This window comes from Lynx canadensis, chromosome B4, assembly GCF_007474595.2.
Source record: "Lynx canadensis isolate LIC74 chromosome B4, mLynCan4.pri.v2, whole genome shotgun sequence".
Classification (NCBI taxonomy): Eukaryota; Metazoa; Chordata; class Mammalia; order Carnivora; family Felidae; genus Lynx; species Lynx canadensis.
In genome coordinates, this window is record NC_044309.1 from 95,104,937 (window position 1) to 95,227,156 (window position 122,220).

Genomic DNA, 122,220 nt, shown 5'->3' on the forward strand with positions numbered 1-122,220 from the left:
ACAAAGTGCAGGCACTGAGTAGATCCCCAGCAATCAGCACGAGAGAAAGTGAGAGCAGCTAGAGCAGAGGAATGATAGAAGCTCAGAAAGCTGTGAATTTCCCTCTGAGGGAGAGAGCGGAGATCCTGTCACTTGACAAGTGGGGGCTGTTGATTCAGCAGAACTGAACACAAATGGGTAGGATGTCTTTGTTTAAGCATCACTAACTCATGGGATCCAGGGGATGGTCAGGTTATGAGTGCGAATAGTTCTATCAAACAGCTCTACGTGTATCAAAAGTTCTTGAGGTCATTACTTCATAGAAATGAAATTTTAAAAAAATTGTTTATTTTTTAGAGAGAGAGAGAGAGACAGAGTGTGAGCTGGTGAAGGAGCAGAGAGAGAGGGAGACACAGAACCCGAAGCAGGTTCCAGGCTCTGAGCTGTCAGCACAGCTCGAACTCATCCACGAGACCACCACCCAAGCCGAAGTCAGGCACTCAACCAACCAAGCCACAGAAGCACCCCCATAGAAATGAAATTTTAAAGAAAATGTTCCTGATGCTACCTTGAGATACCAAAAAAAAAAAAAAAAAATCTGTTATGTTCATTATGCTTTGGGAAAATCCATAATATATTTTAGAACTATTTTCCTCAAAAGTATCTAAAATATCAAGATCGTGAGGCTAGGTTAAGTTCTCTGGGAATCTATGCTCTGTAAGACATCTCAACCATGGGCAATGGAGTAGTAACAATGGAGAATCACAGGATCAGTGCTCTGCCTCAGTCACACCAGGTATGAGCCTCCTGATTCGAGATGAACAGGGGTCTGGCATCACAATAGTGAAGATCAAAGCAGTCAATTCATTTTTTCCAACTTTGAGCACTTCACCGAAAAGGAACTTACAAATCTAGTACAAATAAATCTGTTCCGTATCAGTCCAGAATAATTATCCAAGCTCAAACCCAATTCAGTTGGCCAATTATTTTATCTCAGTTATATTTACATAAACCTTATCAAAATCATCTCTCAAGATTTGGCTTAAGGGCTGCCAAAAGAATAATAATAATTTTTAAAAAGTAACAACTTCATGTCAAATCCCACCTTTACCAGCCCTAGAGTGCTAAAAAGAACCTTCAGTATGCTACTGGATGTTGACTTCTATTGTTTTAATTAACAAGTCAATATGGGAGTCTTCCTGCTCTCTCTCTTCTCACAATCTCAGAGGTGCGTTCCCCTGAAAACAGACATATATACTGCCTCATTTTGGCATGATATAAATAAAAGAACTTGGTATGGCATCACTGATCTACCAACCCTCATGAGGGTTTTAATTTTTGAAGATTAACAAGTCTGAGTAGGTATATTCATAACCTAAGCCAGATGTACTTTGCGATGCAGATTTTTCAGATTTTGAAAAGGCAATATGGCTCATATACTGAGCACCAGGTAGCCTCCCCTGAAAAGTCTGAGGAAACACCCAGACATATGATCTTGTCAGTGAAACATATAAATAAATAAAGATTATCAATAGCCCCACATCAATTTAGGACAAGTTTTGTGCTCAAACGAATTCTGGAAAAAACAATTTTCTCTCAAGAACTCTTTGGATTTGGGAGTTGGGGCTAATGGGTGGTAGACTGGAGTGGGAGTAGTATTGGAGTGTGAGAAGAGAACAAGGAAAGAGAATTCACGTTATTTTAACACTCTGCCATCTAGAGAAGAAACTATTTTTGCATTTCCAATAGTTAATAGATTCTTTTGAGGGTTGATCCTTTCTAATTGAGACCTCACTGTCACATCTTCAAAAGGATCATTTGAAGTAGACAGCACGTGTATGTGCTTCCAGTGTAGACCCTATAGTAATTTACTGCTTCCAAACTCCATCCAGTTCCTTTTAAAATGTTCACAGTTTCAGAATTCAGTCCTGCTTAAGTCTGAAATAGCAGTCCACCTGGCTCCATTTATCCCCCTTTCATATTAAGGACAATGTAACCCAAAACCCTTATCTTCAACCTTGAAACATTTCACACAGACCATTTGGGAAATTTATTGTCATCTTAAAAAGACTTGTCTTTTTCATTCAGCATACCCCACTACAAAAACCAGCTCAGTACCTGTCGGCCATCTGGTCTCTTTGTACACACCAGGCCAAAATTTCCAGATTTCCTCCTTGGAATTTGCTCTGTAGAAGACAAATCCGATTAGGTGAAAAATAATGCTGGAAGAGTTACAAGCCATTATTCTGAGCACAAATGACATTTTCTTTAATAAGTGTTCCCAGTCTAAATAAGCTTTGAACTTCGTATCTGCCTGGGTGCTGGGGTATGTTTGCAATAGTCATGTCGCCAACATGACGACACCTCTGGCTGAGACCCAGATATTTCTAATCAGCAGAGCTGTAGTGTGTGAAACGGCTTCAAATGGTCCTTCCTTTACCATGTCAGAAATTTCCAGAAACCCAAGTTAGTGATTCTAGTACAGAGCAGAGAAAATTTAACCAAGCTTTGTTGCGTCATAACAGCCAATATGTACCAGTAATTTGAAATCTAACAGGCTTTGTAGCAACAAATAGGAAAAGATTTACTTTTTGAGAATATATAGGATTGTATGGCAGTGACAGCATGTAGGGTGAAAACTCAGGGGTCTAAGTAAGGCATCTTAGTAGTTTATGAATGATTGCCCTTTCTTCCAGGTCATGGCTTCTCAACCCTACCTGCACATTAGACTCAGCTGAAATACATTTTATTTTATTTTATTTTATTTTATTTTATTTTATTTACACATACCAATGCTCCACTTCATAGCAGACATTAAACCAGAAACTCTAGGAGTGCATTTGAGACATCTTTATTTTTAATAGTTCTCTAGATGATTCAAATGTGCAGTCAAATTTGATAAGAGCTGCTCTGAGCCATTCATTCATTCGTTTGATCAATCATTCAACAAATATATACTGAGTATCAGCTATGTCCTGGGACTATTCTAAACGCTTGGGACTCAGAAGAAACATCTTCAGAGTGACTGGAAGATAAGCATCAAGGGTCACAGCTGATGGGGGACAGAGTGCAAGAGCTAGGTCACGCATAACCTTGAAGGACTTTGGATTTCATTCTAACCAATTGACAGCCATGGTGGTGGGTGGGGGAGTATTAAGCAGAGAAGTCACATGATCTGATTTATATTTTTAAAATAACATTTGGCTGCTCTTTGGAGAATACCATTAAAATTAAATCAAGTCCAAGGGCAGAGCAAAACAAGTTTAGTGAGCAAGACAATGGAAACTATTGGACAATTGCTTTTATTATTGCCCTTGTCTCAGACCCCAACAGAGTGGTATGCCTGCTGTTTTAGAAAGTCATCATTCCTCCAGGCCATGTTTGGATGAATTACTCTGGCAGCGACCCACTTAGTGACCTCCCAATGTTTGGAGGAGACTGCATGTGACTTCCTCTGCTACTAGACAGAACTCACTTTCAGAGCACAGCACACATTTCTCAGTGTGATTATGCATGACTGACTGCTTCCCAGCTTAGGCATTCATGCAGTGATAGGAGTATAAAAAGAATAACAAGCAATGACTCTTTCCAGCTGAGACACAGATGCACCATGTAGAAATAGCAAGTTTGCTATGGGCTGTCAAACAGGTGCTAACATCTACAACCAGGGAGAAAGCTGTGGTCTCTAACAAGGCTATGGGCTCTCTATCCTGTTTAGAAGATTATTGAAATAAGGTCTTATGTCTTTCTTATACATTATAATGTGAGCATTTTCCCTGTGGCATGGATTTGTGGGTCATACAAACATGATATAAGGCAAGGCCGATGAATTAAGGAACCCAATTTACGTTGTGTTCTCAACCAGATCACAACTGGGAATCAGAGCATCACTTAGAGAATAGGAAAAAAGTAGAGACAACAGAACCTGGAAAACACAACCTGCTCTGGTAACACCTTTTATTTGCCATTGCACTCCTTTCTCTTAAGTTGAGACTGTTCTGAAGTGTGCTCCAAGCTAAATAGTGCAGTCAAGGCCAAGAGCCAGTGAAAGACTCAAAAAGGCTCCTGCATAAATGGGTACAAAGGCAAATGCACCACATTTAGGTTTGGTTCCCACCATTTAGATCCATCAATTCATAAATTTTGGCCAGCATTTGAAAACAGGCAAAAGGATTTTTATAAGCTGATGTCACTGAAATAACATGCACAAAATAATCTTACTTTGAATCAGAAAATCAGTAACTGCTAAACCCCATTTCTCAAGGAGTCACTGTGTTTACGATGCAAGTTTCAATGACACAAATTTCCTGGGAAAGACAATTTTCTCTTAAAGCAGAATAAAAAGAAAATGAAAAAATCATTTGAGATGAGGCAAACTCTACCACAAAGTTATATTAAATTTAAGCACAGTTTGGAAAATTCATACATTGCCATCTACTGACAGATAATAATAATTTTAGTTGGAAATTTACTTATATTTAAAATGATGATCCCAGTTGGTAATGTAAATGAATCAATTAGTCAACAGTGATTCGATGGGCACCTACTCTAGGCACAGGGATAGAAGATGAGTAAGATCGAAGTGTTTCTGCGCATGGAGAGTTTGTCGAGCTGAGTGCCCACTTGCTCGGTTGCTTCTGTTTCCTGGCCCTTGTCACTAACCAATACGTTACATTTAGTTGTTTATTGTCATACTCCTCAGCTATGTTCAAGGAGGAACTGATTTATTTATGCTGTGTCACCAGATACCCAGCTCATAGCTGCCTTTCCATAAATATCTGCTAAATAATGAGTGAATCAATAAGCTGAAAATCACATAACTTGTAAAATACAGAACCCAAACTCAAACCCTGATCCATCGGACTGCAGAACTCATGCCCTTCGGTTATATTCTTCCATAATGTGCACGACTTCTTTAATTACGATGCCCCTACATTGGGAACAACCTACATTTTCTACAATAAGGGTGCCCTTTTAAGTGAATGATAGAACCAATGAAATAAAGTTTTCAAATTACCTTAAATGATGCTGGCAATTGCTGATTACATAATTTTTAGAAGGAAAAAAAAAACCCCAGGATATGATATTGTATATATAGCATGAGCAAAATTACTACAGGATATATGTCAAAGCAAGGATTGGAGGCAAATGCATGAAAATGTTTAGACTAGTTCACCCTGGATAATAAGACTGTGGTAATTTTGCTTTCTTTTTTTTTTTTTTTTTTTTTTTTTTTTTTTTACTTTTGTAAAACACTATTTTCCAAGTGTTCCAGTAAGGACACACAACCACTTATAACCATAAAAAGATAATTTTGACACTTAAGAGGTATTTTTAGTGGGATATTAGATCAAAAATGGTGTGGTAGGTAGGGAGAATTTCACTAGCAAAGAAACAGAGGAAGAGATTTCCAGAAAATTAGTTCAGCTGGTCCTGACTCACTGTGTAAGGAGGTGGTAAAGAGACACTCTTTACCAAAGGCATTTTGGAGCTTGATTATAGGAAACCTTTCAGGCTGAGTTTGGGCTTCCTCTCCAAGTAATAGGAAGCCATCTAAGGTATTTGAGTTGACAGGAAAGTGCTACTGAATGCTCAAAGCCTAAGTAATTGTGAGAAAAGTGACACAACCCGAACGTTGATTAACTTCCATGTTCATTATTCCCCCTTGCTGACATGTCTTTAACTTTAGCATTCTGTAATTATATCTTAAAGATTCACACAAGAACACATTTACTTGCCAAAAGGCTCTTTGCTGACAAATGTTGCCACTGCAAACGTGCAGTGTCCCTTGTGCCAACGCCTTTGAAGAGACTGGTAATCTTAGACGTACAACAAACAAAAGATTTTTTTTTCAAGTTATAGGTTCGATCAGGCATTAGTTTGCTCTATTTCTATTTGCCCCTTATGAAATAAATTTATAACAGGGAACTGGGATACAATATAGGAATATACTTATTGTTGAATATTGAGTATTTCTGGTGAAAATTTGTCAGATTTTTAATGCTGGGCATGTTCCTTTTTTTTCTTTTTTTCTTTTTTTTTTTTTTTTGCTTTTTATTTTGACATGAATTTTTTTGGTTTTCTTGCACTATATCTAGAAGCCAATTAGCCAGGAGCGTCATAAGATGGTAATAGACCTGCTCCTGTTATTATGGATTCTTAGAAAATCATTGGACTGATTAATCAAACTTTTCTTCTTCTTCTTCTTCTTCTTCTTCTTCTTCTTCTTCTTCTTTCCTCTTTTGCAGAGATAAACATCCACAGGAATTTTAAAATCCAAGCATATAATAATTCTCTTTTCTAAGCAGGGATTCAGAAGCCTCACGAAAATAGTTCTGAGTTTTTTCACTCTGAAAAGGAAATACGTACATGTACTAACTTGTGTAAAACCTGTCTTTCCACTTGTTCTGCCATTAAACCTCATACTAGCTCTTCCCGATCTGGTTTGCATATCACCTTTTTGGGAGGCCAAAGGTGTTAGAATTCTTTTGGTTTCAAGTGAAAGAAATGCAGCTCAAACTGGCTGAAGGGGGGCAGGGGGAAGCCCAGATTGTATAATTGAAAAAGTCAGAGGGTGTTTGACTTACATTCTACAAAGCTTAACGACTCCCGCAGAAAAATTGCATCTTTTATCCAACAGCTCGGCTCCTTCAGGGAACCCTAGATTTGTCTTTCACAGGACTGGCTTGGGTATTTTGTCCTTCTCTGAACCCATCACTGAGCCTGGGCATGTAATGCTCTAATTGGTCAGAGGGAATCCTCTCTTGGCAGCCAGGTAGAAGATCCATTCTAAGCAGAGAAAATAACACGAAAGGACAAAGACTTACAATCAAAGGAAGGTGGAGTTTCTGGGGAATTACAAAGCACAGCATTCAGGAAAAATATTTGGAAAGGAGGAAAACATCGAGGTGAGGCAGCAGAGAGAGTTAGGGAGAGACTACTGGATAATGAAGGACCTGGAATGTCCTACTCAGGGCTTGGAGTTCATCCTGAAACCAAGAGGGTAGCAACTGAAGAATTTAAAGCAAGAAAGTGGGATCATATTTGTGTTGTTAGGGTAGCTCATTCTGAAAGCCAGATGAAAGGTGGATTGGAAGGAGGAAAAGTCTACATATTTTTTAACCTATGTTAAAATACTTTTACTATTAAGTATGTAATAGTTAATACTTAGAGTATACTTAATACTTAATACTTAATAGTATAAGTATTTTAATATACTGGTATATTGAATATATTAATAATATTAACAATATTAATAATAATATATTAATATATTTAATATATCTGGTATTGCCACTATGGAAAGCAGTATAGAGTTTTCTCAAAAAATAAGAAATAGAACTATCATATGACCCAGCAATCCCACTTGTAGGATTACACCCCAAAGAAGTGAAAACATTAAGTCAGAAAAATACCTGCAGTCCCAGGTATTTTTAATACTGGTAAGTTATTTTCATAAATTTTTATTATAGGATATTATATTATTATTTTAAAATAGTAAGGTATGTTTATAAATAATAGTGCATTATTTATAGTACCCAAGACATAGAAATAACTTAAGTGTCCCTTGATGGATGAATGGATAAAGAAACTGTGATATATATATATATATATACACAAAGGAATATTGGTCAGCCATCAAAAATAAGGAAATTCTATTATTTGTGATATGGATGGGCCTTGCAGGCATTATGCTAAGCAAAATAAGTCAGGCAGAGAAAGACAAATACTATTCAATCTCACATGTATATGGAATCTTAAAAAAAGAAATTCATGCAAAAGAGATCAGACTTGTGGTTACTAGAAATTTACTAGAAACCCGAGATGGCGGTGGGGGAGGAGGGGATTGGAAGAAGGTGGTCAAAAGGTACAAACCTTCAGTTATAAAGTAACAAATACTAGGGCTGTAATGTACAATATGATGACTACAGCTAACACTGCTACATGATACAGAGAAAAGTTTTGAAGAGACTAGTAGATTCTAAGTTTGTATCATAAGGAGAAGTTTTTTTCCCTTTCTTATTATTGTATCTATGTGAGACAACGGATGTTAACTAAACCTATTGCGGCAGACTTTTCCCAATATATGCAAATTACATCATCATGTTGTACACCTTCAAATTACACAGTGATGTATGTCATTATTTCTCAGGAAAACTGGAAAAAAATTGTAAGCCAATGTTCATGAGCTTTCTCTATTTTCTCTACTAACTGTCAGCTCCACTAGGGCAGGGCCAATTTTTTCTTCATCTTTATAGCCCTAATCTGTCACTGTAAATCCTTGATGAAACTCATTAAAATAAAAGAAAGTGACTTTTCAATGAAACGACCATACGTTTTTCACATAAATCAGATCTGAAGGGTGAAGATATTACTGCAAATTCTAAGCTTCTGGAAAAAAAAAGCCATAAAAATATTAATCTTCTTTTTATTTTTAAGTTTATTTTGAGGGGCACCTGGGTGGCTCAGTCGTTTAAGCGTCTGACTTCGGCTCAGGTCATGACCTCGTGGTTTGGGGGTTCGAGCCCAGCGTCGGACTCTGCTGACAGCTCAGAGCCTGGAGGCTGCTTCAGATTCTGTGTCTCCCTCTCTCAGCCCCTCCCCCACTCACGCTCTGTCTTTCTCTGTCTCTCAAAAAATAAACATCAAAAAAATAAAGTTGTTTTTGTTTTTTTTTTGGTTTTTTTTTTTTTTTTTTGAGAGAGAGAGAGAGGGAAGAACAGAGAGAGAGGGAGAGAGAGAGAGTCCCAAGCAGTCTCCACACTGTCAGGCCAGAGCCTGATGCGGGTATCAAATTGATGAACCATGAGATCGTGGCCTGAGCCGAAATCAAGAGTCGGACACTTAACCAACTGAGCTACCCAGGTGCCCCATAAAAATATTGATCTTAGATTGGTTTCCAGACATTAAAATGTACTGAACTTAAGCCTTACACAAAATTTTTTTGCTGGATTGAAAAGTTGTCTTTGCTCTAGAAAGAATATTATACTTACGTGGATCCTGAGAAACTTAAGACCATGGGGGAGGGGAAGGAAAAAAAAAGAGAGGGAGGGAGACAAACCATAAGAGACTCTCTTAAAAACTGAGAATAAACTAAGGGTTGAAGGGGGGTGGGAGGGAGGGGAAAGTGGGTGATGGGCATTGAAGAGGGCACCTGTTGGGATGAGCACTGGGTGTTGTATGGAAACCAATTTGACAATAAATTTCATATATAAAAAAAAAAGAAAGAGTATTATATATTTAGTAGCCCATGCTCTATTTTATCTTCTACATGCAAATTTAAATATTATACAGTTTCACATATCACAAAATATTACTCTTCTTTATTCTTTTACCAAACATTTAAAGTGTAGAAACCATTCTTAGCTCACAGGCCATACAAAAATGGGTGGCTCGGTTGGTTGAGCGACCAACTTGATTTCAGCTCAGGTCATGATCTCTTGGTTGGTGGGTTCAAGCCCCATGCTATAAGTGTGGAGCCTGCTTGGGATTCTCTCTCTCCTTGTTCTCTGTCCCTCCCCCCACTGGCATGTGCACACGTTCTCTCTCTCTCTCTCTCTCTCTCTCTCTCAAAATAAATAAACTTTTTAAAGTTTTTTCTTTTAAGTTTATTTATTTATTTATTTTGAGATAGACAGAGGGAGTGAGTGAGGGAGGGGAAGGGAGAGAGGGAAAGGGAGAATCCAAGCTGGCTCCACACTATCAGGGCAGAACCTGATGCGGGTCTGGAACTCACAAACCGTGAGATCATGACCTGAGCCAAAACCAAGAGTTGGACGCTTAACCGACTAAGCCACCCAGGTGCCCCAACTTTTTAAAGTTTTTTAAAAAGGATGACAGCAGCTGGATTTGACCTGCAGGCTGTAGTTAGTTGCCTATGCTTGCTCTACTATAAATCTGGAGAAATTGATTTTGCTTGCATCAACATCATCAGCAAGTGTATTGAGTGCCCATTGTATGGTCATAGCCTAACATGTTTCCTTTGCCAAATTTAGTTCAGATTATATGTTTATTAAGTGATATCACTGCATTATCATCTGTCTTTGCAAAACTAAGTTAAATACATATTCCACTATATCCTTTTAAAGCGTTTTAAACTATGTTTATTGAAAATAAATAAAAATATTTATTATTATGATCATAAGAAGAGCAAGCCTTGAACCTAGCCTGATTCTATTTTTACTTTAACTATGCTTTAGAATGATAATCAAGCAAGATGTTCATTAGTTTATAGCTGGCTGTCCGGTGAGTATACCTTTACTTACACTTACTGATTATATTTATTAGTCATCAACGTATGATTTGATTTATGAGTAACTCAGTAGGAGACCAACTTGACATTAAGGAATGTGGGCATGTCCTCTTGCCCCACAAATACCTCCCTATATTCTAGTAGGTGCCAAAAAATACTTGACATTCATTTGTTTGGGTCTCAACCAAGTATTCATTGCATTTTGTAGGACTTTCAGCTTTATGTTCTAGCACCTTAAAAGATTAAAAAAAAAAAATAATAAGTAGCAGTCAATTAAAAGCCAAATATATACATAAAGTTGAAACACCAGATGTCGGCTCCAAGTTTGTGGCTACAGGGTAAGAAGAGGGTTGAAGGAGCAGTGGAAAGGAGGGTGCTAGGGAAAGAGTTCAGAAGGACAAGGTAGAAGAGAACGAAAGAAACGTATTTATGACTTCACAGTTATGTCCAAGATGATGCCCCTAGTCCTGGATTTCTTTTGTGAGTCAGAGCACAATGTTTCCATTCTTAAAAATACTAGCTTTCCTTTTCATCTGACACTACCCATTGATAAGATTATTAAGGAAATAAATGGAATTATTCTTATTTCCTGAGCCTTTTATCCCCTTTCAAAGGGTTAAGTTCCTAGAGGATGGTAATAACTGAACCATGGTAGAGCAGTTTGTGGAAATTTTTACTTGACCTGTAACTTCGTTTTATAAGTAATTCTAAGCAGTTCTACAATGACTATGCCTGATACGTAATTGCTCATTGTGGTAGCAAATAAATTCTATCTGGGCAATTCAACAAGAATATAATCTCCAAAAAAAAAAAAAAAAAGACTTTCATTCAAAATTGTGATTTCTAAGTATCATTGTTCTTCAACATGGCTAATAATATAACTTTGTATTTAGGAAATATACATTTTATATACTTAAAAGAAGGAGGAAAAAATACTTTGGTGTTCCAGGATTGTTTTTTGTTTTCTTTTTTTACAAGAGAACATAAGGAGAGGACATAGAGGGGAGGCAGGGCTGGAGAAGACCCAGTTAATGTAAATCAAGCAAACCATAAGAGAGAAAGACATACGTACTGCAATCCCAGAATAGCTGAATAATGCTTTGATGTATGGTAGCAAAGGGAAGGAATAAAAAACACAGTATGCTCCAGTGACAGAAGGCTTTATTTTTCTTTGTTTCCCAATAATATGGTCTTCCTAATGTCTCCCTTCATTCTCATATTCCAAAATACTTATTGAATTTACTGAATACCAATGATTTGTTACGTACTATGCAAGATGTTTTAAATCCTGAGACAAATAAGATACAATTCCTGACCTCTTTTCAGTTTTTTTACTATTATAAATAAGGTTTCTGTGAGCATTCTTGCGTATGGCTTTTGGTGCACATAAACATTTTTATTTGTTAGGTATATGCTCCCAAGTGAAATCTTTGTGTAATAGAGAATTCTTATGTTTAGCTTTTTTCAGAACTGTCAGTTTTTTGAAATGATTATTCCAATTTTTACCCCCCCATCAATGTAAGAGAGGTTCACATCCTCAGCAATGCTTATTAACGCCAGTCTTTAATTTTCGCAATCCTAGTGGGTCAATTGTGGTATCTTACCATAATTTTCACTTGAATTTCTTTGATACTTAATGATGCATATATTTATAGGACATTTTGATGGTCTTTCTTGTGGATTGCCTCTTCAAGTCTTTGTTATTTTTAAATTATCTATCTTTGTAATAATTTGAGGGTCATCCTATATATCTATAAGTCCTTTGAACTGGAGTCTGATCAAAGACTCTCCCCATTCCCAGAACTGGAGGACTTGACAGTAACTGGCTGGTGAAATTTCTGGATTTTTATAAGCCATCTCTCATTCTGTCCTTTTTATAATTACATTGTTTTTGTTCCATCATTTATGTGTATTTTGAATATTTTTGCCCAGTCTCTGATTTACCTTTTCACCCTTTTATTGATGTTTTTTTATATACAGAAGTTTATAATTTATTTAAGTATATTTTATCAATTTTTTAAGGTTGATGGCTCTTGTGGCTGTTTCAGAAATCTTTGCCCATCTCAAGGCTGTCAGACTAGCCTGTTGTCTTCTAAAAGTTTGCTTTCTTTCATTTAGGTCTATGGTCCATCTTGAATTAATTTTATATATGGCTTGAAATAGTGGTTAAAGTTAATTTTTTATCACATGGAAATATAGCTGCTCCAATAACATTTATTCCAAAGATTGCATGTGCCAATTTTTTACTAGTTACTGTCTTCCAACTCCAAACCCACCTAGCTGTATGCTGTTTTGTGATGCTGGGGCTGAGACTTTGCAAAGCATGCTTCTGCTTTGCCAGCTGGCTTGCTGTTAAGTTGTACCAATAGAACTTGCTAGAAAGAGGTGTCAAAGCTGGAGGAGAAGGAAAACCTACTGTTCCTGTTTGTTAGTTTGCTGTTTCTTTCCCGAGGGTTTCTGGGGCTTGTGGTCTCTTTGTGTAGCAGCCCATCAACACTTCATCCTTATGGTGGCAAAAGAATGTTTTGCCCTTGTGCAGCAACAACACTCCCTTTTCAGGGGCCTGGGACCCATCACACAGGTTCATCCTCCAGCTGAGGACGTACCAGCTGAGGCCAGCCCTCCTCAGAGCTGAGAATCTGCCCTGCAAGCCCTTTCCCTAACTTCTCAAGCTTTTCCCTTCGATCCCTCAACTACAGGGATGGTGGCTGCAGTTTGCTTTCTGCAGTTGTTACGCTTGGATTCTCTGTTTGCCCTTTTAGTAGTTAATAACATCGTACTCTGTGAGCAATGCTTCATATTATCTTCTCTTTGTTCAAACTACTAGTGTGGTTTCTATCTCCTTTCAGAACCTCGACTGATGCACCATCTGTTCACTCACTGAATTGCGGGGGAATGTCACCGCAAATCAGGTGACTTCATATAAATGGGTGTGCTCTTGGCTTCTATTCTGTGTCATGAGTTTATTTGTGTGTCCTTGTGCCAGTACCACACTGTATTAATTACTGTATTATTGTAGTCTTAATATCTAATAGTCATGCGCTTTTGTTTCTCTACAAGTGTCGTCTTGGCTCTTCTAGATGCTACATTTCCACGAGAATTTAGAATCAACTCATCAATTTCCACTTAAAAATGCTCAGATTATTATTGAGATTGCTTTGTGTCTATAGAGCGACTTGGAAAGAGTGGACATTTTACAATATCGATTTTTTTCATGGTAACCAAAGGGATATATTCATGAACATGACAACTCCTACTTTGTATTTAAGACTTGCTTAGGGGCGCCTGGGTGGCGCAGTCGGTTAAGCGTCCGACTTCAACCAGGTCACGATCTCGCCGTCCGTGGGTTCGAGCCCCGCGTCGGGCTCTGGGCTGATGGCTCAGAGCCTGGAGCCTGTTTCTGTTTCTGTGTCTCCCTCTCTCTCTGCCCCTCCCCCGTTCATGCTCTGTCTCTCTCTGTCCCAAAAATAAATTAAAAAAAAAAAAAAAAAAAAAAAAAAAAAAAAAAAAAAAAAAAAAAAGACTTGCTTAATTCCTCACAAAACTGCTTTGTAACTTTCACCATAGTGTTTTTACATGTTTTTCATTAGGTTCAAACCTATGTACTTAATGGGTTTTGATACTATTGTAAAAGGCAAAATTTTTCATTTCAATTTCCACTTGCTTGTTGTTAGTATATAGAAAAACAATGTTTCAGTATCCATCAACCTTGCTAAACTTACTTATTAGCTCTAATAATTCATAAGCTGTGTTTCTTTTTGTGTAGTTTTGATTAGTTGTGATTCCCAAGGAATTTTTCCTTTTAAGCTGAGCTGTGAAGTTTATCAGCATAAACTTGTCCACAGCATCTCTTATTATCCTTTTAATATCTGAAGGATCAATAATAGTATCTTCTTTTTCATTCTTCATATTGACATTTTTTGCCTCTATTTTATCTTGGTCAATACTACTAGGGGTTGATTGATTTTATCGATTTATTAATCTTTTCAAAGAACCAACTTCTCCCTTTGCTGATTTTATTTATTAAACATTTGGTTTTTATTGCATTGCTTTTTTCTTTCATCTTTAGTGTTTTTCTGTTTTTTTTCTTTTTTCTTTTTTTGCTTTCTGCATTTTGAATTTAATTTGCTCTCTTTTTATAGCTTCTTGAAAATGCAAGGTCCCTCAAAGCATTGCTTCAGCTGCACCCCTGCAATTTTGATATGTCATATTTTTATTTTCATTTAATTAAAAACACTTTCCAATTCTATCTTTCTTTTTAAAACAAAATATGGGTCATGCTGCTCAAAATATGAGTATGTGGCTTAATTTCCAAACATTTGGGATTTTTCTAGGACCTTTGCTGCTGTTACTGACTTCTAGTTGAATTTCACTGTGGTCAGAGAACTTACAGTCTGATTTCAGCCCTTTACAATTTATTAATATTTACTATGTATCATATGGTCTATTTTGGCAAATGTCCCATGTGTGCTGGAAAAGAATGTGTATCCTGTAGTTGTTAGATGAAATGTTCTAGAAGTATCAATTAAGGCAAGATAAAAGTAATAACATAATTTGAGTTTTCTATAAACTTTTTTATAGTTTCTTCTGTTAAATACTGAAAAATATTTGCTAAAAGTATACAATTCTGAATGTGGGTTTGTCTATTTATTTTCAAAGTCCTGATGAATTTTTCACTGTTATCTATGTGCAAACACATTTCGAATCATTATGCCTTGTTGGTGAATTTTATTGAAAGATATAAAACAGATGAGAGAGAGAGAGAAATGGGAAGATTTAATATTGTAAAGATATTAAATAGTCTATAAGCTAACTGCAAGACCAATCAATAGCTTAACAATTTTCTCTTGTTGTAGTTGTCAAGTTCATTCTGTAAATCACACAGAAGAATTAAAACCTAAAACCAGACAAAACAATTTTAATGAAAGAATTTTAAAGGGGAGGATTCACATTTTACTAATCTTTCAATTACAAACATACAGAAATTAAATCAGAATGAGATTCTACCAAGTTACATAAGAAAATTAAGTGAATGGAAAAGAATACTTAGGAACATATCTATATCTATGTCTACATGAGAGTTTGGCGTGTGATAGAGGTACATTACAAATCAGTGGAGAGAGAACAGTTTAATTATTGAATGGTGCTGGTATAACTGGCTATTCATTTGGGAGGTTAAAAAAATGTGTTATCTCTACTTTCTACACACAAAAAATAAATTACAGGTAGATTAAAGACCTAACTGTGATTTCTGTTTCTGGCACATTACAGAGTAGATATTTTGAATTAAATTGTTAAACTTCTAAGCAAATATGTAAATATTAAAAATCTTTTTGAATGCTTTGCTAAGCTGGCAACAAACAAAACAAAACAAAACAAAACAAAAAGCAAGCACACAGAGGTCAAAACTGATGGAATGCTAGAATTCTGTGATGCAATGTGTACCACAGCAGGTTTCCATCCTAGGGAATCTGGCCCCAAGTCCTAAAGACTGTGAGCTTTTATTTTGATGGCTGCATGGGGCAAGGACAGAGGATAAGCCTTGGGTTTTGCTAAAATGAATACCTAACAAAGCCTAAAACTGGTTACCCAAAAACCTTTTTATCCTCTGTGTCAAAATGAAGAGGAAATAAACCTACTATACAGTAAGTTTACACTTATGGGAAGCTTTCCATTGAGTGAAAGTACAAACCAAAAATCTCCCCTGAGGATTTGTAACAAAGTCATCACTCACAGTCGTGTATGGTCCGAATTTCAGAACCAAGATGGTCTGAAAAACGTCAGTTCACTCAGACACCCCAGACAACTAGTACAAGCAAACACAAACCATCTTGGAGAGATTCAACTGCATTTGAGGGCTCAAAAAACTCAAACAAATGAAATAATAAAATTCCAAGGGAAATAGTCATCCAACAGTCAAAACACACAATCAGTGTTGGTTGGTGTGACAAGTAATGAGACGATTATCTCGGAAAGCAGTTTGTTGGTTTGGAGATGTGTGTCCCCATGTGTCCCCACAGTGGGCATGGTCCCTAGAGTAACTGTAATATAGATGTGCAAGGAGAAATGAATATGCTCATGGACGCTGACTACAGCCCGCTGGTAATTCAAAAGCAGCAGAAATGAATGAGCTGTTTCTCAGTATGTGAATAAACTGGGGTCACGGAATGCTACATCTTCTAGAATGAATTCACTCCCTTTGAACAACTCTCAGTATCACAACGTTCAATTTTTTTTTTAAGTCAATTGCCAAAAGATGTGGGCAGGAGACCATTCATCTAATATTTTAAAACTCAAATCACAAGGTTATTTAAAGCATAAAAAAAAATACATGAGAATTTTAAACATTAACCTCTGGGAGAACATTTTCTTTGTGGGGAGGAAGGAAGACAAACTTTGTACGAGGCAGAGGAAAATAAGACTTAAGCTGTGTCCAGAAGATTTACATCTTTTTTGTATGAGACAGACCTGGATCAAATAATGCATTTTAGTCATGGGAAGCTGTTTTGTTCTTTTTTTGTCTGTATGTTTTAAATGTTTCAAATTTTATAATTTGAAACAAAACAAAAAAGATAGAAAATCAAAGCCAAACCCATGTTGATAAAAGATATCCATAATTAGTTACCTTGCTCAATTTTACTCAGAGTCTATAATTAATGTCAAATAATTCTTTAAAAATAAGTCTCAAAGAAGAATCTTACTTAGGTGTGATTTGAAGCAGAAAATCTGCTATCCAATAAATATCTCATTTATAACCATATCGCATTCAACTTTCTATCAGTTTATAAGCTAGTATAACTATACTTTTAAAAAATATCTTCCCCAGATTTCGCTATCCCACAGGCTTCTCTTCCCCGGGAAAGGTAGAATGATTCATCTAATGGTAAATTAGGGCCTGCTATAACCTGGGCCTGCTTGGCTTAATTCCTCCTTTTTCCCCTTTGGAAACTGGTATATCTCTTGGGTAGCTCACTCTATGGCAGGATTTTATAATTTGGGGAGTGTTACCTCAAATCCAACTGTTGGTGTATGTGCTTTGAACACTGAAAAATAAAATTAGGAATAGAACACGTCAAGAATAGAATAACACGTCAAGAGGATTCTCACAGGGTTTAGATTCGTGGGCCATGGACTTGAATGTGTGGGGAGGGATGTCCCCTGGGTGGTTCCATAAAGTCTCATATAGAGTCTGGTATGCCAAGAGGGTTTTTACTGTGTAACTGCTTCAGCCTGACCTTGGCAGGTGATTGCTGCTTCTGGCCATTGTGTCCACAGGCAATTAGCTGTTTTGCAGACCAGGATTGTACACGTGGGCAGCTTCACACAAATCTTTGGACCACACAGGCCTCAGCAGAGGCATCAGGGTGGTAAGACCTGGGATGGGGTACAGAGGTCCGGTTCGAATTTCAGGAAAGGTATGTTTGTGCCTTTAGACCATCCTGAGCCAGATGGGGGAAGCTTTAGAATGCAGGTCGCCGCATCTTACTCCATAGGCACACCTGAAGCAAAGGTTCAAGTCTAAAGAAAAGACAACCATTCCACGCTAGACAATGGAAAAAGGAACAGTGTTGGCTGCTTTCAACACAAGACTGCTGAGTTTAATATATGCTTCAGAACCCTGGGGAGATAATGGCTATATATTGTTAGAGCCAGTCTCTAGAAAGGCAGCATGAATCAACTGCCTCAAATTCCACTCTGAAGTTAGGGCCAAGATGGAACCCATGGAATGCCCAATGTTGAATTTATAAGGTTGGTACACAGGCTCAAGAGTGGAAAATATTTAATTACTTGATAAAAATATTTAATTACAACAAGGTGATCCTGTTGTAGGTGGTGTGCAGATACTCCGAGGGAACATGCCTGAGAGAATTTGTGGAATTCAATAGCACAAGAGAAAAAGCCACTGGGGAGCAAGAACCAATTCTCGCTGGACTCCTCTAAGGGTGTGGTTCTCAGCTGCAGCTGCACATTATAATAACCAATTAATTCAAAGATCTTTAAAATAAATAAATAAATAAATAAATAAATAAATAAAATTCTCTGTAAATGGGACCCAGGCATTGGTATTGAGATTCTGAATTGGGGTGTCTAATCTTAAGGCTGACAAATAGCTGGGATCTACTGAGTAAATCTTGTACATGATATGGCCAATTTCTTCATGTACACGGTAGGGCCTTTCATTTTCCTAGGATAAGTTATGTAAGGAATTTTATTTCTTTAATTATTTTTTAAATGTTTATTTTTTTTAATTTTAAGAGATAAGGAGACAGCCATGGATGGGGTAGGAGCAGAGAGAGAGAGGGAGAGAGAGAGAATCTCAAGCAGAATTGGCTGTGTCAGTGCAGAGCCCAACACAGGGCTCGATCGCATGAACTGTGAGATCATGACCTGAGCCAAAATCAAGAGTTGGACGCTTAACCAACTGAGCCACCCAGGCACCCTGTTACTTAAAGAATTTTAATTATGTTATCAACATTTTGTTTCACAACAGATAGTCCAACGTGGCAATTTAATCCAGCGATCTCAGAAAATCTTATATGAATAGCCATTTTTCTTTGGAGGCTTAAAGGCCTCACAATCCCAATACCATTCCTTTTTTTCCTGCTCCCCTGAAGTGAATAATTGAAATTTCTCAGTTCTTTCACCAGACACACACTACTACCATTTAACCGTAAAGATATAGGATAACTACATATGAGAATAATCTGAGTAGTAGGGAAAATAGAATTTCTGCTCAAATATATGCTGTCCAAGATATTTTTAGGCTTTTTATGGCTGGATGCTTCCCAGGAAAGAAAGTTGGTTCTTCCATCAGAAACTTGCTCTTTCTATCTAAGGATTTTTAGATCTTTAGATCTTTGGAAAGTGCTTTCCAAAGTCCAGCATTTTAAACCACTGAGGGGTAATTAATGAGGATAAAAAAGGTATTGGGAGTTTAGCCAGCATCACACAGAGCCAGGCCCACAGCCTGACTTACAACCCATGGCTCCAACTTTCAGACCCATGAGACTGCTTTTCCCAAGTCAACACATACTCACCACATCCTAGTGCTCATTATACACATTTGATTCTCATTTTGTTTCTGAGTACTTATTGGGCTTAGTGTTCTTGACTTGCCCGTTTCTATATTAAGCATTTTTGGTGTTATTAAAAAAAAAGAAGTCCAATTGCCAGTTATTATGGCTTCCAGTTATGAACGTATTAATGATTTCTTGCTTGTTTATGACATTCCTATTTCCATCTCAAAATTTGCCATGAACCCTAACCTGTTTTCCCAAATCATAATTTCTGCAGAGAACAACATGTTCTATTGGAATCACTTGAAATAGTGTCACAAATTACTCTTGGAGATAGAACAATCCAGGTGCAATGTCGTGTTCGCCTTGGTTAGTTATTGCTCTTGGCTTTGCCACAGTTGATGCTCAGATTGTATTAAATAGACATGACTTATTTGGGTCTCACCTTGCCAGCAATGCCAAAAGAGCTGTCTCGTCACTCGGCTTGATGCATGCTGTTGAACATCAAGGTGATTCCCGGATTACATCCCTTTTCATTTGCTGTCTGTCATTCCATGCAGCTCAGTTCCTGGCCCATGAGCCCTTCCCTGTCTTTTTGGTTTCGCTGCTCAACATGATTGCTGGATAGCAGTCTTGGAAGGAGATTCTGAGAAGATTTATTATTCTGTGGAATATAGCTGGTGCCAAAATCCGTTTTAAAAATTCAAATCTTTGAAGATGAAGTCTCTGATGGTCTTAAACTTTCTTTGAAGTGCGAAGAAGCTTCATAATCAAAATCAAAACTTGATAAGTAAATTTTTAAATGCCAACGCTGTCTATTTATTCTGATAATAATGATGATATTATAGCTGCTAACACCTACTGAGTCCTAACTGTACCATATGTCCAAAATATTTTGCATGTATTGTCCCATTTAATTTCACAGCAGCCCTGTAAAGAAACCCAGACAAATCTGATTACAGATTCTATAGCTCTTAATCACCACTCATAGATGGAGAAAATCAACAAACCCCTCTCATTAAAAAGGACAGGATATTCTAATCTGCAGATATTTCTGCAGTCAAGTTAATTGGTTGTAAGTCATAGGACTTGTCAACTTTCATTTATGGTATGGCAATTTTAATGTCTTTAAAAATGCAAGCACTCCTTCTTATTCTTTCGTTCAATAAACATTGGTTGAACAAGTATCTGTGAGATACTATGCTATGTGTGGTGAGGACGTAAAGTTAAAAAGGCACATTTTTTTGCCTGAAATTGTTCATAATCAGATTAAAGAGGCAGACATGGAAACAAAGCCTTGAAATATAGTGTAGTAAAGGTTGTGATGGAGGTGTGCACAAAATATAAGGGTGAGACCAATCCATTTGGATTTATGGCAATATGTCAATATACTCTCATATTCAATTATTACCCTCAGTTATTTAGCTACTCTGGAAAAAAAACCTAAAACTCTGTTTCTTAAACAAATTAGCTTTTTCTCCAAGAGAAACACTATAGTGTTGTGGTTCAAGAATGGGAGCTGTGGAGCCAGGGTGGCTGGGTTTGAAGCCTGGCTCTATTAATTTTTGGCAACTTACCTAATGCCTCTGTGGCTCAGTTTCCTTATTTGTTAAATAAAGATAATAATTCTAATAATAGAATCATTTTGAGAATTGAATGAGTTAACATATATAAATTCCTTACAGCAACACCTGATATATAATAGTACTATATATAGTAGCTATTGCTGTTATATTTTTAATAAAAATATTGATATTCAATGGAAGATCTGTATAAAATGAGGATGGATAGCTTTCTTCAAATGGACCAGGTGATACTAATGACAATGTATACTTATGAGCCTCTAATATATTCTAGGTACCATACCAGGGTCTGGGGAACAAATTCAATTCAAGATCTCAGGAATGGGGTTCCTGGGTGGCTCAGTTGGTTGAGCATCTGACACTTGATTTTGGCTCAGGTCGTGATCTCAGGGTTGTAGGATCAAGCCCCGTGTCAGGAACTGCACTGAGCATGGAGTCTGCATAAGACCTCTCTGTCCCTCTGCCCCTCTCCCCTGCTCATGCTCTCTCTCTCTTTCTCTCTCTCTAACTTAAAAAAAAAAAAAAAAAAAAAAAACACCAAAAAAAAAAAAAAACAAAAAAAACTTCTTTTAATTAAAAAAAAGAGAGCTCAGGAATACTCCAGAAGCATGTAATAAAATGGAGACAACAGAAAACTAGCCATAATACATTAGAATAAGTGATATTTAAATATAATGTGCTATGGAAAACTGCATATGAATGGAAAAATTCATTAGGTCCCCATGGACTCATAAAAACTTTATTCAGGAGGTCACATTTGAGCCAGACTTTGAAGGAATCCAACTACATAAGTAACAAGGCCATTCCGGACATAAGGAGCAGCATGGCAAAGATATAAAGGGATAACAGAAAAACAGAAAGTTGAAGGTTTGTGAGGTGCTTATGGACGAATGTCTGGAGATGAGCAGGGAAAAGTGGAATTAGTTCTTAAAAAGAGTTTTGTAGTCAATTCTAAACCTGGGAGAGAGTAATGTAACATGGTAACATCTGCATTTTAGAAATATCATTCTTGTGGCACCATGGGGAATAGGTTTGAAGAGAAAACAAAGGTAGAAAAAAACATCAAAAGATTATTACAATGATACTGAAGAGAAATGCAGATGTCTCATGCCTGGGCTGGGACTAGGGATGAGGAAGAGGGAAGATACAGTAGAGGTGTCAAGATGGAGTGACCAATTAGATATAACAAACAGGAGGTGTTGAAGATGACTCTAAGACATCTGGCTTGGATGACCAAGTATTGGTTAATGCTGATAGCCAAAAGCAAAAAGGCAGAAGGAGAAGCAGATTTGTCTAAACCATCTGTATTTGGCAGCTAAAAAATTCAACTCAGGGCTCGGGAGAGCAGTCCTCATGAGGGCTATGGATCTAGAAGTCCTGAGAGTCTGCTGGAAATTTGGAAATAGTTACGACCAGCAAGGAAGAGAAAGGGGAAGGACAAGAAGACTAAGACTAGAAGCCTGAGAAACTCCTAAGTGAAAGGGGTGCCAGGAGAAAGACAATAAGTAATAGAATATAGAACAGATACAGAAAAAGCAGCCAGTGCACCGAGTATCTGACTGTGGGTTGGAGGGATGATGACAGTGTTGGAAGCAGAAGAATAAACAGGCAGTAGGACTGTGGAAGCTACAAGACAAGATTTCAAGAAAGTTGTGGTGACCTGGAGGCAAAGAGGTCAAGAAGAATAGAAGTCCATACTCTCAATTCGTTGAAATGAATATAAAGAAATGTAACCAAACTTATGTTAGTGTCCACTGTGGGGAGGAGTGGAGAAGGACATATAGTGTATAGAGGTAGAAACTCGATCTAAGCACATTTCTGGAAGTTTCAATGCCAAGATATTATGGGGGTATTGGAGGAGCCAGCTTGATTATCACTCACCAGACCCCAGAATTGCACACAGAGCCCCATGAAAAAGACCTCATTTCAGTTCTCATGGCCACTTCAGGGACAAATCCATACTTGAAGTAGAGGACAAGACTTTATTCCATTAGTTTGGTACCAAAATTGGGCAGGAGACTGGAACATTTACATGCCTACTCTATAGATGCTGTGATGTTCTTCCTTCTGTGAGGGCTTGCTGCCTCCCCAGGTGCTTAGCCAAGTCTTACTTGGGTTCACACATACACAAACACATATACACACAGAGTCACACACAGACACGGGCACACTCACACATTTCTCCTCTCATTCTCTCTTGCCCACAGTTTGGGTCTGGGAGATATCTGTTCTAAGATGGTGAGGGGTCAACAATGCCACAATCTCACCCACTTGCTTCTCCCAAATATTTGTCTACACTCCAAATACATAAAATGTCCCCAGGTGGGGACTGCTTACAACAACTGACAGGTTACTTAGATGAATGAAACAGGCACATGGTGGTGATGCCAGACTGGAGCTCAAGCAGCCCATCTCAAGGAGCAGGCATTGTAGTGTTCTAGCTAATTCCTCCTTGTGAAATTGCAGATCCAGCTGTGTCAGATCTTCCAGACTTTTATGTTACGTGTCCCAATTATTAACTGCTAGGGGCTATTAAAAATATTTTAAACACTGTGAAGCAATACAAAACACATCTGAAGGCAAATAAGCCCAGAACTCATGAATTTAAGACATCTGCCTTCAAATTTTAAGCTTTTGAATGCAAAAGCTAGAAGCACAGCAGACTATGTCTGCTTTCCATTTTTTCACTTCCTCCCCGAGGGTCTTATGTGCCTGAACAGTGTGGGCATTTAGGGGTGGTGGTGAGGCAGGGAAGAGAGAAAGATGAAGATAAAAGAATATAGTCTAATATGTAGAAAATAATACACAACACTACGGACAAAGAAGAATTCAAGCCAACAAGGGGCAGAAAACTAACATTTACTATACGTTTTTGATATAACCAATAGCATACATATATTATCTCATTTCATTTTCATAATGGTCCTAATAAGTATGAACCATTTTCCCCAATCTACAGGTGAGAAACTGAGCTTCAAAGGGATGGTTTGCCTGTGGTTCTACAGTGATGGAGCTGGGATTTAAATCCAGATTTTTGTATTTTTTTGCAATATATGCAAAGTTCATGTTCCTACTCAAACTGTTTTCCACGTGGCTGAATGCTCACTAATGACAAATGTGGATGTTGCTAATATAAAAATAAATGTGTTTAGCACCGTTTCTCTGTAGTCCAATGCCCGTTACCATCTTCCTTGGGGAAAGATATATGTCTGGGGAGCTGGCCCCTGTCACCACTCCAATGCCGTAGTTACTATTTTCCTGGGTCCAAGTTCTTCCTCCAAATCTCTTTGTTCTTTCAGACTAACGAACCATCTAAATGAGAATGTCACTTAAAATGTTTTTTCTTTACGTAAGTCCCCAGGGCTATGCTGAATTTTAGCATAATTTTGGTTACTTACAAAGCTAGCAGAAGTAAACCCTAATTTCAGAATGTGTAAAAAAAAAGCCTGTGTATCTACATTGCACGCCCATGGAAGATACGACTTCTGTTTAACATTCCACTGGAAGTTTTAGTCAATGAGATAGAGTGAAAAAAAAAAGAATAAAAATGTGTAAGTATTGGAAGAAATAAAGCTGTGTGATGAGCCAATGACACAGTGATATATATTGAAAATCCTTAAATAAAATAATCTACGGGTAAATTATTAAAATTAATTAGTAAGTTTAGCCTGGTTACTGGATTCAAGATCAACACACAAAAATTGTATTTCTATATAATTTATTTGAATAATGTTTTATAAATTTTCTGTTAAAAGTCTTGCAATTATTTATTAGATTCATTCCTAGGTATTTGACATTTCATGACTCTTTCATAAATGATACCTTTTAAAAAATTTTTGTAATATGTAACTTTTGTCATTGGTATGTAGAAATACAATTTCATGTGTGTTGACCTTAATCCGACAACTTTGCTAAACTTACATATGATTTCAAGAGAAATTCTAAAACATTATTAGGAGAAATTAAGGGGAATCTAAATAAATGGATAGCTATACCAAGGATGAAAGGCTTAATATTGTAAAGCTGTCAATTTTCCCCATTCTAAGCTATAAATTCAAAACAATTTCAATAAAAATTCTAGTAGGACTCTGTGTGCGTGTGTCTGTGTGTGTGTGTGTGTGTGTGTGTGTGTGTGTAAACTGGCAAGCTGATGTTTAAATTTCTACAGAAAAGCAAGGGCAAAGAATAACCACAAAAATTATGAAGAACAACAAAGTGAGAGAGCTTATTCTATTTTATATCAAGTCTTATAACATTCAACAGTATGGTATCAATCTAAGGACAGAACAAAATGAAGAGTCCAGAAACAGACTCTGAGATGATTTGGAACAATATCCTACTTTGCCAGCTAACTGTGTTTGTCTAGTACTGAGGTAGCTCTAAGGATAAAGTGTTTGAAAAAGGCTTTCATTATCACCCAAGACAGCCATTCTTCCTGGGGTACAGAAGAAGTTGCACTTTTCAACTGTGCACAGTTCAAATTATGTGACTCTTGCTCAGTTTAGATTACGAACATCAGACAGTGTCTATTATATCGATATGATAAAACTCTACTTTAATGCTCTAAGTTGGATCCAGTAAATCCAGTCGTTTAAAAGATGTCCTTACAATATTGTTAGATTAATTAAAAATTGGATCAGCCTACTACTGTGGAAAATGAGAAACACTCACTAATTATGTGTGTTCTTTGCTCGTGTGTTTGTTAAGTATGTTCAAGAGGAGTTTTGGGGCAACCTGGGTGGCTCACTTGGTTAAGCGTCGACTTCAGCTTAGGTCATGGTCTCATGGTTTGTGAGTTTGAGCCTCACATTGGTCTTTCTGCTGTCAGTGCAGAGCCTGCTTTGGATCCTCTGTCCCCTGTCTCTGCCCCTTACCCATTTGTGCATTCTCTCCCTCTCTCTCTCTTTCTCGATCTCTCTCTCTCTCTCTCTCTCTCAAAAATAAATAAACATTTTAAAAAAGGAGTTTCACCACAGTAGGTGATGGGAAACAAAATATTTTAGTTGGGTTCATTGTACTCCAACAAGATCAGGATATACCAGTAAGGTAGACAAAGAAACAAAGGATGTTGAGTAGACTATTACTTGTGTCTATATCCAGAAGGATTGAAAAAGATCACACAGGATTGTAGAAACAGGGAAGCAGAGAAATGGACAGATTTGAGAAGCATTTGTCAAAATCTTATATAATTGTGTATATCTAAATTAGTGCAACAGTACAGTCTTAAGCATAACGAATATAATTCCTACATTTCTCTTAATTGGAAGAAGCATTTCCATCTACATTATCAATGATCAATTTGATGACATTTACCTTTTATTATTTTATAGCTGTTAAGTAATTTAATATGTTTTTGAATATTGTGGTTAGTTCTGGGAGCCATGAAGGTAAAGTATGAGCTTATTCTGTTTTTTAAAAATTGTTTTTTAGTTTTTTGTAATGTTTATTTATTTTTGAAAGAGAGAGAGAGAGAGAGGAAGGGCAGAGGGAGAGGGAGACACAGAATCTGAAGCAGGCTCCAGGCTCTGAGCTGTCAGCACAGAGCCCGACACGGGGCTCAAACTCACAAACCACAAGATCATGACCTGAGCCAAAGTTGAATGCTTAACCGACTGAGCCACCCAGGTGCCCCAAGTATGACTAATTCTTAAAATGAATCTTAATATACTTGAAGAGAATGAAAGCTTTCCTCATAATCACCTTCAGTACCAAAGGCCAAAATTAAAATCTTGATGAGCTATCACAAGCAGATAACTCTCTTCTTGTAGGTAAAATTTCTTAATTGTAATTGAAGAAACTTCAAGTTAAGTGATTTGCAAAAATCATAAAGCCAGCAGCCTATCAGAATCTGGTCTAGGATGACTCCTGATCCACTCCATTTCACTTTCCATGGTAACATACCTTACTGTCCCCTGGAAGGAGGCTATTTTATTATTCAGATGCAACTCTCTAAAGCAGAGTTTCTCAATCAATTACAACAGTGACTGATATGGGCAGTTTGGACTGATAATTCTTAGTTGTAGGGGCACATTCTTGTGCATGATAGGATATTTAGCAGCATCCTTGGCCTCTGCCCACTAGGTGCCAGTAACATTCTCCTTCTACCCCAGTTGTGACAACACAGACCATCTCTAGACATTGCCAATTAGTCCCTGAAGGACAAATGGCCCCCAGTTAAGAGCAGCTATTCTAAAGTCCTCTCTATCCTTAAAATCCTTAAATTTTGACCCAAACAGAAAGAATCCAGGAAACTGTATAATTTCTCAAGAAAATTTTAAATGTCAATTATACTTTTCACAATCAATAAAAATTCTAGTAGGACTCGTGTGTGTGTGCGCCCGCGCGCGTGCGTAAGTTGGCAAGCTGATTCTAAAATTTCATACTACATTTAATCATAAAGTTCAGGCCCTTGTGCTTGCTCGCTGAATGTCCAGTTGCTATAACAACAGTCTTCTCGGTCTGCTCAGTCCAGTCCTTGCCATTCTCAGCTTTGCTTTGTATGAGACGAAACTACATTTCCCAGGCTCCCTTGTTCTCAGGCTTCTAGATGAGTTCAGCCAATGGGAGGTACTGGCAAAAGGTTGGCGTGGGCCAGAGGGAAGAAGGCCGGCCCCTTCTCACTTTCTCTGTTGTGACAACAGTTTTTGAGTCGCCTCCATAGCTCCTACTCCTGCTAGCCAGTCCTTCCTCTGTGGCCCCTGCCACGGTTCCATCTTCCACCTGGTGACCCTGGATCCTGGGGACACCATCTCTGTCCCTCCGGTTCTAAGGGTGGTATAACTTCCCACTGTTGCTAATCTCTGGTTTATCTTGCCATCCCATTTCTTCCTTCGCTTGTGTAAACAGTAGGTATGGACCCTCAAATTCATATATTTGGGCTCTAACCCTCAGTGTGGTTATATTTGGAGTAAAGAAGTAATTAAGATCAAATTAAGTCATAAGGGTGGAGGTCTGATTTGATAGCATTAGTGTCCTTGTAAGAGAAGACAACAGAGAGCTAGTGCTCTCTTGCTCCCTTTCTCTGTATCTCTCTCCCTCTCTCTCCCTCTCTCCCCAGCTCTTGAGGACACAGCAAGAAGAAGGCTGTCTGAAACCTAGGAAGAGAGTTCTCACCAAAAATTTCATCTTACTGGCACTCTGATCTTGGACTTCCAGCCTCCAGAACCGTGAGAAAATTAATGTTTGTTGTTTAAGCCACTGAGTCTGTTGTATTTTGTTCTATCAGCCCTAGCTGACTAATACAGCGATTCCCTGCATTGTATTTCCACTGTTTGAAATAACTAAGAGAATGTTTGCTTTCCTGTTTACCGTGACTGACATGGTTCTTTAGATCATTGATACCATAAAATATCCTAGTATGTGCCTGACACTACATAAAATGCACTTCCATATTCATTTCCTTATCTAGTCTCCCAACCATACTGTAACGTAGAGCAAAATGACATGACATAAGGAGCACAGGTTTTGAGACACAGAGATAGAATTACAACTCCACCCCTTGCTGGCTGCATGACCTAAGAAAAGTTCATCTCATTCATCTCGTTTTCTTATCTGTAAAATGGACCTAATAATAGTACTAACGGAAGAAGGTTGTTCTCGATTAAATGAGCTACTCTGTGCAAAGTGCTTAGATTATTTTTAGGTGTATATATATATATGCTCTGAATAATCTAAATATTCTATTTTAGCTACAATTTATTGAGCACCTATTATGTGTCAAGCACTGTGATATGTACAGGAGACATAAAGACAAATAAAAACAACGAATGCCCTCAAAAAGTTGCACTATACCAACAGAGACAAATACATGAACAATGATTAAAATAAAATGTGGCAAGTATATTAATAGATATATGGGAAAGCCAAATACAGCATGATCCATTTGGGAGGCAACTGTTTGGAAAGTTTGGAAGACGATTGTCAAGGTTTGGACCCAGTTCTGTCAATTACTAATGCTTTTACTCTAGACAAGTTACCTAAGTTCAGTAAGCCTCTATTTTCCCACTTGCAAAAATGAGGATAATAGGATCTAGCTCATAAAGGTGTGGTGAGAAGAAACAAGATAATAAAAAATACAGTTTCTCTGGTATAGTTCCCAGATGATGACAAGTGAGCAGAAAAGGATTGTTAATTATCTTTATCAGCAATAGGGGAGCACAGAAACAGGCTGCCTAACCCCCGCTCCACCAAGTTTCCCACTCCTTACCCACTCTGATCTATTTGATAATTACTGACTTTCTTTCCCTTCCTCCTCCTCAGAAGAGATTAAGTCTCCCCTACGTTTCTAGTATGAGGATAGATTAGCAGAACCACTTTAGAAAATTTCTTGGATAGGGGCACCTGGGTGGCTCAGCCAGTTGAGCGTCCGACTCTGGGTTTTGGCTCAGGTCATGATCTCATGGTTTGTGAGTTTGAGTCCCGCGTCGGGCTCTATGTTGAAAGTGTGGAGCCTGCTTGGGATTTTCTCTCTCCCTCTCTCTCTGCCCCTCCCCAGCTCACTATCTCTATCTCTCTCTCAAAAATAAATAAATAAACTTAAAAAATTAAAAAGATAATTTCTTGGGCAGAATCCTTTAAATCTAAATATATGAATACAAAGCAATTCCACTGCCGTGTATCTATCCAGAAATTGGTACTTGTAAGTGCCAAAAGATCTAAAAGAATGTTTATAGCAGCTTTATTTATACTAGCGCCATACTGGAAGCAAACCCAATGCCCATCAGCAGGATGATGGGTAAATACATTGTGATATATTCATATACGATGGAATATTACATAGCAATGAGTGTGAACTAGAGTTGCGTGCAGCATTTAGGAATCTCACAAACAAAATGTTGAGCAAAAGAAGCCAGAGTACACACTTTACTGTTACATTTATAGAAAGTTCAAGAATGGGCAAAATGAAGCTATAGTCATAGAAATCGGAAGAGTGGTTACCTTTGGGGAAGTACTTGCTGAGAGCACTGGTATACTGGTAAATGTTTAGCAGCCAGCTCTAGAAAGAAAAGCCTGATTTTACAGCATTTGCCAGGTCCCATGGTATAAATACTCCCACCATGGTGGATTTCAAGTTACCAGTGTGATATCACTGAGCACAGATTACGTCTACAGTCTGCCTGGCAAGCTGGTGTGAGCCAGCCTAGCACACCACTGGGGGGTGCATGAAGGGACAATCTGGTGTGCTGAAAATGTTCTGTATCTTGGTCTGGATAGTGCTTACACAGGTAGAGTCTTAAGAGTTGTTCTTTATTATATGTATATTATACCCCAATAATAAAAAGTAAAATGTAAAAATGTCTGAGAACTAGAAAGACGAAAGCAGTCATATCTACGTCCCAGAGGAAGGTCCAAAGAGGCACCAGAGATTCAAAGACCAAAAGGCAGCACTCGGAGCTTCTTGCCTCACCTTCCCCACCCTGTCCCAATAGATAGGAGAAAAAAGAGAGATACCATTAGTAAACACGAGCACAAATGGAAAAGAGATGTTGACTTTTTTAGCTGGGCCACAATTTTTCAACTTGAGACTCAATTCCGTCTTATCACCAATGGTTGATAGGGCACACAAAAGAGAGTGTTGCTTCTGAAAAGCCCACATTCACTGCTTTAACTAACTATGGCCTTGTCTGTCACTTAGCAATGAAGATTATTCCACTGGGTGGCTCCAGAAGAAGGTTTTAAGCACAGTACCACCTGAACACAATGATCAGACATGAAAATACACCAGCACAACAGTGTTACTTTTATTTTAAGTAAAAATCACATTCATATCATTTTCCTGGGTCGCTCAAATCTTAAATATGTTCAGTATGTCTGGAATATATCAGTGATCTAGCTAAATGAGATGTTTTAATAAGACAGCTGCTCCTAACATGTACAGCACTCATATATTTAAAGTTACAAAACCAAAGCAAAATTTTAAAGGGGGTTGGTGGGTGATACCTCGACACATCCACAGATTCATTTGTTCCCAATCTGGCAGTACAGGACCATAGAAAATACCAGACCAAGTATCTAGAAAATAGAATAACAAGATTAACATGGAACTTAAAATGATGGCAACATTATAAATAGAAAGAACATTACATGTGAAAAGATCCTGACTACTGACAGTTCTAATCTTATTTTATCTAAGTTATCTCTCTTCTTGGGAAATTGGAGCCTCCAGTGGGACAAAAGAGCATTGAGAAAGCTTTCTGAGTATTGTTGTGTTTCAATCAGGGTTTTTAGATGGCTGATCTGCTTCTAACTGGCCCAATTTGATGGTGCAGAACTGGCTACCACTAGAGCGCCCTACCTTTCTGGAAAACACACACTGGATCTACACTGTGGGGCATCTACACTGGAGCTCTGGAGAAGTCAGGCCTCTGGGGGCTAAATACACCTACTGCTTCCATGAAAGGGTTATATGATCATCTGGTTTAGATCATCTGCAGAAAATCAAGGAGTCTAGAATTTCTCTTGCCATATTTTTAGGCATCGCCAAGAGGAATGAAGAAAGTAACTTTTTTTTTTTCTTAAAAAGCTTCTAAATCTGTGGGGAATAGCTTAATTCAGGAATTTCCTTTGAAGTGAAAAAGTACAGCTGAAAATCTGGGGCATAATTTCCATCTCATTAAATGGCTCTCCCAAGGAATGAGGGACCCCAAAACTTGCCCTAATTGGCCCTGCAGTTAGTGCTTTGCATGCTGTGGCTTTGATGTAGAAATGATGGAAAGATCGAAAGTTTCCTCCCCACCAGAAGCAGGAGGATCATGAGGTGCCATTTATGCTTAGTCATCTCCAATGTTCCTACTGTACTGAGGCATCCTGCTTACTAAATCTTTCCTGGAAACGAATCTCAGATGAGAACTGATGGCCAATACCTTCTTAAAAACAAAGCAGTAGACACCAATTCTCTGCAAAAAAAATATATATGATTTTCTTCCAGAATGTTCTAAAAGTCATTCTTTTAGAATGACCCGGAAAAGCACTGAAATTCAGTCTTTTTGCCTTTGTCCCAAGCTTGAAGTCTGGGAGACAAGTACCAGGACAGAGTAAAGAAAGTGGTCAAAATACTGGGATAACACAAATCTCTATTGTCATTCACTGTCACATCCTTGAAATGGAAGCCCACCATTCATCGGCAGACAAGACACTTAATGTCACACTATCTTGCTTTGGAAAAGATAATTTATCGTTGCTCATAAAAATGGAAATAATTAAAAGGGATTTGTCATATGGTAATGCATGCTGAGACTCAGGATAAACTTGCTAAGTAGTGTGCGTGAATTCCCACATTGTGAAGCAGTCTAAAAAAATGTTACACAGTTCTCCTTTCCCTCTTTTAACTGCTCTGTTCCTGGGACCTCCTGACAAGCTAACTTGTATCCTACAAAGTGGTGACTATCATTATCAACCGCTTCTTCTTTTTTTTTTTTTTTCTAATTAAAATGAGAGTGAAAGCACTGCTTATGTTTTATGCTTGTAATTTGCTGTAGTCAAATAAGGAGAGACATGATAACCTGGTCATTTAATTCTGAACAAGGAGAATTCCGATGCCTATAGATAAAATTTTCTTACAAAATAAAGCATCCTGCATAGACCCCTAGCATCTTATCTGAGGAAAATTCCTCAGGTATGTGGTCTTAACAGAGCCTTGAAAATAACCATCGGCCACAATCTGCTACAGCCTGTGACTAAACAGATTAACACCAAAAGTCTAAATGCCAGTGGGTAGTTTTTTCATGTGAGATTTTTCTATGGAAAGAGTTTGAATGTAATTTCTGCAGGAAGATATTTGTTTCTTTTTCCTTCTTAAAAAGAGGTATTACATGGGGGCCTGTGCAAGTCCCAACCTGTCTGTGGTTTGGGCTTGCTACCTCCCTCATAAAGCAAAGTAAGAGGGTTTGTCTTCTGGGAAGACAAAGTCGTATTCTCCTCTGAAGAAGCTTGCCATATAGTTGGCTTTGGCATCTTCTGGGAATTGGGAGGCAGGGATTGAGGCCTCATGAGTCTGGGTTTTCAGCTCAGGTAGAGAGAGAATACAGTGCTTGCAACCTCCAGGACTCATTGCTGTTAACCCAGTCTGGACTTCATGCTAGTCACACAAGTGGATTCCTTAACAATAAAATAGTAATAATACAGTTTTTTTAAAAAAGCTATTAGAGTGATTTTTCTATCTATGTATTTTTGTGTTTTCTTGAATTTGAATTTGGGAAACAGAATGGAGATAGGCCTGTTAGGCAAGTAGTATTAACACCTGTAAGACAGACTAATGTACATTTTTTGGATACAGTTTTATAGACTAGATATTTTCAAAGCTCCTTTTTGAATAAAAAGAGAGGGAATATAAAAATGGATTTTTTTTCTCTTGAAATTCTAGAGGGAGGGCAGATTTTAGATTGAGGGGATGAACAACAAAAAATGTCAAGCAGTTCTTTGAACTAACTATTTGCCATATCTACATATAGTCTAAAAATCACACTTAATTTAACTGGCGTTAACTCATAAAATGGTTATAATTTATGATATTACTATATAAATTCCATACCTATAAGTTACTCCATGGAAATTTTTTGTTAAGGTCTTTCCCTATACATGTCTTTAGAACAACCAGTAAAATATCTAAATATGCAACAAATACATGGAATATACCAATTTCATGAAATGTTATTCCTCTTGTAATGCTATTCCTCTTGTAATCTCATTTTCCATTAGATGTATTTAGATTCTTGGCAATGTCTTTGGCTAAGATATGAGAGACATCAATCTTCCCAGTTGATTATGTCCTTATTTTCTCTGGCTCTGCTTTTGAGAAGATTCTTAAAAGCATCAGTGGGTTGTAGCCAGTCATAGTCAATTGTCTGAATTCGAGTCTAACATGGATTTGACACTTAATGATATTGACACTTACATTGAATACCTCATTTAAAGCCTGATCTTTCAAACATTCATTTGAAGTCTAGTCACCAACATATATTTGTGTGTGTTTTATGCTTATAAATGTATGAGTGCATATGTGTGTGATTCCTTACTCACCTCTACAACCCATAGGGAAAACAGAGAAACATTTTACAAAAGGCAGAATCAAGAAAAATAGACCTAGTATATAGCACCATTTGACTTCCACCATATATCAGACAAAAAGAAAGACAGCCATATCTACCAACAGAGAATGTGTCATATTTAGACCTATTCATTTGGACTATGAGGAAGCAATACTCAACAGCCCAACTTACTGCTTATAGTACCTACCCTTTCCCTAATGGTTGGTGGGAAACTCTACCACTAACCAAAAGACCACTTAGAACACTAATTTGCTTCATTCCCAGCTAAAATTCCTCTTTGTTGGAGGAGCGGCTGGGTGGCTCAGTCAGTTAAGCTTCCAACTTTGGCTCAGGCCATGATCTCATGGCTCCTGGGTTCAAGCCCAGCATCAGGCTCTGTGCTGACAGCTCAGGTCATGATCTTGAGGTGCGTGGGTTCAAGCCCCCTGTCGGGCTCTGTGCTGACAGCTCAGAGTCTGGACCATGTTTCTGATTCTGTGTCTCCCTCTCTCTCTGACCCTCCCCCACTCATTCTCTCTCTTTCCTTCTCTCTTTCTCTCTCAAAAGTAAATAAACATGAAAAAAAAAATCAAAATTCCTCTCTGTTGGTAAAGTGGCACAAGTAAGAGGTAGAAAGTTACCAGAAATCCCAAGGAGGACATTGTACTACATTCCATGACAGTGAAGCATAAGTCACTCATCTGACCTAACCAGCCCTCAGAGGCAGTAACCAGGAAAACACATCACATATTAGAATTCTTGCCAATGTCCCGATAGGGAATCAAGAGTGAATTGACTCATTTGATACCTAAATTAACCAAAATCTGGAATTATTCAAAAAATGCTTCTCTGAAATAGTTTTATTTCATCTTTTTAGCAAAGAATTTTAGGCCATATAGAAAGCATCCTTGGATTCTTTAAAAAGTCATGCCAAGAAAGTCCATCAAGATAAAAATCCTACACAGGATTTTTTTTCAACATCAATAATCACATTGTTGAGAGTAAGTATATAAACCTTAAATTTCCTTTAAAACTTCTTCAAGTGACTCCATAGTCCTTAAGGCAACTGTCTCTAGTTTTTAAAAATTGTTAGATTTCTCTTGTTAGTCCTTATCTAGGACTAAGAACTGGGTGGAAATTAATTCAATTTTTGTTTCCCCGTAGAGAGATCATTCATAAATAATGGCCTCAGCCCTGCTCGATTGATAAGATTATAATCCTCTCCCCAGACCAAAGACTGCTAGAAAAAGATGCTAGACCTTGGGCGTTGCTACCCAATGTTTTTCTCAAGAACCTGGTCTACATTTGGCTCACTAAAAGTATTTGTTGGAAGAATTAATGAATAAACAAGGGAATGAATGAAGAATCAACATTGCAAGATAATACTATACCTCAATTACTGCCAGTCCAAACGCAATTCCAATTACTATGAGAATATGTTTTGCAACTACGTCTTTTATCAAAGAAATGCATGGCTGTTAAAAAACAAAACATAAGAAGTTACCTTGAATCAAAACTTGGACCTCACTTTGATTAAGATATTTGCCCATTGGGTTGACTTTTTACATTACTACTGAGGAACACACTCAACCAAGAGGAATTGGATTATATCACTCTGCCCCTCCACACTCCTCAAAAGATTGTTAACTGTGGTTTGTTCATACATTAGAAAGCACCAAGAAGTAAACTTTTGCTTCAACTGTCTCGTTGCTAAATCTAGGGATCTTTAGGCATAAATAATAATTTTATCCTAACTTCCAATTTTTCATTTTAGAGTTATTATCACTCTGACTGTGTATTTTTTAGGCTTGTAATCTGTAGCAAAGAGTTCCCTAGTTGGGGTTTCAGCTAACAAATTTTCATTTTTAGAACAAGGTATTTTAAAAAAATCCCTTAATAATATATATCAGGGTTATTTTTACTTTAAAAAGGAAAAAAAAATATTATGTCCACTATTTTGTCCTTACTTTAGATAAAAAAGAGAATTTAGAAAGCTGCTTATCTGCCACATTTATTGAATTTATTCAAGCTAGCATGCAATTTCAAGCTTATAACATTTCAGACCAAACCTAAAAATTCCAACAATTTTAAATTATATGGCTAATTTTCAAAATGGAAAAATACTACATAATGTAATAGTGGTATTATCCATATTGCCAGAAAATATGTCACTATCCCTATGATAGTTATATATGCACAAAGGGCTAACAAAACATTGCTCTGGTTAATAAAATAAGAGTTCTCCGTAAAAATGAGTAAAACATTCTTTTCCCTCTCATTCTTGAATGTAATTGGTTTCTCCATTCACATCTGATCCAAAGTGGTAAACATTAGAGTAAATTATTATGTCTTTTAGGGTTAACTATGAGATTAATGATCTTATCTGAGTCACATTTATTATATTTGAGGAGCTTTCTCCCTCTTTCCCTTCCAGATAACCAGGTTATCTTGGCAAAAGGGAGAGGACAAAAAAAAAAAAAAAAGAAATGTGAATTATGGCCATTCCAGATTTCTTATTTTTCCAGACTTCTTGCAAACTACAGAAGTTTGCAAGTACAGATGGAAGTATTTTATGAATTTATGACCCTCCTTTTGGGAAACTAGTGCAGCTATCAGCCTATCTTCAGCTGAATTATGTGTGAATTTGAAGGGAATGTCAATTACTTTTTAGGATAATGCTAGAGCTTTGCAAAATCTATCCTGAGGAATAACATCTTTGAGTTGAATCTTAAACAGATAACAACTGCAACTGAATTTACTAAGTTCCTCATTATCCGAAGTAGAAACTGCACTCATTTACACCATATTTATTTCCCCCCTTCCTTGCAGATACTGCAGCACTAAATTAGGAGTATAAAAAGTAAAAATAAAACTGTTTAGTGATACTACTTGGACAATTAAGAAAAAACATGGTAGCTCTGTAGTCTGGTAGATAACTTCTCCACATGAATTATTTTAAATATTGGTAATAGCAATTTTCCTTTAGAAAAAAGTCTCCTTATTTTGATTGGATTAGTAAAAAGGGATGTGATAGCAGGAGAGAAATTTCCCCTGAGATGCTTTCTATTTCCTAATATGTAACTAACCTTAGTAGCCATTACTAAGCCAATGGCAAAATCAAACTAATCTTCAGGTATTACAGAAATTAATTCATTGGATTATAATAGCTTTAACATATCCCTCTGCCAACTAGATTATGATCTCCCAGAGGGTCCAGAAGTATGTGTGATTTTAGCAAGGGTCTGTCTGAGACATAGTGGGCACTGAAGAATAACAGCAACTACATTAAACATTAATATTAATTATCATTTTTGTATGCATTCCTCCCAGGCAGAAGGAACAATTTATGTAAAGCCCTCTGGTAAGAGACAGATATCATATCCTCTAGGATACCTTGAACCCTGAAGACTGAGTTAGACAGAGTTCCATAATACCTCGTGCCTGCCCCTATCTAAGAATTACCAATAATTCATTTGATTGAAGTTGCCTAATTATCTCTCTCTTTTCACTATTTGAACATCAGTTCCATGAGTGCAGACATTGTGCCTGTCAAGAATGGATTTCCAGTGGCCAATAGAAGGTCTGGAGAATCGGAGGGAGTCAATATTAATTGATGAATTAAGCAATAATAAGAAATTGATATCCATATATTGATGTTTACAAGTGACACAAATGTGACATTTACAACACATAAAAGATAAACCCAGCTTTTTCAATATACTTTCAATGTCTGAGGCAACTTCTCAACTGGAGCAAAAATTAGGCAGATTTTTTGATAACATTTAGTATCCAGAGCCCAACCCCGGAAGGGCAGGTCTACGCAATTACTTGAGAAAAGGAACATTTCATAAGAAAAAGAGGTCTTTATTTGATAACTAAAGTGAAAATATAGATTTCCAGGATTTATGTTAAAATAGGAAAAAAAAAGAGAAGAATAATGATTAAGGTCACCAAAGAAAGGACATGATAAACTTTCATCAGTTAGCTTGTACTTTCATTCTCCTTGCAGTGGGATGTTTCTTTGATCTATTAAAGTTGACTTCAAATGATATCAGGCTCAGAAAAAAATGAACTAATTTCACTTTTTTATATCTGCTTTTATCTTTAAATAGGATTTATTTTTTATTTGGGAAATTCCTGGGACTTTTATATCATGATTCCTATTGTAATCACTGCAATTTAATTTTTCTATAGAGACTTTCATTGTGAAAAAAAATTAATGGAACCACTTACTGTATCAAATTTGATTTGTCCTCACCTGTTTGTAAACATATTTGCCATCATACAATGTACAAGAAGAATCTGATGGACTTGGACATGCACATGACTTGGAATTCTGTTGAAAATTATTTCCCCAGTCGGCAGGTCCATTGACCAAACCACAGCATTTAAACTGTTGGATGAAAAATAGATATAAATAGCTATCATTAAAGAAGATAAAAATGTTGTCAATACACTGAATCATATTCCTCTAAAACTATTATTAAGATGTTTCTTATACTAAAATATCATCTAAATCACCTCACCAACTTCTCTGAATGTAGAAGCAAAAATACAGGAATCTTCCATTTTGACTTTAATATTAATGAACGAAAAATAGGGTTGCAGATGCATAAGTCTCAGGAAGTCGGAGAAAAGATGAAAAACCCACCTAGTTTTAAATGACAAAAGAGAGGGGCAGAATCAAATCTATGTATCCTAGATTTTGGGAAAGAAGCTCCAAAGAGTTCATGAGAGAGTCAAGGTCTCTTTAAAGAACTTTTGCCCAAAAGAGATGAGAGGTTTTAAAAAAATGATATTTCCATCTTTGATCTTTGATCATTTTTGGAGGAGAGGAGGAAAAGAGTGAGAGGCTTCTCAAAGGACAAAGTGGCTTAGCAGGCTTCCCATAAGTCTGAATTTAACATGGACATATGCAAAATGGGGGAGGGGTGCAAATGAAGGATGAAACTCTTAGGATAATGTCAAGGAAGTTTAAGGCCCAGAATATACTGAAACACTTAGAGAATTTGTGGTCGTGTTTTGGGAAGAAAAACAAGGAAACCAAAAGCCCAATGACTCAGAGTATATGGCACATCATATTATTAGATGAAAGAGAAAAATAACTGTCCCTCATCTTGTCCTATTTGCTCTTCATGAAGAGCATGTCCTTTTCATGTTCTATTCTTCATGTACTATTCAACTCTTCATGAAGAAAGGTAGAAAAAAAAATTGCCGAAGAAAACAGAACCAAGAGTACATTGTTTTCTAGGCTCAGATGCATTGTAATGCCAGGATATTGAGAAAACCTTCACTTCCTCACTGGGTGACCCACATTACTTAACCTCTCCGTGCTACAGTTTTTTCATCTGCAAAAATGCAGATAATAGTAGTTGTTCCCAATAGTATGTAAGTTGTAGATTTGTTGTAAAGATAAAAATGGGAAAATTGATGTGAAGATTTGAAGTGCTTAACCCAGTGCCTGACTTGTAGGAAGTACTCAGTATATGTTAGGTATTATTGCTGTTGTTTCTATTTTGCAGTGGTTGTTGTTTCCATGATGCTCTCACATGAACATGATCTGTTCAACACTGATATCAATAATTTAGATAAATATTTGGAAAGTACCTTTTCAACTCTGTAGTTGATGTAGAGCTGAGAGTGATGGTTAACACATTGAACACTGGAATCAAGTTCCAAAGTTAGTTCAAACAATGGACTCAAACCAACAAGTTCAACAGAGGCAGATATAAAGCCTTGGACTTTGGCTCAAAGACTTAATTGCACAAATATATGACTCATCAGCCATCCATATGACAAAAAGCTAAAGATTTCAGCTGGTCCCAAGGTCAATCCATATTAGCAAAGAGGGCAATCTTGAAATAGCCTCCTTTCTTGTCTTCCTATCATGTCCACGATAGACATGATTAATTGCGCATGCTTTCTGATTAAATAATCTAGAATAATATTAATTTATATAGAGACCTAGATCAAAAAAGAGAAAGTCCCATTGTATGCACTCACAAATCAGTCCATATTTTGAATACAATATACTCAGGATTCCTCAGGGAAGCCTAGAAACAGAAGACAGGGTAGGAGGTAGAAAGGCTAAACTTGGTATGATATCTGGTCACCAGATCAGTTGTGAGCCAAGTTGAAGAAAAAGTTGGTCAAAACTTGTTGAAAGTGTTATAAAAGCTGAATGAACAAGGCACTGTGCACGGAATAATACAACAACCTCTAGACAAATAGTCATCACCAAGAATCCGAGAGGGGCACATTCCATTAGTATGTTAGCAGAGAGTTCATGTGAGAATTCCCTGAAATTCAAAGAGAAAACCACTTAGTGTCTACAATTTTTGTTGTGTGGTGGGGCCCCAGGTCATCCAGCCAGAGTTTGGTGTAGGACTCTTTATCCTAATCCTATCTGTTACTAAAAGGGAAAAACCCTGGTGGAAGAAAGAAAGAAAGAAAGAAAGAAAGAAAGAAAGAAAGAAAGAAAGAAAGAAAGAAAGAAAGAAAGAAAGAAAGAAAGAAAGACTCAAAATGGACATTAAGAAAGAACTATAGTACTGTGAAACAGGAAGCTTCAGGCATAGGATTAGTGTACAAGAACAGAAGTAATTCAGAAGCATGCTACAACACACAGAACATTTAGAATCCCATGGTTGGCACTGAGATCTTGGATATCAGAAACAATGTGCAGCAAAGATGATTCAGGACCCAATCCAGAGATCCAGTGGATACCTACAGTACATTTTGTCTTAGGCCAACCACCTGGGAGGATCAAGGATGCTCAGTCCCACCCAGGGAAAGAATTGGGTTGCTTAAATCATTCCTGCTTTAAACCTGGATTGGTCTGGGCTCTAGAGTAGGATGCTAGAGGGGAGGGGATCAAGAAATGCAGCTATGGGGAAGCCGGGAAAAGCACAACACAGAGGAAGTGAAGCAGGGACTGACTCCTATCACGTTTCAGCTCTTGGAAATGATGCTTTCAGCAGAATTTTTACAAGCTGGAGTCTATTCAAACAGGAACTGGGGAATGCTCTGGAATAAAAAGTCATCTGATAAATAGTTCAAGAAACCAAGGATGTTTCAACTTGAAAAGCAAAGCTTTTTACAAGTCATACAACAGCCATTGTCAAAGAAGTTGCAATGTGCTAAAGCATCAGTAGATTTTCTTTTCCTTCTAAAACTCCAGAAGGAACAACTAGATGATGTAAACCCTAGGGAAGCAGATTTTGTTTCAAATTAAGAGAAAACATGCTAATCATCAGACGTGGACATAAATGGGATGGGATGGCAAAAATTGGGGCACTTTCAATTCTTCAATTTTTAAAAAAAATTTTTGTTAACATTTATTCATTTTTGAGAGTGAGAGAGACAGAGCATGAGCAGGGGAGGGGCAGAGAGAGAGGGAGACACAGAATCAGAAGCAGGCTCCAGGCTCCGAGCTGTCAGCACAGAGCCTGACGTGGGGCTCGAACTCACAGACTGTGAGATCATGACCGGACGCTCAACTGACTGAGCCACCCAGGCACCCCAACAATTCTTCAATATTTAATGAGAGACTAGATGAACATAAATATAAAATACTCCAATCAATGGATCATGTTAAATGAATCATGTCAAGTCATGTCAAGTCAAATGCCCTAAATGTCCAGCTCTCCTCTAAGATTCTGAGAATTCTATATGTGAAATGAATCTTCCATGTAGCTAATATGATTTGAACTCCGAACAAAGAAGGTGTGATTAGGAGTTTCACAAAGCAATTTTTTAGACACACCTTAAAGCATGTGTCATATTTGAAAAGAAAGAGAAAAGGAGTAAGTAATTTCTAAGATAAGGTAGGGAATGATACCAAGTCAGGAAGGCAGAATTATGTAAGGGAGCCTGAGTAGACAAACCTGACTGGACTAGGGTGGTTTTGTGTTATTTTGTTTGATGGGGTAGTGCTTACTAACGTTAAAATATTAAGAGCCAGAGAATGTAACACCTTCAACATCTGCCCAAGTTTTGACTATACCCTAATGACAGAGAAGCAGTTTCAATAACTAAAGAAGGGAGGGGTTGATATGCCAGTTTAAAAAATTAACTAGTCAGACAGCTGAGTTCAAATTCCAATCCCATTACTTGTTAGCTGTCAGACCTCTCTAAGCCCTAACCTACTTATCTGTAAAATAGGGATAGTAAAGATAATATTATCCATCTCAAAGAGTTGTCTTAAGAATGAAATGAGCTACCAAAGGTAAAGTCTAGTTAACACTAAATAGCAATAAATGATAGGTACAATTATTTTTATGACAGAGGGGCAGATATGGAGGCAGAGAGAGAGAGAGAGAGAGAGAGAGACTCTCAAAATGCTCCAAACACACTACCCTACTAAATGGTAAATATGAAAACAACTATTGATTTGGCTCAACTGAGGCTTAATTGATCATAAAGATTTCTTAATCTCTGTCCTTCTAAACTGCTTCAAAACCTCATAAGCTGGAAACAGAGTTAGAAATATTCTTGGATTTTTACTATTGCAGAGTGACAGAATAATCAGTTGAAATCTGCAAAGTAGAGACATGTTTTAACGTTAAATAATATCTTTAAAAATTAGGTAAACACGAAACCTATGGCAAACTACCCAGATGACCTACAAATTCAAATTACCTCTTCTTGAAATTCAGCCAGGGCTTTCTGGAATGCTTTGGCATCATTATCTGCTGCTTCCAAAAGCTTTACATTTTCATAGAGAGTCTCATTCAGAATGCGCTCGGACTGAAAATTGAAAAGCATTGTTAAATTATTCATGCCAGAAAATACTATTTTGATTTTTCAGACTTTTCCAAAATCATCATACGTCATGTGTACGCACCTCAGATTTGAAAGTAGCTCCTAAGATGCCTGCTGCTACTTGCAGAAGCAGGATCAAAAGCAAGCCTATGAAAAACTGGAAAAAGAAAGAAATGGAACACATATTATCTCCAGGGCATTCAGTGACATCTTGGGACATTTGAGCATGGCGTTTCTTTCTCCAGTTGGGATCATATTACTGTTGGAATAATAACTGTGTTCTTCATTTATTCTACCCTTCGCCTCAAAAAGCCAATTTGGGGGCCATTAGTGGTCAGAAACATTTGCTTCAGACACCAATCAAGCAGTGTTTAAAACAAAAATGTATGGATAGGATTGTAGACATCAGTGTGATGTTGAGTGGAGGGAAGTTTGAAAACTTAGATACAGTTACTTGTGTATTATCTTTCTCCTCTTTCTTCATCAAACACAAACTCACACAAACTTTAAAGCAAATTTCAGAAGTGACTTCAAAACAAGTTTTCTACCGCTACCAAAATCACCCGGAGTCTTGTTATAAATGTAGACTCCTGAAACCTGTCTCAGGTCTACTGAATCATAACTTTAAAGAATGCGGTCCACAGATTAGGTTTTCTCTTTTTAAAACCAGCTCCTTGAGTAATTAAATTCCCCCAAACTGCAAATGAGACCTATTGATCAAAAAGTAACCACTAGGGATACTATTAAAGTCCTGCTAAAGCTCTGTCTCTACCTTCTCTCTTAATAAACAAACAGTTAACAAATATCTTTTCAGGGACACACACAATACTTATTTTATTAGAGGAACAAGCTTAAATGAGTTCTGTAAACTCTAATGTTAGATTTTATTTAACAAATACGTCTTGGTCTTTATCTAATATTTTTCTACACCCATTTATCATTCTATTGTACATGTGAAAAGTAAATGTCTGTGGGTTATCCCAACCCAATCCATCCTCCTTGAAGCTTTCTAAGTAGCAAATTTGATTACTTCAGTCCCTTATAATTTTGTTACCGTGGGATATGATTTGGTGCCGTCCACATTCAGACCCATCTCCCATCATTTACTGAAAGCGGCCTCTGCCTGCCACGCTCCAGCCATACCCAAGGCCTTGTAATTCTCTAAATGTGCCAGCATTGTCCTGCCAGGCTCTCTCCCTGGAAAGCCCATCACGCCCTCACCCACACAGCCACCTTATTCCCTTCTGCTCCTAGTTTGAAAATTCTCTCCTCTACTCTTGCCCTCCTCTTCTTGGACCATTCACACTTGTAGCTAATAATTTGCGTGTCAGTCTTCCCTAATGTCTTAACGTCTATGTCTTTTAGCACAGTATCTGGCACACAGCACATACTCAGTAAGAGTGAATGAATGAATGAATGAATGGATGAATAAATGAAACTTCTCAGGGTACCTCTAATCTAAGCTAAAAATAGTACTCTCTATAATCAAACTCTTTAAACAAAAGTTAAAGTTTCATCAATCTTGGCAAGTTCTCTTGACAGACAACGGGGATGGGAGATAATCCTCCCAAGTCTGAAGACTGAGTATTTTGATTTGTCTGGAGAACTCACCAAAAGAAGCATGCAGCGGCTTTCTTTCACGGCACCACAGCATCCCAGGAAACCCAGAATCATGATGACAGAACCCACAGCAATCAAGATATTCACTGAAACATAGGGGTTAGTGCTAGAATCCCCAGGGCTGAGAATCTGAAAATAAGAAAGGAAATTAATGACAGAAAATCCCTTTCTTTGGTGTTTGTTTTTCAACAAATATCCATTGAGTACTTAGTATGTGCCTGACCCTATTCTAGAACCTTGAGATACTTCAGTGATCTAAACAAGCAAAAATCCTTGCCCTTGAGGAGCTTACAATCTATTGAGGTGTTACTTATCTGAATAACATTTCCAACTTCCATGTGGTATGGAAGAAATATAATAGGCTTTTAAAATACCAATTATTTTTAAAAGCTTAGGACAAGTACTTTCACCCATGATGTGATCTTTGGTTTGCATGTTTTGTGTTTTATATGTAAGAGTAGCATTGCAAAGCATGCATTTTTATGCCAATTTAATTATCTAAATTAGAAAGGCAAATTTCTCAAACTACTGACAGACGCGACAATATGAATGAATTTCAAAAAACATTGTGGTGAGCTAAATAAGCCATATTCAAAACTGTACAATTCCATTTATATGACATCCAAGAACAGGTAACTCAGAAATCACAGTGGTGCTTGACTTTGAGCGAGGTAGGAAGGAAAGATGGAACTGACAGCAAAGGGATAGGAGTGAACATCTCTAGGTTTATAAAAATGCTTTGCATACTGACTGCAATGGTGATTACACAGGTCTATATATTTACCAAGACAAACAAAAACATTTAAACTAAGAAAATAGGGTCACCTGGGTGGCATCTGACTCTTGATTTCAGCTCAGGTCATCATCTCATGGTTCATGAGTTCGCGTCCCACTTTGGGCTCCACAGCTGACAGCACAGAGCCTGCTTGGGATGCTCTCTATCCCCCTTTCTTTCTCTCTGCTGTTCGCACACTTGTGCACTCTCTCTTTCTCTCTCTCTCTCTCTCAAAATAAATCAATCAACTTTTTTTAAAAGTTTGAAAAAAAACTAAGAAAATAAGTATAGTTCTTGATATTCCATATAATTCTATCTCCTTGTTCCCAGAAAGTATAGTCTGCAGAGTCTTCCAGAAACTCTTTATTTTGCTTGTTAAGTAATGGGATATTGAAGAAAATGTCCTAGAGCTCTTTATGTTGCTTGGGCTACCCATCTTCTGTAATTCAGTTCTTCTCTCCAGCAACACACATACTGTCCTTCGTCACCTTCATCATACCCTGCCTCAATCTACCACTTGTCCTCTAGATATATCACAATCAAAAAGTGAAGCCTTGTGCCTGTGTTATACGTGAGTACTCCATGTGGCCCATCTGTCTTGTATGATCTCTATCTACTGGGCTATTTCCAAGTGGAACACTACTTGTTAGACTAACTCAGAGACTCTGCCTCCTAGAATCTGCTGCACAGCATGTAAGTTAGCTACCTTAACAGGAAATACAAAACAACAACAACAACAACAAAAAACAAAAACAAAAAACTACTGATAATGATGCATACATTTTTAAAGACTTTAAAAATCAACTCATACCCTAGAGGAAACCTTCATTCAATGATCAGTGGAAAGTAATGTGTTGAAATTGTAAAAGCAGTAAAACAAAGATTTATATTCTAGTCAGGGTCCTTATATATAACTTAGTTTATTATTTATCCCTGGAATAGTCAACTAACCCTGCTGGGCCCCAGTTTCCCATTTATAAAGGAAATTGGGTCAGCCTCTGTGGTATCTAAGGCCTCTTTGTCTCTAAAAGTCTATGCTTACAGACAATGTTTCAACTTACAGATTTAGAAAGCTTGGTTATGTCCCAAAGACTTTTTTTTTTCAGGTTTTTTATTTGTTTGATTTTTGTTTGCTTGCTCATATTGGAGCTAAGAAATCAGTTTTGTTAATAAACGTGCATGACATCTGGGTCAAAATAGATAATGACAAGAAAAGGAAAGGAAAGGGAAGGGAAGGGAAGGGAAGGGAAGGGAAGGGAAGGGAAGAAAAGAGAAAAGAAAAGAAAAGAAAAGAAAAGAAAAGAAAAGAAAAGAAAAGAAAAGAAAAGAAAAGAAAAAAGAAGGCCAGCATTAGGAAATCCACTCTACCCCCTCACCATCAAATACCCCTTCACTAGAATGTCGTGGCTGGTGCAGGCAAAACTTAAGGCTTCTGAGAGGAATAACTCACTGTCTGAGTTATCAGAACTCTGCTTAGATAGGCCAGATATAGAAATAACAGGTCAAATATCTACAAGTGTGATGGATGGTGCAACCAGCATTTATTCAGCAGGTAGTGAAGTACTTCCCTAAGACTGGTCTGGGCAGGGTGACCCCCTGCCAGGTACTACTGGCCAGAAAGCAGTGTGTTGGATGCCTGGAGGTCACTGTTTCAAGTCCAGCTACACAAGTGGCTATTCTTTTTCAGGCAAGAAATGGAAATCTGAGTTTAGCTGTTTGTTCCAGGAGAGGCACAGCAGAGTTTTAAAAGCTGTCTTGGATGAACAGTGTCTGTGTGTATTAGGACAAGGGGAGAATTTCTAATGGCTGAACCTTGATCTTTGGATTATAAGGGATCTCCTGGGACAAGAATGACTGTCCATAGGCTTTTTTCCCTGAGGAAAAACAAAGTGTCCTTATGAGAGAGACATTTTTAGCACAAAGAGATACGCTAGAGGTTGTGCACAAAGACCTCCCTGACATTCTTCCTTTCTGTGTTTACGCTCATGCTTTTCCTTCTAAAACTGTTGCCTTTGTTTTTCCACTGCTAAATTCGGTTTTTTGCAGTCTTGATTCTTTGTCACTGACTGCAGATAAAGACAAATCAAGCCAGTTTCACAGAAGTCAAGCTGGTTAATGATGTCCTGGCAGATAAGGACTTTTATTCAGGGCCTGAGGCTGACAGAACGCAAGAGTAAAAATGTAACCGAAGATGCTGCCTAGCTCTAGTAATTCATTCGTGTCCCCGGATGTGGAGTCCCACCCTCTCAAGGACAGCAGTTTTTCTCTTAATACATTCAATGTGTGGAATTTCTTAACAGACTAAACACCAAATTTGTTTACCAGAAGCACTTGGGGGAAAGAAAATGTTCCCACATCAACCAGAAATAAAATAACATAAATAAAATACAGGCTGCACACATATCTTAAAAAGGCCAAAGCACCCTCTCAATAGGTGGCTGTTTAATCTCTGTGCTTAATTATGAGTTCCAAAGTCAGACATCCACTTCTAGATAGCAGAGATTCAGCGCATCTTCAAATACCCTTCTAGCGTTCAAACCCAGAGCCCAAGCCCACCAGGAAGCCACAGTTAACATTTACCAGTATAAAAAAATACATCAAGTCTGGATGGACTAGGGTATTATCAACTAGTTGCTACACCTGTCTCCCACCCAATTTCTTCATCATGGGTAGGCACAGAATGAGGAAGCAGCTGTCACTGTGATTCCCTAGGTTCTCTAAGGGTAGAAAGCAAATTTTAAAAAGAGAAGACAGAGAATGAAGGAAGGGAGGAGGGGAGGGAGGAAAGGAAGGGGCAGAAAAGTCACCCAGTTTAGGAAAGGAATCAGAACAGATGTTAATTTGTTTTCAGTCTTTCTTACAACGAGGCTGTCTCCAAAGGCATTCAGCTTAATCATGATGTAATAAGTTTTTACAGAAAATACATTACTTTAATTGCTGGCTTAATATATCTTAATGATTATCAACTAAGAATCAAAATTCCTCTTACAGAGAGAAATTTTATTTGGGCAAATAAATACCTTGAAAGGGCGCTAGCAGTAGAAGATGTGATCCTGAATACTGGCAAGAGCCCAGACAACAAAGAACAAGGGGACTACGGTGCATACGGTTAAGAACAATAATTTAGGAATTTTGTGAGGGTTGGGTGGAGGGAGTGCTCCTGAGAAGAAGGGAGAGAGGAAAATGGGAGCAGGAGAGCCAGGAAACAATGCCAGGTATTATGCCGGGGAAAACCAAGAGAACGGCCCTACACGCCCTCCCCTTTTCTCCCACACACTCTCTTTCCACCTTCACAAATGTGTGCGTGGTATGGAACAGAAACAGCACACGTGCAGTCGAAAGACTGGAGCCAAAATTGACTCTATGAACTAAGCTTCCTCCAGACCCGTGGAGATCTTGGTAAGAGCTTTGCCACAGGGCGTGGAATGGTGCATGGTGAAGGAAAGAGGCTCGTGCTAATCTTATCTAGAGAGGAAGAAGCTGGACACCCCCAGCCAGCTGCTGAGTCACACTAGTGTGACCAGCTTCTTACTGCTATAAGGAGTTACCCTCAATTCCAGTTGATGCAGGAATTGCCAACCATCGTGGTACCTGTTGCCTTTAAAACACAGATCCAGATTCTTCTTCTCCAAGAGAACTTCTCACCTTCTTTACTTTTGGACCAGCCCCCCACCTTGGGATCCGCCAAATGATTGTCAATACCTCGTATCGCAAAATTTGTTCTTGATGTGGAGGAATGGTAGTCTGTACCCTCCAGCCACACTTCAGCCTGGCCTATGCAAATAACAAAGGAGGCTGATTTCCATTTTGGCCCCTTCAACCCCCACTTTCACGGCAATCTCCCTATCTTTGGCATAACACCTCTCCCTTCTCCAGAAGGCTTGATCCATGCCTAGCAAAGTGCCAGGCACACAGTGAGTGAGTGATCTTGATTAATTAAACTGAATTTTTAAATGATAAAATCACATACCAGCACAAATGACTACATGAGGCAATTAAGGAATATGCTACAGAAATATTTACATTATCATTGTCATTACTTTCATCATAAAAGAAATAAACTGTTTTGGAAACAGAGAAGCTTATTTACCTCTTGACCGTCTTTGCTTACTCGTACCCAAATCGCTATTGCCAGGATCACGATGCCACATAGCTGTAGAAAGGAAAAAAAAAATGTTAGACAACCAAGGCGAACTTCAACTCTGATTGAACACACTCCCAGCCTTCCGGTTACGATGGTTTATCATTAATTATATATTACCACCTAAAAGAAAATCTGGTATATTCACGTGCAGGTAATTGCTAAAATGTTCTGCTGTGACTGGTAAATTTGATAAGAATAATTCTTTTTCCTGCCCATGATCCATTCATGGGTCTACAGACAAGAAATCATCACCACTACAGGGGAGGGGAAAAATGATTTTTTCATGTTTCAACTCGAACTCTGTTTTCGCTAGATTGTAATACACAAAAGATAAGTCACAACAGCTTAAAGGCAAAATATCCTTACGAGAGCCCTGGGTTTGTTTCTAAGAAGCTGTCTTGAACCAAAAAGGAAGAAAATAACTAATTATCAAACATTCCTTCAAGATTCAAGAAGCAAGAAATCAGGATAGACAGGGAACAGTAGGACATCTGACAAAATCTGCAGGTAAACAACAAGGGTTTACAACACTTTTTGTACCCAAATAAACTCTTTTAAAAAACAGCACTTTTAGGTTGTAAAGCTTACCCAGAGAGGAAGAACAATGAGCGACAGTACTTAAACTCTTAAATGCATTTAATGACTTTACCAGATTATTTAATTTGGACCAAAGCCAACACATAAAATGTGAAACACATTTTACTTTTGTGTAAAGAAAACCCTTGTCTTTCAGGGTTTGGTTTGCTTTTGTTTCGTTTCAGATATATATGTTGCAGCCTCGAAAAAAAAATCAAAGATCTATTATCAAATAGAGATGTTGAGAACAAGCTTGGTAACATAACAGACACAGGAGGCCTTGCAAGACTTTCTAGACTATTCCAGCCGTATGGTGCTCTGACGGAGAAATGCCCGAGTCCTCTGAAGCCCGGTGACCTTGTAGTATCATTGCTTTTGTGCATGGTTGAGCCATACGCTTGGAATGTCAAAACAGCAGTTTCACTTTTTTTGTAATGTTTATTTAATCTTGAAGGACAAAGAGACAGAGCATGAGTGGGGGAGGGGCAGAGAAAGAGAGAGACACAGAATCTGAAGCAGGCTCCAGGCTCCCAGCTATCAGCACAGAGTCCAACATGGGGCTTGAACTCATGAGCTATGAGATCATGACTTGAGCTGAAGTCAGATGCTTAACTGACTGAGCCACCCAGGTGGCCCCGACAATCTCACTTTTAATGGCGTCTCATGAAGCCTGCCGTGGAAATAGAGTCAAAGCCTTTGGGAATAGGACATACCATGAGCAGTTGAATAAGGGCAGAATATCTGTGTTCACTAAAAGATCTCAGAAAACATCATCTGAGTTCAAACCCTTTCTTTCAGGTAAAGAAGCTAGAACCCTGTGAGATAACAGTCACATCCTGAAAATCTGGCACCTCTCCTGATCCAATCCCGCCCTTCTATGTGCTCCAACTCTTACAAAATAACAAACGCAGTAGAAAACCAAAGCTCTTTCTCAAATCGCCAAATAACCTATACAATTTAATGATCTTGTAGGCACACACTCGCACACACTATAAAATACAAACCACTGAAAAGACAGCTTTAGAGCCTGAAAACCCTCATTTTTTTCCTCCTGTTTTCCACTAAATCCTAATTTCCCTTGCAGATGGAGATAAATGCTCATTTTAGCAGTTCTGTGTTAATAAGTAAGTCTATAAAAATTTATGTTGAATGACAATGAGACCCTCTGAGGTTTTCAGTAATCTACAGCAGTTGGATTTTTGTTATTCAATTTGTTCATTGATATTTTCTTTCTTTTCTTCTCAAGCAGATTTACACTGATTGCCTTAATAGTTGGCCTGGCTTTTAGCTTAACTGAAAATAGTATTAATTATCCAAATAGGTATTATAGTTATTATCGTTATCTGATATTTATTTATGAGACTATCAATGAGAAAATTGTAGGAGGTCCTAGAGACTAAGACTGTGGTTTTTTTTAAACTCTTAACTTTTTTGCTTGTTTCTGTGTGACTTTTTAGTTTACTTTTTCAATGCTTTTAGATCTCAAATCATTGAGAAATCTTATGAAATCAACTCTATTTGCTCCTCAAATGATAACTTTTAGTCTTCTCAGTCACCAAAAGTCACCTGTAACATTAACTTTAAAAGAAGGTGTATCAAAATGAGACACTATTACACGCCCACTGAAATGGCCAAAATCTGAAACGCTGACAACCCCAAATGCTGGCAAAAATGTGAAGCGACAACAGGAACCCTCCCATTCGATGCTGGTGGAAATGCAAAATGTCACAGCCACCCTCAAAAACGGCTTGGCAGTTTCTTACCAAACTAAACATGCTCTTACTATATGATCCAGCAGTCATGCTCCTGGGTATTTATCCACACAAAAACCTGCACAAGGATATTTACAGCAGCATTGTTCACCCTTGCTGAAACTTAGAAGCAGCCAAGATGTCTTCTAGTAGGTGAACAAATGAATAAATAATCTGTGGTACATCCAGACAAGAAAGCATTATTCAGACTTAAACAATATAAGCTATCACATCATGAAGAGACCTGGAAGAAGCTTAAAAGCATAGTACTAGGTAAAAGAAGCCAATCCGAAAAGGCTACATACTGCATGATTTGGACTATATGACTCTCTGAAAAAGGCAAAACTATGGAGACAGTTAAAAGATTGGGGGTTGCTGGTGGGGGGGGGGACAGAATGCAGAGCTAGAGCACAGATGATTTTTAAGGCAACAAAAATACTCTATAAAACATTATAATTATGGATACATATCAAGGCCGTTATACATTTGTTCAAACTCATAGAGTGTATAAAACCAAGAGAGAACCCTAATGAAAACTATGATCTTTGGATGGTTATGATGTGTCAATGGCGGCTCATCAATTATAACGGATGTTTACTGCTCTGGTGAGTGACACTAATAACAAGTTAGGTTATGCATGTGTGAGGGTAGGGTATATGGGAAATTTTTGTACCTTCCTCTCCATTCGGCTGTAAACCTAAAACTGCTCTAAAAAATTAAGTATTTTTTTAATGTTTATTTTTATTTTTCTAAGAGAAAGAGCAAAAAGAGAGAAGGAGACAGAGAATCTGAAGCAGGCTCCAGGCTTCAAGCTGTCAGCACAGAGCCCAATACAGGGCTCAAACTCATGAACTGAACAGTCAGATCATGACCTGAGCTGAAGTTGGATGCTTAACCAACTGAACGACCCAGGCACCCCCCCCCCCCAAAATTAAGGTTTTTTTCCTAAAGAAAGAACATCCAATTATTTCAGGAGTCAAGAGTATTTTGCCCAATTTCAATCTTTACAATTAGATCAATTTTCTTAGAAGTCTTGAAGTCGGGCAAACTATCATTTCCATTCCTCTCTCTTTTTTCTTCAAACTTCCTCTTAAAAACAAAAGAAACAAATGTTGAGAACACGCCATTCTCATCTTTTTGAAGATACTGGCATGTAAAACTTAGTCTTAAAGATATAAAATTATTAAATTTTATGCTGACTGACTTTGAAAGTAAATTGATTTTCTGTAGAGAATAATCATTCCAGGGGCGCCTGGGTAGCTCAGGTCATGATCTCACAGTGTGTGAAGTTGAGTGCCAAGTCCAGCTCTACACTGAAGTGCAGAGGCTGCTCGGGATTCTCTGTCTCCCTCTCTCTCTGCCCCTCCCCCATTCTCTCTCTCTCTCTCCCTCTCAAAAAATAAATACACTTTAAAAAAAAAAAAAAAAAGAATAATCATTCTAGAGTCATGGTTGATATTAACCTATGTTATCCCAGTTGTTAAAGACTGGCTATCATAATGGTTCTTTGAGCCTTTTTCCAGTTTGGTTTTGGGCGTTTGTCTCCAGCCTTCTTATGTTGTTTAAATAACTGAGAGTATAAATCAAGAAATAAGTATCCAGCTCTGTCCTACTTTCTGTTGATCAGGTTGTAAAGGAAATGAGTAGATATTTTGGGCCTCTGAGCCCAAAGTAGACGTGGCAGAACAGGCCTCCTTCCCCCCAGTGCCCACCTTCTGGCTTCTCTTTGAAGGAAGATCATTGTGGTTGCTACTCAGCTCTCATGAGACCTCTTTCTTTTTATGGAATTAGGCTGCATTTTGTCTGAGCCAGCATTCTAAAAAAATAGGTAATAATTTTGATGTTTGCTTTTGAGCATGCTATGGACTGAATTATATCCCCCCAAATTTACATATTAAAGCCCTACCCTACAGTTTGACTGTATTTTGAGATAGGACTTTAGGAGGTTAATTACCGTTTAATGGGGTTCTAATCTGACATTACTGGTGACCTCATAACAAGAGGAAGAGACTTCTGTGTCTCTGTCTCTGTGTCTTTCACTTTCTCTCTGCATTGATGCATGGAGGAAAAACCATGCGAGGACACAGCAAGAAGGCAGCCATCTGCAAGCCAGGAAAAGAGCTCTCACCAGAAATCAAATTGGTTGGCACCTTGATCTTGGACTTCTAACCTCCAAGATGGCGAGAAAATAAATTTCTGTTGTTTAACCCACCAAGCCTGTGGTATTTTGCTTTGGCAATCCAAGCAGACTGAGACAGGAAAGAAGCTGAAAACTACAAAGTGTCAGGAAGAAAAATGGAATCACCATCTAGATCAAGGATAAATGGCATAGAACAAGCTGATTTGTCCTCTTCTCTGATAGTGTGTCCGCCAATCATCCCTACTCCTTCCTCTCAAGTCTATCTTTTTTTAAAGTTTATTTATTTATTTGGGGGTGGGGGATGGAAGGCAGAGAGAGAGAGAGAAAACAATCCCAAGCAGGCTCTGTGCTGTTAGCATGGAGCCTGACACAAGGTTTGATCTCATCAACCGTGAGATCATGACCTGAGCTGAAACCAAGAGGCAGACTCTCAACCAACTCAGCCACCTAGATGCCCCTCAATTCTATCTTTGGATTTTATCACATTGTATTTGAAGAGTGTTGCACATGGAGGGAAGTGCATAGCACTATGCTATGAGGAAGCATGGATTGTGAGCTACATCATTATTGGTCCAGAATGGATACATTTTAGATAAGCTTAGGGGAAAGCTTCCTAAAAGTTTATGAAAGAATAAGAACACACCCAAATGGATAGCCTGGAAAACTACAAGATTTGTCTTTATGGTAATCCCAGGACACTAGACACCATGATTACAGGCGGTGAGAATCCCAACAGCCCTAACATTTTAGGACAGTACTAACATTTTAGGAAAGTTGTTAATTTTCAAGTTTCTTCTTCTCTTAAACATTTATTTAAAAGTCTAGTTTCATTGCATCGTGGTAAGATAATGCAGAGTGTGCAACTGTTGCTTATGTGAATTTTTTATATTAAATTATTTGTTTTCCATTTATTGTATCCTCTTCGTCAGGAATACAAATTGTCTTGGTTTTCCATTCTCTGTTCTACCGTCTTCTTCCACCTCATTTATCTCTTTCTGATTTTCCTCTGGGAGAGCTTCTCAATTTGGGATTCTGTATCACTGTATCCATTTCATGTAGTTTCTGGAGTGGATTTTAATTCTACCATTGCATATCGGGTTTACATGAACCATTTCTTTATTGTATCCATTTTCCTTTTCTTCCCATTCTATGCTTTTCCGGTTAACTTTTTTTTTCTCTCATGGTCTCTCTCCTCTGTTTCACAGGGAGTTATTATTTTCTGGCATTGCATTGTGGAGACCGATTTCAGGATCCTTCTTCCACGATGCTGGAGTGTTTCAGGGATGTGTGCTTGTCCTCTAAGGTTTCAGAGGGACATTCCCTGTCACTTGTTCCTCAGTCCTTTTACTGGGACTTGGGCTAGATTTTCCTTTATTCATCCTTGAATAAGATGAGACCTTGTCTGCTATATTATTCGTTGAGAGTAGGGTCTGCCCTTCGCCTCACTCTCTAACAACGTGGGTCATGGTAATTCTCGGATTTCCTGTTGGAGGAGAGGTCACTCTACGTTCTCTCCACAGCCATGGCCTAATGCAGCTCTGATTTACTGACATGGCCTCCTGCCACTCACACACTGCTTTTCTGCTCTGAACCAGTGGAGTCAATTAAAAATTTCAATTCTTAGCAGGCTCTGCCTTCATGGTTTTTCTATCTTCAGCCCCAAATGACTGGTATTTATTGTAACAATGAGTATTAAGTACACAGCAAAGTGTCTCTATAGTCGCATTCATGGGTATCTTCTAAACCTAGTAAGTAAGCCAAATGCCCAGTACAACTGCTGCAAATTCTAATTTCAAATAGCTCTAAATGTGGGGGAAAGAAATCAAACACGTTCCTTTCTGACATAAGTAGGGTCTGGGTGAACGTGCTTCGGGTTATCTTTGCTGCATGAATGCACACAATCACTAAAATTTACATAACTTCAAAATAGGTAAAGAGAGATGTTCAGCATTTGATTAGCACCCGAATGTTTCTGAATCATAAAACAGATGCAGATTCAGGGATGTTTTTATCGCTTTGTGTCAAAAGCACAACTGCCATGGCAGTAACACCTGCAGACCTGAACATACGTTTGCAGGGTCCCCCGGGGGGCAAGGACGCAAATCACAGACAGTCCACAGACCACAGGTCTCTATATTGAGAAGTTAGAATTCACAGTAATAAACATATATAAAATGTTTCCTAGCTTCAACCTTGTTGACAAGGGTGCCCACTTAATGACCTGGAAGATGAGGTTTGATTTAGAATTCTCTGACTCCTCAGAATCTGCTACCAGCAGCTGGTGGCCTGGGGAGAGCCAGCCCCGCCCAGGCCCTCACTTCCGGTTCCCTCCTGAACTCTGAGGGACATGATAGGAATGAGTGTGGCTACCTCAGTGCAAGCCAGCTCTGTTACAACCTGCTCCCCTTCTGCCAAACGGCTCCCCCTTGATCGCTTCAGGAGAAGGGCCTGTGCAGACTCTGGAAACAGGTTTGGAGCCATTTGGGAAGGGAAATTTGGGGTCCCAAATCCCCAAAGTGGAGGCCAGGCTCAGAGTGAGCATAGTTCTCTAGCCCCGCAGATCCCTTGCCCCATGAGGCGAGAAGAGGACCAGAGTAGGGCTAAAATAATATTTAAGTTTTAAAAGCCAATTAGGTATAAAATGTTACCATACCAGATTCTAATACTTAAAATGAAAAAGCAATATAATGGTTGGAATTGAGGAAAATTGCATTAATTGAACTATTATTGCATGACAGTCCTTGGTTATAGGCTTTCAGAAAGTATCTTATTTAATCTTCACAATTAACTCTGCTGGATAAAATTATCATCCTCATTTTACAAATACAGAGACTGGGGCACAGAAAAGTTAAGGGACATGTTCCAGGCCACAGAGCAATATAGAGTGAATTCAGGATTTGCATCTCAAGTCGGCTTACCAAAATATGCTTTCTTTCCATTTCCCCTAATTTGTAACAGAAGAATTTCTGCCTTCATCATAATTCTCGCCATCTTATTTCCTCCTCTGTTTCAAATTCCAACATTGGAATTGATTTATCACTACACAGAGTACTTTCATATTTTTGTCTCATAAAAATGTCTATACAACGTTGGTCGAAATGTCCATTTCTTGAACATTTCTTTTGCGTTGTTCTGAGTTCTTTCCTATGCATTAACTCAATCAACGACTTTCCCAGCAACGCCATGAAGTAGATACTACTATGATCCCCAGTTTTAAAGATGAAGAACTTTAAAGCACAGAGAAATTAACTAATTTCCCCTAGGTCACACAGCTAGTGATGAAGGAGCTGAGGTTCAGTCTGAACTCTCAACCACTGGGCTTCCATGTTGTAATTCTACACTGGGCTTCTGTCATTGTTGTAATTCTACACTGATGGCACAGTGTCAGAAAGCCACTGTATATAAAAAGTTCACACATTCTAGCCACAGTCAAGTCTTTATCATGGGAGATTTCAACAACTGACAGGATGTAATATAATTGGGCTTGATTCTTTCTTTCTTTCTTTCTTTCTTTCTTTCTTTCTTTCTTTCTTTCTTTCTTTGTTTTTTGGGAGAGAGAGAGAGCACAGGAGTGAGGGAGAGAGGCATAAGCGGAGAGAGGCATAGACAGGAGAGAGAGAGTACTAAGCAGGCTCCACATTCAGCACAGAGTCCAACATGGGGCTCAATCCCATGACCCTGAGATCATGACCTGAGCTGAAATCAAGAGTCAGAAGCTCAAGTAACTGAGCCACCCAGGGGCCCCTGGGCCTGATTTTTTAAGGTTCCCCTATCTCAGTTATGTCTGCCTTAACTCTCTTCATTGCTCTCAGCACAGCCAGCCAAGAGACCCAGGCACCACATAAAATACAATGAGGAATATCAAAATTCTGGTTCCTGGACTCTCTCCAAGTTCTGACTTCCTTCTGCTCTCTTCACACTGCTTCACACACTGGCTTCCTGCAGTTGCTGATACATTTGGTTTTTACAACCTGGCTTCTCCTTCTCCCCTTACCTCATTTGGGATTGGTAATGTGGCTTCACTCTGCTTTCCTGCACACAGGGCTGGCCTCTCTATAGCTCTCTACTTCTGGCAGGAGTTCCACTGCATCCCTGGGCTAACGGCTGTGTCCCGTGTTTATCTGGACAACTACCATATCCGAGCAACTACCATATGCCCCAGCATCTACCATATTCCCTCTCAGATATCTGAGAGGAGCACAAGAAAATTTGGGCGTCTCATCTGTTCACACACAAGACTTGGAGAAATAGACTTTGAACCTGGAATTTATCCATTCTCTACGGCACCTTCCATTCACTGTAACTTACATCAAATGCTAGCATCAGTGATTAAGAATGATTTCTGCTTCCACGTGTTCTTCTTCAAATGCTAATTCTGACAAATGAAAATTGCTGCCTATTTATGTGACATATCTCAAGTTCTCTCACAAAAGAAACTGGTATGTTTAGCTTACACGACCATATGCATATCTCAGAGATATTTCAACATCTGGCCCTACTTTGCAAAAGCTTAGTTTTGCAAGTTATACCAGAAAGAATGCATTTGAAAACATAAAGCCATGGATATCTATAAGAAAACCACATCAGTGGGACCATTAAAATTTTTACTTAAGTAAACATTAGGAATGTGACAAATCGCTAATTTCCTATGAAGAGTCATAAAATCCTAACTGAGAACTTTGGGCTGTGGGATAGAGGGGAGAATAGAAATAGCAGTGATTCCCTAACCTCAGAGACTCCTGATGTCTAGATTTTGAATGAGAATATTGATGTCACCTGTTGGCTGAGAAGTTATCATTGGTCTTTACCACCATTGTTCTCATTCAAAGACTACATTTCAAGATATGTCATATAGAGATTGTAGGTCATACCAATATGTTGATGGAAAGAACAAGGCCTTTTACCCCAGCGAAATTAGAAATGTCTAACTGAAATATAATGCATCAGAATGACTTTGTATTCATTATCAGAAAACAAAGAGACAATAGCAACCATAAAATAATCAGAGGTCCCCAGGAAAGCAGTGACAATATCTAGGTTCAGCATGGTACAGATCTCTAACTTACATATATAATCCTAAACATATAGCATGCCCTTTCCTAATGTGCCTTTATCATTTCAGTTTAAAATTCAGATCTATTTCAAATTCCCAATTAGCTATTTAATGAAACATTGACCTCTGATGTATTCATAATAGCAACCGGCAATGTATATGCTGTTTTTATGCAACAAATATATTTTGATGATTTCATGATTTGAAGATTTCCACCAGTTTAGGCACTTTAGAACATCTTATTAAGGAACATCTTATTAAAATAGGAGCCATGCATTTATTAGCACTTTCACATTTTGGTTGTTTAAATGGCCCATGTACGTTGTGTACCATAAAAAGACAATGGTCATAGTTTCTTAAAAACAAATATGAGGACTTCTTGAAGAAAAAAACTGATTCCAGGGGCGCCTGGGTGGCTCAGTCGGTTAAGCGGCCGACTTCGGCTCGGGTCATGATCTCACGGTCCATGAGTTCGAGCCCCGCGTCGGGCTCTGTGCTGACAGCTCAGAGCCTGGAGCCTGTTTCAGATTTTGTGTCTCCCTCTCTCTCTGCCCCTCCCCTGCTCACACTCTGTCTCTCTTTCAGAAATAAAGAAACCTTAAAAAAATTTAAAAAAAACAAAACTGATTCCAGGTATATTGCAGGAACTAGTGAAGTAAGCCTGGAACATCTTTTCATACCAAATGGGGAAGAAGTTATGTTGTTGAGATCATGTCAAAAGGTCTCACTGAAAATACTCCCCAGTGATCAAAGGTAAAACAAATTGCACATCAACAAAGATAAGAATGGTGATAGAGTTTAAATCTACCATATCATAAGGCTACTTACAGAAATACTTGCTTATTACTGTTGTATGATCCTGCAAATTAACTCATCATTTTGTTAAGTGAAGAGTAAGAAGCCTTTATGCTGCCTTTTTTTTTTTAATAAAAACTGGATACTACTGGTAACCAATCAGTAAATGCCAAGTTTCTCTTTATTGAAAATATTCCAGCTGATAAATGAAGAAAAGGTGATAGACATAGAGTATCACCAGTTTGTATATGTGCTGCCGAAGCGAGCACAGAGTATCACCAGTTTGGAACTCTTAATGGACTGATTCTTAGGTTCTCCAGCATCAGTGGCAACTACATCACAAAATGTGACATGGTCAGAGAGTGTGTGAAGAAAGAACACAACGTCACTTATAAAGTAGTTGTGCTCCTATCCAAATAGCAACCTGAATCTTTTCAAGGTGACAAATGCCATCACTAGATTGGAGATGATATGGAGGACAGGGGAACATGATAAACTATACCATGGATATGTAAATAGCAAACTCCAGCCCGTGGGTAATGTGATAACACAAACAATGACACCGATTCATAAAATTTCAAGGTGGGGAGAAAAAGATGAAGACAGAAGGGGAACCTAAAGATGAAAATGGACATAAAGGATATATCAACCAATCACAATGTCTGAACCTTATTTAGATTCTGATTTAAAGAAGAATATGTATGAAGCAATTAAAAATTTAAACCCTAGGTGGATATTTGATAATCGATTAAGAAATCCTTATTAAATTTTAACATTGTGGTTATATTTTTTAAAGAATTATTTCTCTTTTAGAGATATATATTAAAATATTTATAGGTGAAATATCTAGGATTTGCTTCAATTTACATAGGGTGGAGAAAGTGGATGAGAGCACCCGGAAGGATTGCCATGATGTCCTGGCTGTTGGGGCTGGGTGATGGGTTGATTATCCTTTTCTGTTCTGTGAATGTTCAAAATTCTCCATAACAAAAAGCTACAAACAAAGCCAATCAAAAGTACAGAGACATTCCTTTGTTTATATTCTACTCTCAAACTTTAAGCAATTTTAAATATTTCAAGGGAAGAAATTAATCTGGAGTAACTTTAAAAAACTGGTATATATTCATGACCTACATTTAATATTTGCAAAAGCAGCCCATTTTTCCTAGGGAAAAGAGGAAGTAAAAGACAAATTTTCTTCTTTATTTTATTTTATTTATTTATATCCTCATTTGCTTACTTCATCAATATTTCATCTGTAGTCATTAGGGCTACTGACATTGAATGAAAGTAATTTTGGACAATAAGACTGTATTCCTGCAATTGAGATTAATTAGGTACATCATTATTTTAATTGGACAGAAATTTACCAACATTGATACCAGCTGCCTGTTTACCAAAGGTAACCAGGTAAAAAACAAAACCAGAATTCTCTCCTGCTTACATCGCATAAGCCATTTTTTAATTCAGTATACAAAATGACTTCTTCATTTAAGAACTTTGGGCTATTTTTAATGATTTACTTCTGAACAATCTTTAACTGTACCATATATACTAAAAGTGATAATGGCAATTTTCCAACATCCCAGCCTGCCTTTTACCTTTTGCCTTCCAGATCTTATTTTTCCATTTTTTAACATTTGATGCTACTTACCAACTTATTTGCTGTCTTATGTCAATAAGCTTTCAAAAAAAAAAAAAACCACCTAAGAACCTGCTAAAATACCAACGCTGTTGATTAAAAGGTGGGGTGATGACACATCAAAATCAAAATACTGACTTTCAGTGGTTGATATAAACCTAGTAAGTTTAATTTTTATTTTTTCCATGATGAAAGTTTAATTTTTCCTTGATTAAACAATTTTATTGTTTCCCTCTCAAGTTATTTTATGACTCACTGTTTCTTCTTTGGGTCTCTGAAAACGATCCCTTCCTCATGTCTATCATCTGACAACCCACCACTCACCTGTTTCAGACCCAGATGTAAAGATTAGAATTCAGGGGCTGGGTTCTGGTGGAATCAGACCAAATTTTTCCCACAAGGTCCTTAAAACTAGGGAGGCCTATATGATATACAACTAAGAATAGTTGTCCTTTAATTAAAGGGTATTTTTTCTCCTGTGATTGTTTTGCAACAATATCAAAACATTTATGAAATGTTTACCCTCGCAGATCCTGAAGTCTACTTTCTTGAGTCACTGGCTCATTTTGAATTACTGAAGTAACCAAAGAAAGAACAAACAAATCCAAACAAGTAAATGGAAAATACATTTTCTTCCTCCTCCTATTTCTCTAGTGCAGAGTCTGTTCTTATTTGTGCTATTGATATCAAGATCCCCTTTCTTGCATAAAATTGATAATTAGGAAAAAAAAGAAAACACTTACCCAGAACAAGAAGTTGAAGATAAACATAGAATATTTTAAACAGCCACTCACACCTGCCATGTCGAAGAAAGATCAGGAATCCAGATGCTGCAAATGTATCTGTTGGTTATAGGATTGTCCTGCAATATGCTCAGGAGTAATCTGCCTGCAGAGATTTCTGTGCCCACGGCTTCCGAGCAGAAATAGAAAGCAAAGGAGGGGTGGAGGGGAATAATCCAGTTATTAAAGTGGATAAAAAATTAACCCACACATTTAAATATCACAAGGGCTATCTCTAGGCGAGTATGTTCTTTTGCTTGTCATGGCTCCTGGGGCACTGGGCCAGGATATTTATGATCCTTTCTCCAAAACTGCCTCCTCTAAAGTAAACAGATATCAAGTTAAGGAGTGGCGCTGGGTCGGGGAGAGAGTGGCACAGCGATACTTGGTTGTTGGATTTCAGAACTCACAACTTCCCTGCTCTCTATTTCCACTTTAGAGAAGTAAGACTGGTTTTGCTGACAGATAAAGGGGCATTGTGTCTCAACTCGTTTTTGCATTGTATTTTCTCAACAATGCACAATTTCTTCCGGGTGCAATAAAATACATTGAGAAATCTGCAAAATCTGAAGGCTTACACGTAGCCACCTTTCATTCTTAACCCCAGAATAGTGGGAACAACCATTACAGGTACCACCTTGCAAAGCCTCTAAACTAAACTCAAAACAAGTCCACGGAGCTGCTATGAATGACTCATAGAGGAAGTGAGGAAGAAGAGATTGCCCTGCCTATGATAAGACCATACGGTTTTTATCTTTATTTCTTACAGTGGAAAAGAAAAAAAATTCAGGAGTCATTCTCTGACTGCCCCATTATGTTCATTTTATAATGTGTAGCTATTTTGATAGTTCAGTTTACTGTTAAGGCAGGCACTGTACTTCCCATTCTCTGATAAGTTATACCTAGCAACAGCTCCTCTCCACCAACCCAGTTTCTGGATTCTGGGTCCTCTCGGACAAAAAAAAAAAATTCAAAATGTGAAGGTGGTCATAGTTCAGCGACCATAGATGGTACAGTTTGTTTCTAGTGCTAATAGAAGGCAGCTGCTGCAGGTAAAGGCAAAATTCTCTGACCTAATCAGGGAGGTGTGGACTGCTTTTGTATAAACAATTTGGGTCATGCTAATTTTCACATCCTGCATCTAAAAGGGAGTTCTTTTCCCCCTAAAGGAAAGAACCCCATACTTCAAAATGCTGTTGGGGGAAATACCTCTTTAAATCTTTGTTAAGTTCTGTACAATAAGCAAGTGTGGGCTTGTAAAAAAAAATGGATTAGTTAGAAGAATATTTTTTCTACTTTTCACGAACATACAAAGATGCTTTTGAAACAATTCCACTCCCTGACTATAAACAAAATGTATTTTTAATGTATGAGCACCAATAATGTTTAGTGCTAAGGCCAAATTTAGGATTAGTTCAAAAAGAATGGCTTAATATTTAAATAATCATTAAAATTGTTGGTGTTCTATGCTATTTCTTCTAGAAAATGGAAATAATTTCACTCCTACTTCTACTGAGATAATAGTGCATATAGTGCATATCCATCGCTGAAAGAAGAAAGAGTTTTTGATTGAACTGAAAAACCAAATGGATTTGAAGTCCTACAAATGATTATCATTTAGAGGTAAAATCAAAAGAAATATATAGATAAAACTGCTGTTTTGTTGACAAGAATGTATTGAGTACTTATCAAATTTCAGTTTGGAATATACTTTTTTAAATCTGCTTGTAAAGAATATAATCCTTAGTTAAATCACTGTGGAACCCTGAAACATAAAAATCAATGGATGTGTTTTACAGAAAAATTACTCTTTGTAAAAGAATCCCCAGTCCAATTCAAAATCTGTATGGAGGAGTTCATTCTTCTGAATTCCTATCCTGGTAAATGTTATGATCACATAAAACTTGCCCAAGCTAAATATTGTGGAATCCCTTTGTGGTCCTCTTTTTTTCTTGCCTGGTATCCAGTCACTCCCCACAGTTCACGGAGCTCCTCAGTTTACTTCAAATCTGGTTCCCCCATCTCTCCTTTAGCTACTGTCATTATTCAACCTGTTATCATCTCATACATGGGCCATTCCACTAGAACCTTAATTAGTTTTCCTGCCAGTCTCTTCCCCCTCTTATCTGCCTTAATACTCCAGAATTTTCTCTCTTTCCCTTCCCATAATTCTTTTCATGAATACTTATTGACTATGTAATTTTCCTGGTTAAAAACCATTCTAAAGGGCTCCTGGGTGGCTCAGTCAGTTGAGCACCCGACTTTGGCTCAGGTCATAATCTCACTGTGTGGGTTCAAGCCCCATGTCAGGTTTGTGCTGACAGCTCAGAGCCTGGAACCTGCTCCAGATTCTGCGTCTCCCTCTATCTCTGCCCCTCCCCCACTCACACTGTGTGTCTGTGTGTGTGTGTGTGTGTGTGTGTGCATGTGCATACACGAGCGTGTCTCTCTCTCTCTCTCTCTGTCTCTCTCAAAAATAAATAAACATTTAAAAAAACATTCTAAGGATGGCTTCCTGTCACAGGAAAAATTTCAGATTTCTTAGAATGGCACTGATAGCACAGGGCAAGCTGTCCTCTACCCACCTCCCAGAGAAAAGATTATATTCTATTTATGTTATATATTTTCCCATCATCACTGTCACTATATATTATATTGTTTTTTTAATAGCATTGTAAATATTAATTTCCTCAAAAGCTAATAGCACTAGCGAGAGAAATGATGTTGAAGTTTCTCTTCCTTATGACTACTTAGGTGTGGGTGTGTAAGTGCATGAAGACATGAGGTCATGCATTCTAAATAATTAGAGTGAAGAGAAAGTTCTGATGCTCTTTAGCATTTCTCATTTTGAAAAAAAAACTTTTTTCCTAGTTTTGGAAAATAAAGGTTGCTCACTTACAGGTTTTATGATCCCTTTCACAGGAGCAGAGGCCTGGCTCTTGTCCTCTAGGCCAATTCCAACATTCCCAAGACCAACATTTTTCTTCTGTTTTCATTTGAACATAATACTCTATGCTTCCTATCCTGTGTGCTTATGGAGCCTAGCTCATAAAAACCTCTTGCATATTCCCACTGGGGATGGGAAGCATCTGGTATGAGAATGATCTGTCTCCTTCCATTGCAGGAAATTTTGAAACAACAATATCTATTTGTGGTGTTAATTCCAGCTCAAAAATAAATGACTTAGAATTGTCTTTGTAAAGTACCAAAATGGTGTTCATGAACAATGGATAGCCAATGAATATTCTTCCTCTTTTACAGATATTTTTGCTCGAAAATTGTCATGATTTGTACCTAGACATAAAGTCACTAACCATATTGGTTACAAAAGGAAAAATATGAAAACGTGCATAAGAAAATAGACCTTAGATCATCAAAATCCATTTTTAAGTGTTTATTAGTGAAGATTGAGGCAAAATAGTACAGTGATTACAAATGCAGTGTTGACCATGATGGATTAGAGATGCCCATGAATTCTTATTAGATCTCACTATAGTGTTTATACTCTCTTCACGCTTTGCAGTAAGATGAGAAAGGGCCCAGTTGCTCGTTGGGATCCAGGGTCGTGTCCTTGGCTTGACAGCTCCCGAAGCTCAGCTTTGCCAACCTTTCCTGAAGTGATCTGCTTCTTAGGACAGATTCACTTTCAATGATCTCACAGGAGCCAGAATGTCAATTTCTTAGTTTATGGTGAGAAATGTACCCATTAAGCCATCCAGCATAAGACAGTGGCTGACCGGAAAAACCACTCCCTGTCAGAAAGCAACACGGAAGCCAGAGCATACACACGTGGTCTCTTGGAGGGGAAATTCAGTAAAGGAGTCGGTGGATGCATTGCTAAGATTTGATAGGCTGATGAATCTAGCACCATCTCAGGGATCCCACAGCCAAACCCACCAAATGACACCCTCAGCAGAGGCAGCAGCCTCTCCGTGAACATTGCTGTGACAAACCACAAACTCCTCCTCCAGATGCCTTCTCTGTCCTCTGTTCAGTCCATGCCCTCTCTGCGATCACAGTCTACCCCCAGGCAAGAGGACGTGAACATTGGGTATCCATTTACTCGACCATAATTACAATTCAGTCCTGCTTCCAAGATCACATTTTAATTGCATTTTACATATTTTTAAAATTCTTCACTTAAAAATGATTGCCCTCTTGGTCCAGTCCTATAGATTTTACTAGTTGGTCTCTCCGAGGTCAATCCTATTTTCCTTCTCTCCAAATCAGGATGTGTGCCCACATACAGACTAGAATACTTAACAGGAGAATGAAGAATACAAAACAGAGCTCTGTCATCTCCAGCCCAGGATCATTGGATACTCCATTTTCATGCTGAATTTGCCTGGCTGTTTGCTTTTTAAGTTTAAAGTGTAAATGCCAACCTGCTTGTCTCTGAGTTCTCTCTGAATCAGTCCTTTGTTTGGTCAGTTCAAAAGGTACACATTAGCTGCCAGGCATGATTAGGCTCTGAGGTAACAGTGATTAAGAGGCAGGGAAATGAGCAGAGGCCACCAACACAGAATTTAAAAAAGAAAAAGAAAAAATACGCGGGTGGGGATGTTTCATGCTTATATCAGACACCAGTTTCTCAAACTGAAAGAGCCAACAAAACGTTACACTGAATTTAACACAGGCGTATCCCATGACTGGTCAGAAATAAACATAGACGTTTTACTCATAATGCTAATTAGGATCTCACAAGTGACTGATTCTAAATTAGAAAGGTTTATTCAACCTCACACAGTGGGAATGTATTGCATGGCTATTCTAGTTCCCAGGAGAAAATAAAATAACAGAAAGTCGCTGTAAAAGGTCATTTATGAGGAAATCCCAAACTTCCATTTCACACCTTTATAAGAAGCACCAAATATATCCCAAATTAAGCCCAGGTAGAAAACAACTCAGACTCTGTTTTGAATTTTTTTTAAAACTACAGAGAGTCCTATTTATATTTTCCCTGAGCACTTGAAAGACTTGATTTTCCCTTACCGTGAGAAAGCAAAACTGAGAAAACCAGAAAACCTGTGGATAAACACCTAAACCATCGTTCCCACAACGACCGTGCCTGGCTGCATTTTCTTCACTATCATACTGTTTAAATGGATCACCCCAATCTCAATCCATATCAAATAAAATGATACATATTTAGGAATATAATATCTAAATGCACTATTTCCAGAAATGGAATACACCATTTCTCCCAGAATTCTCTTCTAGTTCCATTTTTCATTTATATTCAGGTATTAAAGTATCCTTCCCTAACTCTTCCCAGTAATTATTTTATTATCAGCACATTGATTTATTCAGAAAATGCTTCATCCGTAGGCGAATCATGTGAGGAAGTCAAAAAAATTTTAAATAAGATACTCTTGGGGTCATTAAAGTGTCTATGGGTAAAACAAAGCCGAGGAATTGTTTTTGCTTCTACAGAATCAAGTTGACCTCTCATTTAGCCTACACTAATCATTAAACCTTAAGAAAATATTCCAAAAGAGAACTTACTGATTTTTTTCTAATTGTGGAATAGGTCCAGACTCTTTCTGCATACTAATTTATTTATACCATATTCATACTTGAGGCTTCAGATAGCCAGAAAATTCCCGTAAGTGCTCTGCTGTTTCCTATTCACTCTTCATGGTTTCTTGAATCCATGAGTGTGAAGAGGTGCTGTTAAGCCAGGAAGATTGGCCTAGCCAAGGTCCCTCAAAAAGGAATGTGCAAATCTGGGAACACATTCCAGGATTTCTAGCTACCAGTTCAGGGCCTGATTTATAAGAAATAGCCAGAAATTTCAAGTTTCTTGAGAATCACAGATTCTCAGCCAATCCCCTAAGGAGCTCTCTGAAAAGGAAATAGTTCATAAAGCAATTCTCTGTGCAGTAAAGGATTATGTCACTCCCATGCTTTGAGCGCTCTAATGGATTCCCATCACAATTAGAATCAAATCCAAAGCCACACAAGATGGGCCCTTGGCTGCCTCACTGACCCCATTTCCTCCCACTTTCTCCCTCACTCATGCTGCTCCAGCCACAGCAGACTCCTTGTTGATCCTTGGACTTGCCAAGTATATTCCCGACTCAGGGCCTTCCCATTTCCTCCTCTTTCTGGAATCCTCTTCATCTATAAGAGCTAGATGGTTCATCCTCTCCACTCACACCATTACATATTTATTTATTCATATTATTGTCTGCTTCCTTTCTCGAATGTAAATTTCAGGGGATCAGGAGCACTTTCTGTGTTGTTCACAGAATAACATATCCCTTGGGTTCAGAACATAGTATATGCATTGACCGAATGTCTAAATAGCAAGTTATCTAACTATATTTTCTAACTTATTTTTTAAGAATAACAAAGAGCACCTGTTTGTGTTCCCCATTATATTCCTACTGCCTACCACAGTGACTAGCAGATAGAATCACCACATGTGCTAGGATGTAACACTGCAAAAGAAAATTAAAGTCCACAATGTCCTTATGAACTTCATATTCCACCAACTTGACACACACACACACACACACACACACACACAAACAAAAATACAAATAAATATGCAAGAAAACACTAAGAAGAGAAAAATGGCAGGATCTCGTGTTGCAAAGTAACTGAGGCAAATACTTTACATTAGATGTAACCCTGAAAACTTGACATTCAAACTGAGTCCTGACTTGGGTCAAATCATGAGGAAGCATAAAACAAGCCCAAATCAAGGGCATTCTATGAGATAACTGGCCTAAATCATTTAAATGCTCAGACAAGGAAAGTTAGGAAAGACTGAGGACTTATTCCATATTCAAAGAGGCTGGTGAGAGACACAGTAACTTGGGGGAAATGTGATCCTGAATTAGAGCCTTTGCTATAAAAAAGTTGTTACTGGTGAAATTAATCAACATGACTGGGATCTCTTGGCAGGGAAACATGGGGATTCTTTGTATCAGTCTTGTAACTTTTCTGTATGTTCAAATTGTTTGGAATAAAGATAAATGGTCTCCGTGAGGGGAAAATAATTGAGGCAGAGAAAAGTTAAATAACTTTCCCGGATTCCCATAGTTTGTAACAAAGCCTGGATGTGAACCCAGGCAGTCTAGCTCCAAACTATGAAATTTTCAACCACTATGCATGTTGTTTCTATCAAATAGAACATATAAATGTTTAGCACAATGCCTTATGCAAAGTAAGCTCTCAAGTGATACCCTTATTATTAAAAATGAATACACTGTAAACAAAGAAACAGAGTCTTGCATGAGACAAAGGCACAAGCCACGTTAAGATGTATGGTCAGAAAATTCCACACAAAGGCAACAGATAGTACAAAGACCCTAGGGTGAGCACAAACATGGAATGCTGGAGGAAAAAGGCTGATGTGTATGTAACATAATGAGTTACCGGGGGCAAGGTCTGAGATGAAATCAGAAGCAGATTCAGGTCAGGTCCTATAGAGAGGTGTAAGATAGGGAAAAGAGAGTGGATATATTTAAGTGTTATTAGAAATGTAGGGTAGGTGTTATGGACAGAATCGTGCTCCCCAAAATTCATGCTAAAGTCCTAATCCCTAATAACTCAGAATGTGACTATATTAGCAAGATCAGAAATATGCTGGGGTAGGAGGCCCTGGACCATCCTTCTGCCCACAAACAGACCAATTAAGCAACAATTCATGAACAAATGCTCTTTATGGGAAATCTAGAAATTAAGTGAAAGGCTCTTGAATGCTGGGCAATCACAAAAGCAGATTTATTGATGTCAGTAAGGAGATTCAGGACACTTTCTTCCTGGAGTTGCTTCCCCCGGTGCCATGTCACATGGTCAGAAGGAGATCTCCCAGCTCCCGGCTTTTCCCAGGTAAAGTAGAGGTTGGTTTGCCTATCCAGTACTCTTTTTTGAGGGGCCTCCCCAATAAACTGACCTACCAGTGTTGGAGCTTAGACCCAATTTTAAAATGTGCTAAGGACTTGAGTAGAAATTTTTCCAAAGAAGACATACAAATGACCAATGGGTATATGAAAAAATGCTTAGTCACTAACCATAAGGGAAATGCAAATCAAAACCACAATGAGATATCACCCAACACCTGTTAGGACAGTTATCATCAAAAAAAAAAAAAAATCCAAGAACTTAACAAATTTTGGTGAGGATGTGCAGAAAATAAAACTCTTGCATACTATTAGTGGGAATGCAAATGGTACAGCCACTATAGAAAACTGTATGGGGGTTCTTCAACTAAATAAAAATAGAACTACTGTATCATCCAACCATCCCACTTCTGGGCATATATCCAAATGAATTGAAGTCAGGTTTTCACTGATATATTTGTACTACATGTCCAATGCAGCACTATTCACATTAGCTAGGATGAGGAAACAACCTAAATTGTGATCAGCATATGAATAAATAAAGAAAATGAGATACAAACATAAAATGAAATAATATTCAGCTTTAAAAACAGGAAATTGTGCACTATGTGACAACAGGGATGGACTTTGAGGACATTATGCTAAGTGAGCTAAGCCACACACAGAAAGATAAGCAAGTACTACAGGATTCCACTTAAATGAAGTACCTAAAATAATCAAATTCATAAAAATCAGAGACCAAAATGCTGGGGACTGCAGGAGGGCAAAATGGGGAGTTATTTATCAGGAGGCATCAAGTTTCAGTTTTACAATATTGGGCCTATATGCAATAATAACTTATTGGACACTTAAAATCTGTTAATAGATCTCATGTTAAGTTTTTATCTCAAAATAATAAACAAACAAACAAACAAACAAGATATGGCTATATTTGGACACAAAGTCTTTAAAGAGACAATTAAAGTAAAATGAAGTCATTAAGATGGGCCTTCAACCAATATGATTAATGTCCTTATAATAAGAGGAAATTAGGACACAGACATACACAGAGGAATGATTATGTCAAGACACAAAGAGAAGACAGCCTCCTACAAGCCAAGGAGGGAGCCCACAGAAGAAATCAACCCTGCTGACACCTTGATCTCAGACTTCTAACACCCAAAATTGCAAGAAGATTAATTTCTGTTATTTAGGTCACCCTGTCTGTGGTAATGTGTAACAGCAGCCCTAGCAAATTAATACAGCAGGTTTCAAGCAGTTGCAGTGACATGATGCAGTGATCCAGGCAGAAGATGCTGGTGGCTGGTCTAGGGTGACAGCACTGTAGAGGAAGAGAAGTGATTGGATTCAAGACTTTAGAGGTGAGATGAACATTGAGAGAGAGGGGAGAGAAAGGGAGGAACATGGATGGCAAGATTTTAATGTGAATAACTTGGTGGATAGTGATGCCACAAAGATGGAGACAACTGGGGGAGAAGTTCTGTTTTGAACGTCTCAGATTTGAGATGCCTATTAGACATCCATGTGCAGACGTCAGGTAGGCAGCTGACTATATGAATCTGGAATTCTGGGAGAAAGTCAGAGCCCAATATAAACCTGGGCATCTTTGCCACATGGGAGATATTTAAAGCCAAAGTACTGGATAAGATGATCTAAGGAGAAGCCATACATAGATAAAACATGAGAACCCTGGCCCAATTCCTGCTGCATACCAATATTTAAAGTTTAACAAAGGAGTAAGTACATCAGACTAAAAAGCAGTTACAAGTGATGCAAGAGGAAAACTAGCAGAGTGGTATCCAGGAAGCGAGAAAAGGAAAGTGTCTTATGGAGAGATAGGGCAGATGTCAAGAGGTCTGGAAATATGAGCACTCCCGATCACCACTGGTTTGGGCAGCATGGAGATTACTGCTGCCTTTGAGAGAAGACTAGTCTTAATCACATAGTAAAGACAGAGTCCAATTAGAAAGGGTTGAAGAAGGAATGAGAAGTATGAAAGTAAAATCATTTACTTTAGACAATTATTTCAAGTTTCACTGTAAAGGGGAGCACTCACTGGGAATTTCAGAGGGATGTGGAAATACGTTCCCACGTAAATTAAATTGGAGGGTTTCTTAACATATGTACCATTAAAATTATGATGTTGTACCATGTAGAATTAAACTCTTCCTTCATTCTATAAAAGTCTGTAGGAAATCATAAATGCAGATCACAGGTTAGTAAACTGCAATATATAACAGGAAAAATAGAAATATAGAGTTTCTTGGATACTAAATTCTTATAAGTTCTTAGGTAAATTTCCTCTCAAATGCTTTGGTAACTAAGAATCGTAACTTACACAATAGATATTAATAAGAAAGAAACATTACTTATCAACAGAATTAATAAATCCGATCAAATATTAACAGTATTAAATGGGAAATTAAGGAAAACTAATGGTCAGAATTTTAATAGCTATATCATACCATGTTCCAGAAAGAACAACCTTCTTAGGCAACTTACAGAAATATACATGTAACAGGGAGAAACTTAGCATGTCTGACTCCATATTGCTTCTATTTCCTTTGTTGCTATGATGTATAGCTTAGAAAGTTCTGTTTAACCCTGCACATTGGCATGTTACAGCTAACATTTGCAAATACCACTCTTTACCCCAAACCTACTTCACCCAAGGAGATAAGAAAGGTACATACAGAACTACCTATGCTATGTTTAAGATTTACAGGAATGACATGACCAGATGCCGTACGCAAAGATCAACTAAGGATGAAGAAGTTACATGACCTTCCTTAGATGCCTACAGATGTCAGTCACCTTTTGAATCCAACCCCGTCCTGCTTCTCCCTTTCACTGACAAAAGAAGCCCAAATTTCATACTGACGGGAGATACTTCTTTGGGACAATAGTCCACTATCTCCTCGATTTGCTGGCTTTCCAAATAAAGTTGCTTTCCTTACCCCAATATCTTGCCTCTCAACTTATCAGCCTGTCATACGGTGAGCAGAACGAGCTCAGACTTGGTTACACATACATAATTATAAAATACCTAAATAAACAAGGAAACTTAAGGTTAAGGAATGAATAGGGAGTGGAGGCAAGACTTCTCATGGTATATCTTTTATTTTCTTTTGATTTTTGAACTATGCAAATATATTAGCTATCCAGAAAATTAAATTTTTTAATTTCAATTTAAATTTGAGTTTCAATTCAAAGCTGAGGAGACAGATAACTGGACAGATGCCAGCAGACAGGCTTGCAGATGGCATTTAAGATCTGCTTTGGGTCATATCAGAGGGGAACCAGAAAGGTATAAGCTCTATGCCAGCTGGGTAGAGACAGAGTCTAAATACATAAAGGGGAAGTCAGTGATCAAGGACCAATCAAATACTTAGGAAATTTTTCAGGATAGGGAAAGGGGGCTTAATTATATCAGGAGATGATGCAAGCAGACAGATATGTATGAAAGAACAATGTTCTATGAGGATCTACTGTGGGACAAGGCCACTTTGGCCCATGCTTTGATTACAATGGTATTCTCAGAGAATAAAGACCAATTTGGGACATGTTAGATTACTCTCCGGAAGAAAAAGAAAATGAGTTCTTCCAAAACTAGAAGTTAATGATGACAACAGGGCGAGTTCCTCTCAAACTTACTGGAGGCTTGAGGCCTAGATATGGCATGTCTTTCAAGAGGTATATCAGTCAGATACAAGCTGTATTCTGAATGTGGTGGTCCCTCTATTCTCACCACCAGGATAAATTATTGTTATCAGTTTTGTTGCTGTTTTACCCAGTATTTTGTTGGCCTTCCTTGATGGGTCACTTTTGACCCTCTGACTGTTTAATTGCTTTATGTGCCTTACTGATATCTTTATATATCTCAGGACCTCAAACTCAAAACTGTCAAATTAAATGAATTTGCTCTCCCAATCACCGTCTTCCTCTTTACTATTTTTTTTAATTAATAGACTTTATTTTTATAGAGCAGTTGTAGGTTTATAGAAAACTCGAGCAGAGTGTACAGTTCCTCTAATCTCCCTCCCCTGCCCCCCACCAGGGGGCTTCTTCCTCTTTAGCATCTTGCATCAGTAGGGCACATTTGTTATAACTGAGGGGCCAGCATTAACACATTATTAATAATTAAAGCCCATAGTTCACATTAGGGTTCATTCTTGGTGTTGTACTTTCTATGGGTATTGACGAATGTATCATTACAGGCACCCACCATTACAGCATCATACAGTAGAGTTTCATTGCACTAAAAATGCCCTGTGCTTCACTGACTCATCCCTCTCTCCCTCCACTCCTGGCAACCACTGGTTTGGTTATTGTCTCCATAGTTTGCCTTTTTCAGAATGTCATAAACTTGGAATCATACAGTACATACCTGTGGCATAATAAGGAATATATTTGGCCTTTGTTCCCCCTGGGTTCCTGGCACACAAGCTCCTAAAACCCCTGGAATCTCAGAAGGAATAATAATGTCATCTGCATGCTAATGAGGTAATTGGCAACATGGGTCCCTAAAGGACTTCTGGATAGTGGCTGGTTGCCAGAAGACCAAGGCGCAATTGCAACTTTCAGCCCTACCCCCTGGCTTCCAGGGAGGGTAGGTTAATTCAATCATCAAGGGCCACTGATTTAATCAATCTTGCCTAAGTAATGAAAGCTCCATAAAAATCCCTAAACAATTGTGTTCAGAGAGCTTCCAAGTCCGTGAACACATTGAGGTGCTGGGAGGGTGGCATGTCTAGCGAGGGCATGAAAGCTGTGCACACAGCAACTGCCCCCATACCTTCTCCTATGGGTTTTCCATTTGGCTGTTCTAAACTTGTATTTTTTATAATAAACCAATAATAGTAAGTAAAGCACTTTCCTAAGTTCTGTGACTCATTCTAGCAAATTATCAAAACTGAGGAAGGAATGTGGAAATCCCAAATTTATAGCCAGAATTTATATACAGGCATACCTTGGAGATATTGTGGGTTTGGCTCCAGACCACCGCAATAAAGTGAATATTGCAATAAAGCAAGTCAAATGAATTTTTTGGTTTCCCAGTGCATATAAAAGTTATACTTACACTATACCTTAGTCTATTAAGTGCAATAGCATTATGTCTAAAAAACAATGTGCATACCTTAATTTAAAAATTATTGCCAAAAAATGCTAACAATCATCTGAACTTTCGATGAGTCAAAATCTTTTTGCTGGTGGAAGGTCTTGCCTTGATGTTGATGGTTGTTGACTGATCAGGGTGGTATTAATAAAGGTTGAGTTGGCTATGGCAGTTTCTTTTTTTTATTTTTTAATTGAAGTATACTTGACATACAGTGTTATATTAATTTCAGGTGTACAACATAGTGATTCAACAACTCTCTACATTACGCTATATTCACGGAAGTCTAGTTACCATCTGTCACCACATGATGTTATTACAATGTTATTGACTATATTCCATATGCTGTAATTTTTATCCCCCTGATTTATATATTTTATTCTTCAAAAAAAATTTCTTTTAATGTTTATTATTTTTGAGAGAGAGAGAGAGACATAGAGCAAGCAGGGGAGGGGCAGAGAGAGAGAGGGAGACACAGAATCAGAAACAGGCTCCAGGCTATGAGCATCAGCACAGAGCCAGATGTGGGGCTCAAACTCAGGAACAGCAAGATCATGACCTGAGCTGAAGTCACCCACTTAACTGACTGAGCCACCCAGGTGCCCCTATATATTTTATAACTAGAAGTTTATACTTCTTAATCCCTTTCACCTCTTTCACCTACCCCTCCCCCCCACCAAATCCCTTCCCCTCTGGCAATCACCAGTTTCTTCTCTGTATTTATGATTACATTTTTGTTTTTTGGGTTTTTTTGTTTTGTTTTAGATTCCACATATAAATGAAATTATATGGTATTTGTCTTTCTCTGCCTGGTATTTTACTTAGCATAATATCCTCTAGGTTCATCCATGTTGTCTGTCAAAAATGGCAAGATCTCATTCTTTTTTATGGCTGAGTAATGTTCCATTGTGTGTGTGTGTGTGTGTGTGTGTGTGTGTGTGTGTGTATAACCACATCTTCATGATCCATTAATCTCCTGATGAACACTTAAGTTGCTTCCTTATCTTGGCTATTGTAAATAATGCTGTAACAAACATAGGAATGCATATATCTATTTTTTAATTTTTTTTGAAATTTTATTTATTTTTGAGAGAGAGAGAAAACGTGAGCATGAGTGGGGGAGGGGCAGAGAGAAAGAGGGAGACACAGAATCTGAAGCGGGCTCCAGGCTCTGAGCTGTCAGCACAGAGCCTGATGCAGGGCTCAAACCCACAAACACCAAGATCATGACCTGGGCTGAAGTCAGATGATTAACCAACTGAGCCACCCAGGCACCCCTGCATATATCTTTTTTAATTTGTGTTTTCATTTTCTTTGGGTAAATATCCAGTAGTGGAATTTCTGGATCATATGGTATCTCTATTTTTAATTTTTTGAGGACCATTCATACTATTTTCCACAGTGATTGCACTGATTTCTATTCCCACCAATAAAGCACAAGTTTTTCCACATTCACCAACACTTGTTATTTCTTGCCTTGGATATGGTGACATCTTATTGTGGTTTTGATTTGAATTTCCCTGATGATTAGTGATATTGAGCATTTTTTCATGTGTCTGTTGGTTATCTGTATGTCTTCTTTGGAAAAATGTCTATTCAGATACTCTGCCCATTTTTAATGGTATTGTTTTTTGGTGTTGAGTTATACAAGTTCCTTATATATTTGGATATTAACCCTTTATAGGGCATATCATTTGCAAATATTCTCTCTTTGTCAGTGGGTTGTATTTTTATTTTGTTGATGGTTTTCTTCACTGTGCAAAAACTTTTTAGTTTAGTGTAGTCACAGAAGTTTATTTTTGCTTTTGTTTCCCTTGCCTGAGGAGACATGTCCAGGAAAATGTTGCTAAGGTTAATATCCAAGGGATTACTACCTATATTTTCTTTAAGGATTTTTATAGTTTCTTTTTTTTTTTAATTTTTTAACATTTATTTATTTCTGAGAGACTGAGAGAGACAGAGCACGAGCGAGGGAGGGACAGAGAGAGAGGGAAATACAGAATCCGAAGCAGGCTCCAGGCTCTGAGCTGTCAGCACAGAGCCTGACAGAGGGCTCGAACTCACAAGCAGTGAGGTCATTACCTGAGCCAAAGTCAGACACTCAACCGACTGAGCTACCCAGGCACCCCAAGGATTTTTATAGTTTCGGGTCTCACATTTAAGTCTTTAATCCATTTGAGTTTGTTTTTGTGAATGGCATAAGAAAGTGGTCCAGTCTCATTCTTTTGCATGTAGCCATCCAGTTTTCCCCATACCATTTATTGAAGAGAGTGTCTTTTCCTCATTATATATTCTTGCCTCCTTTGTAGTAGATTAATGGACCACATAAGTGTGGGTTTATTCTGTGTCATTGATTTATGTGTCCATTTTTTTGCCAGGACCACGCTGTTTTTGTTTTTGGTTTTTTTTGATAGACTTTTTTTAAAAAGTTTATTTATATTTATTTTAAGAGAAGGGGGCAGGGGCTGGGTGGCTCAGTCAGTTAAGCGTCCGACTACAGCTCAGGTCATGATCTTGCCGTTCCCACGTTTGAGCCCCACATCGGGTTCTGTGCTGATGCTCAGAGCCTGGAGTCTGTTTCATATTCTGTGTCTCCCTCTCTCTCTCTGCCCCTCTCCCACTTGTGTTCTCTCTCTCTCTCTCATGCAAAAAATAAATAAACATTAAAAAAATTTTAAGAGAGAGAGAGAGAGAGCAAGCAAGGGAGGGGCAGAGAGAGAGGGAGAGAGAAAGAGTCCCAAGCAGGCTCTGCACCACCAGTGCAGAGCTAAAGCAGGGCTCAAACTCACAAACCACGAGATCATGACCTAAGCAGAAATCAAGAGTCAGATGCTTAACTGACTGGGACACCAGGCATCCCAATACTGTTTTGATCACTATAGCTTTGTAGTATATCTTGAAATATGGGATTGTGATACCTCCAGTTTGTTCTTCTTTCTCAAGATTGCTTTGGCTATTCAGGGATTGCATGGCATATGATTATTTTGTAAGAAACTGCCAAGCTGTCTTCCAAAGTGGCTTCACCATTTTGTATTCCCACTAGCAATGAATGAGAGTTCTTGATTCTTCACATCCTTACCAGCTTTTGGTGGGGTTGGTGCTGGATTTGGGTTATTCTAATAGGTGTGTAGTGATATCTTATTGTTGGCTTAATGTGCAATTCCCTAATGACAATTGATTTACCATCTTATTTACCATCTGTGTATCTTCTTTTGTGAGATGTTTTCATATCTTTTGCCCAGTTTTTAATTAGGTTATTTTCCTATCACTAAGTTTTTGGAGATCAGTCTTTTTATCTGATATGTGTCTTGCAAATATTCTCTCCCATTATGTGGTGTACCTTTCATTCTCTTTTTTTTAAATTTTTCTTTTAATGTTTATTTTTTTTGAGAGAGAGAGAGAGAGAACACAAATGGAGAAGGGGCAGGAAGAGAGGGAGACAGAGAATCTGAAGAAGGCTCCAGGCTCTGGGCTGTTAGCACAGAGCCTGATGCAGGACTTGAACTCATGAACCACGAGATCATGACCTAAGCTGAAGTTGGACGCCTAACTGACTGAGCCACCCAGCTGTCCCCCTTTTAATTCTCTTAATCCTATTTGTTATTAATGAGATAAGCATCATCCCATGGGAAACTGAGGGTAAAACCCATTATTTTTTTAACGTTTATTTTTGAGAGACAAAGAGAGACAGAGCATGAGCAGGGGAGGGACAGAGAGAGAGGGAGACACAGAATCCAAAGCAGACTCCAGGCTCTGAGCTGTCAGTACAGAGCCTGACGTGAGGCTTGAAGTTGGGAATGGCAAGATCATGACCTGAGCCAAAGTCAGACTCTCAACAAACTGAGCCACCCAGTCACCCCTCAAAAACCATTATTCTTAATGAATTATTTTCTCAATGTATGGATACATTTTGTCAATTCTATCTCTAGAAAATGTTAGACTTATGTCCACTACCAATACCTTAGAGCGTCTTATTGAGTTATAATAACTGTCTCCTGGAACTTCAAGATTTCAGCCTGTCAAGAACTTTGAAGGCTAGGAGATTTTACCCCACTTACAAATTAACAAGTTAATTTGCTACAGTTTAATGGTTGCTGTCAAAAGACATGAGACTCCCAGGTCAGGAACAAAGGACTTCACAACTCACAGCACAGCAAACTCTATGAGTTTCATGTTTATATCAGGTCTCTTGATCCCAATGTCCCATAGTAAAGATGCCCAGCAGTCCAGATGAATGCTGAGTACACAGTAAATTTGTATCACACTGAGGAACTCTGAGTTTAAGAAACTCCAATCTCTTACATCTCAATCTCCCTTAAAAATCTTCCCCCTGCCTCTAACTTCCAAGGACATTTTTGGAAAAAAAAACCAAAAGCTTTCAATGTCTTTGCTCAGAAGTTGTGCAGAAATGTGGGACCCATAAAGAATTTTCTCCCAAAATAATCTTTCTTCACTCATGGTAAGAGTAAGAGTAAGGTAAGAGTAAGAATTCAATTTTTAAAATTTCTTAACAAAAATATCTTTTATAATTCCCTATTTCCTAAACAAAATATAAACTCCTTAGCAGAGCATTCAAGGCCCTTCAACACCAATCTCCCAATCTCCCCTTCCACTCTTATATTCCTAAGACTTCCAGGGGCACCTGGGTGGCTCAGTCAGTTGAGCTTCTGACTTCTGCGTAGGTCATGATCTCGCAGTTTCAGAGTTTGAGCCCTGCATCGGACCCTATGCTGACAGCTGGAGCCTGCTTCAGATTCTGTGTCTCCGTCTCTCTCTGTCCTTCCCCTGCTTGAACTCTGACTCTCTCTTTCTCTCGACAATAAATGAACATTTAAAATTTTTTTAAAAAAAGACTTCCCAACTGGTACCACCGATGTCAACCAATATGGATTTTTCTTCCTTTTTCCTGTTTTTATCAGCTCTATCCTTTTATTCCTCCCATTCTCCCTGTCCCAAGTGCTCTCCCATGTCAACAACTCAATCATACAATCAGATCTGTTCAATTCTGAATTCAAATGATACCTCACACATGAGGCTTTTTTTCAATAGATCTCTTCCTTCTCTTGAACTCTTATAGCATCCCCCCCCCCAATAAGTCAATTTAAACATTCTCCATTAGACTTAGTTGTCTATTTGTATTTTCTCTCTACTAGCATGCAGGTAACCAGGGTCTAGATTTCTTCAACGTTGTGTCTGTCTTACCATGAACTGTGTCAACCACATACTGAATGAATGGAAGAGTAAATAAGTGCTTTGATTTTTGTTTTTTCCCTCAGGGATTTCTAAGGAGATACAAGGGTATGATAAAACAACCATCTTTTATCAATAAAACAACTGTTCCCCAAATCACCAACTTCTTCTCATCATCACCATAATTAGAGATATTTTTTAGACTTTCTAGTTGTTTTGGCACAAAACTCAGTGTTTCCTTTTATTAAATTTGCTGTAATATTTTAACCTAATGTGAAAGTAGCAAAGCAAAACCAAAAACTGCATTCTGACTTGTCAACATCCCTCTATTTAATCCCTTTTATCTCTTAACTGAAATCCTTCACCAACTTTCCTATTTGACATCCTTCGAGTGCTTTCATGTTACCATTGCTTATCCTGAAGTCACCTTGCACGACCCAGCCCTCCCACAAGGAGAGCAGGTTCCAATTAAGCTAACAGACAGCAGGTTGAAAACAGTGTCCACTGACATCAGAATAACACGTTTTCAAGAATGAAAGGCTCACAACTTTTTTTCCCCAGAAACAGTAACACACAAGGCAGCTCAGCTTGCAAAGAAGTCTGCATCAGAGACTGTGAAGCAAACTGGCAAAAAAAAAAAAAAAGTGGGGGTGGGGGTGGAGGGGAAGAGCACAGGGAGGGGATGCTGAGCTATCCAAAGAGACAGAGGTACAAGTCAAATGCTCTTGGCAAAAGCATGGGCTTTGCTTCAGAGTCCTGAGTTGAAAAGGAAGAATCTGCTTCGTACCATCTCAGAGAACTTTGTTCTTTTGTCTAGTCAACAAATATTTTTAAGTGCCCATAAAGTGTTAGATTCTGGGTATGATAGTCAGTAGAGCAAATACAGTCTCAGCTCTGGTAAAGTTTACAATCTAGCAGTGCATAAACACAAAGCAAATAAACCAACAAATCAATTTGTACTTACAAATTATAATGAGTGCTATGAAGGAAAAAGACAGGTGTCAAAAGCATCAATGACAGTAAGAGCCCTACTTTGAAGAAACCTGTTGGGAGGTCATGAGTTAGTTAATATGAAAAATAAGGAGCCAACTATACAAAGAGTGTGGGTGACATGATCAGAGAGAGGACATGATCAGAGAGAGGAAAAGGTGTTTTGCTTCATTCTTTTTTTTAATATATTTATTCATTTATGAGAGGCAGCACAAGCAGGGTAGGGGCAGAGAGAGGGAGACACAGAATCCAAAGCAGGATCCAGGCTCTGAGCTGTCAGCACAAAGCCCGATGCAGGGCTCGAACTCACGGACTGTGAGATCATGACCTGAGCTGAGTCGGATGCTTAACAGACTGAGCCCTCAGGCGCCCCTGTTTTGCTTCATTTTTAAGATGGGTGCTCTCGTGAGAGTTTATGACAGTATATGTGCAGCCGAAGTGAGCACATGAAAGTTTATACACAAAGTGCTTGGCACAGAACTGGCCCTTCGTAAATTCTCATAAGTGATCATTCTTGTTATTGCTATGGCTATTGAGCATATATACCTGGTAGCCATGTATAAAAGCCTACAGACCACTGAGAGATCTTTCAAACCCTAGCAGACACTCAAAAAAAAAGCATTAGTAGTTACATCTTTAATCTAGAAGAAAATACATATCAAAAATTTTGTAAAACATAGAGACAAATCTCATGAGAAGTTTAGTATCTTTTTTCTCTTCTTTCTTTGATTAGTCCTTCATCTGGATTTCTGTATTATGACTAAAGCTTACTAATTCATATGCTGATAATTAGGGATTTCACATTTGTTCTGTGAAGCAAATAAATAATGCAATCAAAATGTAAGGGGCAAAATGCTAATTTAATTCAGGAAACCTGTTGTTTTCGGGCAGCTTTAACCACATACATTTGCATACAATTAATGTGCTGATTACAAATGACTTGAATTTTCTCATTAAAGCAAAGCTAGTTAAGATCTTACTCTGTAACACCTAGCCTTTGTAAACTTAGATTTCTTGTCAAAGTTTGCCATAAATAAGGCATGCCATTAACTCTCATTTTTTTCTTCAGTTGGTCCAAATTAGTTTTCTGTATGGCTGGTCTTAAACTGACCTGATTTCCTTGAGTAGCTTTTCGTAATTTATATGTTGCATTTCCCAGAAGTTAGTGGATCTAATTAAGGTGGACTCCTTTATGGTTAAATAATCTTTGTAATAGTTACAATTTGATAAAGATTGAAAGGGTGTTTGAGATGTAATTTTCCTTTCTTTATTATTCTGCCAAATCTTCCTTTCTATAATCCTCAAGACTATCCCCACATCTCTGATTCCATATGCCCAGAGGCCCATAAGGGTCCCATATGATTTTCTACATACTTAAAAAAAAGTTGTCTTTGTTCTCTGCCTCATGGGATAAGAGGAGTTATTAGAAAAGTTGTGCAAGTTTTAGCACACAGATCCTGAAGTCAGGCCTCCCATTAGACAAAAGGCTTCAAACTTGATCCTGTATGACTAATGTGTTTTATTCATCTTCAATGATAATCTTGATGCCCCATAGGAGGGATGGTTTCAGATCATCTCTAGAATGAGTTTTATTTAGACCATCTCATAAAATATTTTAAAATTTCCAAGATCATCATTAGACAAGTTTGGGTCACAGTTAAAGAATTAAAATAATAATAATAATAAGTGTCATAATACTCATATAGATATCAAATGAAGATGCGTTAAAGATTTTATTTAATTCGTCATTAATGAAGCAGTTGATACGAAGTTACAAGTGATTTCAGGGAGCCTAGGTGGCTCAGTCGGTTGAGCGCCCGGCTTCGGCTCAGGTCAACATCTCACGATTTGTCATGATTTCATGGTTCCTAGGTTCGAGCCCTGCTCTGTGCTGACAGCTCAGAGCTTTGAGCCTGCTTCGGATTCTGTGTCTCCCTCTCTCTCTGCCCCTTCCCTGCTCATGCTCTCTCTCTCTCCCTATCTCCCCAAAATAAATAAACATTAAAAAAAAGTTATAAGTGATTTAATGAAGACTCTAAAGACAGTCTGTAGGTCAAGAATATTGAAAGGAATGTGCAAATGAAGGCATAGTTAGCTACTTCAGGAGTGAGAGAGAGAAGTCAATTGAATCTCTATTGTGCTTAATTTATTTTCATGCCTAAGACAAGAATTATTATTCATTGCTATCAATTGTCTACAATTTACAGGATTGTTAAGTAGCTTAAAGGCAATAAAAGGCCCAGAGCCTCCATAAAATCAAAACTGGTTAACCCAACCCAGGAAGGAAAGACCTAACCTAAGCAGAGTTTTCCATTGGAGCACTGAAGTTTTTCCATTGTAGGGAAAATTTTTCCCTACAGTGCAAATGACACATATACTTTCCACTGTTATTCCCATATCTGTTCATCCACAAATGTATATTGAAATATTCCTGTATGCCAGACAGAATGCTAATCTCTGGAGACTAAGACATGAATCATTCATGGGTCCTACCCTCAAAAAGCTTAAAATATATGTGAAAACAAATGAGGGCAAAAAAAGTCCCAGGGGGCTTATAATAAAGGTTTATACAGAACACAGTGGAGACAGAAATAATAAGTAAACTTCAGACTAAAAGAATCTTCTTCAGAGACCCTAGCCAGCCAAAGAGAAAAGACCTTAAAAATACCGACATCAAGGATTCCCCAAGGAAACAGGCTTACCTGACTCCTGCCACCACGCCCATGGTCCACAGTGCAGAATGTACCCTATTCTCTGAGAATCTGCCATCAGTGTTTAGTGCTGCCACCTTAACACGAGCAGACAGGCAAAAATCCCCAAATGATTAAAGAAAGCCTCTCGACAAATAACCGACTCCACAGGGTGGTGAAAACCGTAAAAAGCTACGATTCATATAGTCAGAAAGTGTACTGCCCTTGAAATATGAACAAAATGTTACAAATAAAGGGACAACCAAAGAATAAGAAAGAGCCCTTGAAAAAATAAAAATGTTTGCAGAAACAAAATACTTAGGAAGAAGGTAAGAAGATATTCAGGAAATCTCTAACATAGAGCAAACGATAAAGGGATAGATAAGAGAGAAAAGAACATTGGAAAATTGATCAAAGAAGCCCAATGTTCAAATAGTGGACATTTCAGAAAGAATGAACAGAGAAAATGGAGGAAAGGAAATCATCAAATAAATGTAAGAGCATTTCCTATATTGAAAGCATCTGTAGAGAGCCCAGAAAAAAACAAAAGAGGTACAAATATATTAGTATCAGGCACACTGTGAGAAAGTGTAGAACACTGTGGACCAATCTACGTTCCTAAAAAGCAACTGGAGAGAAAAAAAATTTTTTTAAGTTCAAATTTACTTTGAAAGAGAGAGAGAGAGAGAGAGCTGGGAAGGGATAGAGGAAAAAGAGAGAGAGAGAGAGAGAGAGAATCCCAAACAGGCTCCACACTGCCAGTGCAGAGCCCGATGCAGGGCTCAAACTCATGAACCATAAGAACATGACCTGAGCCAAATCTAGAGTCAGCTGCTTAACTGACTGAGCCACCTAGGCATCCCAGAGAGTAGAAAATTTTAATTAAAATATAAATAAGATTAAGTCACATGCAAAAGATGAGGAATTAGCATAGCTTTGGATTTCTTAGCTTCAAATTCTAAAAGTGATTTCTGACTCAGAATTCTATATACAGCCACACCACCAATTAAGTGTGCTGATAGACTGCACACATTTTTAGACATGCAAATACCCAAAATATTTACACACACACACACACACACACACACACACACACCCATCACACCCATGCATCCTTTCTCCGGAAATGACTGGGAGTATTCTACCCAAATGAGGGTGTGGAAACAGGGAATCCACCTCAAGGGTGAGGCAGAGGAAATCCTGAGTGATGAAGAGAGACTCCAGAAGGACAGCTGTGTGCCAGGTGTGGGTCAGAGCCAGCCCAAACCAGAGCAGGTCAGAAGGCTAAAGGAGAGAAGTCTGCAAAAGGTGAAATTGATAGAATCCCTGACGTGTTTGAACACAGTGAGAGCAGATTTAGACAACTGAGGACGGGTTAAATAAATACACAGAAGACTGAGCAAATGAGGGAAATAAAAAATGTTAACTCCAGGAAGTAGAAAAAGGTGTGTGGCAAAGGAAATATCATGTCATTCACCTATGCATGACATTTGACAGTTATAGTTGTGTGACACCAAAATTAATATATAACTATATTGGAAAGGAAGGGCTTGGAGTACATGTGTGAAGGATGGTGTTAGAGAGAAATCTTCATCTTTCATAGAACAGAAATGATCAACAGATGTTGCTGACAATGGAAAAATCAGAGAATAGTATGTTTTGCAGGGATACGAAGAATACAAAGATAAAGAAAATTAAAGCATATTGCCTTGGGGAACTATTTGGCTATTTAAACTGAGATTTTTACCAAATTTTACATTTTGGTAAAAATATAAACTAAATTAAAAAAAATTTTGGTGTTTCTTTATTTTTGAGAGAGAGAGAGAGACAGAGAGAGACAGAGAATGAGCAGGGGAGGGGCAGAGAGAGAGGGAGACACAGAATCTGAAGCAGGCTCCAGGCTCTGAGCTGTCAGCACAGAGCCTGATGTGGGGCTCAAACCCACAAACTATGGATCGTGACCTGAGCTGAAGTTGGACACTCAACCGACTGAGCCACCCAGGAGCCCCTAAACTAAATTTTTAGCAAGTGAATAGGAGTTAAGGATGTAAGGATAAGCACACAAGATTTTTGGATGAATTTGGTGAGAAGGGAAAGGTAAGAGATAAAGAGGTAGGTAAAGAAGGACACGAGTTTTATGTTTGTTAAATATCCATGAGAGGCTTGAGCATGTACACCAGGTGCAACATTAGGGTCAGAAAATGAGAGATTGAAAATACAAATGAGAGAGGAAACAATGAGAGAACAGGGTCCTGGCCTTGACAGAGGTGAAGAGCTGACCCACAGAGCACAACCTTTGCACAGGAGAGGAGACACCTCTTCTTCTGAAACTCCAGTAAAGGAGGGAAGGTGCATGTGGATGAAGACAAAAATGAAGTGATGTCAGCAGTCAGGAGAAGGGGATACACAGCATTCTAATGCTAAATTCTCAAGACCCAGTGTTACTAGACATTTGAGATACTCTTCCTAGTTTTCAAGATCAGTCTCCAGGATTTATGTTTTTAAAGTTCATGGGGTGGGGTTGCCTGGGTGGCTCAGTCAGTTAAGCATCTGACTCTTGATTTTGGCTCAGGTCATGATCTTACGGCTTGTGAGTTGGAGTCCCACACTGGGCTCTGCACTGACAGTATGGGACCTGCTTGGGATCCTCTGTCTCCCTCTCTCTCTGTTCCTCCCCCACTCATGCTGTCTCTCTCTCTCTCTCTCTCTCTCTCTGTCCATCTCAAAATAAATAAATAACTAAAAACTCAAACATTAAAAATAAATAAAAGTAAATAAATTTCATGGGGTCAATGCACTCAACAATCCCTGGTTTATTTTCTTGCTTCCTTTCAAGTCACTCCTACAACAGCAAATGTGGGCTTGTACTCATGTACACACACACACACACACACACACACACACTCACACATCCTTTACTCACTGATAGGCACCTGCTTACTGAGAATGTCTCTTCAGGAAAAACTATGCTGATAGCTTAGCAAAAAGGTTTTTGGTATTTTCTTATAATTAAGAATTTTTTTTTCCTATTTGCATCTCTCAAGGAGACTAAGACAATAGCAGTATCGAGTGGTACCTACCAGCTCAGGCCCTGGAAACTCTACACTTAATTTTGGGACTGTAATTCAACAACACGTTCATCACATTACATTTTCAATGCATTTCTAGTCCTACATGGATCTGGGATGCCATCAACAATGTCCTCACAGGACATTTGGACATCTTCCAAATGATAAATCATAGCCCTGGAGCTCCACGCAGGAACCTCCACCCTCTTCAGTTTCAATTTTTTCACATTAATGTACCTTTTATTATGAGCCATTCCTGTTTGCATTTCAAACATAAAAAAGCTAAACTTGATAGAGACTATGATAGAGAATATACAATATGTCAGATACTGTGCTAAGCTTTTCACATTCATATATACGTTTACATTCATCAACTTCGGTTACTCTCCTAAGCGCCAAATACAATATTAGCCCCACTTTAAGGAATTTGAAGTGACCATCCAGAATGCAAGCCCATCTTTCTCCCTCCAGAGTCCTGGAACATCAGGTGTACTGCCACTCTGCCTCCCATGGTCCAGGGGCAGAAGAAAGGGCTCAACCCTGCATAATGGTCCACTGGAAAATGTGGCATACATGCTTTCTCCTCTTCACTGCACAGCACTTTTGCTTCAAGTCCTTAATACAGCTAACACTCACTGAGAAGTTATGCAAATACCCCTTCCTGTTACAAAGATCTTTCCTGAATTCTTTAGGGTTTGGAGATGACCATGTGTAGGTGTCTGTTGGTGTATACGCATTTCTGTTTGTATGCCAGAAACTGTTTACATACCACTTTGTCAAATCTGACAATAACACTTTGAGTTATATGTTGTAATCCTTGTGTATGGAAAAGAAAATTGAGATTCAGACTGGCTCAGTGATGTGCTTGAGACTGTGGGGCCAGACAGTTTGGGTGAAAGTGCAGTACTGTAGCTGGCAGTAACTCTGGGAAGGGCTGCGTTCCTCCTCCCTGTCTCTCTTCTGCACATGGCCCAGGGGACTTGGTAATATGTAAATATTTTGTTTATTTTTTTAAAAAAAAGGCCATACCCATTCAGGAAATGATAAATGTATACTATTATATAGAGATACACAAAGTGCATGCTATTCCCCATATGATTTAAATGCAGGAATTGATAGGTTAAACCAGCTTACTGTTTTTTATAGTATAAGAACAGACCAAGGATGTTAAGTACTTATAAATATAAGATCATACAATAGTTATTCCTTCCTGAAGCTTATGTTATGCAACACGAGGTTTAATAATCCCATGTGGATGCTGCAGACAGATGTGTCTGGTCCCTTTTAAAAGACAAAGGCATTTCCCTGAACAACTGCATTTCTTTCCTACGAAAGCAGTCATGCTAACCGTGAACTTCCCTGTCTTGCAGTATTCAAAGGACAATCTTTTCTCACAATGAACCAGGAAACAATACTGTTTTCTATGGAAAATTTGTCTCAGAAAATTATTCTGACCTTGAGATGTTTTTGATGTAGAATCAATGTGAAAACTGTCTTTGGGCACTCCCTCTTCAAAAAAATGTTTTGTAAGAAATTTCCATTACCTGAACTGTTTAATTATGGTTTTGACTTTCCTCACATCATACTCTTTGGCTGTTGAAAGGGCCCTTCTTTATTTATTTCAGTTGGAGCAGACAGAAGGACTGTCATAGCACGGGGCCATTTTAATAATAAACCATGCCCTCAGGAGTTAAAAAAAAAAAAGAATAACTCATTTCTCTTAAAATCTTGTAAAACTATATTTTCTTACTAATGCTATCTTGCCATAGATGCCAAATCTACAAATTAAGGACATCAAAACACAGAGAATGTATATCTATGCTATATAATCCATCTTCAGAGAGTTAAGCCCACTTTAATGGACTTTTTTTTCTATAAGGAAGATTCTAGAAAATAAGCATCTCTTGTTAGACAATAAAAAAGAATGAAGTTGCATACAGATACCAGCTAAAACCACAACAGACTTTAAAACAAAACAGTTCCACATTCATAATTATGCAAAGCATTCCAAATATGAGGCCGTCACACCCAAGGGAAGCACACGAATTTAAAAATCTCATCACTTGTGTGACTTTTGGAGACTTGCACTCTTCTCCCATTTCATGCTACATCATGTGTTACAGTTTCATCAAAGCCAACAGTTTGTTTCATTTAAAATGTCTTCAATGAGCTTAGTGAGAACAGCTGCAATGCAGGTCTCTCTCACACAAATACTACTGAGTATTCCTTTTTGGTCCGTTTCCAGTCTAGACTTAATTAACCGGATCTGTAAAAAGTCTGCTCAGCCACCTGTCTCCATGTTCAAAGTTAATTGTTGTTTCTCCCAGGTGAGTATAAGAGTAAGTGAACAACATTAGTGTACTCTTTATAGGGAGAACAAACAAACTATTAACAGTTAAAAAGGAATGGAGGGAGGGAGGGAGAGAGGATGAATGGATGGAAGGAACAGAGGAAAGGAGGAAAGAAAAAGGGTTTTCTATAAGGGTTTGCTCTGGTCTTTCTTTTTTTTTTCTTTTCATGACTAATCAACATAACAGTTGCATTATTTTTAGCATAAGTCAATTACCCTTGGACAGGAGTCAGGATAGAGACAAAAAGTATCCATTTGCCCTGCTGGCCTCAGTTAATGAAACATAGGAATGAATCTTACACATATTACCTATCATGACATCACTTGGCCAATAAGAAGAGGTAAAGAGCACCCCATTCCCCATTATTTGAATAATCTGACTTCACTACACTATGTTTCAAACTGGTTACAATTCAACAAACTGTTTTCCACAATAAACAAAGACACATGGACAAAAGTCAAAGAACAAATTAAAGAAAACATTTTAGCTGTTAAGACAAACATAAATACACTCTGCTTTAATAAACTCATCAGATGTTCATCCATACAATGCACATAGAATCACCATCAATAATATAGAACTCCCAAGACAAAGCCCTGGAAATCAATTAAAGGAAATGCTGACACTAAATTTACACACATTTTGGATGTACAGCATTAATCCTTTAATTCTCTTTAATTTCACACATCTGGTCCTCTTTTTTCCTAAGGATTTCCATATATAAAGAAATACTCGCTAAGATCAGAAGTTTTGCATTGTTCTCCAAAGCAATACTGTTCCTTTTGAGTTGCTTAGGATGCAACTTTGCAAACACATGCCTCCTGGTTGGGCAACATATTCAGAAGACTGGAAACTCATCACCTCCAGGAGGTATGGTTACAGTTCTAAAAACCTAGCAGTGCAATAACTCCAGTGTCAAAAGCCATTAATTCTAACTCACACTGCCAAACCACTGCTAGCCAAGTATTTGTACACAGCATCCCTGATCACAGGTGTATCAATCACCACCTAAGTATATCCTGTATCGTGAGAAGTTCTTGTCTGTAGAAAAAAAAACAAACTATATTCAAACTAAATGTATGCATCTGTGATCTACTGATTGGGGATGAAATCTAAGGGCCACAGATGCATTTGATATTAATTCCAAGCTTCATCTAGCAACAATCTCATCCTCTCAAGTGAAGAAGTTAGAAAACATTTCCCCCCAAGATCCTGTTAATTTCATTACCTGCTAATGGAAAAAGTGGATAGATTAGGCCTAATTTAAATTAGCTAAATCCCTTCACATTGCTTTTTCAGGGAAATGAGCAAAAAGAAGAACCCCAGTCTGAAATCTATAAAGGTATTCTTCACAGTTTTGTACAGATGGCAGTTTCATCAACAAGAAACAGCGTAGTGCACAATGAGGTGTCGGGATACCTGGTTTCCAGTCCTGGTTTTACCATTCAGTAGCTATGGGGTGTTTGGAAGGTTGTTGAGGTTCTCTGGGCCTTCATTTGTTCACATTTTCCACATAGAGAACTATGTTTGTTGGTCTTGCTTTGCTTTGCTTTGTTCCCATAATGGCTTTTAAACTCAGTTATAGAAATGTGTACAAGGCAGAAACATTACATTATAAAACTAATAATGTCAATGGTATTGTTAATGTTCACTTGCAGTTCTATCTCCTATTTTTATCTCATCATTTCCATGTAGGGAACTGGTAACACGTCACCATTGCTATGCAACCTAGACAGTTCAGTGGTACGGGCAAATATGAGCTTGACTGTCCCGTATTAATACCCACTGATGCAATTAATCAAGCTGGAAAAGCTTCCTGGGAAAACAAATGGCTACAAGGGTAAAGTGGCATGGGTCTGCTTCACAATGGTTTCCAGGCAGCCCTCTTAGTTGGTGCCAGATGAGTGACCAAATCAGGATTCAGCAAATTTTCCTATAAAAGTCCAGATAAAAAATATTTCAGGATTTGCAGGTCTTTGTCAAAGCTATTCAACTCTGCCATTACTACCCAAAACTAGGTATAGGCAACATGTAAGTAAATGAGTATGGCTGTATTCCAACGAAACTTTATTTATGGTCGCTGATATGTGAATTTCATATAATTTTTATACATCACAAAATATTATTATTTTCTGAGTTTTTTTTATGTTTTTATTTATTTTTGAGACAGAGAGAGACAGAGCATGAGCAGGGGAGGGACAGAGAGAGAGAGACAGAATCCAAAGCAGGCTCTAGGCTCTGAGCTGTCAGCACAGAGCCCGATGGGGGGCTCAAACTCACAGACTGTGAGATCATGACCTGAGCTGAAGTTGGATGCTTAACCAACTGAGCCGTGCAGGCACCCCAAAATATTATTATTTTGATTTTTATTTCAATTATTTAAAAGTGTGAAGACCATTCTTAGCTCTTGAGTGTACAAAAGCAGGTGTTGGCTGGAATTTGGCCCAAGAACTTTAGTTTGCCAATTTCCAAATGAATGTTAGGAAATTAGACAGGTTTTTCATTTGGACTCTGTTGAGATGTCTATTTGGGTTACATTTTGCTGTTATTAATTGTCTTCAGCACCAGTAACCCTCACAATGTATGGTGATTGTGTCCATGGATCAAAGACACTGCACTAAGTAAATACAGTGAGAAAGGAAAAAAAAAATCTCATATGTGGCACTGAAATAAAGACAAACAGCAGAATGCAGCAAGTCCTAAGCCAGGTGGCAAGTACTCTGATCTCTGATCCTGCCCTTGGCACAGAATCACCATGAGACTAGAGGAAAGATAAAGGCAAGAGTCCAAACACAGTAAAGGCAAGGCCATGCTAATGCCTGCAAATGAAGTGCAGTGTTCTCTCTTAAATAGCTCATCTAATATATCAATAGTCACCTGCTCCCAAACTGGTCTGACAGGTCTTGGAGGCCTCCTGCTCATTGTGGCTAGTAAAATTCTACCAGGTACACTCTCTTATCTTTATCCTCCTTTGGAAATTGTAAATACATATGAAAAGAAAATAACACAAATCACCAATGTTAGTGTTGATCAGGTTATTTTACTCAGGTCTTGGAGCAAACAGCAGGTAGGGTCTAGGGGTGATCAGGCATTCGAGAAGGAGAAAGCAGGTCAACAAGAAGGAAGCACTCAAACTTTGCCAGTTTCATAGTTCAGGCTAAGTAGATCCTTGTCATTCATTCCGTAGCATTTATTGAGCTCTTGCTCGGGCCAAAGTGCTTGGCAATCAGAACCTTCACCTTCATGATGCTCGCAAACGCAGAAATATGATTGAGACATTCTTCCTGTGTTAATAATAGCTAAAATTAAGATAAAAGGTCAACTGAACTCTAGTAAAAAAGCCAAAGTTTACTGATAATTTTGGAAATATCCATTTTCATTCAAAATAACCCATAATGAAATGTGCAGTATAATGATATATTAAGCTTACAGCCTTACAGATTCTTTTCCTTTTTTCCCCCACATTTGTAACCAGAATACATTGGTTATTCAATACTAACATAATGGTTTTAATGGTTAATCAACCATGTGTAAGAAAAATATGTAAGAGGAATAATCCCAATTTAAGTTTGGCAAGAATTGCTACCATTTGCTTCACTAATATTTGGTAGTAAGAACAAAGCTCAAGAAATTCTCTGTGGAACGTTCAGCTCATTAAAATACACATCAGTTACCATATTGCCACTAACTGTGTTGGAAAGGCAGATCAATTGGAAATGCCTAAAAAATAGGGGATAATACTTGGGGTAAAATAAACATTAGAGCCAGATGGGCCCAGATTTGAGTTCCGCCTCAGGTATCTAACAATAGTGTCACCTCAGACAAGTGATGTCCACTCCTCAAGCTTTAGTGTCCTCACCTGTCAAACATGGGTAGGAATTCTACCCATGGGTTTGTTGTGATCATTCCAGACACACTGTCTGTAAGAAGACTTAGGACAGCATCCAGAACAGAACAAGTTTCCAATCATGGCCAATTTTAAGAAACATATTGTGCTGATCTCTACTTGAAAGCCTTGAAAAGTCAGGACGGAGCCCATGTAATTGGCTTTCTGGTAAACTGAGGTTACACAGCAATCCCCCTTCCTCAATCACTGTGAGACCTGGATTCACTTTCTTACTTCACTAAGCAAGCCTAGAGGGATATATTTAGGGATTTTTTTTTTTTTTTTTTTTTTTGTAACTGAGGACCCAGCAATGACTGTGTCTAGAGTTGAATCCTGTCATCTACTAGCTATATGACCTTGCAAGTTTTTTAACCCTTTAAATGCCTCATTCCTCTGTCTTTAAAATAAGAATACCTAATTGTTAAGCTCTTAGGGTTGTTGTATGGAAATATATATGTATAGAAACATATATACACACATACGTACATATACACAAAGCTTAGCAACAGTAATAACCTTACTGGAGTTTGTAAGTATTAGCCATTATGATTAACATTAACATCTGGGACATTGGAAAAAATACTGAAGCTAAAAGATTGAGAAAGTGTAAGGGAGTTGGCAAAATGGATGGAGAAAGCAAGATTTATTTACTTAAGAATTATAATTGAGTACTATACTGTACCAGGCACTGTTCTATTTTTGGTTACCTTTCTTCTAGGTGAGAGGAGACACATCTAAGCTGTACTTTCAAAGTTATTTGTTTGTTTTTTAAAATTTAAATAAATCTCTATTGTAGAGTTATGCTATGGCCATTTGCCTCTTTCTCCTAAAAATCTAAAGGGAGAGAAAAACAATTTAGTCTGCCAGAATTTTCTTCTTAGTTGTGGTCCTATTATAGGTGTGTGCCTTTGGTTAGTTCTGTAGGAGACCTCTCATCTCTCACCTCTCACCTCTCACCTCTCACCTTAGATTCTTCATGAAGGCTGAACCATCGTTGCTATGTCCTTTGTGAAGCCCAGTAAAGGAATCCTTGCACATGGAAGCTGCACTCAAATGTACTTTATATGAAGGATCTACCATCCTACTTAAGGCTAGAAGTAGCTATGGGCCAAGAAGAAACTTAGTTTTTAAAAACCCAAACCCTGAGTTGCTATGACAGACTCATAATGCTGGGAGTATGAACACCAGCCTATGTTAACTAACAGCAGGAGAGTAAGTCTTTAAAGAAACCGTCAATTTGGTTATCGTTTTTCCTTTCTTTCTTTCTTTCTTTCTTTCTTTCTTTCTTTCTTTCTTTCTCTCTCTCTTTCTTTCTTTCTCTCTTTCTTTCTTTTTTTCTTTCTTTCTTTTTCTTTCTTTCTTCCTTTCTTCCTTTCTTTCAGGGCTGAGGAGAGGTAGAGGTGAGGAGACTTATAATATGTTTAACTCAAATTAGTATTCAAGACTTAAAATATCTCTTTTTGCTAGAGATGAATAAAAAGTGAAATCTGAAAATGAATGTTCCAGGATCAAGATGGGTACTGATTTCCTAACAATAAAAGCCGCTGGACTTGGACTTCTTTGGATGTAGGCTCTGGGGACTGCAAGAGTCACCCTCTAAGGTTCTGCGAATAAAGGACCCCTTCATCCTTATCTGTCCTGTGGTAGCAGCAGGAGCACAGGGTCCCGCCCTCCTAGTTTATAGCTGCTCGCTTTCTGGTGACCTGTACGGCCACTTGCCAGAGCACTGCTCCTTCCTTTCCCACATAAAGGACTCTTCCCAACATCACCTTCTCCCCCAGGCTGGAGGAAATTTCCTAGATTTTGGTTTAAACACATCAATATAAAAGAGCTAGTTATACCCTTCCATCAGAAAAACGATTCTTATTTTCTCACACTTACATAGTGAGGTAAACCAATTAAATGTTTTCCACAGAATAAGGAAGATCTGCCTTATTCTTTCCTGCAAATAACAATCAAACTATCTGAGTTTGGGGTGGGGGGAGAAAAAAGTCATCTCTGGAGATCTCTGGCTAAGCATTTGCTCACGACAACTAAAAGGTACCTCCAGCTGACCTGGAAGAATTCAATTTTGGGAAATTCTAACCATCTACTAGCTACCACGGGCTCAGAATACATTTTACCATACTTGTTTTCAAAAACAGAAAAGACCGGTTTGTGGTTTATCATTTCTCCTCGGAAAGGTTGCATTAAATCAAAAGGGTAACTTGACATCCATGACATCCTAACATTGAAAAAATATGCTATAGAACCTTTCCTTAAAGTCCCAACAGAAACCAGATTTCGACTATCCATTTACGTGCAAGGGACTCCATTCTGGAAAGTAAGGGAGGGGTAGTATGGGTATCTTAAACAAGTGAGTAGATCAAGTTGGTTTTACTATGGTAAGTAGTCAAACCCCAGTAGGGGAAGGACTAGAGAGCAAGGTCAGCAAGTTAGAGGCTGTTTCTCTAGGAAAGAAAAAGTTGGAGCAAATCCAAGAGACACTTCAGCAACCACACCTACAGCACACAGTCGTCATTCTAATATAGGTCTCATGGTTGAGGGAAAAGGGCAGGCAGATAAAGAAAATTACACTGATCCTACGATGTAGGGGAAGAAAGCTGTACCCTCCTTTCCTTCTTGGTTCTTCGTCTGGTCTAATAATTAAATTGACACAATACGGATTAACAGGAGAAAAATAACTTCAGTATTGTATGCACTGAAGCCCCAAAGATAGATGACTCAGAGAAGTGGCCAAGCAGGCAGCTTTTACATCTTTTAGACAAAGAAACAATTATTTCTGAAGATTTGACAAAACAAAGGAATATGGGCGTGGGGTAGCAAATTAAGGAAGAAGTGACAAAGTGTGTGTATACAGCCTTCTCAGCCTCGAATTCCTTATCTCTGGTGATAAGGATGCCTTCTACCGTCTTTGTATAGAAACGCTACCCTCACATGGGAGCCTTACTTCCTACTTCAGGGGAATATGGAGGTCAGAGTGTCTTTCCTGCACTGGCTGTTTCCTAAATAACTTTAATTCAAAATAATCAATATGCCAAAGTGGTATATTTTGGGGTGGCGTATTTTGCTCCCCTCAATATTCTCCAAAAATAAGAAAAAGTAGCCGTTGGCTCTAAATATTGCTGCGTGCATCCAAGATACAATAGGATCAGGGAGGTCGGAGCTGCTAACTGCATGGAAAGAGGCCAGGAAAGGCCTTGCCACAGAGTGCCTAAGCCCATCATTGAAGGAATAGGAATTCATTAGGCAGACAAGAAAGACTTTTCTGACAGGAGGCCATAAGAAACTATGTTCTGTTTTAGGAACCTAAGTCAGAAGATGGGATGTGGCAGATCATAAAAGAATTTCATGTTAGTTCTGTTTGGTTAGCAGTTCTCTTCAGTCAGGAAAAACAGAATTTTGCCAGCTTATGCCAAAGAAAATAGGGAAAAGGAGAAGACAATTAATTAAAAGAATGTGGATAACATACAGAAGCAAAGGAAACATTAAATAAGCATGTCTTTGAAAGAATCCAAGACAGCCGAAGGGATCCAGGTAATGGTTGTGAAGGACAATCTTCCTAGAGTGCCTTAATCTATAATACATGTCAGCAACAGCTTGAAACAAACCACTTCCAACTACTTTCAGTCTTTCCTTCTCTTTATTGAAAATTTCCAGGAGAAAATTGGCCTATCTTGGCCGGGAGAGCAGAGAGCTTCTTGAACAGCAGTCCTACAAAGCCTACAGGCACTGGAATCTGACTGGATCTGCAAACTAATAGTTGTATGGCTCCCAGGAGAACTGAGGGTGGATATTCCACAGGCAAAAAGAGACCCATGAGAGGCCTGCGTGCTCTGTCAAGGAGTTTGGACTTTATCCTATAGGCAGAGGGAAGCCACTGGGGGATGTAAGGATGGAGGTGACCCATGCTTATGTTCTCTTTGGGAACACAAGACACTGTGGAACTGTAACAAATAAGATCATAAAATGAGTGTCATGTGGTTTTGTGCGTAGGTTACCATATATAAATACAAATCCTCATGACATTTATTGGCAGACACTATCTCAGGATGTTAGAAAGAGGAGTAAATTTAGAAATCATTGAATGAATCCAATTTCATTCTACAGGTAACTATACAGAGACTCAGCATCTGTGCCTTTCCTTGGGTCACAAGTATAGTTATCAGCATTCAGGATTTGGGACTAATTTTCTTCAATCATCAATGCCATCCCGTCAAGCTGTTATGGAAAAAAAAAACATTTAAAAATATCATTCTTCATGAAAGTATTGTGCTCTAATACAGATTCTGTGGTGCGTTTCATTATGTCTTTATAATATATAATATAGGGCATTTCCCTCACCATTATTAGAATACTTAAGACATAATGGTGCCTTCCACTATCTTTCACTGTTTTATTTATTTAGCCAGGAGCTAGTAAGTATCAGGCACTGTACTGACTGAAGGCACAGAGACAGTAGTAATGACATTGCTAATAATGACACGAAGGATAATAATGGCCATTATTTACATAACACTTACTTGGTGCCAGACAATATTCTCAGTGCTCTTCAGATAGTAATTCATTTAATCATCATAAAAACTGGTAGGCTGGAATGGGGAGTGATTATTTATGGGTTCAGGATTTCTTTTTGGGATGATAAAGATGTTCTAAAACTAAATTGTGGGCATGGTTTCACCAACTGTAAATATGCTAGAAAACACTGACTTGTACATTAAATGGGTGAATTTTATGATATATGAATTATATTTCAATAAGGCTGTTAAAAAACAGTAAAATCCAAGACATAGATCATGCAGATAGTAATTTGAGGCACACAGAGGTTATATCATTTAACGAAGGCCACAAAGCTACTAAGTGACAGGGCTGGGATTTCCCATACAGGTAGTCAAAGAGGCAGAGTCCGTACACTAAATACTATACAGTCCTTGACCTGGAAGAACTCACAATCTGGGGCATCTTTAGAAACATGAGGCATAAACATCTTGCCCTTGTATCTAAATTATGCAGATCCATTAAACACACACTCAGAAAAAAAGGAGAAGTACACAAAGGAAAGCCAATAGCTGACAGAATGCCAAATATCTGTCGATGCATCATGTCTAAAGCCTGATTCTGCTCCTGATGATGCTGATGGAATCAGGAAAAAGTATCAAAAAATAAGCTACATTGGAAAAGAGGATGAAGAGGGAGGTTTCTCACTGTCCATTAACATAACAAGCTAAAGCTTCCCTGTGTGTGTGTGTGCCTGTGCATGTGTAGGCATTTGACCACTTGGGGGTGTGTGTGTGTGTCTGCCGGAAAATTCCCCTCCCAAAAGGCATGCCCGTTCTCCACCATATACCCGGAACCTGGTGGGGCACATGGGAGATAAATGGATGATGATGAATGAATGACTCTCAGCTAGTTAAAGAATAGCTTAAACTGATCTCCAACTTCCTGGACTTTAGAGTGGTTCGAATCTAGACCATAAGTAAGGGAAAAGATCTGCACTGGAGGCGGGCAGGCATTAAATGACTATTAGTCACTTGGTGAGTGCATGGTTTAATGAGGTCACAGCTCCAAACCTTTATAGGTCTGGTTCTCACAGAAAATCCTTTTGAAGAACACAAACTATCATTGTGTTGAAAATGTATTTAACCGGTTATGAAAAGGACCGGGTAAGAGAAAATGGGTGGTTGAGCTCAAAATCTATTCTACTGCAAAAACAAAAAAAAACAGCAAAACTCAGTACATTCCTAGCAACAGTGATCTAAGAGCAAAGCATTTTCCTCAGTGTACACTCAACCTATTAATACAACCAAGATGCAGCAAGCAGGAATAGAAGATACCTAAACCAGAGTGCAGTGCCCACATTTCAGTTCCCCAAATGGGCAGACGTTGCTCAAAATTTTTCTCAAGAGCATTAATGCTCAAGGACTCTGCTAACTGCTGGATAAATAAGTCATGACCTCTTGTGCTGAAGGAATTCACAGAACAGGTGTTTCTACCTCCTCCAAATTTTTAGAATTTCTGTGTTATCACTTAGTTGAATATTCTTCACATTGGGTAACAAATTATGAATGTGACATTCCCCAGACCCCAAACAGGATTCTTCTCATCTTATGAAAAACCAAAAGAGCTATGTGAAAACTACTAAGGTTGATTTTCTTACTCGAGTTCAAACAAACAAAAAAATACTAGTTATCATTTAAATGACAGAGCAAATAAATTTTAAATAAGGTAATAAATACCAAATAATTCAGATTTAGTAGCTTTTTAACATTTAAAGAAAAACGATATACTTTCTTCTCGGATCTAATTCCTGCATCTGCCACAAACTTTATTTATTTACTTTTTTAAGTTTATTTATTTTGGGAGACAGCGTGCAGAGGAGGGGCAGAGAGAGAGAAGGAGAAAGAGAATCCCAGGCAAGTTCCATGCTGTCAGCGTAAAGCCTGATGCGGGGCTGGAACACAGGAACCATGAGATCAGGACCTGAGTCGAAACCAAGAGTCGGATGCTCAACCGACTGAGCCACCCAGGCACCCCCATCTGCCACAAATTTTAGACATTCTTCTGTTGGCTTGCTTATTGTATGTACCACAGGCTGGGGAACCAAGTGGTTAAGAGCTAGAATGTTCATACAGTATATTATCCAAATCACAGCACTTCTGCGAGTGAATAAAATCACAATAATTACATTGGGGCAACACAAGTAACCTGGGACCGTCCCAGGCAAACTGAAGCATATTGTCACCCTATTAAAAGCTTCTGCTCTGATGTCAGAATTTGATGCTGGCCAGGGAGAAACAATTGAAAGCTTTTGAATAGTGTTGTTAAATGACCATAACTTCAGGAAGTTTAGTACAGAAGTGAGTTTTGGCCGGAACAGACCGGAAAGAGACTGAGGATAGGAAAGCCCATGAAAACGTTCTTAGGGCGCTAGGAAAGAAACAATAAGAGGCCCAGCGAGGATGGTGTCAATGAAAAGAGAAAACCTATAGGAGACGTCGGCAGTTAAAGAAGTCAAATACGTTGTACTACTTGTGCAAGTAGTTAAAAAACATTACACACATTTCGAAGGACTTGACAGGTCAACAACAGGCATAGCAGAGCACCTGATAGTAGGAAAAACCAAGGGAGCTCCGATTCTAGGGAAAAGCTGTTTGCTCCCTATCTGTTCTCATACTTCCTGTTCATGTCAGTGCCAGGCTCACAGGTGTGCGCTTCATGCCAAGGAGAAGGGGAGCCCTCCACAGACCGCTTGCTACCATGTAAAGCGTAGGTAAGCCAAGAGCTTCCTTCACTGGTAGGGTAATAAAATGCCACCAACAATTGCTCCAGACACCACTTGGTGGCACCAGTACCCTGAAATGATTGAAATGTAACCTGCTATTCTAGATCTTAAACGGGGAAACTTTGCACTCATAAAAAAAAGTCTTCGGCCAACCCTCAAGTTCCATTTTTTTCATGATTATCTGACTTCTTCCAGAACTTTCACATCCTCCTTTATCTCAATCAGTGGAAATCCTGAAAACTAGAAGATGAGAATGTTTTATTTTAATGATTTCTTGTTATTTCAAAAATTCCTTTGTAGGCATATACACATATAATTTGCATAAATGTGACCACACCAGATGTTTCTCATGTTAGGCTTTTCCTTTCTTGTTTATTTGCCTCATGCACCACCCCTATAATTCCTCCTTACCCCCTTCCAGACAACCCATTTAACAACCTAGTATGTATCCATTCATGTTTGTTTCCATTACCATATGACATTATACAAATGCATGTACAGACAAGAGAGATATAGACAGAGACAAATGTATACCTATAAAAGTGTTTTAGATCAATGATTTAGAAAATGGGCTCTTATAATTTACTCTTTTATACATCTTGCTTTTCTCCCTCCACAGTATCTGATGGTAATCCTTATAAGCAACTAGTATTGTTCCAATTCACTTTTTTGGGAGGTTGCATATATTCCATGGTATAGACATACATTAATTTATTCAACAACAGTCCGTTATTAAAGGGTACTCACTTGATTTCAAATTTGTTGTTGTTGTTTTGCCACAATACATAATGCTGCTGTGGAAATCTTGCGTTTATATCCTATATAGTAGTGTCCCTGTCTCTATAAGTTAGATTCGCAAGAGAGGAAGGATGCATTGAAGGGTAAGTATATACTTTCAATTTTAAGAAATGTTGCTAGATTTACATTCAAAAAGGCTCTTTAAAATCCCCATTTCCACCAGCAACATATGAAAGTGCCCTTTTCCTCACATCTCCACTAGTGATGTGCAATGTTGCTTTTTTCTTTTGCCAGCCTGATGAATATAAAGTGAGATAACATCATTATTTAACTTTTTGTTTTCCCAGCTAGTTGTGATTTTGAGCATCCTTCCAGGTGTTTTAGACATTCTGATTTGATTCTTCACAGCTCTTGCCCAAAGCAAGGATATTTTACAGGGGGTTTTGCTTAGTAAATAAGCTATAAAAATATTGGTAAAATATTATAGAAAATAGAAAAGTAGGTTTTATCATGGTCGCCATTATCTATATTTGATATCTAACCCCAAAAGCACTTGGGTGCTCGCTTCAGCAGAATCTATGCAATGAAATTAGAACAATACAGAGAAGATTAGCATGGCCTCTGTGCAAGGATTACATGCATATTCGTAAAGCATTCCCTACTTTAAAAATACATTCATACATACATGCATACATACATAAAAGCACTGGGATGCCAGAAAATAATCTTGTGAGTACTCTTCAATTCTGGAATGTCTACTCTAAGGGCAGATGTTGGCTATTCTTCTCTTCATAAGGAATTGTCTCACTCTGAGTGCTCTGCTTCTGATTGGACATTCTACTGCTGTATATGTTTAAGTAGGAGTTGGTATTAAATAGAACCAGTCCCATTTATTTGAGTGTCATTCAAAATACTTGCTTTAAAAAAAAAAAAAAGAACAAAAATCAGTAGGAAAAGAAATTGTATTTTTAAGCTTCTAAGAAGATTTTATAAACAATGTAGCCCAGAGAACAAAAAACCTCATAAAATGACTTGACAGTGTCCTTTTAAGTGAACATATGTGAGTTTATGCATCCATATGTGTTCACATATGTCCTACATATGCACAGCCAGTTGCTAACCAACCAGATTGTTCAATGTGTATGTTTACTGTAAAACAAGCCGAAAGTGTTTGGTCTCTTTGTTAGAGAAACAGCTCATAATTTCAAGTATACAAACGTCAGTTGTTTCTCCTTTCTTTTTTTTCCAAGCCAAATGAGCTGTTGATGCCCAATTTGGCAGGATCCTAACTGAGGCTGATTCTTGGCCAGCTGCAGAAACCCAGCCCTGAAGGTTCGGGAAATTTTTACAAGAATAAGGAGCTTTTCCTAATGGCTCCTTAAACCATAGGAAGTTTCCTTAGAGCCTCAGCCAGTTTCTTCCCACTCAGTATCCCAAAGGATAATCATTAACGTTCTTTGGATACTAATGGATGGACTTAGGGTGTGAAATGAGGGTATCAAGGTCCCCCTTACTTTGGTCAAATACTCTTTCAAAACCCATTGTTAACAGAAAACATCCTGGGGATGTAGAGATTATTTCTGTGACAACAACTTTATCTATGACTCCTCAGTATCTCATATTTTATTTCAGCCTTTATGACAGTGCTCTGCAGCTTACGATGGTGAATGAAATTTGACCCAATTTCCGGTTGAAGATGGAGACTTTGAACCAATTAGACTACTACTTCTACAATCACAGCATTAAACCCAATTATCACTATTACTATCCTCTAATACTCACATGAATATTCTCTGAATAGCAGAAAGAAAAAGCATGTAAGGAAGCAGGCTATAGAGAAAAGAGTTTATGCTCTGGAGTGGGAGAGTTTGTCTAATCCTGGCTATCATTCCCTGGCTCTGTGGCCTTAGTAACTTCACGCTTCCAACTTCAGTTTCCCCATAAGCTACGTGGGAATAGTAATGCCAATTTTCTAAGCTTCTGATGAAGATGAAATGAGATAACCTATATAAAGAATAATGCACAGTAATGGGGACACATTAAATGCTCAATAAATGTGAATTCCCTTCCTCTCCATCTCTACTTTCCTCACTCTAGTCCCAGCAAAAAAGGGAGAGATGTGAGAACCAGGAGTATTTCTTGGTCAAGGAGATAATCCCAAAGTCCCCAATCCTAATGATGGGGGGAGGGGGAAGGGCAGGTAGAAGAGAGGCTCAATCCAACAGAAAAAAAAATTTTTTTAATATTGTCTTTTGATATCATTGAGACTAGACTGATAAATATGTGAGTGTGTTCATTAATGCATACTCACTTATTTAGCATCTACTGTGTGCCTAGAATAGTGCTTGACATAAGTGTCCATAAATACTTCTTAAATAAATAAATGAAGACCAAGCCCTTAAAGCACCATCATAATTTCTTTATAGATGCTCAGTTTCCTGGAATTATTTTTATAAGTGATGACTCTCTGCTTTCTAAAGTGAATGTCATAGTAAGGAAGAGGTATGAGTATCTTCCGTCATTGTTTTAGTCAGCCCCCAAAACAACTAGAAGTATCCAATCCATCCCAGTCGGCCAACACAGGCTCCTTCTACATCTAACCACCTCTCATTCCTTCTTTCCCTTCCTCCATTCAACCTTCCTAAAGCTGTCCAGTATTTCACCACAACTGAAAAATAGAATTCCTATTGCTGCAGGTGTCCATGTGTTTGGGGCAAAATGAGCCACTGTTGACAATTGTAAAGAAAGAAAGAACAGCTGTTTGCATCTGGATCGCGGGTAAAAAAGAGAGAACAGCTGGTGGCAGCTGTGGCAGACAAGAAAGTGAGCAAGTGAGCAGCTGCTGGTAATTCAGAATCTACTAGACTGCCCAGAATAATTGAAATCCAGAAGAAGCATGCAAGACTCGACTTAACTGCTCCACTGTATCCTGCTCTTCATTAGATCCTACTTGTCTTTCATTAGAGACATTCCCATGATAGCCACATGAGGACTCCCAGTAGGAATATCAGCCCCTCCTCCCCATCAATAACCCTTTAGAGAATCAAGCCAAGAAAGGTAAGATGGTACAGACATTACTTCCAGCAAGCCCATGCTCGTTTTTACAAGAAGGAAGCAGTCTGTGGTTGACAAGGGAAGGAATGTTACCAGTGATGGATCTATCACAAGAACGGGCAAAAATAATTCTTTCTACACTACAAGATATTGTGGTCATTTTGATGATGATCCCACACTTCAGAATTCAGCAGGTTAACATAAAAATGTGATAAGTGTCATATAAGCCTAGAAAAATACATTTTGAAACCTTGTCAGTGGTTTCAGTGTTCCTATTTTCATGTGCATGCAATCTTGTGAATGTGTGTACATGGAAATATTCCCCTCTATTTTCTTTTTTCTTTTCAATAAAAAGAGGAGAAAGACATTTTTGTATCATGCATCTGGTGACAAAATGTTTGGTTTGTTTTTGTGCCTCCCACTGGTTCTTCTAGTCATCTGGAATTCTATGCTAAACTGAGTGGCTCAAAAGTATGTCACTATTTTTTGTCTTGCTCAACACAGAAGTAAAGCATCTCAGCACTCCAATTTATAGAATTTCAACTCTTTAGTTTCTAAGGTAAAGTTCAAGAGAAGAAAAAAGAAACTACTACAATGTTATATATTGAGTTATATACAACTATCTGCCCGCCAAAAAAAGGATAATTAGATATGTCATATGTCAAGCTATCTGCATTTGCAGAAACGATGATTTTTGCAGATAGTGATAGGGAAAATGCTTGTGATGTAATATTCATGGAGAAGAGTCTGCTAAGATTATTCACACATGAAAAGTTAATGCAAAATATATACCATGATTAAAACTAAGGTAAAAAGACAGGCATAGGACAATGATATAAAAGGAACTTGTTAAAATAGAAGAAGCCAAGGGGCACTTGGGTGGCTCAGTTGGTTAAGCATCAGGCTCTTAATTTTGGCTCAGATCATGATCTCATTGTTGGTGGGATTGATCCCCACATCAGGGGTTCTCTCTCTCTCACTCTCTCTCTTTGCCCCTTGCTTGCTCACACATATTTGTGCTCTCTTCCTCTCTCAAAATAAATAAATAAACATGAAAAGAAAAAAGAAAAAAAAAGAAGCTGAAAGGTGATAGCAGAGGAGGAATTTTAAATCTTATTTCTTTTCTCTTCTCCTTTTGGTTGATAAATTATATTAATATAAAAGATCTAAATAATAATTAAACTATTACAAAAATTACTATTAAAATCACTAAACTATAACTTCTATTAAGGACTGGGTCCTTCCATGTTTTTGATCACCTTTATCTCCAATGCCTACTGCAGTGCCTAATTACCAATAAATATTTGTTGAATGAAGTCAATGAAATAAGTGAATCATCTGCATTTGTAAATGACACTTGTAAGAGAGAATGAAACACTTCCCCCAATGGCATATGTGTGACTGAGAAAAGAAGGCCTGCTCTAGTCTAAAGTTCAATTAGAAACATCCCTTAAGATGTGCACTCACAGCATTTTGAAATCAGCTCTCTCCTGGTGAGATACGTGGCCCAGCCAGACCTCGTGAGCCCCCAAATTCTGAATTCCAACCAATCCAAATATGCTCCCAACTCTAAGATATGATTCTGTGACTTAGATTAGGAGAAAAGGGAGAGGGAGTAGTTGCCAAAGGACTGATGTCACAAGCACCTGGCCCTTAATTTACCAACCAGAATGGCCCAGGACAAAGTTCCTAAATGTGTTGTGCTCGGGTGAGTAGCTTTCTTCAAAGCAAGTGTGATTAACATTTCTATCCACAGCTCCTCTCTCTAAAGTCCAGGCTTTGTTCCCTGGTTTGGCATTGAAAGAAGTGCTTGAGTTTTAAGTAAGGTAGTGAGAGTATAAGATGCCATTCAGTCTTGATTTTATTGTTCCATATTCCTGCACCATTAAACTCCACAGATTAAGGACTTTTCACCAGGTCAAAGGCTGCCTTTGAATCGGCCTCCTCCCTGGGGGGAGGGTCTACTAACCTCCTCCCTGGTGAAATTGTGATATACTCATCATTCCAATACGAAAATCTTTATACAAAGTCTGTTTTCCAGATATTTTGAACCTTCCCCAAGCCCTGCTTATATAAAGTGTCAATGTTCCGTGTTGATGTAAAGTACTCCTGCTCTCTGAGCATAGAGTAACTCAAGACCCTGACAAACTTGTATGTCATCCAAAATATGTTTGCAGACTTTTCCCTCTTGCCTATAAAATAGCATGAAAGGAAATGTCTTGCTCCATAAATATAACTGTCAAGTGTTTAAATGACTTGCACTTCATCATCATCATCACCAAAATCATAAACTGCCCTTTTTTGTCCAGGGCTGGGATTGTAGTATACTCGGCATATTCAACAGATATTTGAGTAACACGCTGAGAAGATGTAGCCACTAAGTTTTTTATGAACCTTCCCTAAAGAGACCATAACATCTAGTTATTTCCAGATACAATTTCTGTATTAGAAGTGTGATGGTTAATTTTATGTATCAACTTGACTGGGCCATGATATATCCAGATATTTGGTCAAATATTATCTGCTGTTTCTGTGAGAGTGTTTTTGGATGAGATGAACATTTAAATTGGTAGACTGAAGAAGGCAGATTGCTCTCCATAATGGGAGTGGGCCTCATCCAATCAGTTGAAGGCCTGAACGGAACAGAAGATCTGACTCTCCACCAAGTAAAAAAAGGATTCTTCCTGCCTGAAGGCCTTCATACTGGTACCTTGGTTTTCTCCTGCCTTTGAACTTGAACTTAAATATTGCCTTTCCTGAATGTTGAGTCAATCAGCCTTCAGACTGGAACTACACCATCCATTGGCTCTCCTGGTCTCCAGCTTCACCAGCTCATCCTGCAGATCTTGAAACCTACCAGCCTCCATAATCACATGAGCCAATTCCTTATAATAAATCTTTTCATATACACATCCTATTGGTTCTGCTTCTCTCAAGAACCCTGAATAAAACAACACATAAGATTTAACATTTTATTCAACACATAGGATTCTATTCACTAATTGAGGACTCTGGGAAGATGGCAGAGTAAGAAGCACCAGGGATCTGTCTCTCCACCTAGATAGCAATTGCACTGGCAGAATCTCTCTGATGTAACTATTTTGGAACTCTGGAGTCTGTCAAAGGCTTGTAATTTCCAGGGGAAGACTTCCATGGTAAATTGAAGTTAATTTCAGTCAATTTCAGTTCTTAGCAGAGTAGTAGCTAACCATCCTCCACCCTCTGTCCTGTGACAGGCTGCTCTGCCAGCGATCCTGGAGCAGTCTGAACTCAGTTTCCTGGAGTCAGGCTAGGCAAAAAGGACACTGTCTTCTCATTATCGGAACTCTGTGTTCTGCTCATTGATTGCTGCTTCTGATCACAGAGGTGCAAAGAGGCGGCCAGCCATTATTGTTGAACCTCCCCGCCCATGGTTGCAAGCCCCTCCCCTGCCAGCGGAAGTGAATTCTAAGGGATTTAATGAAGCAGGCTTCACTTTTCACTTCTTCCCCTTTCAGAAGCCAGACATTGAAGACTAGGCCATTCAAAAACAGTTCCATATTTGGAGAAAATTAGAAAGTGTGCATGCCTAGGGAAAAGCTCAGAAACAAACTACGAAAGACCTTAGGCTTACACATCAGGCTCTTCTTCAGCATAGAGACATCCTACAACAATCAAAAGCAAACAAACAAAAGACAAAGACAGTAACAAAAACCAGTCAACACTCGGGAAGAGTGAAGATCTGATTTCCAGAGTTACCATGTTATTATGTCCAGGGTGCAACAAAAAAGCACAAAGCGTACAACAAAATAGGAAAGTATGGCTCATTTAAAGGAAAAAGTAAACCAATAAATCAACAGAAACTCTCCCTGTAAAGACTTACTAGCAGATCTCGTAGACACAGACTTTAAAGCACCTATCTTAAAAATGTTCAAGGAACTAAAGTAAGATGTGGAGACAGTCAAGAAAATAATATGTGAACAAAAATGGAAATATCAATTGATAGGAAGTCTAAAAAGACCCTCTTCCCCCCCCAAAAAAAAAAAAATTCTGGAACTCAAAAGTACAATAACTGAAGTGAAAAAAAAAATCACTATAGGGATTCAACGGCAATTTGAACAGGCAGAAGTAAGTATCAGAGAACCTGAAGATAGGACAATGGAAATTATCAGGTATGAGGAACAGAAAGAAAAAAAAGATTGAAGGAAAGCAAACAGAGCTTTTGGGGCCTGTGGAACACTATAAAGCTAATCCAGTAGAACTAGATGTGCAAAGACAATGTAGCATCGTTTTTTTCTTATCCTTATTAATTCAGTCTCTTCCAGATTAAATAATTGCTGTCTGGTAAATGCTCAATACTTCAAGCTTTCTCTTTCTCTCTTGGTCCTACAGCATATGCCATTGTGGAGTACACAGCCACTGATGTGACTTCATGGTGGCAGGGAGTAGAGGATGGGACATCTTGAATCCCATTCACCATCTGAATTCTTGTTAGTTCCTACTGTGGAATTGCTACCTAGTTCTTGAACTGATATCTGCTAAGGTGAAACCGAAACAGACTGTCTTCAGGGCATTGCACTGGCATTTGCTGCTGAAGTCAAGAACAGTGGCCATTTATCTCTGGTCTTGAACTTTTTCAGGTCCCCCCATTATGCTCTTTGTCTAGTCCCCCAGGCTTCCACGCAATCTGGTCTCATTCCCTTACTTCTCTGACTTCTTTTCTGTCATTCTTCCCTTTGCCTACCCTTCCCCAACTACATAGACCTCTCTTTTCCTTGAACATACCTGGCATGTTCCTGTCTTAGGATCTTTATGCTGCTAGCCCCTCTGTCTGGTATCATGGTTTGCTTCTTCACTGTGTTTGAGACTTTGCTCTGATGTCACCTTCCATATAATATATTCCTTGATCATCTTATTTAAAACTGAACATCACTCCTGAGCTCCCACATTCCCTTGTTTATTTATTTCCATGGCAATTGTCACTATTCAATATATCATATCATTTACTTATTTGTTTGGTTTATTGTCTATCTCCCTCCTTAAGAATATAGGCTCACTTTAGACATTAGGGCTGGCAAATAGTGCACAGAGTTCAGAGTTGATGTGGTACCTCCTCCATGACCATGAGATTCAATGAAGCACATCAAGCCCCCAGGAAAGCATGAACAATGAAAGGTGCAATAAACAATAAGATTCTGAGTGAGATGGAGCCAGTAACAGGCTTCCCCCTTGCATTCATGTTCTTCACTTTTCAGGTTTCCATATTTTCATCATCTCAGTCTTTACTGGCTTTCATTTAAAAATTTTTTTTTTTCAACGTGTATTTATTTTTGGGACAGAGAGAGACAGAGCATGAATGGGGGAGGGGCAGAGAGAGAGGGAGACACAGAGTCGGAAACAGGCTCCAGGCTCTGAGCCATCAACCCAGAGCCCGACGCGGGGCTCGAACTCACGGACCGCGAGATCGTGACCTGGCTGAAGTCGGACGCTTAACCGACTGCGCCACCCAGGCGCCCCACTGGCTTTCATTTTAAAACTCCAAAGCTACCAACAAATGACAAAAATGTCTTAATTTTTCTCAAAAAATTATTGAGAGCCTACTTAAATTTTTGCATTAGTGAAGATAAACACTGTAACTAAAACATTTCAACTCTTCGCTGGGACTATCAGCCCAATATGTTATATACAGCTGGGAATTGAGGGGGTTGAAGGACCCAGGCATTTCCCAACTTATGGCTCCATTCTCCCTATCAACAACCAGGAGGGAGAGAAAACAAAGGGTGAAATAGATAGCAGTTGCCTGACCACCTTGACCATACACATTACTTCTGCTCACATACCATTGGTCAGAACTAGATCATGGTATGGGGTCCCTGGGTGGCTCAGTCAATTAGGCATCCGACTTCTGCACAGGTCATGATCTTACAGCTTGTGGGTTCGAGCCCCATATTGGGCTCTGTGCTGACAGCTTGGAATCTGGAGCCTGATTCAGATTCTGTCTCTCTCTCTCTTTCTGCCCCTCCCCTGCTTGCACTGTTTCTCTCTCTCAAATATAAATAAACATTAAAATAAATCTTTTTTAAAGAAACTAGATCATGGTATAACTGGATGCAAGGAGTCATGGAATTAGTCTCTGCTTGAGCAACTCTTTCCCTGTGCTGATTCCATGCCATGAAAGGAAAAGCACAGATCTTGTTGGACATTTAGCTCTTTTAATCATGCATGTCTTACGGTGTGTGAGCATTCTCATGTACATTCTTTCATTAATTCTGTCAACATCTTCATCAGATATTAATATCATTCCCATTATACAGAGGAGGAGACACACCTAGAGATAGGTGCCCCAAGATTTGCATTTTTAATACAGGCTTTCTTGAGATATAATTTACATACTACACAATTCACCAACTTAAAAATACACTTCAGTGATTTTTAGTATATTAATTCACAGAGTTGTGCAACCATCACCATGGTCAATTTTAGAACACTTTTATCATCTCCAAAAGAAATGTGTGCTCAGTAGTATTTCCTTCTCATTTCCTCCTTAGTCCCTTCCAACCCTAAGCGACCACTAACCCACTTCCTGTATTTATAGATTTGCCTTTTCTGGACATTTAATATAAATGGAATCACACTGGGTGGCTCAGTTGCTTAAGCCTCTAACCCTTGGTTTCAGCTCAGGTCATGATCTCACAGTTCATGAATTTGAACCCTGCATCAGGCTCTGCGCTGACAGGGTGGAGTCTGCTTGGGATTCTATCTTCCTCTCTCTCTCTCTCTTCCCCTCCCCAACTCTTTCTCTCTCTCTCTCAAATATAAATTAAAAATAAATAAACTATTAAATGGAATCATACAATATGTGGTCTTTGTGACTGGCTTCTTTCACTTAGCATAATGTTTTCAAGGTTTATCCAGGTTGTAGCATGTATCAGTATTTTATTTCTTTTTATTGACCAACAATATTCCATTTTATGGATATGCCACAAATTTGTTTAACCATTGATCAAGTGATAGACACTTGGATTGTTTCCATTTTTGCTTATCATGAATAATGCTGCTATAACCACTTGTGAACAAGTTTTTATGTGAACATGTTTTTATTTTTCTTGAGTATATACCTGGAAATGAAATAGCTGGGTCATATGGTAACCTGTGCGTTACCTTTTTTGAGGAACTGTCAGGCTGTTTTCCAAAGTGGTTGTGCCATTTTACAATCTTCATAGCAGGGCGGAGTGCTCTATTTTCTCCACAGCCTTCCCAACACTTATTATTCATCTTTTTTATTATAGTGGGATTTGCATTTTGAAAGATGACTATTTCTGTCAACTTCAAACTTAGGATTGTGGCTCAGTTCCTCTGGTAAGAAGGTAGGTAAGGACAGAGAGCCATAAGAAGAATTTTAAAGGATTTCTCTTCTGTGCTCTTTCTCCCAGGCACTTAATCTGCCATCTGGATGCCCAGAAACCTGAGGTTATATTGTGGGATTCCATGAATGCTTGCCCTTCTTGGGTTTACCCCATGTTCCAGGATTTTCCTAATCACTCCTTTCTTGACGCTCACTATAAATAACTGGGTGCAGGAAGTTTTGAGCCCTTTGTTTTAACCCATCTATTCAGATCCAGTTGACTCTCTGATCTGAGAATCTTTTGACTCTTGTATTTAGGAGTAGAAACCTTTATATCAAAATTATGTTTACATGAATGAATACTCATTCATTTAGAAAGTACTTTTTAGAGCTGATTTGTATTAAGCTTCTTTAATTTCTCTTTTTAAGTGTTTATCTCTATTTTCAGAGAGCACATGTGTGCATGCAGGTGAGTGGGGAGGGGCAGAGAGAGAGAGAGAGAGAGAGAGAGAATCCCAAGCAGGCTCCACGCTGTCAGGGCAGAGCCAGACACGGAGCTGGATCCCAGGAACCATGAGATCATGACGTGAGCTGTTATCAAGAGTCAGACACTCAACCGACTGAGCCACTCTGGCGCCCCAAGCTACTCCAATTCCTCGATAAAATTTTTATTCCAAGGCATTAAGGCATTTCTAAATTTTTTCCCTTTTGATTTTTTAATTTACTGAAATTCCCTTCATTGGAATCAATTATTTTCCACATAAGGTTTAAATGAAAATGTTATTCAATGTGGGGTTTTTTTCCTTGCCGTTCATATCAAATTTTTCCTGAATATAGTTTCTGCAATTGCATGTGCTCTTTTATGGTCACTATTTGTACCAAGTCCAGTTGTCTCAGGTCAAATTATTCACACCCAAACTTAGTCAAAAAATTGGATTCCTGCACCAATTTTTACGCAATAATAAGTTTCAACATGTGCCAGTTTAGCTGTTGGCAGTTTTATTTCATGTTGATTACTTTTGCCAAGTCTAATTTTTCCCTGTTCAATATTTGCATGTTTCAATGTGAGCATCAAGACATGATTTGTCATCAGATTTTCATCTCTGACAAATTTTAACATGTGCAGGTTCAACCGTTGACTTTTCTTTTGTGCTGATCATTCCCACCAGTAATATATAGTATAAATTGGATAAAGGACTGATAGTTTGGATTTTTTTTTTCTGTTTTAGCTAATACACAAGAAAACTGTAAGTTCCCTCAGCTATGCCAAAGTTTATTCTGCCTTCTGGAATTTCTCTATATTGATGATCTAATTCTTTAACATATTTCCAATCAACATATTTAACATATTTCCACCAGCCACCCATGCTGATGGCCCAGCAAAGAGCAAATGGTGGGATCAGAACATCCTTGGGGCCAAATGTCTCTGCATCATGATATTCTAGGGGCTAAAACAATCCAGTGTCACAAAATTAATCTTTCCAATATGCTCTATACCTGATTCATCATTGGAGTCAGCTGGGGAAGCTTTTTAAAACATATATCTTCCTAACCTATCTCTTCCCATCCCTGTCTGTCCTAGGCCAGCAAATTTTCACTTCACAGGTCTGGGATAGGTTCCCAGCATCTGCAATTTTTAAAAAAGTTCCTTTAATGATTCCACGGGGCATCTGGGTGGCTCAGTCAGTTAAGCATCTGACTCTTGATTTCAGCTCAAGTCATGATCTCACATTCATGAGATGGAGCTCCATGGTTGGGCTTGGTGCTGACACTGTGGAGCCTGCTTGGGATTCTCTCTTTCTTGTTCTTTGTCCCTACCCTGCTCTCTCGCTCACTCTCTCTCTCTCAAAATAAATAAGTAAACTTATTTAAAAAGATAAAAAATAAAAAGTTCCTCTAGTGATTCTTATGTCTATCCATAAAGGTTTGGGTGTCTTCTGGGCTAACCATACCCAGAAAAGAGCTGTCTATATGGGTCATGCATATGTCACAATTCTTTCAGCACTTGAACTTACAAAAAAAAAAAGAGAGAGAGAAATAAGGCATTAAGGAGGAAAAGGAGACTGCTGGTGGCCAAGAAAGTGTGCTAACTGGAAGGGCCTGGTAAAGATGTAAGAGGTCAGCAGGCAGTGACGGTCAATCTGGAGGTCAAGAGAAGGAAGTAGAAATAAAGCAGTACAGTTTAAAATGTGTGTTCTCGGGGCACCTGGGTGGCTCAGATGGTTAAGCATCCGACTTCAGCTCAGGTCATGATCTCGCGTTCCGTGGGTTCCAGCCCCATGTCGGGCTCTGTGCTGACAACTCAGGGCCTGGAGCCTGCTTCGGATTCTGTGTGTGTGTGTCTCTCTCTCTCTGCCCCTCCCCCGCTCACACTCTGTCTCCATCTGTCTCTCAAAAATGAATACACATTAAAAAAATTTTTAAATGTATGTTCTCAAACCATAGGCACCATCAAGTCTTTCCCTTTTTGCAGCCCTTGTTCTGCTTTGACTGGTTGGGGGCAGACTTTTAAGGCTGGCCAAGATGTTGCCTTGCTTGGTGACTAAATCATCAGGTAACCTGATATAGCAGGTATAAATCTCAGTCTACAACTCAAGATTGGAAAAAAATAGAACTTTATTTTCTGTGATTCAACTTATTTCCTATTTTTGAGATGCCCGTTCACTGTAGAAAGAAAACTAAGTTCAGTGAGTTCAAAGTTTTTCATCTTTGCCCCAAAGTGGGTCTGAAATAGGATGGTGGAACAGTGGTTTTAATGACAACGTGTTTCAAAGGAAAGCCTGTTATGTCACTTGCAGAGACAGGTGGCTCCCCACCCAAAGTTTGGTTTTGGATGTTGATACTGATGCTATCACATACACACACACACACACACACACACACACCCCAAAAAGGTATAAAAAGCCTCATTACTAACATAACTGAGTGTCTGGGAGAGCAGGGCAGGCCTCTCAAGCAAACCTGAAATGAGAAAGCAAGGGAAGGAGACTGGTGTAGGTTTTTAATTGTAGTGAGGGTTTGGGGCTGAGGATGAGAGTCTCCATAAAGCAGGAGCTTGTGGTTTTACTGGTGCCAAAATTGTGAGCGCCCAGGCTTCTTATCAGCTTGTCCAGATGTAGACATAAGGGGAAGAGGGAGAAGTGAGATATAACAGCTGTCAACAATCAAATACCAAAATACAGAGTCTGAGCCTTCAGTACAAAGTCATTAGTCTTTGATTTCATTTGTCCACACAAAAATCTTCTGAAGCAACCAGCATCTTGCCTGATACTTGGTCTTCAATAATAATTATTATTATGGTTTTTGTTACTGATTAATATGAAAGTCCCAAGAACTGCCATGTTTTACATGCACATTTCATTTAACCCTGATTGCAATCTTAGCATGCAGGTAATATTATTATCTCACTTTACAGGCGAAGAAAGTGAGGCACAGAGTTAATGGCATCTGACCCTCTGGAAGGAGTCAGAGTCAGGATTCCAACTCACACTGTCTGGTTCTATACCTCTGTTTCCTATCTTCCTGATTCTTCTCATTCTGCCATGGTATGGTATAACCAAGCTGCTTTGGTGCATGGGGACTTCTATGACACTGTCCCTAGACAGTCTAGAGCTTGCTGCTTCCATGTGACTCTAATCCTGGAATCAGGGCTCTGGGCCCCACTCTGTAGAAATGGATCAGCCAGGATCCTGGCAGAAATCAAATGCACTTCCAAACTGGGTAATTTATGATTTCATAAAGGAAATGTTAACAAAAATGTGGGCAGGAGGGGACAGGGAGCCATCACCACCCTATACCCAGCCAGAATAAATGAGGGGAGGAAGTGGCTATGGGAACCAAAAAGTGAGCAGTGCAGAAAGAGCCATCTGACAGAAGCTGTGGCTTTTATTTAAGGAGCACAGCTGGGAAGGCGAGGGAATAAATATCCTGTTCTTATTTTCCTCCTGTTCTCCAGATCTCTTGCCAATGTCTTCTACTGGCCAAACCCAATGAAAGAATGGAGGGCAAGGAAATTGTTCACATTGCCCATATGGATAGTCACCCAGGGCACCAGGCAGGATGAAGGGTGTGAAGTGGATCTGTGGGGTAAAGTATACAATGACCATCATAAGCTTTTATCATTGCTTTCATCATTCTTCCTCACTATACTTTTATCATTCCTCTTCCCTTCCCTTCTCTTTTCTCCCAAGGCTAGGAAAAAAGTAATATACATACATATATATATATATATATATATAGAGAGAGAGAGAGAGAGAGAGAGAGAGAGAGACAGAGAGACAGGGAGGGAGAGAGAGAGAGAGAGAGAGACAGAGAGACAGAGAGACAGGGAGGGAGAGAGAGAGAGAGGTGGGAACTGGCAGAGGCAGAAAGGAAATGCTCTCTCTCTCATTCTCCACTCTGCCTCCCCATTTCCTAGGAACCTATTCAACTGCAAATACTACCGTGTCTGCCATATATTGGCTTAAACACAAAAAGGTTTATCTGGCTCACATAGCTAGTTTTATGATCCATTGGGCTACCAAGGACCCAGAGCCTCTCCATCTTTCCGCTCTAGAGTCCTTGACATTTTCGCTTTCATGCCCACTCTGGTTGTCTTCTGGCTCATCTAAGATGGTTGTTCCTCCTCCAAGCATCATATTTGTGCATCTATGCACAGACAGAAAGAAATATTAAAGTATAAAAGCATAAAAGAAAAAGAAGAAGGAAAAGACTCTCAGAAATACATCACTTACATCCCATTGGCTAAATTGTGTCATATGACCAACTTATACTACAAGAGAGTATGCCCTGCAAGGGGCTTTAGTTGAAAGAATGGGAGTTCCCTTGATAAAGATGGAAAGGAAATAGACCCTGAGTGGCAAGCTGTCAAAATACTCATCATTTTATCTATATCACAAATCTGCTCTGCTCTCATAACTTCTTAGGCCTTTGGAAATTAAATCCAGAACGTGATTTATAAGCTAGAGATGAATAGATAGATAGATAGACAGATAGATAATATAGACATAAAGTACGTGACTGCTCAGTTAGTACAGGTTTCTCAGACCTTCTTGCAGATAGGTGTGAACATTTGACCATCTTCTCAACAACTGAATATGAGCAGAAGAGGTGTGTGCCCCTTGAATTTAGGCATTAAGACACAAGACATTTGTTACTGTGCATCTTCTTCCCTTTTCTATAGACTAAAAGCTAGTGCCTGTCACCAGCTTCTGTTGTGCTTTAAAGGACAATGGACCAACAAGATAGCATACCTCTAAATGTCCACATGGATCAGAAACGTGTCTGAATCTGGACTGTTAAATCAAGGACTATTATGGAAAGAGAGAAGAACTTCTTTGTTCTATAAGCTACTGCATCTTGGGGTCTCAAAAGTTACAGCTTTTATCCTACCTAATACAGTTTCTATCTCAAATATGATTCTCTAGGATGGTTACAATTTCATGCAAAGCTGTGCCTGGGTTTATGTGATATTTTTCTAGGCTTCCCAAAATCAGTGTTTGAATTCTTGCCTCCTTTGTTTATTTGTCATTATTCATTTTCCCAGGATTTTCTCCCTTTTCTAAGCATTGTTCCATCCTTCTCACTCCCCTGTCTGGAGTTCAATTAGAAATAGAAGAAATTAAATTTGTAGATCAGCAGCCATTGCTTGGGCAGTGTGGATTTTGTCAAGGATGAAGATAAACAGTTAGGAACTAAAGCCATATGCAAGACGGGTATGGAGCAACATCTGAAGGAGACCAGGCCACACTGGGAATTCTCATAGTCCCTCCTTTAGGTTAATGGGCATACTGAGTCTCATCATTTAGCCTAGTCTTGGTTTGTTCAGTTTTCTAGATCTGTACCACTTGAGACAGCTATAGTCTCAGACTCTTTAGTATGACTGCCATTAGGGCTTTTTTTTTTTTTAAATTATACCTGTCCTTCTAGTGAATTCTGCCTTTGTAATCCAATTTTAATCATTTGTCAGTGAGTGCCTGAGTCATTTAAAATTCTGAAGAGAATATAGCAAATGACTGTGGAGATACATATGGACATAAGAATTATAAGAAGGCCTTGGACAATGCCTCTTAGCCAATATCCTACCCCATCTGGGATTATCCCAGAAGAAAAATTTTATCTCCACCCTGAATTTACAGAGAAGAGAGGTTTGACATCAATAGGATTGTGTAATACTTTTCATTCCCCTGATTTACCCAGAAAAAAATTATACTTGGATTAAAAAAAAAAAAAGACCACAGTGGGGCATCTAGGTGGCTCAGTGGGTTAAGTGTCCAGCTATGGCTCAGGTCATGATCTGATGGTTCTTGAGTTTGAGCCCCACATGGGGCTCTGTGCTAACAGCCTGGAGCCTGCTTCAGATTCTGTGCCTCCTCTCTCTCTGCCCCTCCCTTGCTTGCTCTCTCTCTCTCTCTCTCTTTCTCTCTCTCTCTCAAAAATAAATAAACATTAGGGGCGCCTGGGTGGCGCAGTCGGTTAAACGTCCGACTTCAGCCAGGTCATGATCTCGCGGTCCGTGAGTTCGAGCCCCGCGTCAGGCTCTGGGCTGATGGCTCAGAGCCTGGAGCCTGTTTCCGATTCTGTGTCTCCCTCTCTCTCTGCCCCTCCCCCGTTCATGCTCTGTCTCTCTCTGTCCCAAAAATAAATAAACGTTGAAAAAAAAATTTTTTTTAAATAAATAAACATTAAATTAAAAAAAAAAAAAAGACCATGGAAAGAAACTTTAAGAATATCAAAGATGACTATGAAAAATAGGAGAAAGAGATGAAGGAGTATATCATAGTCAATTACTCTTGGGGTGCAAGGGTTTTGAGCTAGTGACTTTGGATAGAAGCTATCAACATCCAGCAGCCTGCTGCTTGGTTGAAAAATCTTGGAAAACTATCACCTTTATGATGTCACCTTCTGGAAGATTCTAAAGGATTCTCAGTTTTAGATCTCCTGTTGACACAGAAGTCCAGGGAATAGATGTATTATAACTTTTTAACTGGGAGACAAGGATCCAAAGATTGGGATTCCCTAAAGTTTTACTGCAGTCTATGTAGGTAACAACACCTGATATGGTCCTTTACAATGAAGTTTGAGAATAGTCTTATGTTGTTGCCATTTCCTATAATCCAAGACTCAAGTCTGAAGGACATGCAAGAGTTCCTGTGGAGTATCATTGGGAAAAGCTGTTTGTACCTGTTGATTATAAACTTGAGTATGCTGCATTAATCCCTTACAATATTGTGCCATGTTGGACTGAAAAAGAATAGTTAAGATAGAGGGTAAGATCTCTAGATTCAATGTGCATCCAATGACTATTTAATACAGGGATAGTCTATAGGTTTCTGTGAGACTGGCCCTAACATCCATGAGAATTATGAACAAAATCTTTGGCCTCAGTAACGAAAGTTCCTCAGATAGTTTTATGAGTCTCAGTTGGTACCTCTATCACCAAACAAATAGGTGGGTATTGCCAAGTGTAAAACACAAACTCTTAAAGTTTCTTTGCTACTTTCAAAGCATTTGTTTTATGGCAATGAAAGTCTTCTAGAAGACGGAGAAATAAAAACAATAGTAAGGACATACTTATAACCACATGAGATGAGTAACTGAATGAAATTCATCTGTAAATAGATGCTCAAAATATCCTAAAGATTTTGGCTTGTGTTTATGCCCCAGCTTTACAATTTTCTCAAGATAGTAGGTTTGACAGACAAGAAATGCACCAGAGGTGTCCTCTAAAATCTTATTGAAGTGTCCCCACCAATGCTTATTTATGATGTTGGTTTTTTTAATTTGAGAGAGAGAGAGAGCACAAGCAGTGGAACGAGGCAGAGAGAAAGAGAGACAGGGAAGGAGAGAGAGAGAAAGAGAGACAGAGAGACAGAGAGAGAGAGACAGAGAGAATCTTAAGCAGACTCCATGCTCACTGAAGAGCCCAACATGGGGCTTGATCCCACAACCCTGGGATCATGACCTGAACTGAAATCAAGAGTCAGACGCTCAACTGACTGAACCCCCAGGTGCCCCTATGATGGTTTTTTAAATTTCCTTTCCATAATGAGTGATAGCATGTAACACTTTTTGAGAAAATCCATTTCAGTATTTTGGGGAAGACCAAGAGACTATCTTGGTGCCATCATAGCTACCTGGGAGGAGAAAAAATTTAATCTTTTCCAATACATTTCTTCATAATCAAATGCTTGATACTAAAATTAACTCAAGACCTAGTGCCAACAGCTAGGAGTTAGTTTTGGCTTTGACTCTTAGCCTTGTTGGAAAGCCTGGAGGTGTTAAAGCAACTCATTTAGTATAGTAATCTGCTAAAGCATTACCCTTTGCTTCTTGAGTCTGCTTTTTACTATGGGACCCAACCTTAATACAGCCAGTTCCTTTGGAAAAACAAAGCACTAATGGGAATTTTATGTGAGTACCATGTTTAATTGAAATACCAGATGAAGTTAAGCCACATTGCCTCCAAAGCATACCAAAATCACGAACTATCCCAAAACCGTATTTGCTATCTGCATAGTTAGTTCCTCTCTTATCTTTGCCTAATTAGAAGGCTGTAGTAAGTGCTACAATTTCAGCAACTTGTACAGATTTGGCCCCTGGGAAAGGATAATATTTGAGTAAGTCTAAGTAAGTTGCAATCACATACTGAGCTTGACAGCTTCCTTGTTCAGTTCTCTAATAGGCTCCGTCTATAAACATTTCTAAATCTGGCTTGTCAAAGAGTTTCAAAGAGATTAGAGTAAAGTAAGGAAAATTCCTGAATAAGTGCATTACAGTCATTAGGGTTTTTTCTCCTCTGGAAGAGAAAGAAAGTTGTGGGGGAGGGCAGGCTAGGGGCTACAGCAATGGATAGAAATATGTGTGAGTGAAAAGCGAAGGATTTCATAGAAGGTCAATCTCAAAGCAGAAAAACATTGAGTGTTTTCATTCAAGAGTGAGGTCTGAATGACATGAGGAACCATAATGTTAAGAGGAGATCCTAAAACTAAATCAATAGAAGCCTCAATTAACTGTGCTACTGTTGTCACTGAGGGAAGACAAAGAGGGTAGGCTTTTGCTATAGGGTAAAATGAGAGGCTACTATGCGTGATGAATGTCTGAAGCCCATTGTGCTATTGAATTAGAAACCTTAAAGTTTATCTTTGGGTGCTTCATATACAAAACAGAAGGAAAGGCCTATCTATGGTAATTAAGGAGTGCAAGCACAGGAATTTTGAAGAGCAACTTTTAAGTTACAGAAGGCTCTAGGTGAGTCTGTCTCAGGCAAAGTCTCTGGTACTGGGAAATTAACCTGTACCAAAATAAAATAATCTTTTCTTCCATGGAGTTGCAGAAATAGGTTGCCCAGTCCACATTTGAGTGGCACCCCATTTGCAAAGTAGACCTCACTCCAACAGATCCACTAGCGTGGAATCATTATGCAGAAAAGCATGTTGATTAGTGAGAGGAGTATCTGAAATTCTTGCCATTTGGTTACTCCAAGGAAGGAATGATGGAAAGGTAAGTTTATGGCAGAATGTGTAGGTCCGGTGTCAACAAAAAAGAAACATGCTTGGAGTTTTTGCAACTGCACGGAAATTTCTCCCTTTTGTTTTAAAGGCGATTTTGGACAAACCAAAGGATCTACTTACTCAAAAGGGAGGCGTTTTGTCACAAAAAGTTATTTTAGATTCTTTCAATTGAAGGCAGAGCAAGGTTTTTTCCAGTGTCTCTTTTCCTTATAACATCCACATATATCTTTGTTCCAACTGGCTATAGACAGTTTTTGTTCCTGTGTTTATCTAATTGCTTAATCTGGAGAGTTATTAATTTAATCTGTAATATTTTTTCTGAGCCAAAGTATCTTCAAAGTGCTCATCCAGCTCTTGTAGTTCAGAAAGAAGACAGTCTACCATTCTGCCTTCTGTTTCTTAACTAAATCTGTCACTTCAGGTTTAAAACCATCAACAAAGAAGGTGGTTAGGGCAGTTGTGATATCTTTAATCTTATTGAGAAAAGAGTATTCTAGAAGGTAGTAGCTATGCCATCTCTGAAATTAGGGATGGGTCTGCTTTTTTCCCTCCTTCCATAACTGGATTTTTGACCAATTGGTTTTGACAGGAAAGGCCTCAGGAATAGCTACTAAGACAGCTTGTCTTAGTTTGTCTTATTTGCACACTTTTTATATCCACCTGCAGTTAAATTTTGTCACATTTTTTTCTACCATTTTATTAATCAATCCATCATGTTTTTCAAACCAAGTGCTAGCATCTCTGGCTCCCACAAAAAGATGAGCTAATTGAAAGAGATCAGGGAGTCCTTGACTATAGGTGAAAACATTTAAATTCTTAAACTAATTTTTGTCTTTCCTTAGAAGGGATTAGAAAGTCCTTTGCTACATTATGGAAATCTGACCTTGACTAAGGTGTGGGACCATTCTATCTATATTAAAAGATATCATGAAGGGACATTTTCCAGTGAAAGGACTATATTTAGGAAGGGACAGTGGAGAATAGGAAAGAGGGGGTGAGAGAATGTGCAGGAGGATAAGCAAGAGGAATAAAGCATGGGAAAGAGGAAGTTGAGAGACCGGAGGCCAGGAGGAAAGCCAATCCAAAGATAAGGCAAAAGAGAAAAAGAGAACTTAAGTTTGCATTTTTATTTTTTTTTAAGTTTGCATTTTTAGATCCTCCACATTTGTATTAGCTTTTCCTAAGGAGTCCTTAAGAGAAGTAATTTAATTTTTCTCTTAGAGGATTTTTGTTTTTAAGAGGCCTCTTCATACCAGTTAAAAACTTGTT

General features: G+C 38.4%; 1 protein-coding gene and 1 non-coding gene across 3 annotated transcripts; one reads left to right on the plus strand and one right to left on the minus strand.

Annotated features, from left to right (window-relative positions):
• Positions 1-18,645: 18,645 nt before the first annotated feature.
• TSPAN8 (tetraspanin 8) lies at positions 18,646-62,280 on the minus strand. 2 transcript variants are annotated; one of them, XM_030323230.1, is made up of 9 exons: positions 61,859-62,280; positions 49,105-49,167; positions 44,231-44,368; positions 42,702-42,776; positions 42,497-42,604; positions 38,115-38,249; positions 35,248-35,331; positions 30,771-30,842; positions 18,646-20,178 (listed from the first exon to the last, which is right to left on the minus strand). In XM_030323230.1, the coding sequence occupies exons 1-8, from the start codon at positions 61,916-61,918 to the stop codon at positions 30,789-30,791; spliced, it is 717 nt and encodes a 238-aa protein (XP_030179090.1). In that variant the 5' UTR covers positions 61,919-62,280; the 3' UTR covers positions 18,646-20,178; positions 30,771-30,788. The 2 variants fall into 2 exon arrangements, with proteins under 2 accessions (XP_030179090.1, XP_030179089.1); XM_030323229.1 differs by lacking the exon at positions 18,646-20,178 and having other exon boundaries at positions 30,548-30,842; positions 61,859-62,279.
• Positions 62,281-101,623: 39,343 nt separating this feature from the next.
• Positions 101,624-101,727, plus strand: LOC115519549. The gene has a single exon (XR_003970555.1). It is a non-coding gene; the product is annotated as a U6 spliceosomal RNA (small nuclear RNA).
• The last annotated feature ends 20,493 nt before the right edge of the window (positions 101,728-122,220 follow it).

Excerpts from the sequence above, each read along its gene's own strand:
- TSPAN8 (XM_030323230.1), bottom strand. The coding sequence starts at position 61,918 with ATGGCAGGTGTGAGTGGCTGTTTAAAATATTCTATGTTTATCTTCAAC. Across the intron at positions 42,777-44,230 it reads GCCGCTGCATGCTTCTTTTG|TTTTTCATAGGCTTGCTTTT; the intron begins GTGAGTTCTCCA and ends TTCTTTTTCCAG. Across the intron at positions 42,605-42,701 it reads GAGCTACTTTCAAATCTGAG|TCCGAGCGCATTCTGAATGA; the intron begins GTGCGTACACAT and ends TTCAATTTTCAG.